General features: G+C 39.9%; 4 protein-coding genes across 6 annotated transcripts; 3 read left to right on the plus strand and 1 right to left on the minus strand.

Annotated features, from left to right (window-relative positions):
- Positions 1-21,924: 21,924 nt before the first annotated feature.
- Positions 21,925-32,236, minus strand: LOC117298505. 2 transcript variants are annotated; one of them, XM_033781793.1, is made up of 6 exons: positions 32,198-32,236; positions 26,047-26,148; positions 25,003-25,142; positions 24,334-24,415; positions 23,552-23,629; positions 21,925-23,151 (listed from the first exon to the last, which is right to left on the minus strand). In XM_033781793.1, exons 3-6 carry the CDS (start codon positions 25,030-25,032, stop codon positions 22,910-22,912), a joined length of 432 nt encoding a protein of 143 aa, XP_033637684.1. In that variant the 5' UTR covers positions 25,033-25,142; positions 26,047-26,148; positions 32,198-32,236; the 3' UTR covers positions 21,925-22,909. The 2 variants fall into 2 exon arrangements, with proteins under 2 accessions (XP_033637684.1, XP_033637683.1); XM_033781792.1 differs by lacking the exons at positions 24,334-24,415; positions 25,003-25,142; positions 26,047-26,148; positions 32,198-32,236 and adding an exon at positions 23,990-24,160.
- A 6,776-nt stretch (positions 32,237-39,012) lies between these two features.
- LOC117298663 lies at positions 39,013-39,510 on the plus strand. Its single transcript, XM_033781982.1, has one exon. The coding sequence runs from the start codon at positions 39,013-39,015 to the stop codon at positions 39,508-39,510; it is 498 nt and encodes a 165-aa protein (XP_033637873.1).
- Positions 39,511-56,370: 16,860 nt separating this feature from the next.
- LOC117298818 (phospholipid scramblase 1-like) lies at positions 56,371-105,598 on the plus strand. 2 transcript variants are annotated; one of them, XM_033782156.1, is made up of 7 exons: positions 56,371-56,507; positions 64,779-64,991; positions 74,819-74,896; positions 82,378-82,507; positions 93,654-93,828; positions 95,046-95,207; positions 102,351-105,598. In XM_033782156.1, exons 2-7 carry the CDS (start codon positions 64,787-64,789, stop codon positions 102,414-102,416), a joined length of 816 nt encoding a protein of 271 aa, XP_033638047.1. In that variant the 5' UTR covers positions 56,371-56,507; positions 64,779-64,786; the 3' UTR covers positions 102,417-105,598. The 2 variants fall into 2 exon arrangements, with proteins under 2 accessions (XP_033638047.1, XP_033638046.1); XM_033782155.1 differs by lacking the exon at positions 56,371-56,507 and adding an exon at positions 56,695-56,889.
- A 6,660-nt stretch (positions 105,599-112,258) lies between these two features.
- LOC117298664 lies at positions 112,259-113,856 on the plus strand. Its single transcript, XM_033781983.1, has 3 exons — positions 112,259-112,504; positions 112,913-113,039; positions 113,732-113,856. Exons 1-3 carry the CDS (start codon positions 112,259-112,261, stop codon positions 113,854-113,856), a joined length of 498 nt encoding a protein of 165 aa, XP_033637874.1.
- Positions 113,857-132,680: the final 18,824 nt, after the last annotated feature.

Raw genomic sequence — 132,680 nt, forward strand, 5'->3', positions numbered from 1 at the left:
TGAAGATGATGAGCCAAACCCTGATGATCGACGGCTAAAGACAGACTGATAAGGCCACAAAATGATTCATGAATTATACTGAACAATGCTTCGTTTGATCAGTTTTTTTCTGCTGCCAAAAATAGTTGAAGGCTGTCCTTGACTAAATTAAAACATGAACGAACATGATGGACAAGGTTTATTTTTTACCTCCATTCACGTTATACATGAAATACATGTATGTGAACAACACATGCACTAGTCAGTAGAAATGTGGGGGAGGGGTAATCTATGTCTTGCGTTTTATAACTTATTGGCAAAATTCATACATTATCAATTTAAATTGATATTGTAGATAAAGCTATGTTGTTGTTTTTCTCTACCAAGTAATTAACTGCGTGGTGGTTGACACATGTGCATCTACACATAATATCTCACAGCATTCATTACATACATGTACATGTACATGTATGTACTGTTACTTTGGATTATGGTTGCCTTCTGGCATAGTTTTACAGCAATTCAGGTACACACACATACAATATCAACACTTCACCACGCAAACCACAAATCTTTTGTTAAAGTCACCTAGAAGCGGTATTTTTTCAAAATAAGCTTTTGTCACTGTATGTGTTTTGATGAGTGGAATGTGAATAAACAGTTAACTAAGGTTTTAAAAAATCAGTTCATATGTTATTTACAAATTTAAGAGTAGACCCCAACCCGAGAGGGCACTGTTCGTGACGTCAATCGAGGCAGACTTTGCCTGTAATGCGTAGAGTAAACACAATTGCAAAGAACATGTACGGACCAAGTCGTGAGTTTGTACGTTTCAACAAAAAAAATAAAATGCTGACCAGGTGTATTGCTGCTGAATGCAGAAAAACACTTTTTGAAATGTACCAACTCAGGACTTGGACGTCCATGTACTTTGCACGTGTGTTTACTATATGCATTGCAGGCAAAGTCTGCCTCGATTGACTTCACAAAAGGGGTAGGCGGAGTCAGCCCCCCAAACAACTTTATATATTTTTTAAACATATAAATCGTGACAAACAATTACTAAAAAAATTGTTTTATTGTTCGTAAGCATATATACTCTTATGTTTGAAAGAAAAACAATTCTATTTCCAGGTGACTTTAATAATTTTGTATGAATTCTTGTGTTTTGTTTTACAGAAAATATTGCAATGTTGAATATCAGCAAGTGGTGAGCTTAGGACTATCTTGGCCGTTCAACCGCTGCCACTGCCATCATGTTTGATGGCAGCAATACGAAGGACGTTTCCGAACCCTGACGTACATTGTACAGTACAGTGGAAGGATTTTTGTATACAACGGATTAGGTAGCTTTGCTTTGGTTTATTTGTCTTAAGTCGTAACAATTTTCCTATTTATATTGTTTCGGAGGGAGTCCCAAATAATTTTATAAGCCATAATAATTTACACATATCATTTTGTGTCTTTCAGAGGGGCAGGTGGTTCAAATTGATTAATTTAGCACTTATGTGCATAAACTTGTCCAATGTTGCCAACAATAGTAAAACATGTACACTATGATTAACACGGTAACAACATTCAACTTGTTGAGCAGAAATATGACCACAAAAAACAACATCAAACAGTATAGTAGCCTACATGTATACTTCCATAATAATTACACCACAAAAAATTTATGTATTTGCAAACAACAATAAAGTTTATTTTTGAGGTTAAAATATCAATATTGAAAAAAGGTTGCCTTGTGATAACAAAATCATCTGAACATTTCGTCTTCAAATAAAGTTAACTGTACAACACTGTCAACGCCCCCCCCCCCCTAAAAAAAACCAACCTAAGCCATGTACCAAGTTAGCTGTGGTTCTCTTTGTAAATTGTAAATTGTAAAATAAAAGAATATAATAAAATCAATGTGTACAGACCATGTCATTCCGTCGATTCAAACAAAGTTGATTCTACTACCTTGGAACCCCCCCCCCAAACAAAAATCGGCACTTGCGGAAGCAGGGAATTATGTGCTAACGTCAAGCTTGTTTCACAGGTTACCAGCTTCTGCGGGTCACGGGTGCATACTCAGTTTATACAGGGCATTCTACGCTTACACAGCTAGATTGTTCATGCCAATTATTTCATCTAGGCTAGACTTTGGTAATCATTTCTTTCAATTGCCTAAAAATCAACTCACACGGTTACAGAGACTTCTGCAACTCGTCTCATACATGTAACACTCACTAGATATAAAGACCACCTCTGCCCAGTCCTTCATTCCTTGCATTGGCTGCCCATTGAATCTCGTATCATAAAATATTGTTGTTTGTCTTTCATTGAGGCGTCTCCGTTCTTTGGATTCCGGCTTACTTGCTGTGCCCAAAATGCGCACTAACTGGGGGGACAGGTCCTTTGCGCACGCTGGACCATTCCTATGGAATCAGTTGCCAAAACACATTCAGGATAGTGGCACCGTGGACACTTTTAAAGACAAATCGAAATTTCATTTGTTTCAAACAGCTTTTCAGTAGTTTTGTTCTTCTTTTGTTTTCCTGATGTTCCCTCTTCCTTCTGTTGATTTGTTTCTGTTTTCTTCTTTTCGTGCGCTTTGAGCACCTTATAAGGTGGATACATGCGCAATATAAATTTTCCTTATTATTATTATTACACAGCTAGCGCAGAAATTTGGCGTTTTGACGTAAGCAGAGAATGGTGGTCACAAGTGCAGAGCCATGAAATTGGGCAAAGGTCAGTCTGTCTTCAAACAAAGTTGATTCGACTACCTTGGAACCCCCCCCCCCCAAACACCCCCGCCCCCTCCACCGTGAACAGTTTTTATTAAGGGGCAGCTGAATAACTAAAAATGAGGAAATCATCTGATCCACAGAAAATTTGCATGCATACACTGTACTTCTTACTGAAAGTGCTATTGACAAGTACTGGTTCTGTTTGGTTTTGATGAAGGGTGAACGACTGAGAATCTTAGGTCTCCCTTTCTAGTTCTGGCTGGCATGTGTCCGCCCTGCATTGTCTTCGTCCTGCATTCTCATAGTAGTGTAGAGCTGCGAGTAATTTCTATAAAAAATATAAAAAAATAAAAAATAAATAAATAAATAACAAAACTAGTGCTGAAAAAGAACTGACCTTATTTTACAAATTCAAATACAGAGTATTCACTCCATGTGATTAATGTCACCAGGAAATAGAATTTTTATTTTTTCAAACATATGTAAGAGTATATGTTTAGTAACAATAAAACAATTTTTTTAAAGATTGTTTGTAACGATTTATATGTTAAAAAAATATATTAAGTTGTTTTGGGGGTTGACTCCGCCTACCCCTTTTGTGACGTCAATCGAGGCAGATTTTGCCTTGATGCATAGAGTAAACACACGTGCAAAGTACATGCAAGTCCAAGTAGTGAGTTTGTACATTTCAAAAAAGTGTATTGCTGCAGCAAATTGGATGCAGCAAAATAACTCAAGATGGGGTCAGTCTGCGTGGCTGGTCAGACTCACAAGGGCAATAGTGCCTAGTGGTCCGGTTCGACGTCTTTTTCAGCGCTGTGCAGCATTTTCTCTTCGAATATCGCGCCTCGATTGACGTCCCGAACAGCGCCCTCTCGGGTCGGGGCCTACTTATAAATTTGTAAAAAAGATAAGAACTAACTTTTAGAACCTTAGTTAACTGTTTATTCACATTCCACTCATCAAAACACATATATTAGTGACAAAAGCTTTAATTATTTTGACAAAATACCACTTCCAGGTGACTTTAACCATGCCAAGCCATTAAACAACAATTATAGGAAAACTTCACACTAAACTTCTCTGGAATTGGTAATTCCTGAAATAGGACGAAAACAAAAATCTGAATGACCATGGATGGGCAATTATATGGATGGGAGTTTGACCATACATGTATTTTTGAGCTGTGCCTTAAAAAAAAGTGAACAATTCTTAGGCAGCTTCGACAAAAACATTGTCCAGCAATCCAGCATGGATCAAGTTAAATACACCAACAAGGCCAATAAACTGTTAACTGGAACAGTCATTTTTTTAAATGAATTAATATAGTATTCACACATGGTTGAGCAAGAACATGCCAGAAAGTGCAAACCACGGCCATCTATCACGGTGGGCAGGGTGGCTACATGTACATTACATCACTCAACAGAGTAAATACACTATGTAGCTAATGAAAGTCAGGTCAGATTCAGAGCATGCACATCGTGTCATTTATGAAAACAAGATGATTGTTCCTTGCATGAAAAGAGTAGAGATTGTCAACTATTTTTCTTATTACATGTATTGGCCCTGAATTAATAATGGAGATAGACTTCTCAGTAGTAGATGGTTTTTTTTATTAACAAGTACTTACCCGGCTTCTCTCCCTCTCTTTTCTGTAATGCTGTTCCACGACCACCTGAGCCTTTGGCGACCAGGGCCACGGCGGACCCGGCAGAGGAAGCCGGCAGACCCGGCAGAGGAAGCCGACGACTCAGCCGATGTCGTAGCATGCACAAGCAGCACTGGCTAGGGGAGGACTGGTGGTAGAAGATCCCCCTGAATTCTCTCCATGTTAGGAGCTTTAAATTTCGAGATCGATCCAGGCTTCTTTACACAAATTTTGAAATTCTAGTGCATCCACAAACACATTAGTCGGCAGTATTATAGCTGATACACTAGAAACATAAAGCTAACACACGTCAAAAAGTAACACACGTCATGCACGCCTAGTATGGATGAAAACGCATACACAACACACGGAACAACATGGCGCAATCTTTATTAACTTTCGTTACTACGTGGTAATACGCCATCAATTTTTGACCACGTTCGTATGGGGCGCCGTTTGTCCATTAATTGTTTGACACTTTTAAGGCATGTTTTTACCATGGTTTACAGCAATTAGATGTAAACCATAGAAACTGTTGCCAAATCCTGTTATGGTTTACATACCAGTAAAGTATTTGTTGTGTATAAGTTTATGGTTTACAAACCATGAACATTCAAAAAACATTTACAAATCGTGGTTCATAAACCAAGAAAATTTACGCATCTTAAAAACATGGTTAATAAACCATAAAATCTGAAGCATCAAATTCATGGTTTACAAATCATGGTTTATAAACCATGAAAATTGAGACATCTAAAAAACATGGTTTATAAACCCTGAAAATTGAAGAATAAAAATCGTGGTTTACAAATCATGGTTTATAAACCATAACAAATGAACCATAAAATCATGGTTTGTGACCATGGTTTATAAAACCATTAAAATCGAGACTTCTTAAAAAACATGGTTTATAAACCATGAAAATCGAGACTTCTTAAAAAACATGGTTTATAAACCATGAAAATTTACACATCTCAAAAACGTTGTTTGTAAACCATAAAAAAATGTGCACTTACAAATCATGGTTTACAAACCATAAAAATGTGCACTCACAAATCATGGTTTACAAACCATAAAAAATGTGCACTCAGAAATCATGGTTGACAAACCATAAAAAATGTGCACTCAGAAATCATGGTTTACAATAAAAAAGTATGCACTCACAAATCATGGTTTACAAACCATAAAAGTGTGCACTCACAAATCATGGTTTACAAACCATAAAAAATGTGCACTCACAAATCATGGTTTATAAACCATGAAAACGTGCACTCAGAAATCATGGTTTACAAACCATAAAAAATGTGCAGTCAGAAATCATGGTTTACAAACCATAAAAAATGTGCACTCAGAAATCATGGTTTACAAACCATAAAAAATGTGCACTCAGAAATCATGGTTTACAAACCATACAAGTGTGCACTGACAAATCATGGTTTATAAACCATAAAAAACGTGCACTCACAAATCACACTCACACTTATAAACAATAAAAAAGGTGCATGCACAAATTATGGTTTATAAACCATGAAAACCTGTATGATCGTCTCAATTAAACCTCCTTCCCAATTCTGATCGGTTCCCATTTCCCCCATGCCACGTGCGAGCCAGCAATGATGCAATGCACCGTCATGCTGTGATCAATGCACCGTGTGTGTCATCATGCTGCCATAGCAAGCCTCCGACATTTTCTGTGTATTTTGTGGTGTATTCTGTACACGGTGCATTCATAGAGCTATTATTGCATCAGCATTACACACGGTGCATTGATCACAGCATTGACACACACGGATCATTGCATAATTGCTGGCTCGCACGTGGCATGGGGGAAATGGGAACCGATCAGAATTGGGAAGGGGGTTTAATTGAGACGATCATATGGGTTTCATGGTTTATAAACCATGATTTGTGTATGCACCTTTTTTATGGTTTGTAAACCATGATTTGTGAGTGCACGTTTTTTATGGTTTATAAACCATGATTTGTCAGTGCACACTTGTATGGTTTGTAAACCATGATTTCTGAGTGCACATTTTTTATGGTTTGTAAACCATGATTTCTGACTGCACATTTTTTATGGTTTGTAAACCATGATTTGTGAGTGCACGTTTTTATGGTTTATAAACCATGATTTGTCAGTGCACACTTTATGGTTTGTAAACCATGATTTCTGAGTGCACATTTTTTATGGTTTGTAAACCATGATTTCCGAGTGCACGTTTTCATGGTTTATAAACCATGATTTGTGAGTGCACATTTTTTATGGTTTGTAAACCATGATTTCTGAGTGCACGTTTTCATGGTTTATAAACCATGATTTGTGAGTGCACATTTTTTATGGTTTGTAAACCATGATTTGTGAGTGCACACTTTTTATGGTTTGTAAACCATGATTTCTGAGTGCACATTTTTTATGGTTTGTAAACCATGATTTCTGAGTGCACATTTTTTATGGTTTGTAAACCATGATTTGTGAGTGCACATTTTTATGGTTTGTAAACCATGATTTGTAAGTGCACATTTTTTTATGGTTTACAAACAACGTTTTTGAGATGTGTAAATTTTCATGGTTTATAAACCATGTTTTTTAAGAAGTCTTGATTTTCATGGTTTATAAACCATGTTTTTTAAGAAGTCTCGATTTTCATGGTTTATAAACCATGGTCACAAACCATGATTTTATGGTTCAATTTTCATGGTTTATAAACCATGTTTTTTAGATGTCTCAATTTTCATGGTTTATAAACCATGAATTTGATGCTTCAGTTTTTATGGTTTATTAACCATGTTTTTAAGATGCGTAAATTTTCTTGGTTTATGAACCACGATTTGTAAATGTTTTTTGTATGTTTATGGTTTGTAAACCATAAACTTATACACAACAAATACTTTACTGGTATGTAAACCATAACAGGATTTGGCAACAGTTTCTATGGTTTACATCTAATTGCTGTAAACCATGGTAAAAACATGCCTTAAAAGTGTCAAACAATTAATGGACAAACGGCGCCCCATACGTTCGCTTGTTTACAAATCCGCTTGAATTTCAGTGTTGGTTTAATAGCCGGGAACCAGTACAGGGCGGGAAATTTCAAAATCAAAGAATCAAGGTCAAATTTTTTCGGTCAAACTGTAGCCAAATTATTTGGAGAAAAACATGACCACAACAATGAATTGATAGCTGAACACAACATAAACAAGTTCCGATAGTGATTTTAATGTAGGAGTACTGTTCTTATACATCTTAAAATCAACTGTAAACAAAAAATAATAACAAATTATTATTATACTCTTTGGAATGAAAGGACTCCGGTGACTTTCAAAATAGATGGTACCATAGTAACAGTTCATGATATGGTTTTTTTTCCATGTTTCGTCAAAATGGGGTATAAAAACTGGTTTTATAGGCCTATGCTATTTAAAGGTCTGCCAAAATGCAAAGCTAATGTACATATAAACTCAAAACCAAAGTGTATTAATGACAAATTGCAATTCGTAGCCATATAAAAAGAAAAAACAATTTTCTTAGTGTCAGCCAGCCATAAAGCTACAAATAAACTAGAGGGCGCACTTGGCTGTATGCTGTGCCGACAAGGACGTCGCGTCGCCATTATCAAACTCGGCAAAACGCAATCAAGTTGTGTTCGCCCATACTGGTTGTGCATGGCAAACCGTTGAATGTCGGAAGTCCACTCATTCTTCCTGCTATTAGTATTCTTAGAAAGAAATGCCCCAAAGTTGTGCAGCTTTAGTCTGCACCAAACAGCCCGTGAAGGGATGAGGTGTTTCATTTCACAAGTGAGTATTTAAGATAATTTTCACAATAAAATATGAATGTCTTACGCCGTGTCCAAAAACTGGGCAGAACAGCTGTAATCTACACTACATCTACATGTTTGTACATCTATGTGGGTTCTCATCAAAGCCTGTTCAGCACCTAGATGAGGAACGGTGTGCGGTGCTTCCAGTAATGGTTTGGAATATTCGTTAGTTTGGATACTATGTTTGTTCGCGGATTGAGGGTTTTAAATGACATGTTTTTACAAGACTGACATTGAATACATACGTACATGTACTTCTTTGACCTTACCAGTAGTTTTAGAAATCGTACCTGTATAGTGTATTGTATTTTTCAAATTGTGCAAAAAATGGGGCATGTAAATTGTTGTAAGAATAAACTTGGTTGTCTAGAGTATAAAATCAACAACAGATAATCCCATATATAATTAGGTTTAATTTGATCATAATGATTGTGATAGCAGGGAACTAAACCCGTCTAGATACATACCTGTACAGGTTGCTGCAAAGCTTTTCTTCTAGTTGCAAGAAACAGCATTACACATTTCTTGTTTCAATTTACCACTTCGGAAAGTGTAATTTTAGAACTATTATATGCAGTGCTCGGATAGGGTGAGCACACAAATATTTGGTACGCTCAAGATACGCACTTTAGGAAAAACTTGCACCTTTAGATTTAATTTTCCTATACATTTGTGTACAAAACACAATATTAACTCTTAATTTCAGACTTGGAATGTCATTATGATGATGAAAAAAAGTTTCATGGATAGATCTGCCACCTGGGGTCAAAAAATCAAAAATGTTAAATTTTTACCTTTTTTGCATTTTGGGCCATTCTTTGGAATGTGAAACTTTTTTGAAAAAAATAAAGTTGCAGATATACTGGAATGTGAAACTTTTTTGAAAAAAATAAAGTTGCTGATATAAAATGTTTTGTTTTCCCCCTAAATTGACTGGGGAACTATTGGCATTCACTTTAATCAAATAAACATTTATCTGGTTTGCTGAGTGCCTTTGACTTGAATTAGATTAATTTTGAATCAAATGTGAAAAAAAAATTATAAGAATTAGTCAGTAATTAGCGAAGAAATTAGCGACTTTCTATGTCACCACGTAACAGAAATATGAAAGAAGTTTGTACTACAAATTAAGCACTGCTTTAATAATTTTAAAACTTTATATAAAAGCTAGTTTTGCCAGGCCTATCTGAATACAAAACAGAATGCACACTAAATTCACACACTTTTAATTAATGGCCTTAAATAATGTGTCACACACATAACTAGTTACGTGTGTGACCTCTTTGTTACGTGTGTGACAGCATGCTAACATGCATGTCCATCAGTACATAAGGTATGCGCTGTGATGCACACCCAGGTGAATAAAGTCTTTGTGTAACTTTGGGCCACATTTTTGACCTAAACTTGTGAGAGGGGTACCACAAAGACCTAGCCACAGTTTTTTGACAAAGGGGGAGGGACATGACCTATAGTGGGTTTGAAATTTACTCTCTTTCTCTCTGACATTGGTATTGCCATTGGGTTTATGTACATTTTTGTTTATAATGCTTGTTTTCATTTAATTTAAATTGTTCCAAACAAAAATATAATGTTGTTTCAATACAGTTGTTTGATCCATTTAAATATTATTCATTATATTACACACAAATCATTTCTGACACAGAGGCAAATGCTAATTATTGTTGATTTAATTGATTGTCGGTTGCCTCAGTGCAGTGAAGCCTAGAGCGTCACACACGTAATGGACCATAATGTCACACACGTAACCCAACCTAATCCAGAGATGCCAAGTCCAGAGGCCAGCTATGCGTGAGATTTTTCAAGCTCAACCCCCCCCCTCGGAAAAAAAATTGCCAGTTTTAGAAGGCCTTTCGAAATCGCCGCCAACTTTTTATTTTATTTTATAAAATATAAAAAAATCAGAAATTTAATTGTGGACAAAAAGGTGTTCCAAAATGCATCAAAAACGTCTTAAGAATAATTAAAACTCACATGAGGTACACAGGAGATGTTGATGGTTAAAAAATCGACTAAAAATGATGTCAAAAATCCTCCGCTCACTTATTCTGCTTGTTGTGTCTTCGCTAGTGGAGCGCATTTAACGAATTTGCTAAACGAATCGGGAAAAACTTGTGCACAATAGGCGTTTTGCGCTCAGCCGATTTTTACTGAACCTGCTGGAAGAGCAAAAGCGTGCGCAATCTTCAAATCTACGCTCTGTTTGTACAAAGTTTGTACAAAAATGATGATTCTGATAAACTGCGTGCAATCTGAAGATTGTGTGAACATTGTAGATTGCGTTTTTTGTACACACGATTGCGATTTGGCAATGCATGTCGTTAATTTATTATTATTTTTTCGGTCTGGCCCCAATGCGTGAGAAAATGGTTGCTGTGCGTGTGCGCGTGAGACAGAGCCCAAATGCGTGAGTCTCACGCCTAATGCGTGAGACTTGGTAGGTCTGCCTAATCACAGAAAACGATTATTTAAAATGTTTAGATATGATAGACCTTAAAATTGATTGTGTCATTATACTGACTGGGAATGAGTCTTTCAGCAATTTCAAACTCACAGAGGTTTTAGAAAGAAAATGTTGGTACAAAAACCTGCTTTTGTCTGACGTCACACACGTAACAAACCTTTATTTGACCTCTCACCCAAAAAGACAGAAAGAATTTTTTTTTTTTTTTTTCATGTTTAAACTAGTGTCAGTTAATGAATGAAATGAATAAAAAAAAGTACACAGGTATCATTTTAAAGACAGAGGACAGATGTAAAGTGGAGAACTTCCCATTTTTTGTCACACACGTAATGCAAGAATGGCCCTTTTTGACCTCAAAATTACCGTACATAAAGGTGGTATTTGAAGAGGAAAAAATTCTTAATAACTGCCTGGGTATATTTACCTTTCAAAAAAAGTTGTTTGAAACATGCACCATTGAGATGGGGAGTGCAAACAATTTTTGTGCAGTTGATTTAAGTAAGAATTACTTTGCCTTCCATATATGTATTTTGAGTTGGAAAAGTCATTTATAGTTTCAACTTTCTAAGTTTAGTGATGTCATCTATTTCTACCTCCATGGTGTAACACGGGTCGCACTAAATACCGACAACTCACGACCTCTCACGACAACTCACGACAACAATTTTTAAATGCACTTTAACAGAACATTTGAAATATATTCACAAGAGTCATATATGCACCCAAATCATTTTCAAACTGTTGAAAAAATTGTATTTTTAATTGTAAAAAAAAGTGTTTTTTACCTGAATTTAGTAACGAAACAGCTGTGCATTTGTGCACAAATGCAATTATGTCTAGTTTTTTTTATTTGTCTGATTCAGTTCTCGCAATTTTTTGCATAGTTCCCAAAGAGCAATTGCAATGAAACTTTCAGGGATTGAAGGTTATGGTGCAATAATGATCCTAAAGCAAGGATGTCATGATGACGTCATCACTGGTCACGTGACGTCATCTTAAAGGTGTTTTATGTTAAATGTTTGAAAATCTATATCAAATCAGCCAAACGAGACCGTAGGTTTCTGTTTGCGGGATGTGGTAGGGATAAATTAGGTCACATAATATTGATGACGTCACAAATTGCAACAGCGCCCTCTAGCGGCAGGTTAAAAATTCGTCAAAATGGACTTTTTGAAGATGTGTGTGGTGAAGTTTTTTGTAATCACTTCAAATTTTACACACACGTTAACTGACAGGCAGCCATCATATGTGTGAGGTTTCAGATCAATGACGTCATCGGGGATCACGTGACGCGGCCTTAAAGGTGCACTTTTTGAACTAATATAATTCCCTAAGTAACTATGCGATCATGTTGAAACTTTAAAGGTTGTTGGATATGGACAAGTTCTTGTGAATTGTGATATGACGTCATGATGGCGTCATCACATGATTTTTTATGATTTTTTCAATTTTTGCACCTTTAAGTCATAAAATGCTATCCGAACATGGTATAATCCATATTATTTTTTTAAATAGGCTGGATTGGTCATAACTACTTTAATGCAAAGAGAATTTCAAATGAAGTGGAATTTTTAATTTTTTTTTCTTAACGAAACAGCTCTGCATTTGTGCACAAATGCAATTATGTCTAGTTTATTATTGTTTTTTTTATTTGTCTGATTCAGTACTCGCAATTTTTTGCATAGTTCCCAAAGAGCAATTGCAATTAAACTTTCAGGGGTTGAAGGTTATGGTGCAATAATGATCCTAAAGCAAGGATGTCATGATGACGTCATCAGCGGTCACGTGACGTCATCTTAAAGGTGTTTTATGTTAAATGTTTGAAAATCTATATCAAATCAGCCAAACGAGACCGTATGTTTCTGTTTGCGGGATGTGGTAGGGATAAATTAGGTCTTCATTTTGTTTCGTGTGCGTGACCTCACATGACCTCTACTTCCGGTTGAAACGGTCAAAAAACGGAAGTGCCCTGTAAATCAAAAGTGGTAAAAGTTATGAAGTTGCTTTCCAAGGACGTAAGTGTCTAGCAAGGGTGGGCAGTTCAAAAAAAATATTGATGACGTCACAATTTGCAACAGCGCCCTCTAGCGGCAGGTTGAAAATTCGTCAAAATGGACTTTTTGAAGATGTGTGTGGTGAAGTTTTTTGTAATCACTTCAAATTTTACACACACGTTAACTGTCAGGCAGCCATCATATGTGTGAAGTTTCAGATCAATGACGTCATCGGGGATCACGTGACGCGGCCTTAAAGGTGCACTTTTTGAACTAATATAATTCCCTAAGTAACTATGCGATCCTGTTGAAACTTTAAAGGTTGTTGGATATTGACAAGTTCTTGTGAATTGTGAAATGACGTCATGATGACGTCATCAAATGAATTTTTATGATTTTTTTCCATTTTTGCACCTTTAATTGTTTTTCTTATTTGTCTGATTCAGTACTCGCAATCTTTTGCATAGTTCCGAAAAAGCAATTGCAATGAAACTTTAAGGGATTGAAGGTTATGGTGCAATAATGATCCTAAAGCAAGGATGTCATGATGACGTCATCACTGGTCACGTGACATCATCTTAAAGGTGTTTTATGTTAAATGTTTGAAAATCTATATCAAATCAGCCAAACGAGACCGTAGGTTTCTGTTTGCGGGATGTGGTAGGGATAAATTAGGTCTTCATTTTGTTTTGTGTGCGTGACCTCACATGACCTCTACTTCCGGTTGAAACGGGCAAAAAACGGAAGTGCCCTGTAACTCAAAAGTGGTAAAAGTTATGAAGTTGCTTTCCAAGGACGTAAGTGTCTAACAAGGGTGGGCAGTTCAAAAAAAATATTGATGACGTCACAAATTGCAACAGTGCCCTCTAGCGACAGGTTGAAAACTCGTCAAAATGGACTTTTTGAAGATGTGTGTGGTGAAGTTTTTTGCAATCACTTCAAATTTTACACACACGTTAACTGTCAAGCAGCCATCATATGTGTGAAGTTTCAGATTAATGACGTCATCGGGGGTCACGTGACGCGGCCTTTAAGGTGCACTTTTTGAACTAATATAATTCCCTAAGTGATTATGCGATAATGTTGAAACTTAGTTGGTTGTTGGATATTGACAAGTTCTTTTGAAATGTGAAATGACGTCATGATGACGTCATCACATGTTTTTTTATGATTTTTTTCCATTTTTGCACCTTTAAGTCATAAAATGCTATCCGAACATGGTATAATCCAATTTATTTTTTTAAATAGGCTGGATTGGTCATAACTACTTTAATGCAAAGAGAATTTCAAATGAAGTGGAATTTTTTTTTATTTTCTTAACGAAACAGCTGTGCATTTGTGCACAAATGCAATTATGTCTAGTTTTTTTTATTTGTCTGTTTCAGTACTCGCAATTTTTTGCATAGTTCCCAAAGAGCAATTGCAATGAAACTTTCAGGGATTGAAGGTTATGGTGCAATAATGATCCTTAAGCAAGGATGTCATAATGACGTCATCACTGGTCACGTGACGTCATCTTAAAGGTGTTTTATGTTAAATGTTTGAAAATCTATATCAAATCAGCCAAACGAGACCGTAGGTTTCTGTTTGCGGGCTGTGGTAGGGATAAATTAGGTCTTCATTTTGTTTCGTGTGCGTGACCTCACATGACCTCTACTTCCGGTTGAAAGGGGCAAAAAACGGAAGTGCCCTGTAACTCAAAAGTGGTAAAAGTTATGAAGTTGCTTTCCAAGGACATAAGTGTCTAGCAAGGGTGGGCAGTTCAAAAAAAAATATTTATGACGTCACAAATTGCAATAGCGCCCTCTAGCGGCAGGTTGAAAACTTGTCAAAATGGACTTTTTGAAGATGTCTGTGGTGAAGTTTTTTGTAATCACTTTAAATTTTACACACACGTTAACTGTCAGACAGCCATCATATGTGTGAAGTTTCAGATCAATGACGTCATCGGGGGTCACGTGACGCGGCCTAAAGGTGCACTTTTTGAACTAATATAATTCCGTAAGTAACTATGCGATCATATTGAAACTTGGTAGGTTGTTGGATATTGACAAGTTCTTGTAAAATGTGAAATGAAGTCATGATGACCTCATCACATGATTTTTTAAGATTTTTTCTATTTTTGCACCTTTAAGTCATAAAATGCTATCAGAACATGGTATAATCAAAATTATTTTTTTAATTTACCTTTTTTTTTTTTTAAGTTCCCGAATGGAGTTAAAAACAATACTATAAAATTATTTAAGTTTCCCCTTTTAACTTCGAATTCCAGAGTGGCGGCTTAGAAAAAATCAAACTCAGCCCTCAGAAATTACCTCGCCCCCTGCGAAAGACAACATGGCGAATATTTCTGATCGTTACTAAATTCGGGGTAAAAAACACCTTTTTTACAGTTAAAAATAAAAATTTTCAACAGTTTGAAAGTGATTTAGATGCATGACTCTTGTGCACATACATGTATGTAACGGTTGAATTTCGTTCAAATGTTCTGTTAAAGTGAATTCAAAAATTGTTGTCGTGAGTTGTCGTGAGTTGTCGTGAGTTGTCGGTATTTAGTGCGACCGTGTAACACACATGTTGTACACTATAGGCCTATGTACTGTAAATGTACAACAAAGGGCATGGTCAGTACATGTACGGTGTGGCACCCTACTGTCTGCTAGTTAATTAACTTTTTATTTTGCCCTGTGTGGCCCATGATTGGACTTGTAGATGTGATAAACTTTGAAAGACTGTGTTAATGTAAACTGTCCATATGGTCCATGGCATGAGAGGCAAGTGCCAGGCTATGAAGTGTTACATTAGGAGATTGCAGTAGAGAGAGCATTGTTTATTGCCAGTGTAGAACCACAGGAAACCGTGTTTATTTTAGCCCCAGTATCAGAAGGTGTTTCTTATGTTTTTCTTTATCAACTATTTCTTATGTATTTCTTTGACTTGGGTTGTATGGATTGATGGATAAGAGGTTGGATTCAGTGTGAATTTAATTGCCACGAGTGCAGAAATTGTGAATAGACTAGCCAAGTGTTTTCAGATTATGTTATTAATATTCTTATGGTTTTGAGTTTAGTTCTAAAGTTTTATATTTTATTTGTTATGTTCGATTCCTATCTGATGTCTTGAAGAATAGAACAGTGTATTATAGAGAGTCAACCAACTCACCGTTTCCTTTGTGTTTTCTTCTTCAGGAGTCAAACCCCCCCCCCCCCCCCCCCCCACAATTTAATGTATTCCGTGGTAATCATTTTTGGTTACCTGGGGTGCAACATTTGGCAACCACGAAGGGACAGGTGTGTTGCCTCTACATTCATTGTTGAGTCAATGATAAACGCCTGTCCAGTGACAACCGTACCCATGTCAGACATGTAGCCGAGCAGTGAAGACCTGTGACGTCACGACTTGATAGAGAGAGACAGGCGACAGCTAGAGGTGAAGAGCCAGATGGAAGAGGATTGAAGGAAAAGCAGCGGAGACCCAGCTTATTGAGTTTGGGCCCGAAGAAGATACCTTGTTGCCGATTCAAAGATGGAAAAGTCACCGCAGGAGCTGTGCCAGATCTTAGTTAACCAGGTCAGTGCACTTAACAAGGCCAAGCTACTCCAGACATGTCAGCCTCTGGAACTCCCAGGCTTTGAAGGCTTGACAGAGGAGACGGGCGTTAGCGTCAAGGCCTTCATCAAGAAAATTCACCGTCATCTCCTGAGGGAAGAGCTGGAGGAGCAGGACGATGAGGGAAAGGCGGTTTACGTAAAGCTGCAGGAATTCTTGAAAGGCTTGATAGTAGAACCCCCGAACAACCAAAAGCACCAGTGATAAGTGATAGTGAAGCCCCCAACGAGTCCAGCTGCAGAGGTCCCCCTTCACTCTGTAAATGACAACGCTGGAGTAATGACCCTCAGCCGCAGAGAATTCAAAATATCCGGGCAGATCGGAGAGCCGGGTCAGCGGGACAGGCTGACATTTTCAAGCCTTGCCCACCAAATTGAGAATGGACTGGTTAAACGTCATAATGAACGAGAGGTAATAGAGGCTGTGATCCGTGCCGTAATGCCGGGATCATCCCTGCGGAGCTACCTCGAGGGAAGAAGTGCTCTCACCTTACCCAGTCTTCTTCGGTTGCTGAGGTTGCATTACCAAGCGACAGAACTCTATCACCAACTCTCTCGGCTTACACAAGACTACAAGGAGTCGCCACAGAGTTTCCTGATCCGGGCTTTTGACTTACGTCAGAAAGTCATGTTTGCGAGTAAAGAAACCGGATCAGGATTGAAGTACGATGCATCACTCGTGCAGAGTATGTTCTTACATTCACTTTTGACAGGGCTCAGAAGCGACATGGTGAAGAGTGAAATTCGGCCGTTCAAACTACTTCAGATGAACTTTTGTTCGAGAAAAACAACAGCGCCGCTAGTCACGAGGCGGAACGTCTACAGAAGTTGGGCCATTCAAGGACTGCTACCGCTGTCAAAGCTGTAACACAGAACTTCATTGAAGAAGTAGAAAGGAAGACTCCAAAGCCAGGCACACTGATGACAGATCTTGCAGAGTTAAAAGCTGGGATAGCGGAGATCGCCAACCTAAAAAAACAGATGGCAGGTTTGCAGAATACACTTTACTCGAGTCATCAGCCACAGCAACGACGACCGTATGAACGATCACAGAACCCCACAAGACGTATAGGTTGTCAGAGTTGCCAACAGCAGGGAAACAGTGAGAATTGCAACCACTGTTTTTGATGCGGTTCCAGTGAACATTTCGCCCGAAAATGTCGTCAGTCAAGGAACTACCAGGCGGGAAACGGCGAGCGGGTACTGCAGCGGGATGTGGAATAGCCGGACAATCCACAACAAGAAAGTCCCATGTGCGTGTGTGTCACATTTCTCCCTCGAAACAAACCAAAGTGACCCGACTAGTAGGAGAAAGATGTTCGGTAAATTGCTGGATCCAAGGAGTGACGACAAGAGCATTGTGGGATACTGGCGCACAGGTTTCTATCAGCCCCAATGACTGGAAAACAACAAACATCCCCAATTCACCAATTCGACCCCTTTCAGAACTCCTCGGTGCTGAAAACCTCAACCTTACAGCAGCAAATGGCTTCCCCATCCGATTTCACGGCTGGATTGAAGTCCCCTTCAAAACTCTTGGTTTTCTACACTCGACCAGGGCAAGGCTTACCACCAAGGGTTTATGGCAGAAGAGAGTCGTGCAGCAACAGCATTCATCACCCCTTGGGGCTTTATACGAATGGCTCCGCATTCCATTTGGCCTTACCAATGCCTCTGCCGTATTCCAGCGACGTATGGAGTCTTGTCTAGAAGGACTGGTTGGTGAAATTGCTGTCGTTTACCTAGATGACATCTTGGTTTATGGTGACACATTTGAAAACCAGCTAGAGTATCTTCGTCGAGTCTTGCGTCGCTTACAAGAGAAAGGTGTCAAACTGAAACTTAGTAAGTGCAGCCTTTTCCAGAAGAAAGTTCACTACCTAGGACGGATTGTATCAAGCGACGAATACAAGATGGACCCCGCTGATGTTGCAGCCGTGGAGCTACTTCGAGAAAAGAGACCAGGCACAGTTGGTGAGTTAAGGAAGATGCTGGGTTTACTTGGATACTACCGGCAATATCCAGAACATTTCTAGCATTGCCAGGCTACGAACTTCTACGGCAACCAGGCACTGAGGATATGGTTGACGCAAAGAGACCTCAGAAGACACCCAGGGGAACTACTAAGAAAAACACTGCAGGGCAAGTCTCATCACGACAACCAATCACCTGGTTAGACAGCCACCAGTCCGTTTTAGACCGCCTGCTGAGTTGTCTATTGTGCGCTCCAGTTATGGGTTTTCCAGATCACGAGCAACCACTCGTCTTGCATACTGTTGCATCTCACGACAAATTGGGAGCAGTACTCTACCAGGAACAAGATGGCAAGAAGAGGTTAATTGGTTATGGGTCCCGTACGCTCAGTCCAGCTGAGAAGAACTACTATTTTCACTCTGGTAAGCTTGAATTCTTGGCCTTGAAGTGGCCAATCACCGAGAAGTTCTGGGTTTACCTGTACTATGCACCCAGCTTCATAGTGTATACTGACAATAGTCCGCTCACGTATGTCCTCACTTCAGCCAAGCTCAACGCCACAGGACATCGCTGGGTAGCAGAGCCAGATAGAAAAGCACAAGCAGGACATCAACATCAAGATACCACTATCCTTCTGCGTGACTGGTCAAAATTGAGCATTGACCAAGACGGTGTGCTACGTCAAAGATCGGGTGAAAAGTCTCAAATCATCCTTCCTTCATTATTTTTAAGGCCGCTCGGAACTCAACCCTATTTCTGATTAATAATGCTCGTCAAGAATATTATACTGTGTCCGTTCATGAAAGTAGTACAGATCAAAATAAGTTGTTCAATCTCACTAAGTCATTGTTAAATATGAAGAAGTCTGTAGTGGAATTGCCACCTCACATTGACACAGGGACCTTTGTGAATGATTTAGGTTCTTATTTTGACCAGAAAGTTATGAAAATCTGTGACAGAATTCATTCAGGTCTTGGTGAACAGTGTAGTACTCGTAATGTACCAAGTGACAATTCCAATGCAGGACTTCAGCACATTTTTTGTCAGTTTAAATCTTTAGTAGAAAATGATGTTAAGAACTTGGTCATGAAGTCTAACAAGAAAACTTGCGGTTCTGATCCAATGGCCACCAAGTTTGTTGTTGATTGCCTTGGTTTAACCTGCAGTTTGGAATGCGATCGTGGCGTTACATGCATCCAACCTAACAGGGCCCATTTCATAAAGCCTGTATTTGCTTAGCACAAAATAGTATTGCTTAGCAGAACTGGTTACCAGCCCAATTTTACCTAAATTTGAAATAATGTGGACTTGTGGATGGTGCCCAACTTAATTTGTGGCTAGTAAAGAAATTTTGTAAGCAGTACTTTCTGCTATGAGATAAAACTGGTGGGCCCTGGTATGTGAACAATTTTTTAAAGCGCTTTGGGAGAAGGGAAGGGAATCTTGAGGGATCAAAAGCGTCCTTGAGAGGACGCAAGTGTAGTTTGAAACGTAAGCGTAGCTCTGCGTATCTTGAAACCTAAGCGTAGCTGCATATCTTGAAACAATAAGCGTAGCTTGACTCAGGATAGAAAGCGCACCTTTTCACAGCGTAACTTGAAGAAACGTCAGTGATCTTGGAACGCAAGCGTAGCTGCATATCTTGGAACATAAGCGTAGCTCGACTCGGAATTGGAGCGTAACTGGAAGGAACATCATAGCATATCATGGAATACAAGCGTAGCTCCAAAGCTTGGAACGTAACCATATCTTTTGCAACAACTCATGGGAAACTGCGACTTTTGATTGCAATTAGTCAAGTTGCGACTGCCATTATTCAACTCACTCGGTTAATGGTGCTGCTATGACTACGTACCATAAAAGTAGTCCAGTCGAATTCCTGCTTGGTTAACCACTTTTGTCGCTCACGACTATTCACAACAACTTTTTACAAAACACAACCAGACATTGGTGGCACAATCCTTCAATCCGTCCAGCACAAGTTTTACTTTATCATTGTGTTTCAGCAAACAATATGTCGAGTATGCATCTTGGGCAATGGTACTTAAAATTTTGGGACAATATCAAAGTATATCAATCTAAATTCCGCTAGTTGCCTAATCATTACCTCAAAAATCTAAAAACAAAAATTTCATTTACAGAACTCCAAAATAATGTTTTGTTCGACAAATTATACTTTGAGGGAAATTTGTTTTATCAATACTTTTGTTAAAACCATTTATAAAAAATTCTTATTCACCTGTCCTTTTTACGATTGTTTACGGGTTTTTTTCTTCTTTATAAAGCATTGATTATGCTACATTACTCACACAACACCGTCAATATAACAAAATGCAATATTCCTACATTTTGACAACATCAATAATTTTTTAATAACAAAATTATTAGGAGTAATGAGATAAAACAGAGCATTGCAACGCTGCGATCATAAGTAATAATGGATTTGACAAGCGAGGTGTACCGACTGACAAACCCATGATGACAAACATGTACTTTGATGTCTGGATCCCAACCCCTCCCTAGCTCACGGTGAGACCTGCAAGCTGGGAGTTCAAAGCGCCCGGGATTACACCTCCAGACCCCACGAGACATGGCATGGGCGGTATGTGATATGCCCCAAGGCTTACGTTCCGATTGCTCCACGCTGTGGGGCCATAGAAAAAGCTTCCATTACACAGACTCTCTGAATGCTAATCTTACGTTCGTTTTTTTACCATTATTTACGATTTGTATTCATAATCTGAATACGTAGTCTTTTAAGTCATACATGTACTCATGAAAAATTGTAAACAAAAATATTTAAATTTGGTTCAGCGAATTAGTTTTTCTACGGACTGCTCTTCTCCATTCCTGGAATACATTGTACCTTTGAAGTCACCTTAGTCTATTTTGTAGCCCAAATAGCCCAATTCAGCCATTGTGTCCCTTCAAGAAGTAAAACAAGAAAGGTCATGTTTAAAAACACAAATGCCCTGCAAGCCTGTCCGTTTCTTGACATTTGACATAATATGTAGAACAGTATAGGATTTGAGGCATTGCATGGTGAGGTATCAATGTATATTTGGTTTGCGGTAACACCATGTGTGTATCTACTTGCCAGGTACAGTTGTTCTTAGGGAACTGTCTTGCTTTATTCTACTGCCGCGGAGTAGATAATCAGAGGTTCAGGAGACTTCTCAGTTCTGAAAAGAACTGTCCTGCTTTTTAACTATTACCAGGGCGGATGGTATAGAAAATAGACTGGACTACTACTTTAGCCTATAGGATTGTAATTAACTGTACTACCGCGGAGTCAGTTCTGAATTGGTCTCAACGTTTCGACTAGCTTGCTCTAGTCATCGTCAGGAGACTTTAACTCGGATTTCATTAGGCTTTTAAAATGTAGCATGTAGAAGTGACAATAAAAGCGTAGCCTAAACAATCGGCTACAAAACTTTGATTGTAAGTGTCCCTTTATTTTTAGTTTAGTGGTAAAAGATAGAATAGTAGAAGATTAACAGGAATAATTAGTTAGGGTGGGGCAAAGAGAGTGAGTGAGATGTGAAAATGCTGTACGAAGGCAGTTGACTTCAAAAGCTGAGAGTGAGAGGACGTAAGAGGTTCTGCGATATAGCCACCAACCAGTGCATGTAGCTAAACGGACTTGTGCATCAGTTGGCATACAATTTTTATGCCCAAGCCAAAGCTCAGTGAAATCAGCCACTGAGGCAAGTCATTAAAAGTTTAACGCGGTATTGCCGCAAGCCAGCTGAAACATGTATGAGGGCCAGCAGACCTAACCGGCACAACCCAATAATACTACGCATTGAGAAACCGTAAGTTTTATCATTCCTTTTACCTCAAAACTGAACATTGCCAAATCAAGAAGTAGAAGTTTGCAGACTAAATTCATTGTGATTTTATTTCATAATAGACCACTCTTTCTTTAAAGTTTTGAAGTGAAAGTTTTGACATGATTGAAGGAGAATTTTGCTTTTCAATAACCTTGCAATTCTTGAAACTGTATAGAAATTGCCACTGCTAAAGTTGCTGTTAGTTATTTAACTCTCTTCACCAAGTTGAGACTAAATAATAGTTTTTGGTGTTGTTACAGATCTAAGATATGAAAGTTATGTATTCCCATGTTTCGCTAGTTTTGACTCACTGTCTTTTATTAATAGATGGCCTTGGGTGATTAAACGAAATTGGAGATTAAACTTGGGGGGTTCCAAGACCAATCCAAATAAAAAGTTTTGAGTCATTCTTAGTTATAACCTGTAGGCCAACACATATCCTAATGCATGCTTGCACGCACACACAAATCACAATACCATAACACCATGCACGCACACACAAATTACACCATAACACAATTACACACGCACACACACCAATACATGTGTACACTGCAGATTGAGGACATACTTTTCATACTATCCAATGGAGGACATTGCCAAAAGTCGAATGGTACCTATCGATGTGAGGACATAACACATGAATCCTTTTTCTTGCGGTTCACTAATGTGAATGTGTATACTGGCCTTCTAGGAAATGTTTTTGGGGGTGGTACACGATTTTCTTGTTCTTTGGGGGGGGCAGGCCAAAGGTCTAGACTAATCATTTGGCTGTGCCTACAGAGTCACTCGAGGTTATGACTGTACTTTGGTGGTGCATGAGACCTTAAATTTATTTAAGTGTCATCGTGTTTCTACAAAAGTCCTTAATGTTTCTCCAAGTTCTGGTCTGCAATGCCACAGGACAGGACGATTCAATGTCACGTTTTCCTGGAATCTTCTTCAGCAAAATGAATCTCTGCAAGCCCTCGGTTACGTCTTTCTTTTCCTGGGCAGTCCAGGGGCGTCGCTTGAATTGTCGATGCTTGACTTGTCGAGCTTTTGGAGCTGGATCCGTTTGGGTTGGTGGCCTTCCTATTGTACAACACACAGGAAAGAAGAGGTAAATTAGTAAACATAATCAAATGGGGCGTATACATAACTTAAATATGTTCATTTTACCGATGTGACATTTACTCGAGTAAATCAATAAGCAATTTAGCACAAAAGAATGCGATAAAGGTACCTGCAGAAAATGCCTGAGAAGAAGCAGCCATCTTGTTTCATCCTACCGTACAAAATGAGTTGCCGAGATGGGCTAATCTAGACTAATCACTTGACTGTGCCTACAGAGTGACTCTAGGTTATGACTGTACTTTGATGGTGCATGACACCTTAAATTTGTTGAGAGCAAACGGAGTCTGGCATGTTATCGCATTTTGGTCTAGGGGGGGTAAACAAGAGATATAGGCCGTCAAAAATATTACAAACTTACTGGCATCAACACTGTCCTCCAAAGCTGGGTCACACGAGTCACCTGAATCACTGCTGTCCTCATCGCTGGTGAAGCCTTCTGCAATAAAAAGAAATTAAACTTCTACAGTAAGCTTTGATTGGTTTCTGGCACACAAATAACAATGTGGGCCAATCCGTTGGGTTGGGTGTGTGGGGTTTGAGGTGTACAGTGAATGATGTTCAAAGGGGGGGGGGGGGTTAGGTGATGACGGCCACAGGCCGAGTTATCAGGCCCCAAAAACAAAGAGCAATTGTTACATTTAGGTATGCTTGCTTTTTGGCACACACACCTAAACATGTTGGCCAATCCATTGGGGGGGGGGGGGGGGGGAGGTTGTACAGTGAATGAATGTTATGGGGGGGGGGTACCACAGTTTGAATTAAATTGAAAAGACAAGTTAAAAACGGGTTTGTTTACCTCCAGTAACATGCAACTCCTCCAAAGATTTGCCATGTTGCGAAACCAAGTTGCCTCTCTCCAAGCTCAGGAAAAGTCTAGACAGTTTGGTAACCCTCTGGACAGTGTCTGGCAACTGGTAGTACTCACGATGGACCCGCAAATCATGACCCATGAAGTCTGCAAGTGTTTCAAGCTGATGTTCTTTCATTTTGTATTTCATTTGGGGGGGGGGGGGTGGGGGAAACATACAACTTTGTGCCATCTTTAAAACGTGCTCTTCACGTGATGTGGATCACAATAAGGGTGTGGAACTGTAATTTCGTGTGTCCACAGTACAAAAGTAATGATATTTGTTTAAATACCTTTGGTTATGGAGGTGATTACAGCTGGATACCATGACGTGTCTGGAGGCCACAGTGCCATTACGCTGTCCCCTTCTTCATACTAGAAAGAAGACATACAAATTATGTAACATATACGTTATTCATCGAACAAAAGTCGATCGGTTTAGTGGAACATGTCATAAGGGTCGCACTAAATACCGAAAACTCACGACCCCTCACAACGGAAACAGGTCAACTCAGAGACCCAAGTCAACTCGTACCCAAATGTTGTACCTAAGTCAACTCGTACCCAAGTCAACTCGTTCATACCCAAGTAAACTCGTACCCAAGTCAACTCGTACCGTATAACGTACAATGTATGCCGAAACGGAGAATTCCCGTGCGGCGTGATTTTATATAAGCGTTAGGAAACCGTGGTGCGGCGTGATTTTATATAAGCGATAGGAAACCGTGTTCTACTTTAGTACTTGCTTCATAACATAATTTCGTTTTTAATAATGTTACATGTTCCTCTCGTTTCTGCTTAAAATCACATGCATAAACATAAATTGGTAATGTCCTAAATCATTTAACTATGTGTTTGTTGACAAGTGTAAGGAATCGTTAACTGGTCAAACGACTGTATATAGTGATGTAGTCAGTACAGTAAGGATTACATGGAAATTTATTTACACTCGGATCACTCACCATTTCTTGTCTTCTCTCGAGAGCTGACATGGGTCGAATGGTTGACTCTAGGGTCCTGGTGGATGCAATGCACTCTATGTTTATGATGCGTCCCCATGACAGCTGCAACCGGCCACGCTACCCGACTCAAATCGAATAAGCTAACCGTCATGCATAAATGAGTTCAGAATTAGAAATGGCCGCCTCTACTACCTACACGAAGGAAACTTCATATCAACAGAGGGCGATGTAACCATCCAAGAGTGCTAACCGGCAACAGAATGGTGTTAACTCACACATACTCCTCTCGTAAATGACGTAAACCGAGGATTAGTCCCAAAAGCTTAGATATCTCAGTGGCGTCCAAACTGGCTATAATGCTGCATTTATCACAATTTTTCAAAGCGAGGACGTCCTCGCTGTTCTAAAAGTCCTCGATGTGCGAGTGTGTATTCACACAGAAGAGCTCGCTTTCCGGCAAAGACAAGTACGCGCACGCACACATCACAACAATATTACACACACGCATGTTTGTATTATGGTGTCAACCGTGGACTTCTCTGTTCTCCCATTGTTTGGGCATAAAAAAAAACGGACAAAAAACTGTTTTCAGGCTGTATCCTGAACACCTAGAAATTTGGATATTACAATAAATAGTTTGGTATGATAATGTATTGTAGTGTTTTCTTCCAATAGTACAAATGAGGTATGTTGACCTTAACCCAAATTTCTCTATCAACCATTGGTACTAGTTTAAAGTTAAAAAGCTGACCAACAAGAGTTGACCATGGCAGTCTAATTGATTGTTCACTTAACCTCACTGTATACCAAGGGCACCATAATAGATACTTTCTCCTTCCTGCCCCATGTTGTCACTTGGATATTAAGCCAATAAACATTCCTTTTGTCTCTAGTTTATACTGCTTTGAACTTGAATGGCAAGCACAAAAGCAATCTGCATTAGCTTTCTTCATCACTCTATTTATATTATAAATCACCAATCGGTAGCTAGTACATGTAGGTACACTCTCAGGGGCAGTGATTATTAGAATATTTTCTACTTACTTTCCATTCCACTTTGATGACTTGGTGCTTGGTAGGATTGGTTTACTACATCAACCATGTCAACATCATTAACAGTTGTTGTTCTTGATTCCATTGTCATGCCTAACAAAAATTGATAGAAACACTAACATAAGTTTTTGTTGGGGAAAAAAAAGTGTTTGGGCTTCAATAGTATTGGTCAAGTTGATCTATTTTAAAAAGATTTTATCTGACCTGGGGCCGATTTCACTAAACTTTATTTTGCGATCATCACTAAATTGAACGCAAGCGCGACGCAAACCACAAAATCCATCGCAGTTACGACGGGCTGCATTTTCGATTTCACTAAGGTTTTTTTTGCGACCGATTTAATTTACGATGGATTCATATAAAAACCTTCACCTTGAACGAGGCTCTCGCAGGATTATTTGACCTTTGACCCTTCATCGCAGCAGTTTTGCATGAAAACTAAAAAGATCGTCAGCCATTTTTCAAGAAAACACGTTGAAATCGGCCTCGTTGATTGGGATGCAGAAAAGCGCTATAGCTATATAGGTTTAATCTGACAAGACGGCCACACAGAATTTAATATGTGCCACAAAAACCATTGAACAAAACTTAGCAAAGAGCACAATTCGTAACTTGTAGTAACAATCAAATGAAGAATCATAAATATTAAATAAAGGAAAACTTACGACTTTGCCTAGATGGGCTGTGACTGATGTAAACACAATGGTAGAAATACGTCAGAAAAATAATAAAAACACAGCTATCTTGCAGTTTATCGTGACCACACAATGTGCATGCGATCAAAATACTCAAAAACAAAAGTGTTACAATATTAAAGCAAACCACTAAAAATCAATAATTTAACTGTGCCAACGACGAGCGCGGCTGCAATGTATCGGATGGGTTTGTTCTGTCACAGAAAATACGTTCTCTTGTTTTTGCATGCAGAGAGCACGAGCGTTATTCACGTACAGCAGATGCATTGCTGTTGAATTTTACGATGGATTTGAGTTTTGCGTCTACTCAAGAGCGCCCGCAAAAATCAATCGCAAATTCGCCCATTTGCGATGGGCTTGCGACGGGCCAGCGAAGGATTTCAAAACGTCCGACTTTAGTGAAATCAGTTTTTTAAATCCGTCGCAAACTTGCGCGATTTGCGATGGATATTGGCTGTTTGCGACTGATTAAAAGTTTAGTGAAATCGGCCCCTGGAACTTAACAATATACACAACCTACACATGTACCTGGGATTAATCCCCCAGAGTCAATAATCATTAAAAGGCACTGAACACGTTTGGTAATTGTCAAAGACCATGCCAGTCTTCTCATTTGGTGTATCCCAACATGCATACAATAACAAGCCTGTGAAAATTTAAAAAACAAAAGTGTTACACTATTAAAGCAAACCACTAAAAATCAATAATTTAACTGTGCCAACGACAAGAGCGGCTGCAATGTATCGGATGGGTTTGTTCTGTCACAGAAAATACGTTCTGTTGTTTTTGCATGCAGAGAGCACGAGCGTTATTCACGTACAGCAGATGCATTGCTGTTGAATTTTACGATGGATTTGAGTTTTGCGTCTACTCAAGAGCGCCCGCAAAAATCAATCGCAAATTCGCCCATTTGCGATGGGCTTGCGACGGGCCAGCGAAGGATTTCAAAACGTCCGACTTTAGTGAAATCAGTTTTTTAAATCCGTCGCAAACTTGCGCGATTTGCGATGGATATTGGCTGTTTGCGACTGATTAAAAGTTTAGTGAAATCGGCCCCTGGAACTTAACAATATACACAACCTACACATGTACCTGGGATTAATCCCCCAGAGTCAATAATCATTAAAAGGCACTGAACACGTTTGGTAATTGTCAAAGACCATGCCAGTCTTCTCATTTGGTGTATCCCAACATGCATACAATAACAAGCCTGTGAAAATTTGGACTCGATTAATCATTGAAGTTGCAAGAAAATGATGAAAGAAAAAACACCTTTGTTGTACAAAATAGTGCATGTGCTTTCAGATAGGAATGAAAGGCTTCTGGTTAGAAGTCTTTTATTATTTTAGTAAGAAACTACCTTTTTCAAAAACTACGTTACTTCAGAGGGAGTCGTTTCTCACAATGTCTTATGTACTACATGTATATCAACAGCTCTCTGTTGCTCATTACCAAGTAAGGTTGAAACCTTTTTGAGTAATTACCAAACATGTACAGTGCCTTTAACAATCGTCATTATATGTACTCCCCTGGAAGTATGGTCAGGGAGACAGCTCATCCTACCCGCTTCAATAAATTTACACACCACAGTGGCAGAAAAGATCTCACACCTAAGGCAGTGGAGGAGAATGAAGCTATGGTATGAGGTACAATGTAGTACAAACAACAACTACAGTTACACAATAACATTTTCATTTGGATTGGTCTTGGGACCCCCCCCCCCCCCCCCCCCCCCCTCCCTCATGGACACAAACAGTTTGATGGCGGCAGGATAAATAAGATTTGAACCAAGTGAGAGCGTGATCCCTTACACCAATCGAAAACAATGAGAACCATCGTCCTGGAAGCGGACAGGCCGCACCGACAAGACAATTGCACAATGCACATTGGGTGTGCCAGCCGACCCTCCTGCTGACGTTATAATTGCGTAAACAATTGATTAAACATTTATAGTGAACCAAATCGGCGACTTTGAAAGTCAACATATATTCAACAGGAATTCAAGAGGCACAGAACTGGCTTGTATTTTTCAAAAGCATATGTTGAGTCCTAGCTTAACAACTCAAAACGTTCACCACTTTAGTGGATTTGTTAGGTCCACGAGTGAATATGGTGCACAAATTAGTGAGTGGTGTGACGAGTTGACCTTCAAGAATAGGGTCCAAACGTCGACAGGCCACATGTTTGCTAAAATTATAGATTGGTGAAGCCAATTATCAGTTATGCTACTAATTTCATCATACACATCCCGACTTTGCCATACACCTATGTTCCCAGATCTTCCCGATAATAAACACTTTACCCGATCACATCTTCCCTCATTAAAAAAGAAATTCCCAAATTTATTTATTCACATCCCAGCCCCGTAGTACATCCAATCCCGTCGATTCACGAATAATAAACTCAGTCCCGTCTGGTCCCAACCCATAAGCCTGTCCTGTAATAAACACATTGGCCCGTTTCATTTTTTCGTTTAATAACTATACATTTATATTGGTAGTTATATATGCTCATCATGATCGCTGCAAAATTGTCCCCTGTCACTGCTACCAATTTTGCAACTTGATGGGACAACATCGTAAATCACTAAAACTATGGAAATAAACCGGAGCTTGCACACACGTGTACATGTAGCCTGCGATTTCATGGCTAAAACATTTGTCGGTCAAAGCCGGGAATAAAGAAAACCATTTCTAGAATTCACATGTTTTGGTCATGTAGGCCTATATATTCTGGATTATTCTGCTTTTAATGAAGCAAGAGATAATATGCTTTTTCCGGAAAGCCTTAACATAGAGCTGTTTCAGCAGGCCAGGAGAAGATGACTTGTCAAAAACTTTTTAGTTGATTACCCAGTCCCTTGTAGTGCCGCTTCAGGATTTTGCTCCAGTCTTTTCTGGCAAGGCAACATGTTCCTTTAACATATGTCCTGTGTAAACAGTTTGAAAATATTTTTTTTTGCCCCCGAGGTACTTGATTTATCTTTGGTTAAACACGCCCACTGGCAAAAACAATAGTAAGCATAATAGTACTAAAATTCATTTGAATATTGTGAGCATTCTGCATGATTATATCAACTACAGAATAATGTAATTTTAAAAAAGTTCTGTTTTTATTCTTTTTTAAGTTAAATGTAGGTTAAAAGCCTTTGGACACTTTCTGAACAGAACAAAAATAAAAATTTCACAGATTTACAAATAACTTACAGGGTTTACAGAAATGGTGAAAGACTTCCCTTGAAATATTATTCCATGAAATGCTTTACTTTTTGAGAAAACATTAAAACAATTATAAATTCTCGCTATCGAGAATAACAGATTTATTTTAAACACATTTCATGACTTGGTGAAACATGCAGAAACAAGGGTGGGTTTTCCCGTTATTTTCTCCCGACTCCGATGACCGATTGAGCCTAAATTTTCACAGGTTTGTTATTTTATGTATAAGTTGTGATTACACGAAGTGTGGGCCTTTGGACAATACTGTTTACCGATGTTGTGCGATTTCTTTAAACCTTTGACAGTAATTTCTCAAATCTTTTGTTTTCAAATTTAATTTACAGCACCTACATGTGTACCCTTGAAATATGTTAATTAGGGAATAACAGTGCAAGGACCCGGTCTTCACTGTGTGGTAATGACCGGGTTGGTGGCTGCGCTGTTAACGGACCGAGCCGGAGGCAAGGTTTACACAATGTATGCTGATTTAGGGGCCACTTATTCGCAATTTTCCAAAGCCTGTCTTTATACTGAACATTAACACTCCCCCACAGGACCAGGTTTTGACCAATCAAAGACTTGAAAAATCTATAGAAAATTCATTAAATCTATAACAAAATATATATTATAGATCAACCAGAAGACCACGAATCCTCGCTCCTTTCAAAAAAGGTAGGAAGCCAATCAATTTCCCCCTTCAATTTCACCACGCTCAACCGAGCCAAATTTCCTGCCTCTATTTCCCGCCTTCGTGCATCACCAAGCTAATCCACCTCCACAGTACTTTAGCAGCATGCAGCATCATAGTCCAGCATTCTCCAGAAGACAATCAGAGCAAACTGATCGAAATGTCGAGTTAAACCAACGGTTCTTTTCAGAACCACCCCCAACTCATAGAGATAGTCATTACATGGTGTTACCGCAAACCTTTCCATATCGTATTTCCACCATGCAAAGATTCAAATCCTACTTACTGTTACACAGACAAAACATGAAACACAGGAAGTTTTAATTTATGTTTGCATACTTAATATAAACAAATGAAGATAATTAGGGCATCGGTTGATATATCGCATCATTATTTTTTTCCCAATTCAAAGAAAAAGGCACAATACCGTGAAAACTGGTAAGAGGAGGATTTATATTAAAATAAACAAAGATAATGTTTTCAGACCATTTTGGTCCGTTTTGTTGTTGATGACGAAAACAAGTTATCCATCATTTGTTGGCTTTCACTAAAATAAATCATTTTTCAATCGAGTGAAGCTAATTTAAAACAAAATAAAGCACACAAAATTTAAGTGTGCTGTTTTTATAATTATTGATTATGTTACAAGTTATTGAGGTATTTTTACAAAATTAAATCATCAGAAAGCGAATAATAATACATAGGGCCTATGTTACAATACAAATGGTTTGATTTTAAAAATTTAACCTGTGAAAATTTGAGCTCAATCGGTCATCGAACATGCGAGATAATAATGAAAGCAAAAAACACCCTGGTCACACGAAGTTGTGTGCTTTCAGATGCTTGATTTTGAGACCTCAAGTTCTAAACTTGAGGTCTGGCTAAACTTGAGATCTTGAAATCAAATTCGTGAAAAATTATTTCTTTCTCGAAAACTATGTCACTTCAGACTCTGAATCAGAGGGAGCCGTTTATCACAATGTTTTATACTTATATCAACCTCACCCCATTTACTCGTAATCAAGAAAGGTTTAATGATAATATTTAGTTTTAGCAATTACCAATAGTGTCCACTGCCTTTAAAGAATATTGTAATGTTACAATTCATGAACAACATTTCGAATAGGGGCGTAGATGAATATAAATATCAGATCTGCCATCAGACAACATAGAGAGAACAAAACAGAGGCCTAACTTCCCAACAAAAGCATCAAAACACATGGATCCATCCGTTTCATAGGCTTTTAATATAGGCAAGCAAAAACGACATCTCATTGCCTTCTCGGTGAGGAATCGAGGGATTCAGCAAGGTACAATTCATCTCGGAACTCAATCACATCATGGAGGAATAAATCTAACGTATTCCTCTATGATCACATGTGTATATTTGACATATTATTGCCAAACCAGAACCCGGAAGTAGGCCCACGCTACTTCTAGAAACTTAAGGCTCCCCTGCTTTCTACTAGAAGTAGGCCCACGCCACCTATTGGCCAATGCAGTTTAGTAAAACAAAATAAAAAGTCTGACGGACAACTCACAACTCTGACGCCGACGGCCAACCCACAACTCCGACGGTCAACTCACAACTCCGACAGCCAACCCACAACTTCGACGGACAACTCACAACTCCGACGGCCAACTCACAACTCACAACTCCGACGGACAACCCACAGTTCCGACGGCCAACTCACAAAAAACTCCGACGGACAACCCACAACTCCGACGGCCCATGGAGGAATAAGGCCCAACTCACAACTCCAAAACGGAGGCCGGATCTCATAGACCATATTGCAGATAGCGACTTTGAACAACTGCGCATGTGCGCGAAAAGGACTGTGGGAAAAATTTGGCACCTCGCTCAAAAAAGTAAACAACGTTCAACGTTCGTACACGATCGATCGGTTTGCAAAATGGATGTGGCAGGAGTGAACGAGAAAGAGCTGATTGATAGAATAAATAGTTCTGGCATAGACGAACTAAGGTAATCTTTAGCTAAAGTGAATGTGCCAAGACACAGTAGTTAAAGACAAACTCCAAAGGCGACATTTTTTCCTGTGCTCACTGCCTGGTGAGAATTAGTCTAGGTTCCTAGACCATTGGTGTTGCGTGGTCACACACAACGAACGTTCCGATTATGCACGGCAAAAACTGTACACGCTTGTAATGAACGAACGCTAGCGGGCGCTATGTTTCTCTAATTTCCGGATCTCCCCACGTGAGCGCCGGAAATCAGAGAAACAGAGCGCCCGTTAGCGTTCGTTCATTACAGTGTGTGACCACGCAACACCAATGGTCTAGGAACCTAGACTAGGTGAGAATGGGCTGAAGTGAGCACCGTGTTTGGGCCCAACACTAAATCGGGCCCAGCACCGAATTTCTCCTCAGCACCGAAATAATAAAATTCCGCAAACGACCGTCATTACAAGTCGAAACCATCAGGGATGCATTATCAACACAAAGACGGTTCTTGCTACATGTCTAGGTGTACCAGGGGTTGTGTCACCTTTAAATTATGAAATTGCGAAATTTTTCTTCGGATATCTGTTTGATAAATCCCTGACCATATCCCCTGGGCGGAAAAATAATCTCAGATCATTAATTAGCTCAGCCCAACTAATTAAAGATTGACTCTAATTATAGAAGCGTTTATAGCCAAACAAAGTACTAAGTGCGGGTGACGAACATAACTTTGACGAAATTTGTGTCACCTTTAAAGTATGAAATTTTAATATTTTCATTCATAGATATGTTTGTTACATTCCTGACCACATCTCCTAGGCGGAAAAATAATCTCAGATCACTAATTAGCTCAGCCCAACTAATTAAAGATTGTCTCAAATTAGCGCTTGTATATAGCCATGTGGTGTATACAGAGTGCGTGTATATAGACATACCTAACTTTAACAAAATTTGTGTCACCTTTAATTTATGAAATTGTGTTATTTTCTTTAATAGATATGTTTGTTACATTCCTGACCACATCTCCTAGGCGGAAAAATAATCTCAGATTACTAATTAGCTCAGCCCAACTAATTAAAGATTGTCTCAAATTAGCGCGTGTATATAGCCTATAATGTACAAAGTGCGGATACATACCTAACTTTGACGAAATTTGTGTCACCTTTAATTTATTAAATTATAATATTTTCTTTCGTAGATTTGTTTGTTACATCCCTGACCACATCTCCTAGGCGGAAAAATAATCTCAGATTACTAATTAGCTCAGCCCAACTAATTAAACATTGTCTCAAATTAGCGCGTGTATAGCCACATGGTGTATACAGAGTGCGTGTATATAGACATACCTAACTTCAACGAAATTTGTGTCACCTTTAATTTATGAAATTCTAATATTTTCTTTCATAGATATGTTTGATACATCCCTGATCACATCTCCTAGGCGGAAAAATAATCTCAGATTACTAATTAGCTCAGCCCAACTAATTAAAGATTGTCTCAAATTAGCGCTTGTAAAGCCACATAGTGTATACAAAGTGCGTGTATAGACAGACATATCTAACTTTAACGAAATTTGTGTCACTTTTAATTTATGAAATTTTGATATTTTCTTTCATAGATAAGTTTGGTACATCCCTGACCACGTCTCCTAGGCGGAAAAATAATCTCAGATCACTAATTAACTCAGCCCAACTAATTAAAGATTGTCTCAAATTAGCGCTTGTATAAAAAATAGCCACATGGTGTATACAGAGTGCGTGTATGTACCAGGCTGAAGTGAGCACCGTGTTTGGGCCCAACACTAAATCGGGCCCAGCACCGAAATTATCCTCAGCACCGAATTAAAAAAAATCCGCAAACGACCGTCAATACACGTTGACACCACCAGGGATGCTTTATCAGCATACCTAACTTTAACGGAATTTGTGTCACCTTTAAATTATGAAATTTCAAGATTTTCTTTCATGGATATGTTGATTACATCCCTGACCACATCTCCTGGGCGGAAAAATAATCTCAGATTACTAATTAGCTCAGCCCAACTAATTAAAGATTGTCTCAAATTAGCTTGTGTATAAATAATGTACTAACTGCGGCAAACATACCTAACTTTGACGAAATTTGTGTCACTTTTAATTTATGAAATTTTAATATTTTCTTTCATAGATGTGTTTGTTAAATCCCTGACCAAATCTCCCAGGCGGAAAAATAATCTCAGATCACTAATGAGCTCAGCCCAACTAATTAAAATTGTCTCAAATTAGCGTTTGTATAGCCCAATAATGTACAAAGTGTGGGTAAACATACCTAACTTTGACGAAATTTGCGTTACGTTTAATTTATGAAATTTTGATATTTTCTTTCATAGATATGTTTGTTACATCCCTGACCATATCTCCTAGGCGGAAAAATAATTTCAGATTACTAATTAGCTCAGCCCAACTAATTAAAGATTGTCTCAAATTAGCGCGTGTATATAGCCTATAATGTACAAAGTGCGTGTATAAACACACCTAACTTTAACGAAATTTGTGTCACCTTTAATTTATGAAATTTTGATATTTTCTTTCATAGATATGTTTGTTACATCCCTGACCATATCTCCTAGGCGGAAAAATAATTTCAGAATACTAATTAGCTCAGCCCAAATAATTAAAGATTGTCTCAAATTAGCGCTTGTAAAGCCACATAGTGTATACAGAGTGCGTGTATATAGACATACCTAACTTTAACGAAATTTGTGTCACCTTTAATTTATGAAATTTTGATATTTTCTTTCATAGATATGTTTGGTACATCCCTGACCACATCTCCTAGGCGGAAAAATAATCTCAGATTACTAATTAGCTCAGCCCAACTAATTAAAGATTGTCTCAAATTAGCGCTTGTAAAGCCACATAGTGTATACAGAGTGCGTGTATATAGACATACCTAACTTTAACGAAATTTGTGTCACCTTTAATTTATGAAATTTTAATATTTTCTTTCGTAGATTTGTTTGTTACATCCCTGACCATATCGCCTGGGCGGAAAAATAATCTCAGATCGCTAATTAGCTCAGCCCAATTAATTAAAGATTGTCTCCAATTAGCACTTGTGTAGCCACATAGTGTATACCAAGTGCGTGTAAAATAAAATACTTTTCAAAAGTAGAATCCCAACTTCTCCATAGCACAGCAAGCAAGCTGAAAAACAATTATTGTGACGCATGTTTAATAATTCCCATCCCCCCCCCCCCCCCCCCCCATCCCCACTGCAAGATTTTTCCCAAGATTGTCTAGCTTTGAAAAATAATGACTGGTCATTTTACGCCAATAGAGGGCGCAATAGGATCTTTGGTTGTATAACTCGACAGGCACCTAGACTTCGCACATGTAAAACTGAACAGCTATATTGTTAGAGTCCCGTCTATTCTCTCAGTCAGAGTCAGTTTCAAACCGTTTGAACAGGAGGAGGCCAACGGATTTTAATTTCTGTAATGATGTACGTTTTTGTGTATAATTCTACATTCTGGAGGTATTTCCAGTGAATTTTAAAGGCTGACAGCGTGGAGCTGATTAGATGTGAATTTTACAGTGAAAATTAGGAGCAAGAGAGTCGTCCGCCGGGTACGTTCGCCGTGGGTGATCATTTTTATTTGGTAAATGTTTTGGTTAAGTTCGTGACCGTGATGTAGGCCCTACAAAAAATGTTGTTTTTTTATTATAGGAATGGGAAATGTTCAATGCACAATTGTATCTCTTTTTATGCTTTGCTGCTTGTGTAGGCAAAGTACAAGTTCTAATATTAAAACCCAGGATTTTCCATCAAGAAAAAATTGTAAATAAATAGCTATTGGTTGGAGTCTTGGACACTTTCTGAACAGAACAAAAAATAAAAGTTCACAGCTTTACAAATAACTTACAGGGTTTACAGAAGGTAATGGTGAAATACTTCCCTTGAATGAAATGATTCCATGAATTGCTTTACTTTTTGAGAAAACAGTAAAACAATTATCAATTCTCGATAACGGATTTATTTTAAACACATGTCATGACACGGCGAAACGTGCGGAAACAAGGGTGGGCTTTCCCGTTATTTCTCTCGTCTCTGATGACCGATTGAGCCTAAATTTTCACACTTCACAGGTTAGTTATTTTACAATTGTGATACATGAAGTGTGAGCTTTTGGACAATACTCTTACTGATGTTGTGCGATTGCTTCAATAAAATTAAACTTAGTATTATTTCTTACACATATTTTTTAATTTTTCTTTTCAGATCTTTGTGCTGCTCTGATGATAAAGACAACTAAATCAACATCACCATTAACAGAAGGCTGGCAATGAAGCATGGTGCCATTTTTCATATTCATGACCATGCAGCATTGTGTTTGGGCTACCTCTTGCTTGCCCAAGATAAATATTCCAAAAAGAGATTAATCCTGTCACAGTAACAGTATTGCCATTTCCTTTGTACCATTCACAGTATTACCAATTAATTTGTACCATTGGTATTAAATATCAATGGTACAAAATAAAGTAATACCAATGGTACCATTCACGCTATTCCCAATTGGTTTATTACCAATGGTAACAAATCATCGGGAATACCATTCATGATATTCCAAAAGATTTGTTACAACCAATGGTAACAAATCAATGGGAATATCGTGAACGGTGACAACACAATGGGAGACTTTCTGGGACGATAGAGGGCAGCAGACTTACCGGGTAAATCCATTGTTCTCAGAATTATGCGCATGTTCAGAACTACGTAAACAATGGGAATTTACCCGGTATGTCTGCTGCCGCCTAGCGTTGGAAAGTCTCCTATTGGTAACGCTAAAGGAATGTTATAACCATTGATTCATAATCAATGGTAATATCAATGGTACAAATTAAATGGTATTACCAATGGTGCAATTTCAATGGTAATGCCAATGGTACAAATTTAATGGTAATGCCAATGGTAGAAATTCAACGGTAATATCAATGGTAGAAATTCAACGTTAACACCAATGGTACAAAATCAACGGTAACACCAATGGTACAAATTCAATGGTAATGCCAGTGGTAGAAATTCAACGGTAATACCAATGGTTCAATTTCAACGGTAACACCAATGGTACAGATCGGTAACACCAATGGTACAAATTCAACGGTAACATCAATGGTACAAACTCAACGGTAACCAATGGTACAAACTCAGCGGTAACATATGGTACAAACTTAATGGTAACACCAATGGTAACCATACAAGCGTTCCAAAACATCAATGGAATGGTAATCAATGGTAACTGCAATGGTAAATGAAATGGTTTTTTCTACGGTATACCATTCATTTTTTTTGTAAGGGTTGTGTCACCTATAATTTATGAAATTTTAATATCGTGATTCAATGGCGTCTGACACCTCAAGTTCCACAGGGGACGGTGCCAGACTGATAGTGGGCTCCAAACTGGGACCAAAACCCGATCTAAGATCGTGTCTCCGTGTCGCTACATGGAACGTATACCTGACACTCTCCAACGCCGTATACCTGGAAGCCATGTCTCATTAACTGACACGCTACCGAATAAGCATCACTGGTCTTACCGAAGCTAGTATCCCAGGAACTGGAGAACGCCGTATCGATCAGTATAAAATGTACCACTCGTGCAGTTCAGGCCGCACGGAGGGAGTTGCCTTGCTCCTTAATAACAATGTCAGTCAATCCCTAACGCAATGGACACCAGTCTCAAACCGGATCCTTCATGCCCGGCTCCTTCAACCAACTGGACCACCCATTCAAAGTACTCCACCCCATGACCAACAACTTGTCATTGGAGATATAAATGCTGTAAGCGGAAAAGTCCGTGCAGTTTACTAGCGTGTTGTGGGAAACTTCGGTTCCGGACAGCCAAGAGCGACCTCGAGGAATTTTACAACGACCTCGCCGACCATGCCGAAGAAGGACTGCAAAAACAAACCCCGTCCTACCTTCCAGGCCATCAAGTCCATGCGCGTCCCCCCACAACAGGGACAGAGCACCTCCCCAAGTCGATCGAGGAGACTCATGCCCGCTGGCGGGAGCACTACAACACCATGCTTAACCACCCCCAGCTACGCCCTGCCCATACCTTACTGCACAGGCTTCAGGCACATCCCCTGCCACAGACGTCTCATCCGACTCTCCCACAGTGGCTGAAGTACGTTTCGCTATCAGGAAGTTAAATAATGGGCGTGCTGTAGGACCTGACGGCATTTTTCCTGAGCTGCTCAAATGTGCAGAAACCCCAATCAGTGCAGCCCTCCACAAGCTCTTTCAAAACATATGGTCTTCTGGCAGGGTTCCTACTGAATGGAGGGATGGCATTATCATCTCCCTGTACAAAGGAAAGGGGCATCGAAACCAGTGCAGCAGCTACAGACTTATGACTGTACTGTCTGTCCCTGGAAAGGTGTTCAGCCATGTTCTGCTCTCCTGCTTAGAACCCATACTCGCCCGTCACCGACGACCCAACCAGTCTGGTTTTACAAGAGGTCTGCCTACTCTGGATGCCGTGCTTGCTCTCCGACTTCTTCCAGAACTCCACCGTGAATTTGAGGGGCCTCTCCACGTTGCCTACGTTGACATCAAGGCAGCTTTCGACTCCCTGGATCGCGATGCTCTTTGGAAGGCCCTGAAAGCGACCGATGTCCCACCAATACTGCTTTCGTTGATTCAGGACCTGCACATGGGCTGTGCATCCACTGCACGTATTGGAAGTGACGTTTCCAACCCCTTCTCTACCACCTCGGGTGTCCTCGGTGCTCTGTCAAAGTCACACAGAAGTTCAAGTATCTCGGCTGTGACATCCAATCTTCAGGCTACTCCTCCCCCGACATTCTCTGACGCCTGGGGCTTGCCTCATCCACCTTTGGCCAATTAGACCGTGTTTTGAGGAACAGACGCCTCAAGCTCACAACCAAGCTGAGGATATTTACGACTTGGTCCTCCCCGTCCTGCTCTATGGCTCCGGAACATGGACACTCCGAGCTGATCACACGAAGGTTTTAGCCTCAGGTATCAACGACGCATTTTCGGTGTCCGGTGGTCTGATTTCTTCTTTAACGCAACAATCTATGAGACCACCGGCACCTCCGTGTGACTATCTCCCGGAGACGTCATTCCCTCTTTGGCCATGTCAGACGGCTCCTAGAGGATACACCTGTCCATGTGGCCCTCAAGCTGGGCGTGGAAGCACCGGGAGGATCCCGCCCCTGCCCAGCCTGGAAGAGGCCAAAAGGCCGACCTCACAGCACCTGGGTTGGCCAACTGGAAGCAGACTTTGAGTTCCGGGCCGGGCAGCTGTGGCAATCAGCAGCAGAGCGCAGTGGTTGGGCGGCTCTACGTGACCCCCTGATGGATCAAGAGGATGATGATGATGATGATGATGATGATGATGATGATGATGATGATGATGATGATGATGATGATGATGATGATGATGTTGATGATGATGACTGCATTGAGTATTTCCCGTACCCTCAATGAATATATTGGCAGCATCCCACAACAACCTACCGTTTCAATATCACCAACTGCGCTGGCCAACCAATTTAGTCAACACTTTACGGAGAAGGTAAAGAACATTCGTTTGTTTATTGCTGATCGACATGTCGATCAGCAGTTGTCGGTTACCTTGCCGTCTACAGATTGCCAGTTGTCGGATTTTCTGAACAATTTTTGAAGATTGTTCAGCGATCTACCAACAGATCATGCCAGCTGGATCCAATTCCCACTTCAATACTCAAGCGTCACATCATGACACTCCTTCCCAAGCTGACTGAAATTGTTTATGCATCCTTACAGTCAGGTGTCTTTCCAGAGAGTCTGGGGGTGCAATAGTAACACCAATCTTGAAAAAGCCTTCAATGGACAAAGAAGATCTCAAGAACTATGGCCCAGTTTCTAACATCCGCTACCTGTCCAAAGTCATTGAAACGGTAGTCTGCTCCCGAATCACCCATTACCTGGACGACCACAAGCTACTCGACCCAATGCAGTCAGCATACAGAGTTGGTCACAGCACCCAGACAGCTCTGTTCAGGGTACACAACGACATCCTTCGCATAATAGTCAGCAGCAGAGCCGTTTTCTTAGTAATGATCGACCTCTCTGCTGCTTTCGACACCCTTGACCACGATATCCTACTGCAACGCTCTCGTGATCAATCGGGATCGCTGGAACTCGTGTTCAGTGGTTCTCGTCCTACTTTACAAGAAGAACACATTGGGTCCATGCTGCAAGTGCCAACTCTGATGTCCATCACCTTGAGTTCAGTGTCCCTCAAGGATCTGTTTTCGGCCTTCGTAAATTCACCATGTACGTTTCTCCTATAGGGGACATCCTTCATCGGCATGGAGTCAACTACCACATGTACGCTGATTACATTCAAAGCTACCTAGATTTTGATCATGCCATCCCGTGTGATGCTGAGTGCTGCTTGTTTAGGCTATCTTACTGTATCCAGGATGTCCAAACCTGGATGCTTGCAAACAAACTCATGCTGCATGAAAACAAAACAGAGTTTTTCATAGCATCATCACCATATCAATACAAACGTCTTGAGCTACTAAACCCTCACCATAGGTAACACAACCATCAATCCTGTCTCATCCGTTCGGAACCTGGGAGTAACTTTTGACAACTCCATGTCAATGAGTGAACATGTCACTGGTGTGTGCAGGTCCGTTAACTATCACATACGCAACATCACTAATGATCCGCAAATACTGGACTACGACACACCTGTTATTCTGTTGGTCGTGCACTGGTACTCTCACGCCAAAATATTCCCATGCCAGACCTCTGCTCACGGATCTACATCGGCTTCCAGTCGACCAGCAGATCAATTTTAAGACGGCACTGAACATGTTCAAAACTGTATCCAATACGTTCCCATTTTACATTTCAGACACATTAGATCTCCTCAGCAAACCAAAGCGTGAATGTCTTCGATCTCAATCCAATCTGGTGGTACCTCGATCCTCAATGAAGTTTGGAGACCGTGCATTCTCCATCGCTGGTCCCCGCATCTGGAAATCACTCCCAACAAATATCCGGAACGCTTCTTCTGTATAACAGTTCAAACGACTTTTAAAAAACACATTTTGTTTAATCGTTCCATCTAATGTGTTTTTGATTCTGTCACTTTTTGTATTTTTGCTTGCTATTCTTTTATCTCTTGTGGGTTTTTGGTTGCATTATCCCTAGCGCTTTGTATCCTTTGGAAAAAGCGCTCTATAAATACGGTTGTATTATTATTATCCAAGATGGCGCAGGTTAGGGAATTAATGGGTGCGTTCGATTTAATAGCTTCCCTGGGTCTACCCCGCGGTGCTCACTCACTCTACGATCACTCACCGCTCTCGTTGTGACGTCATGCACTTGAGGCCAGCCCCCAAGTAACCCACTCAACAAGCAGGGCACTGGGGGCTGACCACCTGAGCCCCTGGAATGACGTCAAAGCTATAATAGTGGGTGCGTTCGATAAGCTTCCATGGGTCGACCCCGCAGTGCTCACTCGGGTGGTCCCCTTGGGATGATAAGACCTAACCGAACGACGATCACACTCGCCCTCTCGTGGTGACGGCATGCACCTCGGGTCACCCCCAAGTGACCCACTCCACAAGCAGGGCACTGGGGCTGACCCGGGAGAGCCCCGTCAAAGCTTTTCGAACGTATCGGTGCAGACTGGGTCGACACAGGGAAGCTTAACGCATGCACCCAGTATAGATAGATTTAGATAGAAAGTTTGCCTTCGTTTTTTTTTTGCTTTTTTCAAAAACAAAAACAAAACTTTCGAGCTTATCTTCAGAATAACTCACGATTGAGATTGATTTTAACATCGAAACTCAACAGGTAGTTGAACCTTAGTATCACTACACCACAGACCTCATTTCGTCATAATAACGTCATCGGGAATCAAATTAAATTAATTTGTAAAAAGGATGTGGCGCGAACTTTTGGGGGAAATCCAAACAGCGCTCTCTTTGGTCCAACGAAAGAGGGCGCTGCTAGGCATAACAGAAAATCGCAATAGTTGAGTCTTACGTTTAAACTTAGTTTCTGGTTCAAACCGGAGGTTAAACTTTAATTCATAAAAACCTCAGACAGTTTCGCTATTCATATTGGTGGAGAGCGCGTCACGTGGGGTTGTTTAAACCGTTGATAATGACCAGTTGATAATGACCAGTGTTTACAACCGGAGACTCCGCGCTAGTCTTGTTGGAAGACGTTTCTGGTTACGGGCGATGCAGGCGCTGTCGATGAGTTGGCCGCGCTGTGTGTGAAAGGAAAACCAGCGAACATGCACCAAGACTATACGCGCATGCGCACGAACGGAGCCGGAAAACACACGCGTACGGACATCGTACATGTGCATGTAACATGTACTACCGAACGGTACACCATGGCGGTGGAAACATACATAGCTCAAGCACTCGGAAACGATAAGTTTGACAGAGTTTCTTACTTTATTACGCCTTTTAACCAAAAAGGTATTTATAAATGGGAACCAAAGTGTGTTGAATCGGTTTTCAACTAGTGGTTTAAACCCGCCGAGGCCTGGTTCTTGATAATTTACCTCTACTTCGTCTCGGTAAAATTATCAAGAACCACGCGCTTATTAGAGACAATCTTTAATAAGTTGGGCTGAGCTAGTTAGTTATCTGAGATTATTTTTCCGCCCAGGAACTATGGTCAGGGATGTAACAAACATATCTTTGAAAGAAAATGTTAAAATTTCTTAAATTAAAGGTGACACAAATTTCGTTAAAGTTAGGTATGTCTATATACACGGACTCTGTATACACCACATGTCTATATACAAGCGCTAATTTGAGACAATCTTTAATTAGTTGGGCTGAGCTAATTAGTGATCTGAGATTATTTTTCCGCCTAGGAGATGTGGTCAGGAATGTAACAAACATATCTATGAAAGAAAATATCACAATTTCATAAATTAAAGGTGACACAAATTTCGTTAAAGTTAGGTATGTCTATATACACGCACTCTGTATACACCACATGGCTATATACAAGCGCTAATTTGAGACAATCTTTAATTAGTTGGGCTGAGCTAATTAGTGATCTGAGATTATTTTTCCGCCTAGGAGATGTGGTCAGGAATGTAACAAACATATCTATGAATGAAAATATTAAAATTTCATACTTTAAAGGTGACACAAATTTCGTCAAAGTTATGTTCGTCACCCGCACTTAGTACTTTGGTTGGCTATAAACGCTTCTATAATTAGAGTCAATCTTTAATTAGTTGGGCTGAGCTAATTAATGATCTGAGATTATTTTTCCGCCCAGGGGATATGGTCAGGGATTTATCAAACAGATATCCGAAGAAAAATTTCGCAATTTCATAATTTAAAGGTGACACAACCCCTGGTACACCTAGACATGTAGCAAGAACCGTCTTTGTGTTGATAATGCATCCCTGATGGTTTCGACTTGTAATGACGGTCGTTTGCGGAATTTTATTATTTCGGTGCTGAGGAGAAATTCGGTGCTGGGCCCGATTTAGTGTTGGGCCCAAACACGGTGCTCACTTCAGCCTGGTCCACAATGCACCTAATTCCAAGCTTTACGCGCGCGCCCCGGTATTTGCGAAAATTTCTCTGAACGGACTTGCTTTTGATCACTAGCGCCCTCTCTAGCTAGCTCTCTCTACACTACGGCAGTAGAGAGGGAGGTTGTCCCATAACGTCTGACGTCATTCTTCGAGGCTCATGATTGATTGCGGCGATGCACGGACGTATCGTTGGCCCTAGCGCGTCTGGTATCAAAATCTTTCGCTTTTTTGAAAAACCATCTGAAACGATCTGCATAATGAAACTTACCGATCTCATGCTTCAGAAGTTGCATATAGCCCTACACTTGGAATTGTTCAAATAGGTGTACAGGTTTTGAGTAAAAATCAAATGAATTTTGAGTGTAAATTTCCTCAACATACTACCGCTCTTTTAGCGCTACAAATGCCGATTGTCCCCGACCATGTGCGTATTTTCTGCCCAAGACACACGTGGATAATTATCTGCACACATTCGTCCTGGAAAGAAAAAATACCCAATCCGTGCTTTGTGTACAAACATATGGACACGCGTCTGGGAACTACAAAGAATAGTGTAGTGTGTAGCGCTATCCTAAAAGACCAGGCTGAAGTTATCCGCGTTTTCTGGCCCGATTTCAGGCCAGATTTTCTACAGCACAAACCGAGGACGAGCTGGCCGCGCATTCCGGAAACTAGGAAAATAGAACCCATGCAGTAAAAGGTGGTAGCATTTTGGCCTTCCATCCTTTCTAACTTGAACGAATTTTTTAATTGTGTAGAGTTATGAGAGTTATTTTTAGTGGGGCGGCATAGCTAACCTATCGTTCATTTTGTGATAAAAGCATCAAATTTGGCACAGATGTAGAGAATAGTATTCTGAACAAAACTGGATATTGGGCCATCGCAAATTCCGTCCCTAGTGGCCGTGGCGGCCATTTTGAAAAATGGCCGCCAAATACTACTGTTTTATGGGCATATTGGCTAAGAAATCAACACCAGAATTTACAAATGTCATTAATAGGCACTTATCATCTTCTGAAATGATTGTGTAATAATTTAAGCAATGTTAAAAGCACATTAAAGGGGCATTTTGCATCTTAAAGGGGCATTTGGCCACTTTTCACCAAAAAAGACCGCCAAATACTAGTTTTAGGGGCATGTTTGCATACAAATCAACACCAGCATTTATTAATGTCATTAAAAGGTACTTAACATCTTCTGAAATGATTGTTTAATAATTTAAGCAATGTTAAAATCATATTAAAGGGGTATGTTGCATCTTTAAGGGGGGTATTTAGCAACTTGTCATCAAATTTTTCCATTTTGCAATCGTCTTTTTCACATAATAAAAACACAGCAAAATAAAAAACTCAGCAAAAAGCTCTGGAATGATAAACCTATCCTTTTTATCCAATTAAATTAAAAATTGCAATTTTTTTTAAATATTAACACCCCTTTAACTCATAAGTTATGTTAAGATCAGTACAATAATATTATGATTGTTTCTCAAGAACCTAAAAAATGGTTCACTAGTCATTATCAACTAAAAATTTCGATGTCGGGATTGCTGTACTATTATTCGGCCATAGGGGCTCACAACCATGATGGAAATATTGAAGCTACGATCTCCCATTGTGGTCAGTTCAAATCAACTTTTCAGCAAGGCCCCTTCACATTCCACACACACGTCTGTGCATTCAAATGCAGATATGATGCATGTGCACTTTTCTCCACACAACCTTGTGTTGCAGGTTTATCTTACGAGTTCATAGCAGGCTTGGGAGGCATCTGGTAGTGTTTTCCAATACGGTTCAAACAGACCATCATCTGTCTCGGTCCAGCCCCATCTGGTGAAAGGAAGTGCTGGATTGAGAAGCATGAGACAGGAATCTAAAGAGCTCTGTCTTGATGCTGTCTACACGAAGACGTTCTTGCAAATTCTTGGTATGGCAGTTTCTGCAACTGCACGTCTGCGTATGCCCTTCTCATGCTTTGCTCTAGCTGTACCTATCAGGAAATTGTCAATATATGCGATACCAGATCGACACGTGACGCTTTATGAAACTGTGAGGTAAATGTTTGTAATGAAGGTATTGTTTGTATATTTCTCAAAGTCCTTAATAGCTGCAGCAGGCCTTATCATCAGTATGATAACTGATCCATCAAGAACTACGCTGCTAGTCATAGGAGCTTCAGAGTGTTCCTCACTAAATTGTTCCAAGCACACAAGAAAATCACTTTTGGTACATAGATACAGGTTTCTGCCACCATAGAGTGCTGGGGAAATGCTTGGTTCTTGTGTCAACAAAATTCTTCCAGGTTTCCGTATCTATTCTGACAGTCAATATAGAGCAACTGAGCGAGAAGAGTGCCAGGTCAGATTTAAGTGAAGTTATCTGCTGCTTTCCGCTCATGGTGGTTGGTTTAGTACAGCGTTAAACAGCTTCAGCTTACTGGATGGATCACATCGTTGAAGGTTTGACCTTTCCATAAGACATTCTCTGATGAAACCTTTGAACTGTTCTTAACCATTTTCTTAGCATGTTGCACACTCTGAACATGGTCTGCAATCTCTTACTAGGAGGTCAGTGCTCCATTCTCGAGGCAAAGCCGATATCACAGAGACAGGTGTGGATGGCACACGATGCCAATAGAAGGGAGTTTGCAGCGGATCTACAGAGTGGTGAGGATATAATGCACTTCTTTAAGATTGCCAAGCAGATGGCAAGGAGCGGCAGGATATGACTGGTGCGAACGGTGTCAATAATGACGATTGTAGCATGGTGACGGATAGTGACCTTCACTATCCGTCACCAGCAAGTGTTGCGAAAATACACAGAGCGGTTGCTCAATGTGGAGAATGAGTGAGACAGGGAGGTGGAAAGTGGAGTGTGGAGGGTCCTTTTTGCCTCCTCTGAAGCTCACCAAATCTGGGAAGGCCGCTGGTCTATTCGGAGTGTCATGGTTGGTGAGAAGTTGAAGGCCTCTACAGGTGTCAGCTTATAGGGGTTGACGGCATTTTTGCAGAATGACACATTCCCACAGATTTGCAGCACAACATCTTGGTTCCCCTGTTCATGGCGAGGGTGACCCTTTGGAGTGTGGCTCTTTCAGAGCAATCAAGATCCTGGATCAGGCGATGAATGTGTGGGAGAGAGTACATGAGGTATGGCTGAAGAAGCAGGTGGAGATTGATGAGATGCAGTCTGGCTTTATGCCGGGAGAGGAACTACTGATGCCATTGTCATTGCCATGCAGGAACAATTTCTGGCCAGGAATAAGACGCTATACCTCAGATTTGTTTATCTTGAGAAGGCTTTTGACTGGGTACCAAGGAAGCGGGTTGGGAAGGAATGGCTGACAAGAGCTGTGATGATGTTGTGCTTTGGTGCTAGTACGGTGGCGAGGACAGGCACAGGGGATAGTAGGAGTTTTAAGGTGAAGGTTGTTATCAGGGCTCGGTACTGAGCCCCCTGGTGCTTGCTACTGTTTAGATGTGGTGTCACAAAGACGTGAGCCGAGTTGCCTGGGACATGGCGGACGACCTGGTTCTTATAGCAGAGACAAGAGAGCAGTTACAGGCAAAGATGGCAACATGGAGAGATTTCTGGGTCTGAAGATCAGTGCTGGGAAGACCAAGGTGAGGGTTAGTCAAGTCAGGGATGGGTCAATGACAAGCTCTGGTGTATGGCCTTGTGGTGTGTGTGGGAATGGTGGCGTGATGGTAGTCTTCATGCTGCCAGCGTCACGTTCTCCTGTAAGAGATGTCGGGGTGATAGTTCACAGCGTGAGGAAGAGAGAAGCGGGTCCAGAGGTCTGCGGCGACATGTATGAGCTAACTGGGTGACATGCTGGGTGCAGCATTGACATCACGCATGAGGAGTGGATGGAAAAAAAAATTGACACCAACGGCGCAGCCCCTGAAGATGATGGGCCAGGTAATACACGACCTGTGATGACTGAAGCTTCATGGTGTACGGCTGCGAAACATGGCCCATGGGGGTGGGGCACATCCAGCAGATGGAACGAGCAGAGGTGAGAATTATCAGGTGGATGTGTGGGGCGTCTCTGGCTGACAGGCTGTCAAGTGAGGAACTGATGAGGAGGGTCAGCATCGGGATCAGCATCGTATTGGGGAGGCACAGGCTGAGGTGATTTGGCCGTTTGGAGAGATAGGAAGATGCAAACTGGGTCATGAGGTGTATCAGAATAATTGAGGGTGGGCCCACTTCAGTTTGCCGACCAGTAAGACGTGGCAGAGCTCTGTGTCAAATGACATGGAACTAACTGCTTGACACCTCTATCTGCTTGTACAAAGTGTGTAGTTACTTATTGATAGTTGCCAACAACTTTGCAGACCTGTTAAATAGTTTCGTAGCCGCATAGAAGCTCACTTTCAAGAAGATTTTGCATAATGATAGAGACAACATTGGCTTTTGGCGGCCATATTGGCGGCCACTTTGAAAATTGGTCGCCAAAATGACTCCTCTATCCGTACAAAGTGCGCAGTCACTTATTAATAGTTGCCAACACCTTTGCAGACCAGTGTTGTAGCCTCGTAGAAGCTCACATTTAAAAAGATTTTGCACAATACTATAGAGACAAAAGTGGCCTTTGGCGGCCATTTTGAAAAATGGTTGCCAAATTTACCCCTCTATCTAAAGAAGGTGTGTCGTCACCTATTAATAGTTGCCAACACCTTTGCAGACCAGTTGAACAGTTTTGTAGCCGCATAGAAGCTCACATTTAAGAAGATTTTGCATAATAATATAGTGAAAAAAATGGCTTTTGGCGGCCATTTTGGCGGCCATATTGAAAAAAAGGGCCGCCAAAATGACTCCTCTACTGTACAAAGTGCGCAGTCACTTATTAATAGTTGCCAACACCTTTGCAGACCAGTGTTGTAGCCTCGTAGAAGCTCACATTTAAAAAGATTTTGCACAATACTATAGAGACAAAAGTGGCTTTTGGCGGCCATTTTGAAAAATGGTTGCCAAATTTACCCCTCTATCTAAAGAAGGTGTGTCGTCACCTATTAATAGTTGCCAACACCTTTGCAGACCAGTTAAACAATTTTGTAGCCGCATAGAAGCTCACATTTAAGAAGATTTTGCATAATAATATAGTGAAAAAAATGGCTTTTGGCGGCCATTTTGGCGGCCATATTGAAAAAAGGGCCGCCAAAATGACTCCTCTACCGTACAAAGTGCGCAGTCACTTATTAATAGTTGCCAACACCTTTGCAGACCAGTATCGTAGCCTCATAGAAGCTCACCTTAAGAAGATTTGCATAATAATAGAGACAAAAGTGGCTTTTGGCGGCCATTTTGAAAGATGGCTGCCAAATTGGCCCCTCCTTCTAAAGGAAGTACGTAGTCACTTGTTAATAGTTGCCACTACCTTTGCAGACCAGTTCAACAGTATCATAGCCTCAAAGAAGCTCACATTTAAGTAGGTTTTGCATTAAAAATAGAGATAAAAGTGGCTTTTGTCGGCCATTTTTTAAAATGGCCGCCAAAGCCACTACGGGCAGAAATTGAAATGGCCCAATATCCAAATATTTTTGTACCATATTAATTGACCTATATCCCAAATCCCTTGCTTTTATCACAAAATGCACGATTGTTATTAAATTTTGTGTTATGCCGCCTCACTATTTCCCCGAAATCTGAAAGAACATATCAATAAGCAAATCAAGAGGTAGACTATATTATCTTTGCGTATATAATTAGTAATTAGCCGCCTCAATTAAAACTTCATCGTCGAACCTCAAAAACAGCTGCCAAACAAACTTGCACTCATCCTTCATGTTGCGTAAAAGATGCAATTATCTTCAATAATCTAATAGACCATACCTCTGGGCACACTTAATTTTGGAGGAAGCTAAATCGGTTCACTAATTAGTACCTAATTAGCTAGTTGAAGACACGCCTCTTTCTACTATACGTTAACCGTATAGCACCTGCACAGTCATCTTTATTTTAAGAATGCCTTCACGGTAAAGTAAATGTACCCCTCATGTTGGATAAAAAGTTGAATTTTATTAAATAATCTGATAGACCATACCTCTGGGCACACTTAATTTTGGAGGAAGCTAAATCGGTTCACTAATTAGTACCTAATTAGCCGTTTGAAGACACGCCTTTTTCTACTATACGTGAACCGTATAGCACCTGCACAGTCATCTTAATTTTAAGAATGCCTTCGCGGTAAAGTAAATGTACCCCTCATGTTGGAAAAAAAGTGGAATTTTATTACATAATCTGATAGACCATACCTCTGGGCACACTTAATTTTGGAGGAAGCTAAATCGGTTCACTAATTAGTACCTAATTAGCCAGTTGAAGACACACCTTTTTCTACTATACGTTAACCATGTAGCACCTGCACAGTCACTAATTTTAAGAATGCCTTCACGGTAAAGTAAATGTACCCCTCATGTTGGATAAAAAGTGGATTTTTATTACATAATCTGATAGACCATACCTCTGGGCACACTGAATTTTGGAGGAAGCTAAATCGGTTCACTAATTAGTACCTAATTAGCCGTGTGAAGACACGCCTTTTTCTACTATACGTTAACCGTATAGCACCTGCACAGTCATCTTAATTTTAAGAATGCCTTCGCGGTAAAGTAAATGTACCCCTCATGTTGGATAAAAAGTGGAATTTTGTTACATAATCTGATAGACCATACCTCTGGGCACACTTAATTTTGGAGGAAGCTAAATCGGGTCACTAATTAGTACCTAATTAGCCAGTTGAAGACACAACTTTTTCTACCATACGTTAACCATATAGCACCTGCACAGTCATCTTAATTTTAAGAATGCCTTCACGGTAAAATAAATGTACCCTTCGTGTTGAATAAAAAGTGGAATTTTATTATCAAATCTGATAGACCATACCTCTGGGCACACTTAATTTTGGAGGAAGCTAAATCGGTTCACTAATAAGTACCTAATTAGCCAGTTGAAGACACGCCTTTTTCTACTATACGTTAACCGTATAGCACCTGCACAGTCATCTTAATTTTAAGAATGCCTTCACGGTAAAGTAAATGTACCCCTCATGTTGGATAAAAAGTGGAATTTTATTACATAATCTGATAGACCATACCTCTGGGCACACTTAATTTTGGAGGAAGCTAAATCGGTTCACTAATTAGTACCTAATTAGCCAGTTGAAGACACGCCTTTTTCTACCATACGTTAACCGTATAGCACCTACACAGTCATCTTAATTTTAAGAATGCCTTCACGGTAAAGTAAATGTACCCTTCATCATGTAGAAGAAGTGGAATTTTATTACATAATCTGATAGATCATACCTCTGGGCACACTTAATTTTGAAGGAAGCTAAATCGGTTCACTAATTAGTACCTAATTAGCCGTTTGAAAACACGCCTTTTTCTACTATACGTTAACCGTATAGCACCTGCACAGTCATCTTAATTTTAAGACTGTCTTCACGGTAAAGTAAATGTACCCCTCATGTTGGATAAAAAGTGGAATTTTATTCCATTATCTAATAGAACATACTTCTGGGCACACTTAATTTTGGAGGAAGCTAAATCGGTTCACTAATTAGTACCTAATTAGCCAGTTGAAGACACGCCTTTTTCTACTATACCTTAACCGTATAGCACCTACACAGTCATCTTAATTTTAAGAATGCCTTCACGGTAAAGTAAATGTACCCTTCATGATGTAGAAAAAGTGGAATTTTATTACATAATCTGATAGATCATACCTCTGGGCACACTTAATTTCGGAGGAAGCTAAATCGGGTCACTAATTAGTACCTAATTAGCCGTTTTAAAACACGCCTTTTTCTACTATACGTTAACCGTATAGCACCTGCACAATCATCTTAATTTTAAGAATGCCTTCACGGTAAAGTAAATGTACCCTTCGTGTTGTATAAAAAGTGGAATTTTATTATCAAATCTGATAGACCATGCCTCTGGGCACACTTAATTTTGGAGGAAGCTAAATCGGTTCACTAATTAGTACCTAATTAGCCGTTTGAAGACACGCATTTTTCTATTGCGTTAACCGATGGCTCTTGTATACAGTAATCTTTAACAGCGGGTACAGTTCTCTCGCTTTGGCCAACGGAGGGCGCTATTTTCCACATCAAACAAATTAATAGTACAGTGCCGATGACTTCACGATTCTTTTGTCGCACGGGTTTGTTTGACCTCCCGCTTTAAGAGTTTTGGTTTGGAGTGTTTTGGGGAAAAAACTTTATACCATGTTTTAAGGTAAGAGACACATATATTCTTTTCTTCTGTTTCCTATGGACTGCACAATATTATTAGCTGCGAATAAAATTCAGCAGAATCATTCTGTTGTTTGCAACTTACTTTCATTTGCACTGCAGATTCCTCAACTATTGGACGCACTATGTGAAAAGGAATTGCTGTTTGTACATTTAATACCAAAGTTTCAAACAGTTGTACCAACTGTCGCCAAAGATATACGTCACTTCCTTGAAACTTTGAAATGTTCAGTTTGGCTTTGCATATGAATGGCTTCAAAGCTTGCACTGTTGCAATCCACCAACAAGATACGGTGTTATTTGAAATACCTCTTGGTAGTGACGATGAGTAGTGATTGACATTGCTTTTGACATCTTGTTTCTCCTTTGAAGTGTTATTTTTGTGGCATGTTTTTTTGTTTTTTAGGCTTTATGCTTTCCTCACTTGATGAGTCTAGAGTTATGATGGGTTTTCTCTTTCGCTTTTCTCTAGCCATTGGCTTAAAAATTAAACCCTTTGATGGAGGAGTTAAAATAATACTCCCTTGTTGTTACGGTTGTTGTTTCTGACTCGCTTACTCCAAGTTTCACTGCTTAGCTTGATTGATTTGGCATTGATCCTTTTATTTTTAGTTTTGCAGAAAGCCTCGCAGAATTCCCTATGAAGAGGCAACATGTCACTCTCATAAATAAGTACAAACTCGTCGAGTCTTCGACACCTGTTGTTAGCCAGTTTTGTCCTCTTAACTTCTCCCATGCTTTTTTCTATAATCCGTTGAGTACGGTTATCAGATGTGATGTTTTGAAATTTTGATTTCTGCAGTGATTTGTACATGTCTGAGAAAGTTGCATATGTTTGAGAAGTACCGTGTCTACCTAAGTCAAAGATCATTAGCGATGACCAATTCGGTATATTTGGCAGAGAGAATTCAAGTAAATAATTTTATAAAATCTGTGCCATAATATGCATTATTTGTTAATGTGGACCTGTCTTTGTTGAGCATGTTTATGTTTACCTTGGCAATAGCATTTTTTACAATTTCTTGAAAATGAATATTGAAAGGAGAATTAGGAGCTTTGGAAATGTACTCGTCCTGGGTTATGTTCATGTTGTCACTTTCATTCCCTAATTGTGATTCAGAATGGAAATCCTCTTCAAGTGTGTCATCGTCAAGCAAACTACCTTCTGGTGAATCTTGATTGGTTTGCTCTACTTTATGTTTGAGTTTTTGATAATGCGTTTTGACAAGGTCTGTTGTAAATTTTGCACATGTTAAGATTGATATAGATTCAACAATTTCATTAAGGGCACTGATATTTGTAGCTTGAAGGAGCAATCCCATCCAAAACACTCCAAAACAAAAATGTTAAAGCGTGAGGTCAAACAAACCAGCGCGACAAAAGAATTGTGCAGTCATCGGCACTGTACTATTAATTTGTTTGATGTGGAAAATAGCGCCCTCCGTTGGCCAAAGCGGGAGAACTGTACCCGCTGTTAAAGATTACTGTATACAAGAGCCATCGGTAACGCGATAGAAAAATGCGTGTCTTCAAACGGCTAATTCGGTACTAATTAGTGAACCGATTTAGCTTCCTCCAGAATAAAGTGTGCCCAGAGGTATGGTCTATCAGATTTGATAATAAAATTCCACTTTTTGTACATCATGAAGGGTACATTTACTTTACCGTGAAGGCATTCTTAAAATTAAGATGACTGTGCAGGTGCTATACGGTTAACGTATAGTAGAAAAAGGCGTGTTTTCAAACGGCTAATTAGGTACTAATTAGTGAACCGATTTAGCTTCCTCCAAAATTAAGTGTGCCCAGAAGTACGTTCTATTAGATAATGGAATAAAATTCCACTTTTTATCCAACATGAGGGGTACATTTACTTTACCGTGAAGACAGTCTTAAAATTAAGATGACTGTGCAGGTGCTATGGGTATGGTTAACGTATGGTAGAAAAAGGCGTGTCTTCAACTGGCTAATTAGGTACTAATTAGTGAACCGATTTAGCTTCCTCCAAAATTCAGTGTGCCCAGAGGTATGGTCTATCAGATTATGTAATAAAATTCCACTTTTTATCCAACATGAGGGGTACATTTATTTTACCGTGAAGGCATTCTTAAAATTAAGATGACTGTGCAGGTGCTATACGGTTAACGTATAGTAGAAAAAGGCGTGTTTTCAAACGGCTAATTAGGTACTAATTAGTGAACCGATTTAACTTCCTCCACAATTAAGTGTGCCCAGAAGTATGTTCTATTAGATAATGGAATAAAATTCTACTTTTTATCCAACATGAGGGGTACATTTACTTTACCGTGAAGGCATTCTTAGAATTAAGATGACTGTGCAGGTGCTATATGGTTAACGTATGGTAGAAAAAGGCGTGTCTTCAACTGGCTAATTAGGTACTAATTAGTGAACCGATTTAGCTTCCTCCAAAATTAAGTGTGCCCAGAGGTATGATCTATCAGATTATGTAATAAAATTCCACTTTTTATCCAACATGAGGGGTACATTTACTTTACCGTGAAGGCATTCTTAAAATTAAGATGACTGTGCAGGTGCTATACGGTTAACGTATAGTAGAAAAAGGCGTGTTTTCAAACGGATAATTAGGTACTAATTAGTGAACCGATTTAGCTTCCTCCAAAATTAAGTGTGCCCAGAGATATGGTCTATCAGATTATGTAATAAAATTCCACTTTTTATCCAACATGAGGGGTACATTTACTTTACCGTGAAGGCATTCTTAAAATTAAGATGACTGTGCAGGTGCTATACGGTTAACGTATAGTAGAAAAAGGCGTGTCTTCAACTGGCTAATTAGGTACTAATTAGTGAACCGATGTAGCTTCCTCCAAAATTAAGTGTGCCCAGAGGTATGGTCTATCAGATTATGTAATAAAATTCCACTTTTTATCCAACATGAGGGGTACATTTACTTTACCGTGAAGGCATTCTTAAAATTAAGATGACTGTGCAGGTGCTATATGGTTAACGTATGGTAGAAAAAGGCGTGTCTTCAACTGGCTAATTAGGTACTAATTAGTGAACCGATTTAGCTTCCTCCAAAATTAAGTGTGCCCAGAGATATGGTCTATCAGATTATGTAATAAAATTCCACTTTTTATCCAACATGAGGGGTACATTTACTTTACCGTGAAGGCATTCTTAAAATTAAGATGACTGTGCAGGTGCTATACGGTTAACGTATAGTAGAAAAAGGCGTGTCTTCAACTGGCTAATTAGGTACTAATTAGTGAACCGATTTAGCTTCCTCCAAAATTAAGTGTGCCCAGAGGTATGATCTATCAGATTATGTAATAAAATTCCACTTTTTCTACATCATGAAGGGTACATTTACTTTACCGTGAAGGCATTCTTAAAATTAAGATGACTGTGTAGGTGCTATACGGTTAAGGTATAGTAGAAAAAGGCGTGTCTTCAAGTGGCTAATTGGGTACTAATTAGTGAACCGATTTAGTTCCTCCAAAATTAAGTGTGCCCAGAAGTATGACCTATAAGATTATTGAAAAAAACAAACTTTTTTTGCATTATGAAGGGTACATTTACTTTGGGGTGAGTGCAAGTTTTTTATCAGCTGTTTTTTTATGGTCTGTATTATGAGGTCTTAATTGCGGCGGTTAATTTCTAATTTATTACGCAACCAATTATTCCTATTCAACCTCTGGATTTGCTCATTGATACATTCTCTCAGAAATGTGAATCCAATTTAATTTTGATTACACATGATTAAAAAATTCGTTAAAATCAGAAAGGATGGGAGACCAAAATTGTACCACCTTTTACTGCATGGGGTCTATTTCTTCATATTTCCCGGAATACGCGGCCAGCTGTACTCGGTTGCTGCGTTGAAAATCTGGCCCGAAATCGGGCCAGAAACGCGGCTAACTTCAGCCTGGTCCTAAAAGAGCGGTAGTTGAGAAAATTTACACTCAAAATTCATTTGATTTTGACTAAAAACCTGTGATACCTATTTGAAAAATTCCAACTGTAGGGCTATCTGCAACTTCTGAAGCATTAGATCGGTAAGTTTCATGATGCAGATCGTTTTTTCAAAAAAAAGCGACAGATTTTGATACGGAGTGGACTTTGACCGATTTATGGGTGGGGCTAGCACGGACTTGGACTTGAAACGACGGTGCGGCTTTGGCTTCGACTATTCAGCTTGTCAGTAGTTTTTAAAAACGTGCGTTGATTTTGTTGTACGGAGCCTGTGCATGTGGACGGAACCAGATGGTGGAGCCTTGCCAGTTCCAGATATTCGTAAAGGCTTCTTTATTTTGGGTTGGTGGGTGCGGTACGGTGCGTATGTATGTATTATGTGTGTGGACGTCGTGTACTGCTGTGTGTGTGTGATCTGAAATCGACTTTTTAAAAGATTTTCTTCACAATCAAGTGTGCGTTGTGGTAAGTTTTTTTGTGGTGGTGGTTCCCTCGTATATTTAACAAATAAGTACAGGTTAATTATTTCTACTTTCTCGAAACTATATAGCCCCCCCTAAGGTTTCATCCCTTTCTAAAGGCAGTGGACACTATAGTATAAACAAGATAGTATCGTACTTTTCGTAGCGTCATAATCAACCATTATGTTTTAAAACCCATACGTTGATTGCCATCAGCGCCATTTACCGCGAGACTGTGCAAGCTCCGACCGGTGACAGAAGCCCTGCTGTTTACTCACAGTCTGTATTTTTAATCAGGCTTACTAATTCTACCTCCATGATCATGCTGAGAATTAAGCATTTTAAGTTTCCTGTCGTAGGTTTTATGCTCAAACATTTATAAAATGATGAATTTTGTAACAATGAGTCTAAGATTAAGAAACATCAATCATCCCACCTCTAAATTTCAAATCAAAATTATCATCTGCTAGATTGAGTTTCATTCTCCTTTTAGTCACTAGATAGATCACTTGATGTGGTTGCTATTTGGGATTTTATGGTGTGCCAATATGGGGGAAAATTGTATAAAAAAAAGTGAAAATGAAAACAAAAATCTTTTCGGATTAACTGCAGACATTAATAAATTCTGATAAACGTAATAGATAATAAAATTATGTCTACATTATAGAGAAAATATTACGCCTGAAACCAAACATTGCTGGTCTGAAATGGGGGAAACAGATTGTTTTGAAGTGTTTGTGCTTTAAAGGCAGTGGACACTATTGGTAATTGTCAAAGACTAGCCTTCACAGTTTGTTTATCTCAACATGCATAAAATAACAAACCTGTGAAAATTTGAGCTCAATCGGTCATCGAAGTTTCGAGATAATAATGAAAGAAAAATAACCCTTGTCACACAAAGTTGTGTGCCTTTAGATGGTTGATTTCGAGACCTCAAGTTCTAAATCTGAGGTCTCGAAATCAAATTTGTGGAAAATTACTTCTTTCTCGAAAACTATGGCACTTCAGAGGGAGCCGTTTTTCACAATGTTTTATACCATCAAACTCTCCCCATTTCTCGTCGCCAAGAAAGGTTTTATGCCAATAATTATTTTGAGTAATTACCGAAAGTGTCCACTGCTTTTAAGGGGGTAGGGGTGTTTTACTGTCATGCCTTGCGATATCTCCAGATTCTAACCAAGTAGCCATTGTCTTGGGACAAAAATGTAATTAAATTTGTTTAATAGTAATTGAATGAGCTTTTTTATTTATTTTGCACGCCTTACTAGCTTCTGAATATACTAGCTACAGCTTAACAAATAACAATAACGGACACAATAAAAGAAATAACTGTTGTGAAGCAAAATGTCTCGTTGATTTAAGTGTCATTGTAAAAAAAGTTGGATAGATGTTTTTTTTTTTTAATCGTTTAGTTTTTGATTGTGCAAAATTTTCCTGTTATCCTACTGAAAACACATGACACCAGGATATATTATATAGCAGTGTACACTGTGCTACTTGGCTTGGTACTGAATTAGTTAAATCTGGATCTGGATCAGCTGCAGCAGTGCAAGCAATCTCCAAATTTCAGATTTGGGATGTTTAGGTTGCAGGTCTAGATGGTCTAGGTGTGTGGTGCTGACTCTTAGTGCGCTCTACTCTTGATATTAAAGTCACCTGGAAATACAATTTTTATTTTTTCAAACATAAGAGTATAGTATCGTCATACGTTATCGACCCTCATATGTTTTCGAACCCCAACTTTAGTTCCTGTTTACCGCGAGATTGTGCAAGCTGCACCGGTGACAGAAGCTATGCAGTTTACTCACGGTCTTTATTTTCATCAGGCTTAATCATGCTGAGAATAAAGTTTCCTGTCGTTGGTTATATTGCTAAAACATTTATAAAATGATTGATTTTTAGTACAAATCACTAGTGCATTATTACGCCAACATTCAAATGAGTCAAAGAAACATCATCCAACCTCGAAAATTCAAAACAAAATTACTATCTGCTAGATTGAGTTTCATTATGCTTTAGTCACTAGATGGATCACGTGAGGTGGTTACTATTTGGGATTCTATGGTGTGCCAATATGAGGAAAAAATTTAAATATTTTAAAGTCACCTGGAAATAGAATTTTTTTTCTTTCAAACATAAGAGTATATGCTTACGAACAATAAAACAATTTTTTCAGTAATTGTTTGTCACGATTTATATGTTTAAAAAATATATAAAGTTGTTTGGGGGGCTGACGCCTACCCCTTTTGTGACGTCAATCGAGGCAGACTTTGCCTGCAATGCGTATAGTAAACACACGTGCAAAGTACATGTATCGTGAGTTGGTACATTTTAAAAAGTGTTTTTCTGCATTCAGCAGCAATACACCTGGTCGGCATTGTGTTTACTCTACGCATTACAGGCAAAGTCTGCCTCGATTGACGTCACGAACAGCGCCCTCTCGGGTCGGGGTCTACTCTTAAATTTGTAAACAACATAAGAACTGATTTTTTAAAACCTTAGTTAACTGTTTATTCACATTCCACTCATCAAAACACAAATATTAGTGACAAAAGCTTTATTATACAATCACCGCATCCCCGATTATTCTGGCAGTTGCAGAGAAATTCCCTCGCTTTGTTGCGTTTACCAGCCACCTCTAATGCACCATTACACTCGATTTCTTCATGGGGCAAAATGTTCACAATTAGTAGGGGTGGGTCGGCAGGTTCCTTAACAATTTCATTGTCGTTTTGGTCTAAACTAGTGACTGAAGATGAATCAGAATTACTTGCACGGGATGAAGCATTGTCTTCGTTGTCATCACTTGCAACAAAGTAATCTTCGACAAAGCCAATCAAGTCGTTTTCAACTCCATGTAGATTTGCATCAAGAAGCTCTGTTAAAGCTTCGGCAAGACGGTGATCTTTTGAACTAATGACAAACGATTCCCTTCAATTATAAACCTAATATTAATAACTGTAGAAATTGCAAGGAAAATATCACAAGAATGTTTAGTCAAAATGTAAGGTCGAGTTGGGCTGACACGAACATGTAAGTTGCTGGTTTTTGCACACGGCCACGTCGTCTGGTCTATGTGCGCATGACCAACAGCCCTCTTCGGGAGTCTTGTCCAATCACAGTCCTTTACTCTGCACACGTGATCCACTAACTATGTCATCCTTAGCAACAAGGGAAATTTGTTTACCACTTTCTTTCAATCAATACTCCTTTGCATTTGACCTATGCCCTTCAGTATACCCAAATATGGAAAAAGGCGTCAAGCTTTAAGACCATCATGTTTTATCTAAGGGTTTTATTATGTCTTCGCGAAAAAAGGGGGAAAATGTGTCACTTTTTCTGTTTCATGTATAGTCTTGGTTCCAAGACCATTGGTGTTGTGCGGTCACACACAACCAACGTTCCGATTATGCACTGCAAAAACTGCACACGCTTGTAATGAACGAACACTAGCGGGCGCTCTGTTTCTCTGATTTCCGGATCTCACCATGTCCTGTGCTCACCAAGGTCTAGGACATTTGCAAATTGAAGGCATGGCCAGACTATGTAAATTACTTTTAATGCATGCAATATTCATATCACGTGACGAATTGAAGATGACTATTCAAACTAGATCGAGTCAAAGGTCAATATGATCGGCGCTCTATTTTTAATAATCTTTGCTCAAAGAGTAATTCCGTGGTCATTATAGGCCTATTAAAAGGAAAACAGTGAAATTTTAAGTATAGACTACCTATTTAGATTATGGATACGTGACGATTTAAAATCGTAAATAATGGTCAAAAATCGAATGTAAGATTAGCATTCAGAGAGTCCGTGTAACGGACGCTTGTATGGCCCCACGGCGTGGAGCAATCAGAACGTGAAATAAGCCTTGTGGAATATCACATACCGCCCATGCCGTGTCTCGTGGGGGTTGGAGGTGTTAAATCCCGGGCGCTATGAACTCCCAGCTTGCGGGTGTCGACTCCGTTGTTTCTTATGATTGCAACGTTCCAATATGCTCCATTTTGATTCATGGCCCCCTAATTTCTTTTTGTTATGAGTTTTCAGGTAATTTTGATGATGTCAAAACGTAGGAATATCGCATTTAGTTATATTGACAGTGTTATTGTGTGAGTAGCTTAAAAAAATTATGAGAATTTTTTATAAAAGGTTGAAATAAAAATAATGCTAAAACAAAATTCCCTCAAAGCATAATTTTGCCAAACAAAGTATTATTTTTTAATTTTGTGAATGAAGAGTTATTTTTGAGGTAATGATTAAACTGGGCAACTAGTGGAATTTATGACCCGACTATTCGCCTCAAATAACTGGGAGTTGAATAGCAGTAGTCGCCACTCGACAAGCAATCAAAATTTGCAATTTCTCATGAGTTGTTCCAAAAGATATTGTTACGACTACATTCCAAAAAATATTATATGGTTACGTTCCAAGCTACGCAGCTACTCGGCTACGTTTACGTTCCAAGATACGCTTAGGTCTACGTTCCTTCAAGTTACACTATAATATCAAAAGGTACGCTTTCAAGCCCGAGTCGAGCTATGCTTACGTTCAAAGATACGCAGCTACGTTTATGTTCCAAGATGCTACGCTTCAGTCCAAGATATGCTTACGTTCCAAAAGATGTCAACGTTCCAAGCTACACAGCTACTTAGCTGCGCTTACAGATCTGCTTACGTTCCTTCAAGTTTCGCTATAATATCAAAAGGTACGCTTTCAATCACATGTCAAGTTACGCTTACGTTCCAAGATACGCAGCTACGAATTACGTTCCAAGATATGCTTACGCTCCAAAAGATACTGTTACGTTCCAAGCTATGCAGCTACTCAGCTACGCTTATACACTCCAAGATACGTTTAGGTTACGCTACAATATCAAAAAGTACGCTTTCAATCCCGAGTCAAGCTACGCTTATGTTCCAAGATCTGCAGCTACGCTTACGTTTCAAAATACATTCTCACAAAAAACATTCTCCCTCAAGATTTCCTTCCCCCAAGATTAAAAAACTTTCACTGTGAATAACACTACAGGGCCCACCAGTTAATATCTGTTTGGCAGAAAATACTGTACAAAATTTCTTTACTATCCAAAAATTTAGTTGGGCACTAGGCATAAGTCTACAACATTTCAAATTTAATTAAAAATTGGCTGGTAACCAGTTTCTGCTAAGCAATACTATTTTGTGCTAACTATAAGCAAATTGTTTAGCCAATACAGGCTTCATCAGTGTGGGCCCTGGCACGTCGGGAGCATAACGCCACGATCGCATTTCAAGCTGCATCATGGCAATGCAGTAGTCTGGATCTGGATATTATACATAGAAAGGTTTGTGATGGTACCGCAAACCTTTCTTTATCGTATTTCCACCATGTGGCAAAGTTTCAAATCCTACTGATCTGGACATTATTATACTCCGATAAAAACACATACAATGTACCCACACACACATGCAGAGTGTAGCAAAAGTCATGCAACGCAATTACTGCATGCATTGTACACTGCATGCACAACACTTATGAATTATTCATGAGCCAACCGCAACGCAGGCTTTGATTGGTTCCACCGGAAAGTCGGGGGAGATTTGCCGAAAAACAATAAAAAAGTTAAGACCCGTCGTTGCAAATGTCCAAGACCATGGTGAGATCTAAATCAGAGAAATAGAGCGCCCGCTAGCGTTCGTTCATTACAAGCGTGTACAGTTTTTGCCGTGCATAATCGGAACGTTGGTTGTGTGTGACCGCGCAACACCAATGGTCTTGGAACCAAGACTATTTCATGTAAGAAAATTAGATCAATGCAAGAGAGAAATGAACTCAAAAATGATGGTTTATTTCACTTAATTCAATCTAATCAACATTTCTGTAAATAAAATCTGAAACTTGAGACAATAAAGATGTTAAATATTTACAATAAAAAAAATATAGAAATATTTTTTATTTTTTCACCCTCTCTATGTGGAGCGGCCTATTAATAATATATAAAAAAATATATATAAAAAAAATAATAATAATAATAATAATAATAATGATAATGATAATGATAATGATAATGATAATGATAATGATAATGATAATGATAATGATAATGATAATGATAATTTAATGATAATGATAATTTAATAATAATGATAATTTAATGATAATTTAATAATAATGTTAATTTAATAATAATGATAATATAATAATAATAATTGTAATTTAATAATAATTGTAATGTGTACATATCCACCCTGCTGGGTGTTCAAGGCACAGAAAAAAACGTTATAGCATACCGTGACTTACAGTACATTGTACAGTACATTGTACTGTACGTCACCTGTTACCGGAGGATGCATATGAAGATAAAATAAAATTCAAAGAGTGCATCACTGGTTCCAGTTGAATAAGCTGAAACAATGAAAATCTGAAATGGGGAGGTTTTAGCATATTTTAAGAGTCTGTATCTCGGAAACGATATGGAGTATGGATTTAATTTTTGCCGTGTGTTCATTTTAGCCACAGTGGAACAGTTGGACAAAGTTTCATGTAAATCTGAGCTGATTTGACAAAGTAATTTCAACCCATAGGTTTGTACAGTAAATATTTGGGGGAGGGGGTGTCTGACAGGCCTAATGCATCACAAAATTTGTCTGGCAGTTGATATGTTTTACTTAGTATCATGTTATTGACCATTTCCACTTGGTTTCATGTGGTACCTACATTTTTGATTCAGCCCATTATTTTGCCTCTTTGTTGGGGGTCCATGCGCTTCACGCAGCGGGAGTCCCCGGCAGACATCCATATCTGACTTATGTCAGGTTATCCACTAAATGTTCCTGTACTCAAATATTGGTACCTCGTTCCTTTAACCAAAGTGCTCTGGGCTGCCGGTCTATTGCTTTGTTCTCAAAATATGTAATAGGCCTAAATGTCAAAATTTGTCCCAAAAAACAACATCATGACGTCACTACAATTTCAAGCAGGTACACTTGTCCTTGAATACACCAAGTTTCACCTCAGTCGAACTTTTAGTTTGTCAGACACACTGCTTTGAAAAGTGCACCTTTAAAGCATACCACGTGACACTTGATGACGTCATCAAGCTAAGAGTCCACAGATATGTTGCTATTATAAATACGGTTATTATTATTACATGTACATGTAGGAAGGAAATTATGTGTACCAATTTTGAAACAATTATCATTAACTCTGACACAGACATCTAGTAAAAGTGTATTTTTAGATGTTTTAAATCTGGCGCTAGAGGGTGCACTTAAATGTATAAATTGATAACTGAACATGGTATAATCTAAACTATTTTTTAAATTAGGCTGGATAGGTCATACACGTAGCTGCTTTGAATACAATAAGAATTTCAAATTCAGTTGAGAAACTTGATAATGTTATTAACGAAATGTCAGCTATTTGTGCACAAATGCAATCAAGTCAGTTTCTTTTTTTTTTCTTTGTCATCTTCTTCTCTTCGTCCCTTGTCTGCTAACAAAAGCACCTTTTCCAAACTTGTATGAACTTGAAACTTCGCACATATTTAGATGATCATTAGGAGAGGAAACCGCTTGAGTTAATGTAAGTCATGATGACGTCATTAATTCTGGAGTTACATGAAAATTCAAACTTTTGATCCACATAAGGGATTCTTACAATCAATACATCATCGGAACCGTCATGGAAAACTCTGCAAACGCCTTGCAGACATGACCCCATTTTGGCCTTGTCTTCCGGTTCAAAATTGAGGTTGAAAAATGAAAAAATGTCTAATTTTCACAGAACTTTGGTAAGTACAGTTCTAACACACATCGGTGTACATTATATGGGTAAAAAAACTAAAATGAATACCATAATTCAGGAATGTATATTTTAAGGTCATATTTTTGTTCTTGATGATTGCAGGTATATAAATGAATGCTCCAAAGGAAAGTGAAGGTGGTCAGGCTCGAGCACCTGGCAACTGGCCTTCTGGAGCTCCACCACCGGCACCAGGAAGTTTAGAAGCAGGACTGCAAGTACAAGCATCACAGGTGCCATTAGATTGCCCTCCAGGATTGGAATATATGACACAGATTGATCATTTACTGGTTCATCAGCAAGTTGAGCTCCTTGAAGGTTAGTCCACAATTCTTGAACTTTTCATTGTTGATATCGCCAAGATGCAGTTGACTTTCATGAAAACGAGCTTTTAAGCTCGTTTTAAAAGAATTTTCCTGTTTTTGTCAGGCCCCCTATGTTTTTATTTGTTCGCTTATAAACCTTCTAAGTGATTTTCATTATATTTATATAACTTGATTCCTTTTCAAGCTATGCCACACATCTTAGGTAGTCATAAATTATTTTAAATTATAAGTTCAGAATTTGAGGTGCCTTGTGCATTTTAATATCACATCACAATGTTCTTCAGTTTTCTTGTTTGCGTTACAGGCCCCCTTTTGAATCCCTGAAGATTCCCTTCCCCCCCAAGATAAAAAAATATTTCACTGTGAATAACAGCGCCCATTGTTCAGTTTCATCTGTTTAGCAGAAAATACTGCTTACAAAATTTATTTACTATTTTAAAAATTTAGTTGGGCACCAGCCACAAGTTTTCAAACTTATCTTAAATTTGGCTGGTAATTAGTTTCTGCTATGCAATACTATTTTGTGCTAAGCAAATTTTTGTGCCACTATACAGGCATTATGAAATTGGGTCCTGGCACGTCGGGGGCACGTACGATCACATTCCAAACTGCATCATGGCTATGCGGTAGTAGTAGGCCTAGTTTATTGGGGTCAGGAATGCTTTATTGCCTTGTTACTGTCCCATCATATTCTGGGTTAACATCTTTGTGTTCTTCGTGACGATCTTTGGATGTACTCGAAGCACGAAGGTCTACCTCCATCGTCGAAGGATTTGCCTGCTCCGTATATTTATGCTGGTTGTTAATAATACATGGATAGACTGGATCCCTATGCTGCGTCATAGTAAAATGTTGCTATAAACAAAGCACCAGTCTACTTGCAACATTGTGGGACAATGTCACGAAGATTTGACAGTCTGCAACGGCTGGAAACATGTATACGCTGGCCTTTGACAGCTTTTTGGTTTTTAAATAATTTTTCGCTAATTACGTAACATTTTGATGATTTTTTTTTACAGCAACCATCTATAAAAACTAAATTGTGAAACGGTGAGCCGGTGTGTCCCTTTGAGCAAAATGCAACATTTTGTCACCTCCCTGTGACCCGCTCCGACGAAATATGGAATATCAAGTTAAGTCTCATTTCGTGTAATTTGACACCCAACATAATCCATAGAGCAAGGAACAGAAGGAGTTTGAACTAGTTGTCTTCAAAGGTTCCATGTGTGTTACCGCGAGCGTATAACGACCAGCGCTAATCGGCAGAAATATCTGTGGGCGCATTTCCTAACGAGCGAAGTATAAAGAACTAGCTACCCAGTTACGCCACAGAAAAATACACAGATTGCATTGCGTTCAAGCGTCCTTCTCAACCAACGACATACGGCAAGGATGATTTTAGCGATGAATAACGGCATTTCAATGATTTTGGCAAACAAAAATGCAATAGGAATTACCTCTTTGTAGTATTCTTATAAAACAAACACAAAATCAGTTGAATAATTATGGCTCTCTCAATCTTCTTAAACAAAAATATCCTACGCCAAATTGTATAAAAGTTACAAAAAAAATCATGTTATTTTTTTATTTTTTTTATTAATTGGTTTATTGTTAAAAAAACACATTGCAGCCAAAGGCTGAATTACATGCAATTTACAAAGAAGAAAAATACAATATTAAAACTCGGGCAGTTTGAGACAAAATTGTACAAGCAAGCACACTTACATGTAGACTAACAGTCCTTAAAAGAAGATAATGAACAAATAATAAATTAAATTTGGGGGAACATCCAAAAAATTGATTGGTTGATACAATACGAGACATAAGATCCAATGGTGGACTGAGAGGACAATATTGCACTACTTTCTATTTAGTAACCCAGTCATGTAAGGCAGAGGGCTTGTCCTGAATCTGGTAGTGCGACACCTGTACTGTTTATATTCCCCTTTTTCAGTTTGTGTCTAATTGTGTCTACCGTTCAAATGCATATAACCCGCTAGGAAAAGCGTTTGCAAACAATCTCAATTCGGAGACCACCGACATTCTTTTCATGATAAAACAATCAATACCACATATTTCATAATTTTCCCGATCAGGAAAACCTAACAAATGTCATAATTCATTACAGGAAATGCCGATTTGTTTTAACAAAGATGTAGAAACAGACAATTTTTGGGCCATGTTTTTGTCCTAATTATCAAAAAATAAACTCCAAATAGACAAAAGTCGCCCCTTTTGAATCCGCAATTCCTCAATGGCTGCCCCAAGCACATCGCAAAAGCGCCATCAAGAGATTCTTTTTATAAGCCAGTGACCTCATCTATCTAAATACGTCAACACGTAAGATGACTGCATTGCTTGCTACAGGGGTTAAAAGGAAACCCGTTTATCAGCCGACCTTTTTATTCATAAAAATTCGCGTCGCGAGGTTAGTATGGCTTACCTACCGAGGCGTTCGAAAAAACAGTGTCTGATTTTCATCAACATTTCGGGGTTTTCAAGGTTGAATTACTCCAAAGCCAAATAATTCTGAATGATAAAGGAATAATCTTTCAATTAAACTTTGTGTTGGGTGAGAAGTAACACTAAAATCATGAGAAACATGCACGTAAAAATTGCGAATGAATGTTTTTCAAGACGGGTCAGCAAAAATTACACATTATTTAGGACAGTAAGGTTCTTATGATCATGATTTTTATTTTATTTAAAATGTTGAGATTTGCTTGTTGGGATTATTGTGATAAACTCAAAACTGAAAATTACTTAACATTCCTCATTACGAAGGAGCGGGTCATATATCAGGCATGCAACTCTTCCGCGGAATTCCGCGTTTTTTTGGTTTTTTTTTCCAGATTTTTTTTTTTTAGCCTCATATATGCCTGGCAACAACAGTGTACAACTACAATCATGTAAAATAAGCCTAGTACTAAGAGCATAATAAATCTCAACATTTTCTAGGGTACCATTGTGGGTATCATGTCTTGTGGCGTTTCGGCTGCCTCGATCCGCACTTGCATTGTGCCTTTGAAAATTTTCCTCTTTTTTCTTAAGCGGGCAGTTGCATGCCTGATATGTTCTACATGTATCTTCCGAATACGCGGCTGGCCAATTCAGGCCCAGTATGGTGCTAGCTTCCGTTCAGTTGTCAGTGTGTCAGCATGGACTGCTCCAAGTCTCCTTTCCTTCCCTGACCATCAGTTTAACCCTTAGAACGCCCACATCATTTTTAACTAAAAGAACCGTCATAGACCTTTCTTTTGTTGATAAACAAACCGCCTTGGTCGGCATTGTCGGCCGAATGTTAGTAATACACTAAATTGTAACAACAGATGTTTTAACAAAATTCAACATTTTCTGCAAACTTTCAATTAATTAAAATACCGCTCATAATTAAAGACTAGCGGGATGCCGCGCTTCGATCGGCAACCCCGCTAGAAAGCTCGACGTAAAAATGCTGTAAGTGTAGCGTTAAGCTTGGGCGATATCGATTTATTTTATTCACGATATATCGCCGACAATATATCGCGATATTCGATATAATCGCGATTAATGAAATTTGACATCATCAGTCTTCAAACTCCAAGTGAAATTTGTAGAAGAGACAGTCATAGCTTAAGAGAGGTGTTCTAATGACCTATTCTTCTGGTTTTACTCCAAACCTATGGGGTGCAAGATGTCTCAGCTAGCAAATACATCGCGAAATTTAATCGATATTGAGATATATCGCGATTATCGCAATTATCGCGATATATCGCGATATATCGATATTTCGATTAAAACCAAATCCATCCGATATCGAAATCGTTTCCAAATTAATATCGCGATATTCGATAATATCGTGATATCGCCCAAGCTTATGTAGCGTTGAGTACAGGGGAGGGCTAAAGTAGCTGGCCAGGGTCACAATACAAATCACTGTGGCAAACAACCCATCCTAAGTTAAGACGAATATTAGTGGTTTGTGAAATCGTACACTTGTCTGTCTTTTTTCGGTTTCGGCATTGTCGATTCCATCCATATTTTCCAGTTTCAAGCGGATCCCGATAGTGGTTCTTTCCCAGTCCCATTTATATCCCGTTTCATTTATTTTGTTAAGTTGATTATTTTCGGTCCTGTATAGTTTTCAAACCCCCTTTGCTTCCCCCCCCCCCTCACCCGCCTCGTTCATTTTCCCCCAACTCCCTGTCCCACCGTGTGCCCCTTCCCTATCCCGTCCCATATCTAACCCACGCCTTCGTGCCTCTCCCGTCCCCGCGATCCCCTGCATTGGCATTGTTCTTTGCTTGCCACTGTTTGCTCATAACTCATATTTTCCAGTTTCGCGCGGGTCCCGTTTGTGGTTTTTTTCCCGTTTGATGGGATTGATTCCCCCCCATTCAGTTTAATATTTTCCTGCCCCATGTCCCATATCACGATAGTTCCTTTTAATTTTGTTCAATCCCTACCCCAGCCCTGTTCATTTTCCCGGTCATTTCTATGTTTGCCGTTCCCCAGTCCTCCGTTCCACAGGTGTACCACTTTGTGCCCCTACCTCCTTTCCCCGTCCAAAATCTAACCCGTGTCTCCTTCCCGTCATCCCGCCCGTGAATTGTTCTTTGCACTTTTTGCGGGTCCCGCCAGTCAGGTGGATCTCCATTTCGTGTATTTTTCTCTGTCCAGTTTATTTTTTCCCTGTCCAATGTCATCATTAGTCCCTTTTTCTTTTTCCCCTTTCCGTATTATTTTTCCAGCCCTTTTACTAATGTTCCCTACATTTTTTGCCGTTCCCCCGCCCTCTTCCAACAGACGTACCACACTACATGCCCCTTCCATCTCCCTGTCCCCACAACATGCTCTAATAACCCCCCCCCCCCCCCCCCGAAATTTACCCCAGGATGCATCATTTTAGCAGGGTGCGGGCACCACTTGCCAAGCAACAATGGCGGCGCCCATGCGATTTAAGCGCTTTTATAATATAGATGCTACAGTATGTCAGATTTTTGGCCGATTTGACCCCAAAATTTTGATTTAAATTCAATAGGTATTTTGATGGGGGGTTGAGAAAGTTACAAGCTTTCATTTGAGCCATCGCTCGAAAAAGTCCGCCAATTATTAGTAGCAGAGAAATTAAGTGCTCAAAATTAGTTTTTGTCGGGATCCCGACAGTGCTCAAAATTAGTTTTTGTCGGGATCCCGACAATATAGCACGTGACCAATTCTTATGTGTTTTATAAGAAACGTTTTTAATTTTTGTCATTATGGTTCCTGACCATTAAAAGTAAATGTTAAACTTTTTTTCGTTAGAGCGGGTGATACTCTGAAATACCACTCACTCAAAAAAATCTATTTTTTAATGTTTGGGGCAAAAAATCTGACATAGCATCTTTAGTGTTTTGTTTTAAACAAAATCAACAAATTTGGTTACATTGTTACCAAAAATAAAATAAAAATTGCCCACCGAAAAGGTTTCATCAAACACTTTTTCAATTCACAATTCACGATGATCAAATCATGTGACTAAAACATTCTGCTGATCATTCTGGAAAAAAATACAGAGGCTTGAAGAAGCCATGTGCCAAATGCTTTCTAATATATTTGGAGAATTTTTTGACGTTTTATTGTACCATGCAACTCTCCTAATTTTTTAATTGTACGTGCCTTTCCTGCTCCTGACGATAGGGGGCGCTCCATATAGGAATTTACCAAATGAGTGAAGCAAACTAAACCCCCTTTAGAACATGGGCCATCAGCTTTACTATACATGTATGGCTCTGCTTTCTACCAAACTCTGCGCATTCAATCATCATTCTCTGCTTAACGTGCAAGCACTGAAATATCTGCGCAGGCTTCACCCTGCTAAGCTGTGAAACACATGCTTTATGTAAGCGCACAATTTACGGGCTTCTGAAGTGTCAATTCTTTGCTTACGGTGAAACAGAGTCATAAAATTTTTATGCCAGTTTTACAAGATTAATTTTACACAACAAGAAATAAGTGTAGGCCTAACCTACACAGAATAGGGCAAAATTTCATGGCTCTGATTACCACCAAACTCTGCGCTATACGATCACCATTCTCCGCTTACTGTGCAAGCACGGAACATAATGTGCTAGCTTAGAAGCACACAAGCATTGAAATCCGTGCTAAGCTTTGTAATATTACGCTTTACGTTAGCGCAGAATTTAAGCACTTGATCTTTGCTTCCAGAGCAGAGCCATGACATGCCTATCAGGATTTTTCATGTGAAGCAAGTTCCCTTCATGGTAGGCTGGATGACTAGGGAAATTTACTACTCGACTATTAAACCTCAAACCCAATTAATGGCACTTGTCGCGGCTAACTTTTGATCTCAAGATGCCTTGTGGCAATTTGTGCCGCAAGCACAATATTAATTTTGTTGTTGTGAATATAGTAAGTAGTAAGCGACACAACTGGTTCGCCAAACCAGTAAAGCACGGTTCATACAGGTACTTCCTGCGAATGCGAATCAAATTTTCAAGTCAAGGTGCTGTTTTCACAGCGAAAGTTTCGCAGGAGTTGAGCACAAGTGAACAGAAGCAAATTGTTTGTTGCATTCGCATTCGCATGAAGTATGAACCGACCTGACATATTTATAAGGCAAAGTAAACCCAACGTATAGAGCCTAGTGTTGACCATGTTGTTGTAGTCTTGTAACATTACATCATTCAATGTTTCACCACAAGACACATGAATTCAAGGCTATTTCAATTTTTCATTATTAAAAATGTGAAGGAATGAATGACTCAACTTGCCTACTCAGAATCATTTCGCTGATTTGGAATCAGTTTGCTCAATCTGAATTAAGTCACTTATTTTGGCTATCTGGCGATGACATTGCTCAAAATTATCCCCCAAAAATTCAAAATTCTACAGCTACATGTAAGGCGCAACGCCACATGTGTCGGTATATGTACATGTACATTGACACAATGACGTCATTTTGGTGCCTGTTGGAGTGTTCACACTATTCAAAGCATGAATGTGGGCTGGTAGAGCCATGCAGAAAAGACCAGTGTACATTGATACAGACCTTGTTAATATTATGAAGTACGACCAAATCAGCAGCCAAAAACGATGGTCCACGCACTGTCTGAAGATATTGCAACATGAACCCAGGCCCTCCTAGCCTGAACATCCGACATCCCGCAATGAGGATCCTTGCTGATGATAAACACAGGTTACGAGTCCAAGTCTAAGTCTTCAGGTGACTAGTACCAAAAGTAGCATCGCCTTTATTATACCTTGCGCAAATAATCCTGTCACACCCCGGAAGATGTTCTTGTTTCAAGGATCATATTTTCAAGGATAATTTTGTGTTTTGCAAATGAAATATTGGAAACAGACACATGAACCTAGAGACCAAACCTTCTCTTTTCAGAGCCAACACTCGCATAAGAGATTTACACATGTATGGTTGTACCCACAAGTTTACTATTTATTTATAGTTCCTTCCTAAAGTTCTTTTCCTAAAGTTCTTTTTCCATTTTTCGTTTAATTTGTTAATCTCGTTCATTAAATATTTGTTTAAAACAACTCTCCTTATCTTTAATGATGTAAGTTTTGTTTTCAAATCGTTTTTTTATTTGATACATTTAAATTGAATAATTGAAACAGACACATGAACCATCTCTTTTCTCGTTTAGTTGTCCTGAAAAGGACGGTTGGTTTTGTTGGCTCTTCAAAATTTATTTGAAGCTGTGTGTCAGGTGGCTGGTGGAGAGAGTACGCCAGATTTTATCCTCATCTTCAGGCTTGCAGAAAAAAACAACCGCACACCTTTTGAGCAACACCAAAACGCAGTGATTAAAATAAATTGGGTTGACTATGTTGATGGATAAGTTGGGTATGTTGGGGTGGTCAAATATTTTTGACAAACTCTTCGCTGAATCCTTTATGTAATGCTACGTCTCATAATAATTTTTTAAGCTAACGTCTAATAGAGGTGAGAAATAAATATGATTTGAACTTTTATTGTAAGTAGGATTTGAAACTTTGCATGGTGGAAGTAAGATATAGAAAAGTTTGCAGTAACACCATGTAAAAACAATCTCTAAATGAGTTGGGGTGGTTCTGAAAAGAACCGTTGGATTAACTCGACGTTTCGATAAGTATGCTCTGATCGTCTTCTGGAGAATGCTGGACTCTGATGCTGCATGCTGCTTAAGTACTGGGCGGCGGATCAGCGGTGATGCATGAAGGCGGGAAATAGAGGCGGGAACTTTTATTGTAACCATAATTTAAAACTCCTGTCCTACTTTTCAGTCACAAACGTCTAAAAAGAGGCAATACAAAAATTTATATTTGAATGTGAAACAAATGAAACAAACGAAAGTGCAACTCCTATAGTTAGGCCACCAAACATTGGTACTTATCCCATCCTTAAAAATATTACGTTAAATCTAAAGCACACTTTGGAGATATTCTGTACATAAACCCCCTCAAAGTTCACCACACAATAGAGGTTGGGTGAATGTTGGGTGAATGCAAATATTTGGGGTCAATGTCAGAGAGTGACATACGACGAAGTGGATCTGTTGCCGGGATGCTTTCTGGAAACTGGGAAGGATATGGAAATCTTCTACCGTGACTCAATAGCTAAAACTCAACATCTTCAAGACGGCCTACCTACCTATACTGCTACATGGCTGTGAGACATGGATCCTCACCAAGCACCTCGCTGCATACATGTATAAACAGTTATCACACAAACTGCCTCGGAATCATACTTGGAATAAAACGTCTCAACAGGGTTATATGTACCAACACCACTTTGTACAACATCAGCCACAAAGGTGCATTACATGTAACTCGGACCATCCAAAAACGACAACTCAGATAGGTTGGACACATCCTATGGAAACCCACCAACGAGCCACTCAACACGCTCTGTACTCCCCATTGCATGGCTGGCGCAAACAAGGTCGTCAGCGCCTGCTGTACCCTCTGTACATGTACATCGAAAGATTAGTCTCCCCAGATTTTCTGCTCTCCCCGCTTGAGATTCGGAGAATAGCACAAGACAGGGGAGAAGCTTGTGTCCGCCTGCTGTGCAGCCGACTGATGATGAATGCAGTTTGTACAATGACATTGATTGTCAATCGGATTACTGCATTTTCGCAACGCACTCCAGTAAATAGTGAATGAATCAATGCGCCGAGCCTCATTAATAATTTTGTAGGACCTCAGAACTGTCTGTAAATGACAGATTTGAGGGCCCAAACTTTCAGACTTGTGAAATATGGCCCATTAGGGCCTATTGTATCCTGGGGTAACTGACTCACAGTTTTGGGTGGTTTGGGTTAGGGTTACAGGTTTTTTTAGAGCACTTTTTCAAGTTTGACTGGTCTACTATTATACGCCGGGCGGCTTACAAGCTGAAAATTACGGTATTCAGTTTGTCAATAGCAATAGAATAGATTGGTTTTGAATGAACTAGACAGTCGATAAGGGAACATAGGCATTCGATGTATAGATGTAATGATTAGCGCTCAGTGAGGAAACGTAGGTATAATACCGGGTGCTCGACACAGATGCACTCCCCTTATACTGATTGGTGGATTAAGACTGACAACTGTTTAAGGATTTGGGTCGGGAATGAATGGGAAATTAATATGTGGAAAGGTTGACTGTTAAACCGAAAGAGAGCTAAATGCGAACTTGGCTACATATATACATGTACATATATATTTGTACTAGTCTGCAGTTACGTATCTTAAACAAAATACCAATGCATTTACACATGTTGTGTGAGAAAGAGCAGGCCTAGAAATTCTTTGTGTGCTTTTATAAAGTAATTTGTTTGTTTGTTGTTGTTTTCAGCCTTCGTGGGTTTTGAGACTAACAACAGGTATGTTGTCAAAAACACACTTGGTCAACAGGTTTACTATGCTGTGGAAGGTAAGCAAACTGTTACATCTGCAATCTTTTGAATTTCTAGATACTTTTCATATAGGATGTCCACAATGTTTTAAAAGGTCAATATTGATTGCAGTTAATCCTTTTTAGTAGAAATATGATTTTAAAGTCACCTGGAAATAGAATTAGTTTTTTCTTCATACAGTAGAGTATATGTTTCTGAACAATAAAATAATTTTTTGAGTAATTGTTATTAACGATTTATATGTTTAAAAAATTAAATAGTTGTGTGGGGGATGACTCCACCTACCCCTTTTGTGATGTCAATCGAGGAAGACTTTGCCTTGATCTATTGAACACACGTACTTGCAAGTACATTCAAGTCCTAGTCGTGAGTTTTACGTTTCGAAAAAGTTTTTTTCTTGCATTTTTCCGGCAATGTCGACCAGGTGGATGCAGCAAAACAACTAAAGATCGGGTCAGTTTGCAAAGTGGTCTGGTCCGACGTCTTTTCCAGAGCTGTGCCGTCGTGCTTCGAGAATCCAGAATACACTACACATTTTGACATAAAAAGAAAAGTTCTTTTCTAAAACATGACGTCATCCTAACAATTTTTCCAGCTAGTGGGGAAGTCGAAGAAGGTACCTGAAAGACGTAACGAACCTAAAGGAGCATTTGCCTAACGTGAAAAAAATCAGGTCGGGATGTAGAGCACCATGGCTTAGGCACAGCCCGGCCATTGGGTGAACAGTCACTGAGTGTGTCTGACCCTCCAATGTCTGGCAACTCGTCCCCGGAAGAGGACGAGTTGGCCTCAAGTGTTCAATGGCTCAAGAGGACAGGCCTGGGCCCAATTTCATAGAGCTGCTTATTTTAGATCATTTGCTTAAGCGAAAAAGAAGAAGGTGCTGACAAAATGGCGGGCGAAATAAATGCGGAGTGCACTCGAGTGGCGAGAAAAAAAAATTCATCACTTTCTGTGTCTGATATGTATTATTTGTAATGGTTCAAAGTGCCCCTTGAAAGGTTTACACACTAACTTGAAAGTAAACAAGAAGATAATAACGGGCTGCGCACCGTCCCGGATCAGTTTACAAGAGTCTCCACCCTAGCGACATTGGCCCGTAGGGCGAATGTCTTGGATGCACTGTTCCTTCCGTTCGGAGGGGCACGCAAGCGGCTTGATGCGCTCTTCTAACGGGATGGGACCTTTTTGCGGGGCAGTTTCAGGAATCTATGGAGGCCTAGGCCAGACGCCTTAAGGCCACAGATAAGATTAACCTCAAGATACCGCAGGCCTCCGCACCAGCGCCGAAGAAACACAAACAAGCCTCGTTTGTTATTTCCCGCTGACGCCCACAGAGACCAGCTCGTGGTGGGTTTGTGGGAACCCAGGAGCAGCAAATACACCCATGCCCACCCAAGGCAAGCAGCAGGGCCCAGTCGGGTCGCGGCTTCCATGCATCCACCCCCCAGTATTCCGGGGCGTGGCGGAAGTTAGTGGGGCAGGCCGTCCTGGTTTGCTCAAACAACGCTACAGTTGTAGCGTATATCAATCACCAAGGGGGCACCCGGTCGGCCCGGCTGTGCGCACTGGCCTGGGACCTAATCCACTGGTGCATGCAGCAGGGGATCGCCCTGTCGGCGGTCTACATCCCGGGGAAGGAGAATGTCACGGCTGACGCTCTCTCCCGGGGCTGGATCGTCCCGACAGAGTGGTCCCTCTGCCCCTATGTGGCCCAGTCGCTCTTCCTACTGATTGACCGGCCTCATGTGGACTTGTTCGCCTCTCGAAGGCACTCTGCATGTGGATGGGAGAGCGGGTAGAGCGGTGTTACTGGCGGCCAGCCAAGCTGTGAAGCCAGAACAAGCTTCAACTCGCCAGTCACGTGTTAAGGCGAGTCTTCCACGCTAACAATCTTTATTATTGTTTTGTTCACCCGTGGGGACGACAGCCCCTGTCCGTTCGGGCATGGACCACTATCGGGCCTAGCGGCCGCGAAGCCTTCTCTCAACTTTTGAGCACGTCGGGGTCCTTAAGACATCCAGTAGCACCACGTATACCCACCGCCTTTCCTCGGTGCGAGTCTTTGCAAATTAGTAATTCAACTCTACCGTTAAGTAGAGTGAAGTAGACTCCCCCCCCCCCCCCTAGAAGAAGTGTGGATGGGGTCTACGAACGAATACTTACTGGTAGAGTATCCCTCCCTCCTTCCCCACATACTCGGTCCTTGGGTGCTTACATTTGGTAGGGCTCATAGAAAAGAGGACGAATCCATGGCAAGCATGTCGCGGGGCATTGTGGGTAGGACGGTGGAGGGCGCGATTGTATGTGAAAGTCTTAGCATTATTGCCCCGCGGCATACATGTAGGGAACATGCAAGTATTCGTTCGTAAACCCCATCCACACTTCTGTGGAGGGGGGGGGGGGGATTTCATTCAAGCAGTGTTCAAACTGGCAAACTGCAGCGATTGCTATAGAGTAGCCAATGTTCGTCACATGTTGATGTGGTGATCCAGCCAAAACCTCCAGTTTGCTAAACAATCAATGTAAGAGCATGCATTTAAATCATTGGTTATTGGCCTACGGGCTACCTCATACACAATTCAAATTGTCACTGGTCCATTCAACATCACGTGCCAGATGCTACATTAATGTTGCTGTCTACCAAGCGCAGCTGAAGTATTCACCCACATCTCCTGGCTCTTCTTATTGGCCGACAGCCTTGTAGGGTCTGTGGTGAAGCCACTGACCTCATTACTATAATAAGCGAAGAGTTCCCACGGTCAGCTCATTACCATAATGCCCGCGAAAGACGAGACATGTTTACATCACACACCACCACCACGGACGCTCAGCGAGCATGATAGGGTCCAACGGTTTTGATAAGGAAAGTGCGTGTTTGGACGTCAAAATGAATGTCTACTTCACTCATACTTACCTGTAGAGCACAATACTATTTTTGCATATTTCCCTATACCGGCAGGTAATATCGCGAGTACTCGGTCCCCAGCATCGGCCAAAGATAGTGGGGCTGGCAAAACGCAAGGCTGTGTCCAAGGGGCGGGTTACCCGAGCCCCCAAGACAGAACTTAAGCCTAAGAAGGGTCGAGTTGGTAAGCAAGACGTTGTACCGGGTCTGATGCTTGCCACCGACCAAACCCAGAGCACCGGACAGCCCAGCGGGTTGTTAACCGGGTTTCCGGACCACGCAGTGCCCGCTAACCCAATGGGTGTTGGGGCACCGCGGGCCGGGGGAGGGCTAGACAGACTGTTGCCCCTGAGCGGGTCACGCTCAGATGGGCGCTCCACGGCATCGGGTTTCCGGTTTCATGCGGACTTCGAGGAGTTCTTTGCCATGTCAGTGCTACATGACTCTGTGAAAGATAAATTAGTCGCCGGCGGGCCCCTCCGCCAAGCCACCTCAGGCTAGAGGTAAGCCTTCATTTGTTATCCTTCAAGCCTGCACGCGGTGCTTTTCGGAACCGGGCAGCCAGCTCGGTGGGGACGCGTACCACGCAACCCCAACTGTTTGCTGGTCAACAACGCCCAGCTGCCGGTCGTGGCTTCCGAGCACCGGCCCCCCGCTACCTCTGGGGCTGGCGGAAGTGACGTGTCAGATTCGCGGCGGCCTCCCATCGTCGGACCCGTGGGGGACCGCTTCCGCGACTTTGCGGGGTCCTGGGCTAAGGTAACCTTTGACAGATGGGTGCTCAGTACAGTCGATCGCGGCTATGCCATCGATTTCACTGGCACCCCTCCGTCGGAAATGTTGGTTGGGCCGACGCTGATCCCGACCGACCCTTTCTCTCGAAGGGGAGATTACATCCCTCATCAAGAAAAAGGCGGTTCATGTTCTTCCATCGGGCGAAGTAAGGTCTGGGTTTATGTCGACCTTCTTCTTGGTCCCCAAGAAGGAGGCCGGCGTTTTCGGATGGACACTCTCAAAATTACATTAGAGTCCATCCGAACGCCGGCGTGGGCGGCAAGCCTGGATTTGAAGGCGCTTACCTTCACGTTCCCGTCTTTCGAGAGCACTGGAAATTCCTTCGGTTTCAATACAAAAATGTCCGGACCGAATTCTCAGTACTCCTGTTCGGCCTCTCCACCTCCCCTCGGGTCTTCACCCGATTAGTGAAGGTGGTAGGGGCCGCCAGGCGGGGGGGGGGGGGGGGGGGGTCGGTGTTCACCTACCTCGACAACTGGTCGATCGTGGGTCAATCCTGGGCCTCCACGGAAGCGGCTCTCGCGCTAAAGTGGCGGCTGGTAGCTGAGCTGGGGTTTCTCATAAACACCGAGAAATCCCAGCCGACCCCGTCCCAGTGCCCGACTTTTCTAAGGCCGTCACTCGACCTTGGGCCGGGCTTCGAGGGAACGCTTGATGAACCTCAAACAATGCGTTTCCCTCTTTTTGGGCCTGGCTCCGGCTGTTGGGGCTCATGGCCAGCATGGTGGACGCCATAAAGTTTTGCAGGCTTCGCATGAGGCCGATACAACTCCACCTGCTTTCCTTTTACCGACCCAGTCGCAACACCATCAGTCATTTGGTGCCGACTTCGGCGTGGCTGGACCCACACCTCCGGTGGTGGCTCCACGACGCAAACCTCTTGGGGGGTCTGGCTTTCCGCAAGCCCCGACCGTCATTGACTGTCACAACGGACGCGTCTCTGTCGGGCTGGGGGGCTACCCTGGGCCAACGCCAGGTGGCCGGGTGTTGGGGCCCCGAGCACAGCTCGGCCCACATCAATGTACTCGAGCTGCTAGCAGTGACCTACGCTCTCGAGTGTTTGCGGAGGGTGGTGGTTGGCCAGGCGGTGTTGGTTCAATCCGACAACACCACCGTCGTGTCAGACATCAACCCCCAGTTGTGCGCACACACCTGGGCGCTGCTCCACTGGTGCATGCACAACGAGGTCTCCCTTACGGCGATTCATCTCCCGGGCGAAGAGAACGTCACAGCAAATGCTCTGTCCAGGGGGTGGATCCACCCCACAGAGTGGACGCTGCGTCCTCAGGTTGCGCAACTATTGTTCCAACTGATCGACCGCCCACACGTCGATCTGTTTGCTTCAAGCAACAACCACCAACTCCCGACGTACTGCATGATTGGCGGACGGACGCTCTGGCTGTCCAGTGGGACGGGCTTCTAGCGTATGCTTTGCCCCCGATCTCGCTTCTCGCCCGGGTCATCACCAAACTGGAGCAGGAGGAGTGCAAAATCCTCCTTATAGCCCCTTTTTGGCCCCGCCAACCATGGTTCACCCGCCTTACCAGGCTACTGGTGCACCGCCCGGTGGTTCTTCCCCAGAGGGCAGACATCTTGTTCCAACCCAGCTCGGGCCTACTGCACCCAGCCCCCCAACATCTCCACCTGACGTGCTGGGTGCTGTCACGCAGTCACTCTGCGCAGCAGGCCTTTCACGACGAGCTGCGGAAATTGCAGCATGTAGCCAGCGGGCATCCACCAGAAAGGTGTATGACAGCAGGCTACGACATTTTTACTGATGGTGCAGGCAGCGGTCTCTACATCCCCCCGATACTAATGTAGGGGAGGTAACAGATTTCTTGGTCTACCTTTTTGAGGACAATCTCAAGACGGGTACGATTAAGAAGATGGGTCCTCCGTCTCCGTCAGCCGGGCTCTTAGCCAGCTGCTTTAGGGGATGTTTGTGTCACGGCCTCCGGTACGGAGGCTGTTTTAGCGTTCTAACCACGCTAAAGGGACTGCCTTATGAACCAATGGCTAGCGCAACGCTGTTGCAACTATCCATTAAATTGACTTTCTTGTTAGCCGTGGCTACGTCAAGGCATCGCAGTGAGCTTCACTCCCTGACGACCGAGCCAGGCCACATCCGGTGGGAACCGGGTGGGGTTCGTCTGATACCCGCGACGGGTTTTCTGACCAACAACCAGTCTGACACGTTTTTGCCTCCAGATATCTTTGTGCCAGACATTAAGTCCCACTCGTCGGTCCGGAAAGACAAGCTATGGTGCCCAGTCAGGGCACTTAAGTGGTATGTCAGCCGAATGGCCCTGCGTCCCGGGACACGATTACTCGATGGCTCGTCGCTGCGATACACTCAGACGCTCAGACGTCGGAGAGGGTTAATGCCCGACGAAATTCGGGCGGCCTCCACATCATGGGCATTTTTTAAAGGTGTTTGTTTGAGTGATATTACACAGGCAGCCTGCTGGAAGACCCCAAATACATTCACAGACTGTTATTTGAGGGATGTACTCCGGACAGAGGGCAGAGCGGGGAGGACGATTCTAGCGGCTGCTAGCAGAGCGTCGACCCAGCCAGGAACTTCCCACCAATAGGTGAGTTCCCATTTTGCTCACTGTTCTCTGATCACTGATTCTGTGTTTTTTAATGTGAATACATAATAGCTTACTATAATGTAATTGTTTTCACTCCCGTTGTTGGTACGTACGCGCCGCCGGGTTTGATTTCGCAGTCAGGTGTTCAGGGGCGCAATATATTACCCTGACATCTCGCATACCCACCACCTGTGCTCTACAGGTAAGTATGAGTGAAGTAGACTCCCCCCCCCCCCACAGAAGTTTGGGCGGGGTCTACGAGGGAATACTTACCTGTAGAGCATCCCTCCCTCCGTCCCCACAGTTCTCGATGTCTCGGGGTTCCTTAATTGGCGCACGAGAAAAGAGGAGGATCACGTGGTACCCTGCGGGGCACTATGGGGCGGCCAATAGAGGGCGCTATTTAATTCTTAGCAATATTACCTGCCGGTATAGGGAAATATGCAAAACAAGTATTGTGCTCTACAAGTAAGTATTCCCTCGTAGACCCTGCCCACACTTCTGTGGGAGGGAAATTCATTTGCCTCACATCCTGTGTTGTCTGATAGGTCTGACGAAAGATATACATATTCATGGGCTGCATACTAGCATATATCCGAGAGCCCCCCAATTTTTTCCCACTAATGGAAATTTGTTCATGAAACACATTAAACCCGGAAGTTACAGACCCGACAAGGCTGTCGGCCTGACGGCCTCCGCATGCGGTTAGTGGTACAAGTGCGGATGACTTGTCTGCACAGTAGTCGTACGATGTGACAGTGTGTATACGGGTGGGTCATGCGGTGTGATCGCACGCACAGGGTATACGGGTGGGTTTACAGCGGCGTCTTTTTGGAGCAAATAATGCGACTGCCTTGAGCAAGGCTATAATTGTGAAAGAGAAAGAGTTAACATTGTTTCTGCTTCACATAGCAAGTCACCCTTGTTTACAGAATTCCTCAGGTTTAAGAGCTAAAGTGATTAAGTTCATCTACATGATGTTTAAGGCATTCTTGATTTCATTACAAGAAATGTACAGTAAAAATGACAATACATTTTTTTAAGGCTAGAGGGTTTGTCACCTGACAAACAGTACATGTAGGTCTAGGTGTTTAGGAACTACATACTGTAAGCCTACATAAAACTCTAAGTTTACAAATTGACAACCTGTTTTCTTTATACAAAATTTCATCAATGTTAACAGAATGAACTTGTTTTACAGATACAAACTGTTGCACTCGCAATTGCTTTGGAAATTGTAGATGTTTTGATATGAAGATCTTGGATAATGCTACGCGTGAAGTGGTGCATTTAAATCGTGGCTTAAGATGTACAAGCTGCTGGTGTCCATGGTAAACAATTTTTTTTTCTTATTTCAAGAAAATTATATCGTTGTGTCAGTGCAAAAATGTTGTATCTCGGTTTTTCGTGATTCTGAAAAACACATTATTTGCAGCCGTTATTACTTACCTCACAATTTAACAAATAACAACCTGACCTAGTGTAAATGTAGGTCGATTTAAAACATTATATTTTCCCCATGTTTAGACTTAAATTACACTGAACGTTTTGACACTTTTAAAAAGAACATATGACAACGCTCTTTGTAGTATTGTGTTATTTTGTTTTAGTTATAACACCATATATCGGATATATGACGCTATTGCACGATGCTATGGTGGTTTTTGCAATAAAGTTGTGACACCGAGATACAACAGTACTGCACGAAGATACAACAAACTTTCGCAAACATCGCTGAGAGTGGTTGATGCAATAGCACAGTGTACTATCAAAAATACAGTAAATTAAATTGGTAAACATTTACATTGGATTACATGTAGTATTACATATGTACATTACCCATCATTGGTGCAGAACCACAGCAAGTGCACTTCAAAAGAAGAATGCCATCTTCTTTGAAATATGGCTACAACCTCAAATGTAATTTTTGGCGAGCTGCTTTAGCAGAATGTAAGCCTATGTAATACCGAAATAATGTTGAAGTTTTTGGAATAAAAAAGAATGTTAAAGTTTTTTGGAATATAAAAGAATGTTAAAGTTTATTAAACTTCTTATTGCAACGATATTCTGACTTGAAACTTAAATCAAATGTTTCAGATAACGTAATAAAAAGATAAAACTCAAAGAGTGCATCACTGGTTCCAGTTGAATGAGCTGTTTGGGTTACTGTTTGTAAGTGGTCTGTGAATTTATAATGGCCTTGGTTGGTTATCACAGGTTTCTCAATGCAACAAACAATTTGGTTTGTGATGTAAAAAGTGTATCACAACACAAAAAAAACCTTCTTGATCACCAATTTCCTTGACCTGGATACATTTCACTGCATATTACAATGCACACCACTGACCATACATTGCTACCCTGATTTGTAAGGCAGCATTCTGTATTAATCATGTTTCTTCTTTCTCAAGGAAAATGGTGTCAATAGGACATCATCTTTTTGCTTTTGGTCGATCTTTTGGGAGATTGTTCTGTGCTCTTCTTGAAATCCTCGTATTTTCAGTTTGTCAACATAATATCTTTTCAGCCCTAGGCATTGGTCCACAATTTGTGGGGAGTAAATTATTTCAATGCCATTATTATTATTATTATTATTTATTCGACCAATACAACGTACAACAAACAAGTTACAATAGCACAAGACAGAACATTAACGGGGAAAAAAAACAATTATAAAAAAGCAAGAAGTAAGGATAATAAATACAGAATTAAATAAAGGAATAAGTAATGTTAAATTAAATTAACTTAAATAAATTATTTGAAAAAGAAAACAAAAGCAAAAAATAAACACAATAAGAGGGCGGCTGAGGGCGGAGCATGCAGGAGGAAAACAGAACCAAATGGGAACGACAACCAGAAGGGATAAAAAACAAAGACAAATCATGCGGGTCAGGGGTAACAAAAGTAAACCAAATTACTGTTGCTCGGAAGCATGCTGCCCCACGCATGACCAACAAACACAATGAACTCAGAAACAACAAAAGGGAAGGGAAACCAAACGGGATCGTTCACGACCTGCATGCAAACAAATTGAACATCTATTACGCTGTGTGGTTTAAACAATGATCCTTAAGGAGGCGGAGAAATGTCATAAGAGGACAAATTACAGCAGCTTCGCGAATGACGGGTGGTATCGTGTCCCACAATCTGGGAAATCGATGGGAGGGTGAATGGAACAATGAGTCGGTACGAGCTGAAAGATGGCGGAATGTGAGTGAGTCAAGATGACGAGGATTAATGAAAACCCCGGTAAGAATGGATTCGCAGTGAGCAGTGCCATGTAAAACCTTGAACACAAAGGCACTGAGCAAGTAATTACGCCTGTTAGTTAGAGGATGCCAGTGAAGATGCTGCAATCTGTCCTCATAAGACATTACTCCGCGCCTTTGTTTAAGAGCAAGCCAGGTGGCAGTTCTTTGAACCATTTCAAGCTGATTTTGTTGTGATAATGTAAACGGATGCCATGCTGGGAGACCATACTCTAAAATTGGGAGAACAAGAGATTTGTACAGTGAGAAAATTGCGTTAGTGGAGGACCCTCTAGCAACTGTTCTGATGAAACCTAACATGCGGTTGGCTCTGGCAACTACTGAGGAGGTATGAGTAGCCCATGAAAGTTTGGAATCAAGTGTAAGCCCTAGGTACTGAAACGACTTGGTAGATTCTATTGGAAGAGTACCTAGGTTGTACAATATTGGGTAAAGTTTCCTGCATCTTGTGATATGCATGACCTTGGTTTTACTAATGTTGAATGTCATTTCATTGACATTGGACCAGTTAGCAAGCTTATCCAAGTCAGATTGGAGCACAAGTTCGTCGGCGTTTTCTATTGTGCGGTACAGAAGAATGTCATCGGCAAATAACACACAACTGGATGAAGTTGAATGGGATATGTCATTAACAAAAAGATTGAATAGTAACGGCCCTAATACACTGCCTTGAGAAACACCAGAAGTAATGTTAACCCAAGAGGAGACTCCGCCCCTAAAGAGAACCCGTTGCTTGCGGTCTGTCAGGAAAGACCGAATCCAACACCACAACTTGCCCCGAACATTGAAAGAGGTAGCAAGTTTTTCAAGTAGGATGTGGTGTGGCATTGTGTCAAAGGCTTTTGACATGTCCAAGAAAATGGCATCTACTCTAGGGGGGCGGCGTCTATCAAGGGTGGATGACGAAAATTGAATAATGTTCACCAGTTGGGTAACGCAACTCCTGTGTTTTACAAAGCCGTGCTGATAGGGATTTAGGAGAGCAAAGGTGTTTAAGTGATTATTTAATACAACAGTTAAAATGCGTTCAAGAACGTTACATACATGTAACACAGAAGTCAGAGCAACAGGCCTATAATTAGTTAACAATACCTTATCCCCTTTCTTGTGAACTGGTGTAATGTTAGCACACCGCCAAGCATCAGGCAGTTGACCGATGCTCAGCGATGCGTTAAACAATAAGCCAAGAGGATGAGCTATTTCGGAGGAGATTTTGTTCAGAACGTTAGGCAAGATACAATCAGGTCCAGGAGATTTATTAGAGGGGAGCTGTTTAAGCAACGCAGCAATTTGGTTGGCAGAAACTGAAATGTGAGACAACTCAGGAATATGCAGTGAGCAGGGCGGGGGGAGGTTGGGAACCGGACCTGATTGTTTACAAACAGAACAGAAGTAATCACTGAATGCAGATGAAATTATGTCAGGGCTGGTTATTTTACAGTTATTATGATAAAATGATGGAGGCGGGGGCGATTGGTGAAGACTAAATCAATGATGGACCCCGAGTTAGGATTGTTTTGACTTGGTCTAGTGAATGACTGGACGAGCTGTTCCAGGTTGAAGTCACTGGCGATGTCAAGAAGTCGGGTACGATGGTGGTTGCCCGTGATCGAAGGGGTGAGATCGACATTGAAATCGCCTAAAAGAAGACAGCCGTCAAATGAGTCAATGTTGTGGGTTTCCATGGCCTGACCGAGCTTTGCCCAGTAAGCCACAGAAGAAGATGGTGGTCTGTAGAGTAGGCCCAGCAAGAAAGATTCTGAGCCGAGCTTTATGGAGATCCATACAAGTTCAAGGTCATCAGCAGGCTCAGGAGTGGGTAGCCGGACGGGGGACAATGAAGTTTTAACTGCTGCCAAAACACCACCACCACGGCGTCCTTGGTGCCGGTCTTTTCGTATGATGACGTAATCATCAGAAAAGCCAAGAACACTATCAAGATCGTTAGAAGAAAGCCAGGTTTCTGTGAGACAAATTATGTCGGCAGGGGTTGTTTTGAGGTAAATTTCAAGTTCTTGACACTTGTTACGAATGCTCCGTGAGTTACACAGTAAGCAAGAGATGTTTTTGTGGCCGACAGTAGCACTTGGGCCGGGATTTGGGCTTACGTCACTGCAGGTCAAAATAGGCAACGTGAACGTAGCATCTGAGTTCATATAGAAGGGAATTCGAGCCTTAAAATAACCCTTGATGACACTGACTGGTGGATAAGACATAGTTTTTGGAGAGTGAATAACGGGTAATGAAGTAGCAACAGAGACAGACAGTATGGCGATGGTCAGCCATATTGGCGTTCTATACTTTAGCATTGTTGCTCTATTGTTCAAGTGCATTGTGACGTACCCTGCTTACCCCATGTAGTTCTGATTGACAGCTAGTCCCTTTGTGATCGATGCGATGGGGTGATGAGAACTCAAATCAAAAAGATACTGGAATCTCTTTGTATCAAGGGTTGCAGACAACCAGATGTTTCTGAAAAGTGTCTATGATGATAACTGAATGAGCATTTAGGTGATCAGGAAGCAGAAGCAAGTCGAAACCCCCAAAATCGTCAAAATGGTGGAACTTCTGAAGACAACATTCGTAAAAGATGTTCTCAGTGTAACGCCCTCAACGTATTCTCAACTTCACATTTCTACTCAAAATTCTCAGAAATGTTGCTTTTCTTTATTTTATTTCATAAAACATTAAGACTCTGTACAAATGATGAAACGAAACTAGAAGTTACAGATTGGAATGGCACATGTACAACATGTGTTTGAGCATATGCTTTGGTAAAATGCATTGTGGGTAGGGCATAAGTGGCATCTGCAGAGCCCCAGATCTCTGTACTCATGTAATATTTTCCTCTAGTAAGTTATAATCAAGATATCCAGCTTTGCTGACCTCTTAGCGTCCTCCTCTTGAAAACAAGATGTGGTCAGTTGCATTACATTACATTACATGGTCAGTCGCTTAACCGATTAGTTGCATTACACTTTTTGATGACTCGTTATTAAAATATACCAACTATAGTGTTGATTTCTTTTCTCATTTCAGACATGGTAATAAGGGTAGAAGCATATTTTGAAATGCCATGAAGATAGTCGGTGGATTTTTCTTGCAATTGAAATAACTTCATCTCTCGGTCAGTCGCATTACATCCGGTTTAAGCTCCCACAAGTACACTCACACATTGCTTAAATGAGAAACACGAATCAAAATTAATTCAGGATTTTAAAAAGTTGTACCTGCTGCTAATCACAATTGTTAAAATTTTGCTCAGATGTTCAAATGTCCTTCCCACAAAAATTTCCTTCCCACACAAGAAATATAACATGTAAAGGTGTGTTAATCTTTTAGTTTCACAACGCTGAGTTTCCTTATTTTTGGTTAAAAAAAATAGTAATTTTTTATTTTGTGGTTTCCGATGCAAAAAAGTGTCATAAAGTGTTTTCAAGTTTTGTTGTTGAAAAAATAATTATGATTCTTTATTAGTTACAATTTTCTTTTTATTTTAACTCATTGCTGAATCGACGATCTTTGTAATTTCTGGGGGAAAAAATTCCCAAACTTGAATTTTGTTATGCTGACTGCCCAATTTGTTAACCGTTCTGGACGTATCGCGTGGTTTCCGAGGGGGATTTCCCAGTTACGTCCGAAACAGGGGATAAAAACCAACCTTTTTAAAATGCTTTTTAAAAATCTTTATATTTCAATTCATTAACCCTACAGTGGTACATGTTACATAAGTTAAGAATTGAGTAGTTTTGATTCGATCGTGATGTTTGATTTCTTTTTATTTTCGGTACCATACTGGGCTTCCGCCAAATTTTTGTTACGTCACCAACTTCTGTGCCTAATTAATACGTGTTCGTGAAAACGCAAAAGCCGGAGCACCCACTTTTGGCACCTTGCCAAGGGATAATTACACGTGGTAGAGCAATACACTTTTCTGCACTTTGTGAAAACGCAATTCCGGGTGGTGCTTATTTTTTTGTCCTTTTAAGTTTTTTGCTCGTCGTGAAAACGCAAAAGCCGGCGCGCTCATGATTGGCACTGTGCCAGCTTTACAATCAACGTGGTAAGGTATAACAAAAAATTCCAAAAAGGTTTTTGGCTCTTCGTAAAAACATAATTCCAGGTTCGTGAGGTTTTTGTCATTCATCAAATTAGCGTAATTAGGAAACTACACAATTTGGAGACCTATAACTTTGTAAATAGTTAGATCCCGATCACAATAGTCAAATCCACCAAAAAAATTCAAAATCAGTTTTTTATCGAATTTTAAGGTTTTTGGCCCTTCGTGAAATTGGTGACGATTTGTAATCTACATTTTATTAAAATGTTTGATCCTAAACATGATAAACTTGCCATTAAATATTAAATAAACACCTTTTAATTAATTTAGGAAATAACAAAGAATATTTTTTTTGCTTGTGCCTGGGCCTTGTCTTTTGTCTGTGTGTACTGTGTGTGAACGAATTTTGTTTTTATTTGATAAAAAAATAGTTTATGACACAGAGAGTTACATTGGGTTTTTTTTTGTGGGGAGGGGGGGATAGTATGGAAATATTGACTGCTATGAGGGGCACAGTTGAAATTATAGGCCAAAGGTGATGTCAAAACCATGAATATGCCTGAAGCAGTACTGTACTACTGTACGGTCATGACTGTAGACATGGTAGTACTAAAGAGAGTCTGACTATGGGAGACATGGAGACGAGAGCCTAAACTTGTTAAATTTTCCAGAACACTGAATAGAATAATCATGACTGTAGATAAACAAGTTGAGGCACAATTACCAGCTTAAATAATACATTTGTAATATGATTGTTGAAATAAATAAAATCATAACACTCCGACAAAAAATTACAACAGTAAAAAACAGAACAACAACTTGCCGTACGTTACAATTTCTATTTTCTAGCTGTACATTTTTGTAGCATTAGGCCTATGCCGTTTTTTTTTCACATGAAATAGTTTTATAAAATCCATTATTACAAATGATAACCCATTATTAGCTAAAGACTCGCCTTTCTATTTTCCTCGGAAACCTGAAGAAAGGCAAATGAGGGCATTTTGCCTTGCTATTTTGGCAGTTTATGGCGGAGCAACATGACATGACTCAACCCGCCGAGTTGGCGTTGTGTTGTTGGAGTGTTGCTAATCAAGAGTTTTGCAGTGTGTAAACTTTTTCAACCAATGCCGCCCTTTACTTGCCGAAATGGCGCCCGTATTGGCCCATGAAAATTTCAGTATTTGCGTTGAGTTATCTATCTTGCGTCAAAAGTGTTGAAACATGGGCGTGACACGCAAGCTTGCACCTGTGCTTATACATGTAAGACAGTTTCTTCATTCCTATTTGTCGAGAGCAACGGCTGGGACAGTTTGTGCCACATCACACGATACGCGCGACACGCACAGCAATCTCCTTATAAGGAGTTGTGTACCCGAGTGCCTTTCCATTTCATAGCTGGTGGGGTGTTGTGTTTAAAGAAATCATTGAACAATTATAATTTTTGCATTTATTTTACTTTTTGACCAAAAAGTGTTGATGTTTTTTGACCGAAAAGGTATTTATGAATGGGAATCAAGGTGTGTTGAATCGGTTTTCCACTTGTGGTTTAAACCTGCCGAGGCCACTAAACCACTAGTTGAAAACCTCTTCGCTACTCATTGATTCCCTTATTTAAGACTGGTTTTATATTGAAATTCTCCCCGAATCTTGTTTTAATCTTTATTCATAAATTCCGGGACAATTAACGCATTCTGATTGGGGGGGTGTTTAAACGGATGATACCACAGTAAAAAGTGGTTAATCATAAGCATGGCGCGGGAGCTTATCGTTGTGCTACTTTACGCATCACGCAATCAATGTGCCCTACTCGACATAAAATCAAAAACTATTAGCATGTGTGTGCGCATGCGCACAACCATTGAGCGTCAATGCAATTTTGACCCTTCAGGAAGAGGAACCAAGACAGAAATTGAAAATTTTCTTGATTTGTACGACAGATTTTCCAATTTTATTACGCTTTTTAACAAAAGGCCATTTATGAATCGGAATAAATGAGTATAGTGACTTGTTTTTAAACGAATGTTTAAGACCGCGTCACTACTCTTTTATTCCCATTTATAAATGCCCTTTTGGTTAAAAGCGTATAAAGTAAGAAACTCTGTAAAACTTATGCGTTTCCGACGTGCTTGAGCTCTGTACGTCCGTGTGTTGCGATGACTGAGATGACAGTTTCTGGATCCATTCGTGCGCATTAAGTCTTGGTGCAAGACGTTCTCGTTTTCCTTGCACACACAGCGCGGCCAACTCACCGACAGCGCCCACATCGTAACGAGAAACGTCTCCAACGCATAGTATCCAAAAACAAATGGTTATAAGCAGAGCTCCAGCTGGTCATTACCAACCGTTTAAAGGCAGTGGACACTATTGGTAATTACTCAAAATAATTATTGGCATAAAACCTTTCTTGGTGACGAGTAATGGGGAGAGGTTGATGGTATAAAACATTGTGAGAAACAGCTCCCTCTGAGGTGGCATAGTTTTCGAGAAAGAAGTAATTTTCCACGAATTTGATTTTGAGACCTCAGATTTAGAACTTGAGGTATCAAAATCAACCATCTAAACGCACACAACTTTGTGTGACAAGGGTTATTTTTCTTTCATTATTATCTCGCAACTTCGATGACCGATTGAGCTCAAATTTTCACAGGTTTGTTTTTTTATGCACATGCTGAGATACACCAACTGTGAAGGCTAGTCTTTGACAATTACTAATAGTGTCCACTGCCTTTAAACACCTCTACGTGACGCGCTCTCCACCAATAGGAATAGTGAAACTGTCTGAGGTATTTATGAATCTTTAATTAAATATATACATTGTACAACATCATTTTGAACTACACACATGTAAAATTTAAATGGGTTCAGTATATCTGCAGGACACTGAAATTCCTTTCCTTTTATCTGCAAATTATTCATCGTTTTTCGTGCGTGACCTCTGTGTGAATATTTAATTAATCAAAATGGCTTCTGAAATTCGGTCATTTTCGGCCTTCTTTGAAACGTCTCAACCAGAATAATGTACCAGTAAATTGAAACGAAGAGCATTCTGTCGTTATGTATGAAAAAATCAGTGCAACTCAAATTTTAAAAAGAGAAAATTGTACATAAAAATGGCTTTAAAAAGAAAGAAACCAAGGCACAAAAAAACAGCAAATTTTCCCGTCATGAATGTAGGCAACAGTCCCCAATTAGTATTGGATAGATTATTTCATATTCTTCCCGGAAATGTTAAAAGCGAGACCAGATCGTAGCTAGTCCAGTCAGGATACAGCAATTTCCACTGGTAGTCCAAAACCCACAATACGAAAAAATCAACCATTAAACAGGATGGTTTTCCTGTACGGTGATTGGCTGACGATGACATCATCCATTGATCCATTGATGTGGCAGCTTGCTGTTTGTCGTGGGTATGGTGCCCCGACCGCCTGGCCAGCATCAGTTAATAACAAAAGAGACTGTCTACTATGAGCGGACCCTCATTGTTGGGTTACGTTTTACAATTAATTGTGTTAATGTTACAGGTGGGCTAGTAAACCAAAAACTGCAGGCGACCCAAAGTTTGACCACAAAAATATTAAAGTATACGGTCTCCGATAGTCACGTCCCCTGACAACAAAATCGGTCCAGATTTGTTCCTATTTCTGGAATACAAATGTTGGCAGGTCTGGGATCTGCCTGTGGCAAAATCAAAAACAGAGTGATCAGAAGAACGTCGGAGCAATGAGTCGAGCGTGTGTCCTTGTTGATGTGTCGGAACTCTAGCATGTTGTTCCAAGCTAAATGAATCAATGAGCTCCAAAGACAACAATGCCTCACGATTAGACGCATTGTCCACATGGAAGTTAGAATCCCCCACGACCATTAACCGATTTCGGCTCTGACACCAGTAGCTTTAAAAGAGTTGAAAAGTCACTCATGAATTTAGGAAATGTGGCTGCTTGCTCTTGCATGTCAGCTGTGGTCTATAAACTACTACAAGATAAACAGATCCATGTATTCAAACGAGTCCCATGATCTGCATTTATGCAAACACCCACACAGGGAATGCATGTGTTGGTAAAGTGTTCAGGAGATCTGCGATTGAAACACTATCACGATCATCACCATACAGCCAAGTTTCAGCCAGAGCAAATATATATGTCTATTTGATTTGAGATAATAAGATCGCCATATATCGCCATATCATCGGGATCTTGGAATTAATTTATCTGGAATTCCACAGAGCAAACTTAGAGTTTAGTGCCCGGGCACCATGTTCTTGATAAGAGATATTCAGTATTATTATGCTTACATTTCCTTCTGTCACCCCTGCATCGTCTACGTGTATTTCCCTTCCGGTTTATCCCAAGCGAGGTGATAGTGGTCCAAACAGTGTTTTCTACGGTGTAAGTGTGATTGAAGTGTTGAAACTGATATAAACTGTGCCAATAAAGTATCCAAACACTTACAAATTGTCAGATTTACATTTGAACCTGAATTCGATTCACAGTTATCTTCTGACATTTATTGTGTTGCGCTATGATGTTTGGCGGATTTATGGGCACTATAGTGACTTTAGGTCGAATTTTAGGAGGAGAATTTGAGGAGAATTTCAGAAGAATTTCAGAAGAATTTCAGAAGTTGCAAATGCCCCTATTCACCACAAAAAATGTTAGTTAACTATAAGTCTCTGGACACTATTGGTAATTGTCAAAGACCAGTCTTCTCATTTGGTGTATCTCAACATACATGCATAAAATAACAAACCTGTGAAAACTTGAGCTCAATTTGGTCGTTGAAGTTGCGAGATAACTATGAAAGAAAAACACCCTTGTCACACGAAGTTGTGTGCTTTCAGTTGCTTGATTTTGAGACCTCAAATTCTAAATCTGAGGAGAAATACTTCTTTTTCAAAAACTACTTCACTTCACTCACAATGTTTTATACTATCAACCTTTCCCTATTACTTGTTACCAAGTAACTGCCTGCCTTTAACCGTGAAATTTATTGCAGTAGCTTTTCCGACTTCTAACTTCATTGCTTAAAGGTACTCTCTGCTTTTATTTTATTTGCTGACTGAAGACAGTCCTCAATGCTAGGCCTACGGAAAGGATATGTCTTCTCATACTGAGAAAATGTTAACAGACCTGTTTTCTTTTAATTCTGCAGCTTCCTGCAGAAGTTGGAAGTGTGTTCTCCACCAGGCACAATTATTGGATATGTGTGTCAGTCGTGGAGTGTCTGCTACCCCAAGTTTACCATTCAAGATGCAAGTGGAACAACAATTCTGCGTATTGAAGGACCAATGTGCACTTGGAACCTCTGTGGAGATGTAGAATTTGATGTAAGTGTAACAAACATGACATAGAGAACCGAAGAAGTTAGAATTTAGTCAAGACCAGTGCTATACGTTGTAAATCAACTACACAAACCCACTGCTTAGGTTGTGAAACATCGCATTATAGCTGTTACATGTACATGTATATTGTACACTGCAGCTAATTTGCGCCCTGCATCAAAGAACGCTGCATTGTGTTTTTTGAAATGATAGCACCACAATATTTTCAAGTTCCACAAATAAATATTGTGCAACAAATAAGACTTCTTTTTATGAGCAGTCAAATGGAGTATGCACTACATGTACTTCATAAAAATACATTCAACCTCAAAGATTATGTTAATGGCTTTCCATTAATGTTTTACAGATGTCTAAGATTGTGAGAGTATATCAACCCCCCAAAAAAAAAAAAAAATTGGGGTCCAGTCATAGATGTATATAAGCATTTTTTAGTAATAGCTAGTCCGACATACATGTAGTGGTTTGAACAGCTATTGTTTCTGTCAAGATTATATTTGTTAGCCTGACACTAACACACACTGCAGTGTGTGTACTACCAAAAAGACCCACATTCATGTAAGCCACATGTGTGTACAGGGTATATATAAATATAGGAAAACTATGATAAAAAGTACATTATTACTAATGCCACCATATCATTTTTTTTATGATAACAATTTGTTTAATACTTTGCAATTAAGGTCGTTGAGAAGTTTAAAATATAACTAAATATCAAAAAGTATGCCTAGCTGTACTGTGTATATCGAGTGTTACCTGATGTCAGCAATTTGCTTTCAACAATTTGCCAAGAAGAACATGCGTATTGGCCCAAGTTTTATGACATGAGAGTTTTACTGAGATCAGTTTTGAATGGACCGTTCCGGCTTTCCACTAAGCTCCGCCCACCGTGCACGTGAGCAAGACACGTGTACGAGCACTCCCAATGACATTCTGCACGATTCTGCGGCGCGTGCCAATATACGCCCACGCATGACCGAGTTTGTCCGACCACAATCATTGCTGTGATTGGTCAAATGGGTGAACGCGCACAGTTTGATTGACAGGCCGGATCGGTCCATTAGTGAGCCTTCTGTTAAGATTAGTAACCCCCCCCCCCCCAAAAAAAAAAAAAAAAAAATGAAAGTCCAGTTTATTTTGGCCACTTGTGTCCAGACTAATTTTAACTCTTTTTAAAAGCTACTTTATTACTTTTATACACAAAGGTGCTTTCATCAGATGGTAACACAAAGGTTGGGAAAATCTCAAAGCAGTGGAGTGGATTTGCAAAGGAAGCATTCACCGATGCAGACAATTTTGGCATATCTTTTCCTATGGATCTGGATGTTAAAATAAAAGCTGTAATGCTTGGAGCATGCTTTCTTATTGTGAGTATTGTTGCTTTACAATGATATAACTTTCTAGATGCTCTGATAAAGTGGGGATGGGCATAGGTCTTCCGAATGAGCTCAGAGGTAGGACTCATTCTAAATCCTAGAATCGATCCTAAGTTAGGAAGAGTTTTGTGAAATCAACCCCAGGCAAGTTTTATCCATGCACCATATTTGAGTTGTCTGGATTAACACAATCATCAAAGGTCAATGTTCCCCTTTTGGATAGTATGTTTGTTGTTAATGCTTAAAGGGAAAGTACATACGTATACCTTTGATTTTGGAAAATGCACGATAGATGTACAGTTGTAGGCCTGCATCCGTCTCGAAAGTCGATGGACTTGTAACTGGGGGACATTGTTAGGCTAGGAATGACACTTGCGTTTGTGACTTGCAAGGCCTACCTGGGAGTGGCAGTCGCGATGGCAGCCCCGACAGATGAACGTTGAAGCAGCAGTTGGCATCTGTTTCCTCTGACAGCATTTTGAATTGTGTTCATCTGCTCGTCTGAGGTCGCTGCATGTGGTTCCAGTGGTGACTGTTTGCTTCCAGCACTGCCTGTCAGCTGCTAAGGACTCCCAATTTGAAGGGGAAATGGAACACGCCTGCAGGTCTCTTTCGCAGGCATCCTTGAATCGTAGGCGATGTCGGCCTGTTCCTCTCTTCCCAAGGGACAACTTGCCATAGAGCAGGTCTTTTTAATCCTGTCATCATCCATCCTGTGCAGGTGACCTAGCCAGCGGAGCCTCCTCTGGCTGAGCACAGCATAGGCTGATTGAACACCAGTCCTCCTCAAGACTTCGAAGTTTGTGATCTTGTCCATCCAAGTGATGTTAAGGATGCGACGAAGGAAATGAAGATGAAGTGAGTTAAGTCGCCTCTCTTGTTTCGAGTAGGATGGCCAAGACTCGCTGCCATATAGCAAAGTGCTGAAAATGCATGCCAAGTACAAATGTACACATAGACTTTTGTGGTGATTGTAAGCTTCGAGTTCCTCCATACTCTCTTGGTCAGCATGCCAAAGGTGGTTGATGCTTTGCCGATACGGATGTTCAACTCTGCATCAAGTGACAAGGTATTGGTGACGGTTGAGCCAAGGTAACAGAACTTCTCAATGACCTCAAGGTTGTAGTTGCCTAAGGTGGGTGGTGCAGGGGTGTTTTGGCCCATCACTGTTGTTTTCTTCAGGCTTATGGTCAAATTAAACTCCTCGCAAGCAAGTGAGAAGCGGTCCATGAGTGATTGGAGTTCATGTTCAGAGTGGGCAAAAAATGCCACATCCATCCCCTAATAATAAAGTACCAGCATAACCGTGGGATCGAGGTGATGGATACTGCTCCGTGATATAGCAGCGCTAAAGAAACATCAGGCCTTCGTCATAAATATTCACACAGCACATAAGCATTTCAAGAACGTTCGTCCTGCTTCAGCGCTGCAAAGAGAGACCACCATGGCAGAGCTGCCAACTCTTCCGGATTTTGCGGAAGACTCCCGTATTTGACGGCAATCTTCCGTCATCCCGCAAGCAGTCAAAATCTCCCGGATCCCCAACCTGTTAATGAAAAAATAATAAAATTGACGAATTTCCTAGCCCTCCGCCGTGGCCCAAGTGTGTGTATAACGTTTGCGCGCGTGCATATTTAATTGCATAGATGCGCAGAAAAAGTTGTTCTAACCGTAGTTTCGTCTTCTGCGCATCCATACATGTGCATGCACTGATCAACCTCGCCACCATGGGTAGCGCGCTATATCGATACCTCTCGTCACTAACCCCTGGAATAGATGATTGCACTTACAGTGGCGTATACTCGTGTGGGATCGTTACGACGCACTGCCCACGATCGAGCAAATGACGCTGCTACATCGTACACCACTGGGAACGTGGTTGGGAATGTAAAGCAAAATGGCGCCGCCCAGCAGAGCAACTGGTAAGTCGGTGAAGAAAATTAAATACGCTCAAAAATACAAAGAAGACTACCACAAAGAATGGCCTTGTATAAAGAAATCATCAAAGGATGAAAACCATGCCTTTTGCACTACGTGCAATTCAGAGGTATCTGTGAAATACGGCGGACGAAACGACATATTGAGACACATAGATTTCGACAAACATTGCAGTAGTGCAACAGCACGATCCAACACGCTAGGCATTGCAGATTTTTTTAGAAAATCGGGCTCTGATGACAGCAGTATAATAAAGGCGGAAACTTTATTCACAGGGTTTATAATTGAACATAACTTAAACGTTGCATCTTCTGACCATGCTGGTCCTCTTTTTAGACGAATGTTACCCGACAGTGCTTCAAAACTAGAAACATGTGCAAAACATTTAAAACATAAACAGCAATATTCTTTAGTAATATTTCAAATGTATATGTCTGTACATGAATATTGGTTTTTATGTCCGCAAAAATCGTCGTGACGCGCGCTGAGATTGAGTCTTTCTGACTTAAAAATAAAATCTTCCTGATTTTCAAAAACCAATGTTGGCAGCTCTGCCATGGCTAGATATGAGGACGTACAATGTAAACATGTACAAGGTATGCGTTCAAAGTCAGAAAAATTAAGAAAATTGACGGCATCAGCCCAAGCAAATCTTATTTACCTGTGAGATTGTAAGAAATCCTTGGGAAAATACTTGATATTTTGAGAGATATCGTCAATGAAAAAAAAATATTGTTTTGAGACGATATTTTGATAAATTAAAAACCAACATCGATATTGGCGATATTGTTTTCAATATCGTATCGTGACGATATTATCGTCACATCGTCCAGGCTTGGTAGGGCTAGGGGTGGCTCCAATCCGGAGCACACCATTCCAGAGGATCCTCTTGCTGAACAACAATCATTCAAACGAAAGACAGGCCGACTCCGCGGAGCAAAGACAGAGGACTTATAATTGTCCAGCTATAGATGCCACTCGATCGTGTCTGCAGTGACACCAGCTGGATTACTTACTCCAAGTGGGTGGAGACTTATTATCGGTTCCCCTCTGTGGACTTCGATAGATATTTTCCAAACCCAGTTCTGCTAGACTCGTCGCCAGATAAACTTGCCACCAATGGGACAGCTTCTTCAAACTTCCCTTTGCAGACAAAGCCCAAGGGAAGATGGAAGAGGTAGTCAGGAAGATGGACTCACGCGTCATGCTTTGGCATGCGCACATCGTCCTTCTGACTCCTATCCGAGTACCTGATGCTAGCCGGTGTTGAGGACTTGGCAGTTCCGGCAGACATGATGGTAGCTGCCATCCATTGTGTAGACAACGGGCTGCGTACCGTTCTGGACCAGTTTGCAAGGATTTTGACGTTAGCAACATCGGCCCGAAGGGCGAACGTCTAAGACGCACTATTCTCCCGTCTGCGGGGGCACGACAAACAAGCCAATGAAGAGATTGAAGTACCAGTGTTATGTGATTTCTACGCTTAGACAAAGTAACAATCTGGGCAGCAGTGTTTTGTAATCTTTGCAATTTGGCAAGCTGAGTGTTGGGTAATTTATAGCGAAGAGCATTACAAAAATCAAAACATGATGAAATAAGAGCATGAACAATCTTTTCAGTTGCTGATTGAGATAAATACTTGCGTATTACCAGGGATGCCAGTTTTCCGGCTATTGCCGGAATTCCGGCTTTTTTAAATTTTACCCGATTTTTTGCCGCCGCTCTGTTTCATCTGGCCTGGAAAAGAACCAAAAAAACAAAAACAAAAAACTTTTCCAGCGCTCCGTAATTCATCTGGCCGGAAAAAATATATTTTCTTGAAAACAGATTTCCTGCGTTCCGTTTTTCATCTGGCCGGAGAAAATATAAGTTTGAAAAAGATTTCCGGCGCTCCGTATTTTATTTGGCCAGAGAAATATATGTTATTGAAAACAAATTTCCGGCGCTCCGTAAATCATCTGGCCAGAGAAAATATATAAAATAATATCTGCCGTCAACTCGCTGTCAACTCAACCACTTCCAAGATGGCAGGTATGAACTAGTCTTGATCTAAGGCCTCAGCGATCAACTAACATAAATTGCAGTACATACTACACATGCAGTACCAATAATTCACGCCTTGAGGCAAGACTATTCCAAATGCAGGAAAGCGCCCTCTGTTGTCCATTTTGTACAGGCCTGTGAAAAAGCAAGATGGCGACCGACGGCTTTGTAGCTTAGAGAAATTTTTTCACGATCAAAAAACAAAATTCTTACAATCGAAATGTAGCCTGAAACTTTTCAAATTCTCTTTTAGCTTATACTGTAGAGTTTTATGCATCTTTTGGGGATTTTAAATTTATTTTGGAGGAGTTGACGGCGAGTTGGCGGCACCAAGCGAGTTGACAGTAAGTTGTTGGACCCTTCCCAATAATGTGCGTTGCTGACACCAATCGAAAAATTTAATTGCAAAAGAAGTTTTTTTTATACAACCGATCCTCACATTATGAACCCATCAACATGGTTGACAAATATATAGTACTATAAAGGCAGAAATAAGAGGGTAAGATCGTCCAAAAATGGGAAGAGCGACTTTTCTTTCTTTTTTACGTATATAAAAACGGAAAATTTGAGACTAAAATCAGACTATGCCTGCCTTTTTTGCAAGAGAGGGGGGGGGGGGTCATAATTTTCTTTTTCTTTATGTTTTATTAAAAAGTGTTGTTATGTTTTTTATAGTTTTTTGGACTGAGGGAGGGGGGGGCAGTGACCCCTTTTCCTTCAAAAGAAATTTTCGGGCTCTGTAGGAAAGAGCCACTGGCATCCACTTTGTCAAGGTGGAAAAGACACAAAAAGTTGTACATCATCTGCATAACATTGGTACTTAATTGAATGCTTATGTAAAATGTGCTTCAGGCCCGTCAAGTAGATGGAAAAAAGCATTGGTCCACCAACAGAACCTTGTGGAACTCCACAATTTAAAAGAACCGGGTTTGATCTAGCTTAATTGATACAAACTAATTGGTGACGGTTTGATAAATAAGATTTGAACCATTTAAGTGCCCGACCATGGATACCAAGTGAATTGAGAGTGTTTAAAAGTAGTTCATGATTGACAGTGTCAAATGCAGATGATAAGTCCAACAGTACCAATGCAGTGATCCTCCCTTTATCCATACCAATGAGTATATCATTAGACAGGTTAATGAGCAGAGTCTCAATACTACCATGGGTCCGGTATGCAGACTGATGATTGACTGGTCATGTTCCTTCAGATATTCCAAAAGTTTTAAGAAGACGATGCGTTTAAGGACCTTGGTTAAATAAGGTAAAATGGAGACTGGCCTGTAGTTCTGGAGTTGATTTGAATCGAGGGATGGCTTTTTGGGCAGTGGATGAATATGTGCCAGTTTCAGAGCAGCAGGAACAACTGCCTGTTGAAGACTCAGGTTGACTATTTTGGTGATGATTGGTGCAAAGGTAGTAGCACAGTCTTTAATCAATTAGGTAGGAATGGAGTCCAATGCACAAAATTTGTTAGGGGTTTTACGAAGAAGCGACTCAATTTCCTGTGAAGAAGTCAACGCAAAAGAGTCTATTGTGGCTTGACTCTGCCGAGGTAGGGATTGAGTTGCATTTGAGTAGTGACTACTGCAAATGTTATCAATCTTCGTAATAAAGAAATGACTGAAGAGCTGTGCCAGTGGAGCTGTGGAAGAGAACCCGTCTTCTTGCGTTTCAGGAGACGATTGGCAACGGAAAAAAATTGTTAGGAATCATTGCCACAGTCCTAAACACTGACATAATAAGCTGTTTTGCTTTTCGAACAAGCGAATTCACGAGTTGACGTTGGTGACAGAAAAGTTCCCGATCAATTTCCAGTCTGCAGTTGGAGCGCCACTTCCGTTCGAGTCGTCTGCACTTCTGCTTCTCAACAGCAATCTCGTGGTTGTACCATTGTGAGTTTAGACGTTTCGGGATGCGGCGTGTCTTAGGTGGAGCATGTTTGTCTAGGAGGTTGCCGAGGGTGAGGTTATAGTGATTGACAACAGTGTCAACACTGTCAGAAAAGGCTGGCTGGATATTGCAGAGCTGTACGTTATTAGCAAATAACAATCTGTCAATAGTTGTAATGTTCCTAAGAACTGATGTTCTCACAGTTTGTTGAGGTTTCTGTACATGTATAAAGAGTAAATGTAAAAGAGTAAAACCAAATTTATCAAACTTTCTATAAAAAAAACCCAGTTCAGATCGTGAACATATTGGGATTCATCTACCAATACACGAAGTGTGGGCCTTTGGACAGTACTGTTTACCAAAAGTGTCTAATGGCTTTAAGCAGGCTGAATGACGGGTGGGGCAATTTACATACCGGTGAAAAGTAGGCAAAGTATCAGCTAAACAGCACGAGTTCAAATCTCCTAGAATAAACTTGGCGGCATCGGGTGACTTGGTTTCTGCTTGAGAAACAATTTCTTGAATGATGTTGGCTGCTTTTTTGTGTCTGCTGAAAGGGGAATGTACACGGCAAACACCATTAACTGGTTTATCTCCCTTGGCAAATATATGGCCGTAAGTAGACCCCACGAAGTACGATGTCTAGTGTGCAGATTTTGTGCTTGACGGTCAAGTGTGAAGGACTGCAATATTTATTGGTGACAAACATACACACTCCTCCGCCCTTGCTTTTCCCTGAAGCTTTGCTTCTGTCCATTCTAAGGAAGGTTTGTCCGTTTATGTTGACTGATGAGTTGGGGTCGTTCAGTTATATAACCAGGTTTCGGGTCAGGCATATCAGGCTTGAATTGCGGTATTCTTAAAGATATTGATTATTGGCTCTCAGCTCAATGGATTTGTTTCTGATGCTTTGCACATTTCATGATGGAAGTGGAGTTCTAAATATTGATTTTTTTAATCAGTTTCTTACGCCACCTTTGCTGCGAGTCTCTTTCGTATGCTGGGTGTGTCTGTAGGCTGTAGTCAGGCAGTTTCAAAAAAGCGCGTTGGTTCAATAAAACCCACAAAAGGGGAGCAACTAGAAAGGTTGTGTCCCCACAGGAGAAGCGCCAAACTTCACATGGTTATATATACTATCAACCGCTCTCCATTGCTCATTACCAAGTAAGCCAAGATTGATTGTATACTAAGATGGAGTGAATACCAATAGTCTCCAGTGCCTTGAAGGGGGAAATGATGAAACATTGTTTTGTTTTTCAGGATTTTATGTTCTTCGAAAGATCAGGCAACAAGAAAGACCAAAAGAAGGCTGGTATGCTTGGTTAGAGTGGTCAAAAGGCTGAACAAAGAATGCACGAACAGGTTTCCAGATAACAACATTGTATGTAACCCTTCAAAGGCTGAACAAAGAATGCACGAACAGGTTTCCAGATAACAATAATTGTATGTAACCCTTCAATAACTAAGTATAAAAGATTTGTAAATCATTGGTAAGTTGTAAATATTGGTGAATACCTTAGGATATTTCTTGTCTGAAATCCTTCATGGGATGGGTTTTTCCTCTGCGTTTTGGGCCAAAATTGGTCAATTTGAGTGTGAGGTCATTCTATTTTGTTCAAAAATAAGGGCTAATATTTCACTTAAAGGAACATTACAGAATTGGTTTTGCTAGCAAAAAAGTTGCTGTCAGTGTAAACACTTTATGTAATACATAAAGTGACAAACATGTAAAAGTTTTTGATCGATTGGCCATCTGGGTCATGAGAGAATAGTGAAAAACCGATTACAAATTTTGCATTGCATCGATGCCCAAACAAAATTGAGAAAAAAAAACGCTCACTGAGCTATAAACTCCGAACATAAACTTTCTCATCAAATATGACATTTCAATTCAGACAAAAATATTTCAAGGGATGTTTGCTACTATCATCATCATTAGACCGTGTAAGTTTTATGTAAATCTGTGATCTTGATTTTTGTTTCTTACCAATTTTGTAACGTTCTCTTAATGTGGAAGTAAATAATCTCTTGCATCTGCTTTGAAACAGTTGACAATCCACTTTGACCAACATTCAAATCAAATAGCTGTTTGCAGCGTGCATTCCGGTCATTCAATTCGTTTTCAGAGATTCTTTTGCGGGAATTAGCAACCAAATGTATGCTATAGAGGAACATGAATGGTTGTATTTTGTAAGAATCATTTTCTTTGTGTTCTTCGACAACAACTGCAACAAAAGTGCAAGTGACCCCAAAAATTACAATTTAAAAATGTTATATTTATACAAATTTTGTTAAACTGTGCAGCAAATTTATTTAACTTTGCTTCATCTCTTGTCAAATTAAACAATAATCATGTACATTTGAAAGAAAGACAGGGAAAAAAAGTAACGCGGCTGTTGTTAAAAGCACCTAAAAATTTTAAAATGTTACTCGTATTCTAAAAAAGGAAATACCAGGAGGCGGAAAATTTTATTATGGTGATTTTGACACCTCTTTTGTTATAATCGGTCGAGTATTGTTGTCGTGGTGAAAAGTGCCCATTTCCATTGTTGCAGTGACTCCTATTGACAAGAACAGCTTTTCAAAATTCCTGCTATATTAGCTCCACGCTGAATCGAGGAGAGATCAATCATGTCAATAGGAGTTACATGTACTGCAACATTGGAAATGGGCACTTTTCACCTGTCGGCACATACCGTGACAACACATACCGTGACAACAAACGAGGTGTCAAAATCACTGTAATAAAATTTTCCGTCTCCTGGTATTTTCATTTTAAAATACAAGTAAAAAGTTTTAAATTATAGGTACTTTTACAACAGTCATGTTACTTTTTTTGCTGTCGCTACTTCCAATCCCTTGCACCCTATTTTTAATACTGTAGCCTTTATACTCCTTCTGATTTCTTGTCTACATAAAATAAACATAATTTTAAAAACCCCTGGCTGCAGCTTTCAAGGGTGTGAGTAAGCTTCGGTATAATCCTTGGCCACACGGCAGTTAAAGATATTAACCGCCAATGTTCAAGTACTGCACCAGTCACTTTTTTGTAAACCCAAACTATTTAAAACAAACTAATTACAATTTCAAGTAATAAACCACAAGGTTTTGCCAATTTCAAGTATTACTCCTTTAGGTACATTTTTTTTGTGGAAAACTAAGAACTTCATATTTTCTTTCTGAAATTGTGTTAAAATTTGTTGCCTTCATACTGTTGGTTCTATATAAATTTATATAATACATGTAAACTTGTTTTTGGTTGTTTTTAGGTGTTCTGACCTACCATTGGAACAGGTTTTGTTTTTGTCGAGATTTTTATTGTTTTTATTATTAGCTGTTCCGACCTACTGTCGGAACCTGTCGGAACAGGTATTGTTTTCTTCGAGTTTTTAAAAATGTTTTAGAAACGTTCTTAGTTTCCGCCAAAACACCATAGGTTTAACGCACGATTTTTGTTTATTCGTAATCTTAGAAACGGTAGAAATGACAGACTTGAGTCATATACATGTATGGAATCGAAGCTTAGTACGTGACTTAATCACTAAACTTGGTGTTATTTAATTTCTTAATCAGTTAGCTGAGTTTTAATGACATGAATATTTAATTATGCAATCTTGTTAATGCCATATCTCCCAAAATAAACGTCAGATTTTCAAAATTTGTTCATATTCTTATTCTCTGGCTATTGAAGTTGTGCGAAATGAAGTAATTTTTTCTGTCACATCATCTTGAAATTATTTTTCATAAATATATACAGTTATTATATAAGGAATTAAATCCCGGCTTCTGTGTTGATAGATCGATTGGGCCGCGGTTTACCGCGGGTGCTTATACCCAGATGGTCTGCAGTTCGAAACCCTCGGGAATCTCGACGAAATCAATATTATAACGCATACATTTTACATTTTTTTTTACAAAAAGAAATATGTACACTACATTAAAACAATCAGTACAACATGTTCTTTTTCCCCAAATTTTTGGCTCATGAGAAGCTTCTTTCCGGAAAAATATCACGTTCCTGATTTTGTCCTCGCGCATAGGTGTAGGTATGGAGAAAGTTGGTTCTTCGATTCATTACGAAGCATCATGGTTATAGCTACGACGAGGTAGAACATGTGGATGCAACCACTTTTCCGCTAATAAATAGCGCTATTTTTGCAGTTATTTCGCTCTATGTATGTTGTCAATCAAAGTGCCAGCCTTTTCTTCCTAAACCTTATCACTGAAGACAAACCTATGTGAAACATAAAAACTTGTTTCTTTACTTATTTGGCTTCGATCAAAGGCATCATGTACGAGTAAAAGTGGACCGTGCATGCACGAATACACCTGCTTGAGATTTGGAAGTTTACACGGCATACACATTTTATAAATGACCATCGAAATGGTAGGCCTACTATCAATGCATGTAAAAATTGTAAGTGTCTTGTGGTGAATCATAAAGATGTAGTGTTAAGTGTATACTTGTAATTGTAACTTGTTAGTGTAAAGAGTAATTTTTCAGATCATTTAGTTGTTTGTAGTATTTTTATTATATTGGTTTCCCATGGTTTCATTAATTTTATAATTATTTGTTTTGGGATTTATTGGGGAATATAGGCTTATAAGTTTTTGTTTTCTTGTAACGCTTTTCGTTTTGAGGAATGCCAATTTATATTGCGCTTTATCTTGCTATAGAGGAACATGAATGGTTCACTTATTTTGTAAGAATCATTTTCTTTGTGTTCTTCGCCAACAACTGCAACAAAAGTGCAAGTGACCCCAAAAATTACAATTTAAAAATGTTATATTTATACAATTTTTTTTCAGTTATAGACTCCTTGGTCATTTAGCACATAATCCAAGCAAAAGAACACGGAACAGCTTTGTGTTTGTTCACAAACACCTAATGTCTAGTTATTCTTTGTTTCCGCCTAAAACCCCCTAGCATGTGTACACAATTTTTGTTTAAGCCTAATCTTCTAAACCATAAGGTCAAAACAATTGAAGCTTAGAACATACATGTAAGCTTTACTCTAAATGTAAATTTTTGTAAAATTCTTAATTAATTAACCACGTGACCCTTATTTGCATATTTAATTAGGAAATCTTTGTAGCACCATATCTCAAGAAGTACATGGCCAATTTTTAACCTGTTTGTAGTTATAGACTCCTTGGGGATTGGAGATTAATTTTGAAAAACCGTGACCTCAAGTTGACCTATATCCGGGTCAACCGGAAGTGGGACCATATCTCAAGAAGTACACACCCGATTTTTAGACTGTTTGTAGTTATAGACTCCTTGGGGATTAAAGATTAATTTTGAAAAACCATGACCTCAAGTTGACCTCTCTTTCCGGGTCAACCGGAAGTGGGACCATAATTCAAGTACTACTCCACCGATTTTCAATCTTTTTTCAGTTTTAGACTCGTTAGGTACATTAAAAATAAATTTGAAAAACCGTGACCCCAAACTGACCTCTACTTCCGGGTCAACTGGAAGTGGGACCATATCTTAAAACTACACAACCGATTTTAGACTCGTTAGGTATTAAAAATAAATTTTGAAAAACCGTGACTCCAAGTTGACCTCTACTTCCGGAAGTGGGACCATATCTTAAGAACTACACAACTGATTGTCAAATTTTTTTCAGTTATAGACTCATTAGGCATTAAAAATAAACTTTGATAAACCGTGACCCCATATTGACATCTTCTTCCGGGTGAACCGGAAGTGGGACCATATGTCAAGAACTACACAACCGATTTTCATTCTTTGTTCAGTTATAGACTCCTTAGGCATTAAAAATAAACTTTGAAAAACCTTGACCCCAAGTTGACTTCTTCTTCCGTGTCAACCGGAACTGGGACAATATCTCAAGAACTACACAACCGATTTTCAATATTTTTTTTCAGTTTTAGACTGCTTTAGGCATTTAAAATATACTTTGAAAAACCGTGACCCAAGTTTACCTCTACTTCCGGGTCAACCGGAAGTGGGACCATATCTCAAGAACCACACAACATTTTTCAAACCTTTATTCAGTGATATAGACTCCTTGGTCATTGAAGCAAATAGTCCAAGCAAAACAACACGGAACAGCTTTGTGTTTGTTCACAAACACCTAATGTCTATTTTATTTTTGTTTTTGTTATGACCTTTTACATTTACTTGGGGTTGGTTGTATGGGGGGTGCACTAGCTGATTATCGATTATTGGTTACCATCAGGCCCGCAACCAGGGACGGGGCGGATCCCCACCCCCCGCCCCCTTAAAAAAAAATCTAAAAAATAGACTTTTATAACAATTTCAAATTAATCAATAGAATTTGAATTTTGTTTGTATTCCAAGCAGCTATGACCTATATAGCCTATTTAAAAAAGGACTATACCATGTTCAATTAGCAATTCGTGGCTTAAAGGTGTAAAAATGACAAAAATCATACAAAATTATTTGATGACATCATCATGGCGTCATTCCACAATTTTACAAGAAATTGCCAGTATGTAACAACCTACTAGGTTTCAACATAATTGCATAATTACTTCGGGAGTTATACGACTTCAGAAAGTTCACATTTAATGCCACATCGCGTGACCCCCCCCCCCCCCATGACGTCATTGATCTGAAACTTCACACATGATGCCTGCCTGACATTTAACGTATGTGTAAACTTTGAAGTGATTCCACACACACCACACACATTGTTAAAAAGTCCATTTTGAAGAGTTTTCAACCTGTTTGTTGCGTTGTCATTTAGCCTTTGACAAAGACTCTGCTAGGGTCGAAACGTCAGGCCATTAACTATTTTTTGCATTTATACCCTAGGTCCATTTGGTTGGTAAGTTGTTTTCGCAATAATTACTAGACATGATTGTGCACAAATGCATAGCTGTTTCGCAACTAAATTTGAAATTCTTTTGTATGTAAAGTAGTTTTGACCAATCCAGCCTATACCATGTCCAGTTAGCAAAGGTGCAAAAGTGACAAAATCATTTGATGACGTCATCATGCCGTCAGTTTACAATTCAAAAGAACTTGCCAATATCTAACAACCTAATAAGATTCAACATGATCGCATCACTACTGCGGGAGTTATACGAGTTCAAAAAGTGCACCTTTAATGCCACGTCACATGACCCCCGATGACATCATTGATTCCTACACATGATACCTGCCTGACAATCAATATTTGTGTCAATTCAAAAGGGATTACACAAAACTGCACCACACACATCTTCAAAAAGTCAATTTTGAAGAGTGGAACTTCCGGTTTCGACCTGAAGTAGAGGTCATGTGAGGTCATGCACACAAAATAAAATGAAGACCTAATCTATTCCAACCAAATCCCGCTAACAAAAACCTACGGTCTTTTGTGGCTGATTTGATATAGATTTTCAAATGTTGAAAATTTAAAACATTAAGATGGCGTCACTTGACAGGTGATGGCGTCATCATGACATCATTGCTGTAGGATCATCATAGGACCATAATACCTTGCTTCACTGAAAGTTTCATTATTATTGCTCTTAAGGGAAGGTACACGTTTGGAAATTACTCAAAACAAATATTACCTTAAAAACTGACTAGGTAACGAGCATTGGAGAGCTGTTGATACATGTACACTGTAGTGTACAACATTGTGGGAATGAGATAGAGGTATTTTCTTACTAAAATAATAAAAGACTTCTAGCTAGAAGTCTTTTATTCATATCTGAAAGCACACAAATTCGCCCAACAAGGGTATTTTTTCTTTCATCATTTTCTCGCAACTTCGATGACCGATTGAGCCCAAATTTTCACAGGCTTGTTATTTTATGCTTACATGTATGATGGGATACATGTATGCCAAGTGAGAACAATGGTCTTTGACAATTACCAAACGTGTACAGTGCCTTAAAGGAAGTATGCAAACAAAGCGCGAGTACTTAATCAGGCAAATAAAAAAATAATCATAAAACTTACACAAAAACAGGAGCTGTTTCGCTGCACTATGCTACGAAACAGCTCATAATAATTTTTGTTGGTTACGGGCCTGGTCACCATTTCACCTTATCGGGTGGGGGTGGCGAGAACAAAACAATTTTAAAATGCACATAAGTAGTAATGTTGAAGGAACGCACACCTAATCGCAGTCCGGCAAGCAAATATGGCTTGTTTTCAATGTTGTTTTGCCGGACTGGAAGTGAGGTGTGTCGACCCTGGCGGAGGTGGGCTAATGTAATTAGGGCGAGCCACGCAGTGGTGAGGGGTTTGGCCCACGGCAGTGTTCGGGAGGCCCGAAGGGCCGAAACGTGGGGGGGGGGGTGTTAACATGATGCATGGCATTATGTTGAGTGGTGTTTGAAAAACACCGCAGTAGTTGTCTCACGACAGTGTAACTGAGTGCAAACCGTTATTGTTTGTACTCAGTTCGCGGTGCGTTAGTGATTTTTTAAAATCACGAAGCGCCGCAACACAAAACCACGCAGCACAAACGAGACGTCTACGTCTCGGTTGTATTTTCACGAAGTGAAAACAAAGCGGTTGATTTCCACGACGTCTGACAAGCAAGCCGTCGTGGAAGAATAAAAAGGGTTGGTCGAGGATTATAATGTGTTCGTGTACATGCGTGTATGCAGATTCAAGTTTATTTATCTCGCCCTTTGTCTCTAGTGCCATCCCGTCTTAGTAAACCGGGGTCATCATTGTATTTGGTGTTATGTATTACGAAGGAAGGCGCTTATGTCTTAACTTATTAAGTGATTAAATTCAACGGAAGCGGGTCTAAGAAAAGTGTCAAGACGCTTCTTTGGTGTGGGGTGGGGGTGAAAACAGAACCGTATTGTCAACGTAATCTTTTCACCGTATATAAAAGCTTCACATTAGACACCATACCGTACTGTTTCGGTAAAAGTGATATTTTGGGGGGTTTTTTTCTCTAGAAATTATATAAATTAATTAATAATATTTAAATCATATTATACAAATAGTTTCATCGTACATATTGATGCATTTGAAGTGATCACACGTTTTGATGATTTGATTAATAATAAGCTCACATCAGTTAATAATAATACAAAAAAGTACCCTGGTTGATTAAGCTTTGTTAAGCAACTATTATAATGTACATTATATGGTATGCAAAAGCATTTGTCTAAACAAATGATATGTTTTGAATTTGAACAGTAAAGACGATCACTTTGAAATCCCGTTTCTTTTCATTCTGAGTTTCTTGTCCAACCGTGTTCGGTACTGGGATGTGGTGTCATTGACCAATCAACTAATCGGAACGGGCACACGGACACGTATGGGAAACTTGTCCAGACGCGTTCAGGAATTGGATGTGACGTCACAGACCAATCTACTAATCAACTAATCAGAACGAGTATACGGGCACGTATGAGAAACTTGTCCAGACGCGTTCGGGAATGCGATGTGACGTCATAGACCAATCAACTAATCAGAATGGGTATACGAGCACGTATGAGAAACTTGTCCAGACATGTTCGGAAAAGGGGTGTGGCGTCCTAGAACAATCAAATAACCAGAACGAGTATACGAGCACGTATGAGAAACTTGTCCAGACGTGTTCGGAAATAGGATATGACGTCAGTTGGACGAATAAGAAACTTGTCCAGACATGTTCGGGAATGGGATGTGACGTCATACAAAGTACTCCACCACCTTATAATGATAGTAATTTATTGAACTTATTATTGCGCTATATTATTATGAGAATTAATCCATACAAAAACAACCAAATGCGTAGTTACATCAAAAATCCATTAAAAAGTTCCAGCAGTCCATTAAAAAGTTCCAGCAAATAACAAAAATCTATAAAAAGGTTACAGCAAATATCAATCAGTGAAAATAACAACAAACACATGACACTACTCCGTCCCCTTGTCACACAGCCGTCGAATTTATTAAAATCTGTGCGAACATCAGCCGCTTCCGTCGTAATTACACAAACACATGACACTTTTCCGTCCACTATTTTGGTCACACAGACGTTGAATTTAATCATAATTACACAAACACATGACACACAGCCGTTGAATTTAATCATTTAATAAGTGCAGACATAAGCGACTTCCTTCGTAATACATAACACCAAATGCAAGGGTGACACCGGCTACATAGACGGGGTAGCACTAGAGACAAAGGGCAAGATTAAAACATTTGAATCTGCAAACACACATATACATATAAACACATTCTAATCCTCGACAAACCCTTTTTATTCTTTCACGACGGCTTGTCATACGTCGTGGAATCATCCGCTTTGTTTTCACTTCGTGAAAATACAACCAAGACGTACACGTCTCGTTTGTTCTGCGTGTTTTTGTTCTGCAGCGCTTCGTGATTTTAAAAAATCACTAACGCACCGCGAACTGTACAAACAATAACGGTTTGCACTCAGTTACACTGTCGTGAGACAACTACTGCGGATTTTTTTCAAACACCATTCAACATAATGCCATGCATCATGTTAACACCCCCCTCCCCCACGTTCCGGCCCTTCGGGCCTCCCGAACACTGCCGTGGGCCCAACCCCTCACCACTGCGTGGCTCGCCCTAATTACATTAGACCACCTCCGCCAGGGTCGACACACCTCACTTCCAGTCCGGCAAAACCACATTGAAAACAAGCCATATTTGCAATCGTGAACGGTTCCTAAAACAAATAATACGTTCGCATAGTTATGGATACGTCAGTGGATGTGGCTGGAGCTCAAACAAGTCAACTGTCAACGTTGTCGTTGTAGCTAACAGCCAAAGCCTTAGCAAAAAGTGACTTGTTACATTGTATGTAAATGGCTGGTCGTGGTTTAATTTAAACTCTGACTCGACTTACACAACTCTGCTAAACCAGCTTGTGTTTGGTTTGACACAACAATAATATTACTGTGGTCAGCCGTCGATTTCACCAAATTCTTAATAACTTAGGATTAATCTTAGGACTTAGGACGAGTTAAGTTCCGTATCCATAGACGTTAGGACGCGTTGAGCACATCCTAAATTAAGATGAGTTACTTGTCCTAACTCGAGATAGGAATAAGCGTTTCGTGAAATCGGCTGCTGGTTTCACAAAACCTTTCAGCTAAAAAAAACCTATACTGGTGTTGAACTTACACAGATAGCAGAAAACCACATTGTCGTCACGAAAGGCACAGATTCCGACCGAGAAAGTTACTCCGTATTCATGGACAATGCAAAGAAAGTCAACACGGCATTGATTGCCGAATTGAGGCAAAGAGCGATTACTGACATTTACATATGTGGTCTGGCTTACGACTTCTGCGTGGGCCTTACGGCAATGGACGCCCAAAATTTCGGGTACCGGACGATGGTGATTGAGGACGCCACTAGGGGCGTGTGCCATAAGAAGATGGGAGATACAAAACAGGGATTGCTCGATGCTGGGTGTGTAGTTGGCGATACATCAGAGGTATGAACAAATTTGACTAATCATTTATCATTTCTAGAAAGTTAATCCCATCAACCATACGGTACAAACAACATAAGGGAATTTTATGTGCCTTTTTAAACAGTAAAATTTCGCTTTATATACTACTTTTCTTTGAGGTATACTTGTGGTACTTCCTAACTTTTAAACAAAGGTGTTTATTTTGTGATTTTTGCCGTTGTTACAACTCTAATCATTGTCATAATGGAGTGGACACAATACAAATCAATATACATTATTGTTGTATTAGAAGTATAACAAAAACTTCAACCTGTGTAATTCTACCAAAATAATTGACCCCTTTATGTGAAATCGCAAATCTGAGGAGAAATGAAAGACGCATTTTATGCTCGATTTTTGTTTGAGTCTGTCTGTTCATTTCACCAACAGGTCGCAGCCATGTTGTCCAAGCGGACGAGGCACCCTCGATGGGGTATGGTAGCGGCGCGTAGCGTGGCCAAAGCACGGACGCTAACAAAGGGGCAACCCGATACCGTCAAGTTGAAGGAGATACCATGTAGGGATCGGAACCAAAACGGCACATCGCTCTGTTATGATGACATTGAATTCGAGCAGGATAGCATTGAGCTGTAGGACCTGCTCAGTTTAATGTGTTATAATTGCCTAAAGCAATGTATTAAAACCCCAAAACTGGAATTAACGTTTCTTTTCTGTTTTAGATTTAAAGGATCTATGTAACTTTTGTGGGACAAAAAACACAATGTCCACAAATTTACACTAAACTTACACAGTTTGAAGATAATGATAGCACAAAAGAGGTAGGGTGCGTGCTTGTGCACGCGACGAGACATCTTTACAAATGAAACCGCAACGCGGGAGTAGTTTTATTTTATACTTTCGGAACGTAAACCGTGGGGTATTCACCCTGAAAGATGTTAGATCTGAGGCGCATGTGTTCCTCGGTGTCCGGTTTCAAATCCACAAAGAGATGAGAGTAGGGGGAACTCGTTGCGTCGCGATAGGCCTCGACCATGAATTTAGGTTTGTTCGGATACATCTGTCGTGCCAAGTGCGTGATCTGTGAAGCATCTCTGGGGTTTTTAAAGAGCACCATATAATGTGCGTTCAGACTGATTGTGCGCATTTCTTTACCCCGGTAAAACAGATTTTGCAGTATGAGTATAACCGACAGGTTGTGATGATGACTCCCCTTGGTAAAAAGTTCGGAAATCTTTTTGTTATTACCAGATTCTGACATGAGGTCGTCGATCACAACCAGGTTTCTCTTCGTTCTGTCCAAGGAGGAGAGAAGGTCGTCGGGATATCCCTCCACAAAACGAATGTCGGGGACGGTGCTGGACAACCGATCATAAGCATCCTGATAAGCCCCATAACACCATACAATATTTTGCGGAGACGGTTGAATGACATCGCCGCCCGATGGGTTCAATAGCTGCGACACAAACTGTGTTTTTCCTGATCCGGTAGGACCCGCGATGACGCAAGTGAACGGGTGTTTAAGTATGGAACTCATTTCATAAAATGAAAAACCCTTATCGACGCAACCCTCTTTTATAATTGCAACCATTTGTTGATGAAAAGCGCCCCCCCCCCCCCCACCCAAGACACACTCAAACCACCTCTTTTTAGTTTTTTGACTAAAGCGGGTCAAAGGGCGCCCCCAACTCAGCTCCAAAATTCGTTTATCTTCAGACCCAATGGTAACAAAGAGCGCCACCAACTGATGTGTTTCACCCCAATATACCCACACCAAACACCCGGCTTCTGATCATTATGACCCACCATCCCTGATGACCCCAACCATATCAAAGATCCTAGATCCCACCCAACTCCGCCCTTCACTAATTGTACTTATCTAATGTTTCCAGCCTGTTACCCCCAACGACTTTTCAGCTTTTACTTTTTATTCCAATAACCATCTTTACAAACGGAACAAAGGGCGCCCCCAATTTGATCCCCAAACAACCTCGTTTATCAAACCCCAAAGATAACAAAAGCGCCACCAACTTGTGCGTTCCACCCAATTTAAATAAAGTCACCCCCCCCCCTTCCCTTTTTCAAACACCCGGTTTATTGACCCACCATCCGTATTGACCCCACCACTATAAAAGATCCCCACCCCCTCCCTCATTAAATGTACGTAACTAATGGCCGTACCCTTATTTCAAAAGACTCTTCTTTTATACATTAAAAGTAGATACTGAGTACAAGTATATAACGCGTGAAAGACGGAAACAGTACTCTGATTCGGTGTTGTCCTTTACACTCACTTAATTGAGTCGGGTTTTTTTTATTTGTTATTATTATTTTTTTTATTTTATTAAAAATCAATTAATAACCACAATAACAATACATCAAACATCTTAGATTAAGCAATTATATTATACTGCTTATACGGTATTCATTATAAATGTACATGTATTTATTTCATCAAAGGTTAACGATAACAATTTTACAGTATTATTACAAATATGAAGTAAAACAAAACAAAACAAAACAAAGAAAGAAATTGTATACAAAATATTTAACAGCAACAATATTACTTATTTAGTTATCACTTATCTGCGATGGTTCTAATGTTTTTCACTTAGGTTGTACAATGTAACACAACGATTAATGGTATACAATAAATAACAGCTTCAATATTACTTATAAGGTATTTATCATACAATGTATTTATATCAATGTATATTTATTAAAACAATTTGTTGAATAATAATAATAATAATAATAATGTGAGTCTCTTCATATATCTAAATAGGTTGTAGAAACCCCATCGTCATCGACCTTTCGCTTCGGATAGAAATTATGTTAGGGCAGTCCTTGTCTGTTCGTATGTGAACATTGTACCGTGTTTCATAACAAAACCCTTGTTCACACCACCCCCAGAAGACCGTGTGTTTAATACGGTCATGTATTTCTGCTTTGTAAGTTGATTGTTACGTCTGTTTAATCCCTTACAACTAAACTTTTCGGTGGCTCCGAAGCAAAAGTAGGTCTTACTACACAGAGCAATTATCCCATCCCCCTCCCACTCTACTTTAAACAGCCCCGGGGTCCTCTTGTCATAATTGTACTGTTCAGGCGTGCTCTGACGCGGAAACCACAGGTGTTTTTCCCTGTGGTATTGGTCTTTCATCGCGGGTTTGATTACGTCATCGATACTGTCGCCGGTGATGGCAATAATATAGGCTGAATCTGTGTCCATCTCACACATCTGAAAATCGTGAGGATGGACAAACTTCATGAGGAAGTCGAAATAAAACTCTAGCATGCGCAATTTAGCGTACTGATAAACAAAAAAACCTATTTGAATAGGTAAGTTTAAATTTATCGTGTTTTTAAACATGTCCGCTTCATACATACCACCACCTACCGCATGAAGTGTTTTGAAGTGTTTGTCGTTAATTTGGGCGAGAGCATCGGCATCAGAACACACTTGAACGTTTAGATGTTTTAATTGGTCTGTTACGGTCTTGCCATAGGCTGAATTACCAAGTAGTTTCATCGTATCGGCAATAATAGCCTTATCCGGGTCACTATCCCCATCCCGCCTTGCCTGACTGACCCGACTACCAAACTCTTCGAAGCACGGATTGGCTTTGTATTGGATCACTTCATACACCCTCGTGACTTCCAATCCGTGCTCCAAGTACCAAGCCAAAAGCGGGGTTGCGAGGAGTAGTTTGTTCCCAAACATGCTACCGATCAGACTTCTTCTGGGTTTATTGAGTATATTCATTTCTTCGGCGTACTGCCGCATATGGTTGCCAATGTCAGCCTTGGAGATGTTCACATTTTTGAAAATGGGAGGCATCTCGGCAAAGTAATCTCTTCTTTCGGGTGGTACCCGAAGATCACATTCTACAAGACCGAAAATTGAACCATTCTTAACCCCCCTTAAAATTTGTTCCGTTGACATTGACCACGCATTAAAATACGGAAGTCTCACAGACTTCAAGAATTGTTTCAAGTCTGGATCGGTTTTCTGAGTATGTACCCACTCGCACTCCCACATTTCGACTAAATTGTAGCCAAGGTCCCGGATGTAGGAGGAGGTCTTTTGGGTCTGTTCCATAAGTTCCTTTCGTGTTTTTTTATTGACACCATTGAACTCGTTTGAATTGGCCTCGCACGTGTGACCGTGCCAAAAACAACCCTGGAACTGATAGACCGTATTGGTTTCATGACAATACCCGTCAACTCTCACGCTTCTATTGCCCACAGATTTCTCTTTGTGATTAAACTGGTGTTGAATGTGGACACCAGTTGTTTTGGCTTCCCAATCTAACCACTCGGTAGCCATAATGCCATACTTATGACTACGAACGGGTCTGAACTGATTGGTTTCATTACGCCTCACAAAGGTACCCACGGGCATTTTTTGCATAAGCGACCAGAGATAAAGGGCATTGGCATCAAACCCAACCACCTTCCTACACACTTTACCACCCCTAATTTGAGTTTTCCCGGCCTCGTGATACCTGTGGAAAATAATTGAGGGACCCCCCACGATGTTACTCCTTATTTTATGGTACAAGTCTTGATTCGGGGAATCTATTAGCGAGAAATAAACATCTTGGGGCTTGGTCAAAAACAAATGCTGAAGTGACAGACCGGGAACGGAAATGGCTGATTTGAACATGTCAATACGTTTTTGCTTATAAAACAAAAACATTTTCTCGACAGCTTCAAGAAATGGTGAAACGTCAAGGTTATTATACCACACCAAGAAATCTCTGAATGTTTTGTGCCCCTCCTCTCGCCAAACCCGTTGACAATACGCGTAGTCCTCCGCCGTAATATTACCCCCCTTAAGGTTGCTGTAAAATGCCGCATGCGGGGGCAATTCGGGCTGATCTAATTTATTTAGATCATCGACCCACTCGTAGGGGAAGAACCCCTTAGTCTGGGAGCATTCGTACGCCTTCAAAAACTTGGCGTACGAGCATCCAGGGGCCAAATAATTGGAAATGTCGAGGAATATTAGACGGTTCGTACTGATAGACATATACGAGGACGCCTTTCGTATAATGTGCAGTTGATCGTTCCCATGTAATTGTTTATATAGGTATAGTTTCATGACGTTCACGTCATACTTTCCGGAATTAAACCCAAGGACAGGAAGTTTGTGGAGATAATCTACTAATTTGTCTTTGAGTTGTTCAGCCTTGGTTTTCGGTCTTTCCTCAGGAGAAAGTCCAGACCACTCGCGCGCAAGTACCGCTTTTTGTTCCTGCATTAGTATTTCGAGGTGATCGAAAACAGATTTGAACTTCTCTTTCAAAATAGAGTACGCTTTATTACCCACCCCATGTAACCAGGCTATCATCTCGGATACTAGTTTGGCCGGATCTCCGTCTGTTACGACACAAACCGGTGTGTCGTAACCGGGAACGTTGCTAGTGAAACTAACGCTTAGTAATTCATGCTGCGCTTTGAGCCTTTTTATATCTTCGTACGCGCGCTCTACCGGTTTGAAATACACCTCAAAATCGTAGGTTGCGCGATAAGGATAGTACTTTATGTCATCATCTACCTCTATATCGGCTTCGACCAGCATGTCAAAAATAGATTCAGGTAGACGATAGCAACCACCAGGAAACTTATGCTTAACGCCTTGGTCGCATCGCGCTACGTGTGTTCTAAAATTGTCTGATCTATTACATACCTGTTGGCATTTGGGACAGGGAAACACTTGACTGTATTGGTCCATTTTCTTTATGTACGAAAAATGGGCTTCGTACAGGTTAACGTTCATGCTGTCTTTATGTTTACATGTAATTACACAAACAAAAGACACTACTCCGTTCACCTGGTCACACATCCGATGAACCTATTAAAGTCTGTAAACACAAACATTGGCGCCTTCCTTCGTAGTTACACAGACAAAAGACACTACTCCGTTCACCTTGTCACACATCCGTTGAATTTAATCACTTAATAAGTTAAGACATAAGCACCTTCCTTCGTAATACATAACACCAAATACAATGATGACCCCGGTCTACTAAGACGGGATGGCACTAGAGACAAAGGGCGAGATAAATAAACTTGAATCTGCATACACGCATGTACACGAACACATTATAATCCTCGACCAACCCTTTTTATTCTTCCACGACGGCTTGCTTGTCAGACGTCGTGGAAATCAACCGCTTTGTTTTCACTTCGTGAAAATACAACCGAGACGTAGACGTCTCGTTTGTGCTGCGTGGTTTTGTGTTGCGGCGCTTCGTGATTTTAAAAAATCACTAACGCACCGCGAACTGAGTACAAACAATAACGGTTTGCACTCAGTTACACTGTCGTGAGACAACTACTGCGGTGTTTTTCAAACACCACTCAACATAATGCCATGCATCATGTTAACACCCCCCCCCCCCACGTTTCGGCCCTTCGGGCCTCCCGAACACTGCCGTGGGCCAAACCCCTCACCACTGCGTGGCTCGCCCTAAGGCTTGCTTGTCAGACGTCGTGGAAATCAACCGCTTTGTTTTCACTTCGTGAAAATACTTTTTTGTTTTCACTTCGTGAAAATACAACCGAGACGTAGACGTCTCGTTTGTGCTGCGTGGTTTTGTGTTGCGGCGCTTCGTGATTTTAAAAAATCACTAACGCACCGCGAACTGAGTACAAACAATAACGGTTTGCACTCAGTTACACTGTCGTGAGACAACTACTGCGGTGTTTTTCAAACACCACTCAACATAATGCCATGCATCATGTTAACACCCCCCCCCCCCCCACGTTTCGGCCCTTCGGGCCTCCCGAACACTGCCGTGGGCCAAACCCCTCACCACTGCGTGGCTCGCCCTAAGGCTTGCTTGTCAGACGTCGTGGAAATCAACCGCTTTGTTTTCACTTCGTGAAAATACTTTTTTGTTTTCACTTCGTGAAAATACAACCGAGACGTAGACGTCTCGTTTGTGCTGCGTGGTTTTGTGTTGCGGCGCTTCGTGATTTTAAAAAATCACTAACGCACCGCCAACTGAGTACAAACAATAACGGTTTGCACTCAGTTACACTGTCGTGAGACAACTACTGCGGTGTTTTTCAAACACCACTCAACATAATGCCATGCATCATGTTAACACCCCCCCCCCACGTTTCGGCCCTTCGGGCCTCCCGAACACTGCCGTGGGCCAAACCCCTCACCACTGCGTGGCTCGCCCTAATTACATTAGCCCACCTCCGCCAGGGTCGACACACCTCACTTCCAGTCCGGCAAAACAACATTGAAAACAAGCCATATTTGCTTGCCGGACTGCGATTAGGTGTGCGTTCCTTCAACATTACTACTCACATAATATGAATTCTTAATTTGACTTGTATTTAATCCAAGCTCATTACTGCTGATTTATTTTACTAAACAACTTTCCAAAATCCTCAACTTTATTCTACTGTATGGTAACTAATTACAAATATATTTGGATTTTGATCAATAATTTGCTGTGGAGACAATTCTAATATCCTATAGTCATATAACCACAGACTGTTTAAGACGGTCACTGTCCAGATAGCGCTTCTCTTTAAATGGTGTGTCCACTCTTAGTTCTTAGTGTTTTGTTTTAAATCTATATAAAAGTTGAAAAATGTTGGATGTCAGTGCTTCATTGTTTTGTGTGTTCATCCATCAATTTCAAAATACGACATGTATGTCTGGTATGGTGCAAGAATCAACACATCACATGGGGTGCTTCACAAATAATATGCCTATGTACATGCAGCATATACTATGGTCATAGAATCATCAGGTTACCATTTGGTTACTATTCATGATTGAATAATTATGGGGGAAAACAGTTAAATTCATGGGACTTAAAGGAACACGTTTCCTTGAATTGGTCGAGTTGGTCTTTGAAAAGCGTTTGAAACCGTTTATTATGAAAAGCATAATATGGTTATAAAGATATTTTAAAAGTAGAATATAATGATCCACACAAGTATCACCCGAAATTACAGTGTTTTTGTTTTTCTTTCAGATCCATTTATTTCATGGCAACATCAATAGTGATAACAATGTTCAGAAAACATATAATAACTTGTACAAAGGAAAACGTAATCCAGTGAACAATAAATAGAAAATAGTTTGACGTTAACATGTAGGAAAAAGAACAGAAGAAGCAAAAGCTTTTTTTTTTTCCTCCCTAAAGACAAAGACAATTTACACAAAAACGTACACAAACAAACAAAGGGGACTTGGAAAATTATGCATGAGTGAGACTGGGCAATAGATTAATAACTACAACAAAAATTTGGTGTATTAAAATAAAAGAGATTAATATTAAGTGGTGTATAAATCAATCAAAATCTTCTTTTTACGAAATAAAAAAACACTGACTGACTGTTTTAGTTCTGCATTAAAGACACTGGACACTATTAGTAATTGTCAAAGACCAGTCTTCTCACTTGCTGTATCTCAACATATGCATAAAATAACAAACCTGTGAAAATTTGAGCTCAATCGTTCATCAAAGTTTTGAGGTAATAATGAAAGAAAAAACACCCTTGTCACATGAAGTTGTGTGCTTTCAAATGCCTGATTTCGAGACCTCAAATATTAAATCTGAGGTCTTGAAATCAAATTCAATGAAAATTACTTCTTTCTTGAAAACTACGTCACTTCAGAGGGAGTCGATTCTCACAATGTTTTATACTATCAACCTCTCCCCATTACTAGCTACCAAGTAAGGTTTTGGGCTAATAATTATTTTGAGTTATTACCAATAGTGTCCACTGCCTTTAAGACTATTCCAGTAAAGGACCCCTTGATGAAACACACTCTTTAAAACAAAACTCAGTTCTACTTTGTTTAACAAAAAGATTCCCTTTGGCTAAACCGCGGGTCTGATGAGTGTGAACTGAAACACTAGCTAAAAGAAACCTTAAATTTTAAACATAAAATTGGTTAAATTAAGAGAATGAATATCGCCAAGTTTTAAAATACTTGATGTGTTAAACCATGGGGAAGTACATGTATGTTCCAGATAACCTGCACCATGAATAATACGGATTGCTTTTTTTCTGTAACAAAAACAATTATTACAACCTAATGTAGATGAACCCCAGGCAAGAGAAGCATAATTAAAACTAGATATTCAGAGGCGATATTCAGAGTTTGTTTTAAAACAAACTCTAGGGGCTGTAACTACGAAAGGCGTTTATCTTTATACTATTGTAGTATATAGACGTGGATAAATCCAAGTTACACGCGGCTTCCTAAACACCTGAATTAAACAAGTCTTACGAAATATCTTAAATAGTTGCTTAGTTATCCTTGTGTAACTAGCTAGTTACACGAGGATAGGACAGTCTAAAACTTATTGACCGAGGTCCCTATTGTTAAATACATTGTAATGTAGATAGAGGATTGCGCAACAACATGAACATATGATAGGCATCAGTATGGAGAAATCTTCAGCAGGTCGTTACTTCGATACTCTACAGCCATGGCTGATTAAAAGCAACGCAGTGACAATTTCACTGCTGACGAAAGGATGGCTCTCGTTGAGACCATGAGGGACTTCATTTCCATTATTGGTGACAAACGATGTGACACAAAAGCAAACCAGAAAAAAAGGTGACGCCTGGAAAGCTATCACTTCAGAAATGTCCATCTCGTTTCCTGACTGTAAAAACCGATCTGCAAAGGACTACAAATAGTCAGTGTGAACAAAATTAGATTTTTGTTTGAACTTTTGGATTGGTGGGTCAAGGAAATAACTGCAAATCGAAAATCATTTGTTACCAAAAGGAAAAAAATAAAATAGAAATCGACATAAAAAATTTTAAAAAATACATTTTGTACCCAGCTGGCCAAGATCGTCAATTTAATTCCCGATTAAACTACAAAGTTGTTTGTTTGTTTGTTGGTTTATTTGTTTGTTTGTTTGTTTGTTTGTTTGTTTGTTTGTTTGTTTGTTTGTTTGTTTGTTTGTTTAAACAATCAGGAAAAACCATTAACAAGGTGCTCTTCTTCATACTCTTCTAAGGGATTCACCTTGTCCCTAAAAACTCTTTGTGCACGCTGGTATTGGCGACCATGACGATTTTCTTGTTCGTCATCCTCTTGTGCAATTAGGAAGATTTGGAGCCCATCCATGCTGTCCATCTTTATACCTTTCTGTGTACATATCTGGCTTCTAAATGGCTCAGAAAACTCACTGAACAACCCCCGTACCATGTTTAAGAATTGCTATTGTTTGTTAAAAACACATGTTTAACTCTAATGGTCATTTAAACGCGGCAAACTAAAAGCAAGCTTTGTAGTACCTGTTTGAAGTTAGACACGAGGTTTATAGAGTGACTACTAATTTATACCCATCTAATGGGTTAAACGGCTTTCGTAGTTACGGCCCTAGGTGTTCGGTTTCCAGGAGTAAAAGTCTGGTGTGAAAAACAAATATTGCACCTTGCTTTGTTCTCAAGATTTGTAATAAATGATCAAAATTGCAAAAAAATGCAAAAAAACGTGATGTCATTAGAAGTTCAATTGAACTTTTGGTTTGGCATACACACAGCTTTGAAAAGTGTACCTTTAAAACAATACCATGTGATACATGTAGGTCATCAAGCTAAGACTTCACAGATATAGTGCTATTATGAAGGAGCTTATGTATGACAATTATTTTGAAACAATTGTCATAAAATCTGACACAAACATCAAGTAAAAGTGTATTTTTATATGTTTTTAATCTGCCGCTAGAAGGCACTTATTTTTGGTGACGCCACCGGTATTATTTTTTTTAAACCAGACCTTGCCAGACTTGTATGCTGTGATGGTAAAGCATCAAAGGAGGTATGTTTCAAACTAAAAGACATTAAATAACGCCTTTTCAAATCATTTTACAGTTCATTTTTGAATTTTACAGTTTCCTTCTCTTTCTCTAAAAGAGGCTCCCGCTCACTCCTCCACCAAAGTTTACCATTCCTGTAATATAATAACAATAAAAAGATATTTATAAAGGCCTCAAAGCGCTAGATATAAAGGTAAAAAGCAATTTCCAAAATACAGCATTACAATACAATGTAGACAGCTTCTGCTCTGAGAATATTGAAGAGGCTTTCTCGATCTTTCAAAAGAAAAAGCATGTGAGAATTCCTGCTTGTGAATCATCTCTCTTCAACGCGAATACTGATACATTTTTCACGGTGCCAAAAATTTCATCTAAAGTTGAAGATAGGTCTGATAAACCATGGAGAAATAAATTTATTCCTCCATGGATAAACCTACCCGAACAAATATATTCCCAGATAAACGCACTAAAGACCTCAACAGTTCTCTCGAGAAGCTAGACCGTCATTTACGCCAAGGGGCCAAGGTTTCCAACATGTCTATTGTAACACAAAAATCCCGTGTCAATAACCACAACAATACGGAGCAATGAAACACTAAAAATCGGTATTTCTGCTTGGATTCCTGACCGTTTTATTCCAGACATCCGTGTACAAATGCACGTGGGAAAACATCTCCAGACGAGCGGGTTTCCCAATCTTCCAGCAGGGGACCAACCAGCAACTGAGGCCGTGTCCGAAATGGCGACTTCGGCTACAGCTACGGCTAGATCGCGCGCGTCTGCTATCCTTCAACACTGGTAGACGCGCTGATTTAGACGTAGCTGTAGCCGAAGTCGTCGTTTCGGACACGGCCTAACTAGCTCCACCGCGGAGCCGTGCTGCCGCCCTCTATTGGTCGATTGGCACGAATGTTACACTGCCCCCTCCGAGGACTCTGCTTGACCCAAAGCAGGGATGTTCTGAAGCTACTCGTTGAATCTAAGCGGGATCTAAGATGATCATTTTTTTTTAGAATTGTTCAGATTGAGCTAAGAGATTAATTCTGTACTAAGAAACATGGGTGTTTTGAAGCTACTCGTTGAATCCAAGCGGGATCTGAGATGATCATTTTTCTTAATATGCTCAGATTGAGCTGAGATACATTCTGTACTAAGAAACATGGATGTTGTGAAGCTACTCGTTGAATCTGAGCGGGATCTAAGATGATTATTTTTTAGAATTGCTCAGATTGAGCTGAGATTAATTCTGTACTAAGAAACATGGGTGTTCTGAAGCTACTCGTTGAATCTAGGCGGGATTTAAGATGATCATTTTTCTTAATATGCTCAGATTGAGCTGAGATTAATTATGTACTAAGAAACATGGATGTTCTGAAGCTACTTGTTGAATCTAAGCGGGATTTAAGATTAGAATTTTTTTAATTGCTCAGATTGAGTTGAGATTAATTATATACTAAGAAACATGGATGTTCTGAAGCTACTCGTCGAATATAAGCGGGATCTAAGATGATCATTCTTTAGAAATGTTCAGATTGAGCTGAGATTAATTCTGTACTAAGAAACATGGATGTTCTGAAGCTACTTGTTGAATCTAAGCGGGATTTAAGATAAGAATTTTTTTAATTGCTCAGATTGAGTTGAGATTAATTATATACTACGAAACATGGATGTTCTGAATTATTCAGATTGAGCTGAGATTAATTCTGTGCTTAGAAACTTGGGTGTTTTGAAGCTACTCGTTGAATCTAAGCGGGATCTGAGATGACCATTTTTTTTTAAACTGCTCAGATTGAGTTCAAATTGAGCTGAGATTATTTCTGTACTAAGAAACATGGGTGTTTTGAAGCTACTCGTTGAATCTAAGCGGGATCTGAGATGAGATTAATTATAATATACTAAGAAACATGGATGTTCTGTAGCTACTCGTTGAATCTTACGGGATCTAAGATGATCATTTTTTAGAATTGTTCAGATTGAGCTGAGATTATTTCTGTACTAAGAAACATTGGTATTTTGAAGCTAAACTTGTTGAATCTAAGCGGGATCTGAGATGATCATTTTTTTTTAATTGCTCAGATTGAGTTGAGATTAATTATATACTAAGAAACATGGATGTTCTGTAGCTACTCGTTGATTCTAATCGGTATCTAAGATGATCATTTTTTAGAATTGTTCAGATTGAGCTGAGATTATTTCTGTACTAAGAAACATGGGTGTTTTGAAGCTACTCGTTGAATCTAAGCGGGATCTAAGATGATCATTTTTCTTAATATGCTCAGATTGAGCTGAGACTAATTCTGTACTTAGAAACATGGGTGTTTTGAAGCTACTCGTTGAATCTAAGCGGGATCTGAGATGAACATTTTTCTTAATATGCTCAGATTGAGCTGAGATTAATTCTGTACAAAGAAACATGGATGTTCTAAAGCTACTCGTTGAGTTCAAGCGGGATCTGAGATGATCATTTTTTTAATTGCTTAGATTGAGCTTAGATTTATTATGTAAAGAATACGTGGATGCTCTGAAGCTACTCGTTGAATCTCAGCGGGATCTAAGATGATCATTTTTTTAGAATTGTTCAGATTGAGCTGAGATTACATCTGTACTAAGAAACATGGATGCTAAGCGGGATCTAAGATGATCATTTTTTAGAATTGTTCAGATTGAGCTGATATTAATTCTGTACTAAGAAACATAAATGTTCTGAAGCTACTCGTTGAGTCTAAGCGGGATCTGAGATGGTCATTTTTTAGAATTGTTCAGATTGAGCTGAGATTATTTCTGTACTAAGAAACATGGGTGTTTTGAAGCTACTCGTTGAATCTGAGCGGGATCTGAGATGAACAGTTTTCTTAATATGCTCAGATTGAGCTGAGATTAATTCTGTACTAAGAAACATGGATGTTCTACAGCTACTCGTTGAGTCCAAGCGGGATCTGAGATGATCATTTTTCTTAATATGCTCAGATTCAGCTGAGATTAATTCTGTACTTAGAAACATGGGTGTTTTGAAGCTACTCGTTGAATCTAAGCGGGATCTGAGATGAACAGTTTTCTTAATATGCTCAGATTGAGCTGAGATTAATTCTGTACTAAGAAACATGGATGTTCTACAGCTACTCGTTGAGTCCAAGCGGGATCTGAGATGATTATTTTTTTAATTGCTTAGATTGAGCTTAGATTTATTATGTACAGAATACGTGGATGCTCTGAAGCTACTCGTTGAATCTAAGGTGGATCTAAGATGATCATTTTTTAGAATTGTTCAGATTGAGCTGAGATTAATTCTGTCCTAAGAAACATGGATGTTCTAAAGCTACTCGTTGAGTCCAAGCGGGATCTAAGATGATCATTTTTTTAATTGCTTAGATTGAGCTAAGATTTATTATGTACAGAATACGTGGATGCTCTGAAGCTACTCGTTGAATCTAAGCGGGATCTAAGATGATCATTTTTCAGAATTGTTCAGATTGAGCTGAGATTAATTATATACTAAGAAACATGGATGTTCTGAAGCTACTCGTTGATTCTCAGCGGGATCTGAGATGATAATTCTTCTTAATATGCTCAGATTGAGCTGAGATTAATTCTGTACTTAGAAACATGGGTGTTTTGAAGCTACTCGTTGAATCTAAGCGGGATCTATGATGATCATTTTTTAGAATTGTTCAGATTGAGCTGATATTAATTCTGTACTAAGAAACGTGGATGCTCTGAAGCTACTCGTTGAATCTAAGCGGGATCTGAGATGATCATTTTTCTTAATATGCTCAGATTGAGCTGAGATTAATTCTGTACTGAGAAACATGGTGTTTTGAAGCTACTCACTGAATCTAAGCGGGATCTGAGATGACCTTTTTTTTTAAACTGCTCAGATTGAGCTTAGATTAATCATATACTAAGAAACATGGATGTTCTGAAGCTGCTCGTTGAATCTAATCGGGATCTAAGATGATCATTTTTTAGAATTGTTCAGATTGAGCTGAGATTAATTATATACTAAGAAACATGGATGTTCTGAAGCTACTCGTTGAATCTAAGCGGGATCTGAGATGATAATTTTTCTTAATATGCTCAGATTGAGCTGAGATTAATTCTGTACTTAGAAACATGGGTGTTTTGAAGCTACTCGTTGAATCTAAGCGGGATCTAAGATGATCATTTTTCTTAATATGCTCAAATTGAGCTGAGATTAATTCTGTACTTAGAAACATGGGTGTTTTGAAGCTACTCGTTGAATCTAAGCGGGATCTGAAATGAACATTTTTCTTAATATGCTCAGATTGAGCTGAGATTAATTCTGTACTAAGAAACATGGATGTTCTAAACCTACTCGTTGAGTTCAAGCGGGATCTGAGATGATCATTTTTTTAATTGCTTAGATTGAGCTTAGATTTATTATGTAAAGAATACGTGGATACTCTGAAGCTACTCGTTGAATCTCAGCGGGATCTAAGATGAGCATTTTTTTAGAATTGTTCAGATTGAGCTGAGATTACATTTGTACTAAGAAACATGGATGCTAAGCGGGATCTAAGATGATCATTTTTTAGAATTGTTCAGATTGAGCTGATATTAATTCTGTACTAAGAAACATAAATGTTCTGAAGCTACTCGTTGAGTCTAAGCGGGATCTGAGATGATCATTTTTTAGAATTGTTCAGATTGAGCTGAGATTATTTCTGTACTAAGAAACATGGGTGTTTTGAAGCTACTCGTTGAATCTGAGCGGGATCTGAGATGAACAGTTTTCTTAATATGCTCAGATTGAGCTGAGATTAATTATGTACTAAGAAACATGGATGTTCTACAGCTACTCGTTGAGTCCAAGCGGGATCTGACATGATCATTTTTTTAATTGCTCAGATTGAGCTTAGATTTATTATGTACAGAATACGTGGATGCTCTGAAGCTACTCGTTGAATCTAAGGTGGATCTAAGATGATCATTTTTTAGAATTGTTCAGATTGAGCTGAGATTAATTCTGTCCTAAGAAACATGGATGTTCTAAAGCTACTCGTTGAGTCCAAGCGGGATCTGCGATGATCATTTTTTTAATTGCTTAGATTGAGCTGAGATTTATTATGTACAGAATACGTGGATGTTCTGAAGCTACTCGTTGAATCTAAGCGGGATCTGAGATGATCATTTTTTAGAATTGTTCAGATTGAGCTGAGATTATTTCTGTACTAAGAAACATGGGTATTTTGAAGCTACTCGTTGAATCTAAGCGGGATCTAAGATGATCATTTTTCAGAATTGTTCAGATTGAGCTGAGATTAATTATATATATGATCATTTTTTAGAATTGTTCAGATTGAGCTGAGATGAATTCTGTCCTAAGAAACATGGATGTTCTAAAGCTACTCGTTGAGTCCAAGCGGGATCTGAGATGATAATTTTTCTTAATATGCTCAGATTGAGCTGAGATTAATTCTGTACTTAGAAACATGGGTGTTTTGAAGCTACTCGTTGAATCTAAGCGGGATCTATGATGACCATTTTTTAGAATTGCTCAGATTGAGCTGAGATTAATTCTGTACTATGAAACATGGATGTTGTGAAGCTACTCGTCGAATCTAAGCGGGATCTAAGATGAAATTTTTTTAGAATTGTTCAGATTGAGCTGATATTAATTCTGTACTTAGAAACATGGGTGTTTTGAAACTACTCGTTGAATCTAAGCGGGATCTAAGATGATCATTTTTTAGAATCGTTCAGATTGAGCTGAGATTATTTCTATACTAAGAAACATTGGTGTTGTGAAGCTACTCGTCGAATATAAGCGGGATCTAAGATGATAATTTTTCTTAATATGCTCAGATTGAGCTGAGATTAATTCTGTACTTAGAAACATGGGTGTTTTGAAGCTACTAGTTGAATCTAAGCGGGATCTATGATGACCATTTTTTAGAATTGCTCAGATTGAGCTGAGATTAATTCTGTACTATGAAACATGGATGTTGTGAAGCTACTCGTCGAATCTAAGCGGGATTTAAGATGAAATTTTTTTTGGAATTGTTCAGATTGAGCTGATATTAATTCTGTACTAAGAAATGTGGATGCTCTGAAGCTACTCGTTGAATCTAAGCGGGATTTAAGATGATCATTTTTTAGAATTGTTCAGATTGAGCTGAGATTAATTCTGTGCTTAGAAACATGGGTGTTTTGAAGCTACTCGTTGAATCTAAGCGGGATCTGAGATGATCATTTTTTTAATTGCTTAGATTGAGCTTAGATTTATTATGTACAGAATACGTGGATGCTCTGAAGCTACTCGTTGAATCTAAGGTGGATCTAAGATGATCATTTTTTAGAATTGTTCAGATTGAGCTGAGATTAATTCTGTCCTAAGAAACATGGATGTTCTAAAGCTACTCGTTGAGTCCAAGCGGGATCTAAGATGATCATTTTTTTAATTGCTTAGATTGAGCTAAGATTTATTATGTACAGAATACGTGGATGCTCTGAAGCTACTCGTTGAATCTAAGCGGGATCTAAGATGATCATTTTTCAGAATTGTTCAGATTGAGCTGAGATTAATTATATACTAAGAAACATGGATGTTCTGAAGCTACTCGTTGATTCTCAGCGGGATCTGAGATGATAATTTTTCTTAATATGCTCAGATTGAGCTGAGATTAATTCTGTACTTAGAAACATGGGTGTTTTGAAGCTACTCGTTGAATCTAAGCGGGATCTGAGATGATCATTTTTTAGAATTGTTCAGATTGAGCTGATATTAATTCTGTACTAAGAAACGTGGATGCTCTGAAGCTACTCGTTGAATCTAAGCGGGATCTAAGATGATCATTTTTCTTAATATGCTCAGATTGAGCTGAGATTAATTCTGTACTTAGAAACATGGTGTTTTGAAGCTACTCACTGAATCTAAGCGGGATCTGAGATGACCTTTTTTTTTAAACTGCTCAGATTGAGCTTAGATTAATCATATACTAAGAAACATGGATGTTCTGAAGCTGCTCGTTGAATCTAATCGGGATCTAAGATGATCATTTTTTAGAATTGCTCAGATTGAGCTGAGATTAATTATATACTAAGAAACAAGGATGTTCTGAAGCTACTCGTTGAATCTAAGCGGGATCTGAGATGATCATTTTTCTTAATATGCTCAGATTGAGCTGAGATTAATTCTGTACTAAGAAACATGGGTGTTTTGAAGCTACTCGTTGAATCTAAGCGGGATCTAAGATGATCATTTTTCTTAATATGCTCAAATTGAGCTGAGATTAATTCTGTACTTAGAAACATGGGTGTTTTGAAGCTACTCGTTGAATCTAAGCGGGATCTGAAATGAACATTTTTCTTAATATGCTCAGATTGAGCTGAGATTAATTCTGTACAAAGAAACATGGATGTTCTAAACCTACTCGTTGAGTTCAAGCGGGATCTGAGATGATCATTTTTTTAATTGCTTAGATTGAGCTTAGATTTATTATGTAAAGAATACGTGGATACTCTGAAGCTACTCGTTGAATCTCAGCGGGATCTAAGATGAGCATTTTTTTAGAATTGTTCAGATTGAGCTGAGATTACATTTGTACTAAGAAACATGGATGCTAAGCGGGATCTAAGATGATCATTTTTTAGAATTGTTCAGATTGAGCTGATATTAATTCTGTACTAAGAAACATAAATGTTCTGAAGCTACTCGTTGAGTCTAAGCGGGATCTGAGATGATCATTTTTTAGAATTGTTCAGATTGAGCTGAGATTATTTCTGTACTAAGAAACATGGGTGTTTTGAAGCTACTCGTTGAATCTGAGCGGGATCTGAGATGAACAGTTTTCTTAATATGCTCAGATTGAGCTGAGATTAATTATGTACTAAGAAACATGGATGTTCTACAGCTACTCGTTGAGTCCAAGCGGGATCTGACATGATCATTTTTTTAATTGCTCAGATTGAGCTTAGATTTATTATGTACAGAATACGTGGATGCTCTGAAGCTACTCGTTGAATCTAAGGTGGATCTAAGATGATCATTTTTTAGAATTGTTCAGATTGAGCTGAGATTAATTCTGTCCTAAGAAACATGGATGTTCTAAAGCTACTCGTTGAGTCCAAGCGGGATCTGAGATGATCATTTTTTTAATTGCTTAGATTGAGCTAAGATTTGTTATGTACATAATACGTGGATGCTCTGAAGCTACTCGTTGAATCTAAGCGGGATCTGAGATGATCATTTTTTAGAATTGTTCAGTTTGAGCTGAGATTATTTCTGTACTAAGAAACATGGGTATTTTGAAGCTACTCGTTGAATCTAAGCGGGATCTAAGATGATCATTTTTCAGAATTGTTCAGATTGAGCTGAGATTAATTATATATATGATCATTTTTTAGAATTGTTCAGATTGAGCTGAGATGAATTCTGTCCTAAGAAACATGGATGTTCTAAAGCTACTCGTTGAGTCCAAGCGGGATCTGAGATGATAATTTTTCTTAATATGCTCAGATTGAGCTGAGATTAATTCTGTACTTAGAAACATGGGTGTTTTGAAGCTACTCGTTGAATCTAAGCGGGATCTATGATGACCATTTTTTAGAATTGCTCAGATTGAGCTGAGATTAATTCTGTACTATGAAACATGGATGTTGTGAAGCTACTCGTCGAATCTAAGCGGGATCTAAGATGAAATTTTTTTAGAATTGTTCAGATTGAGCTGATATTAATTCTGTACTTAGAAACATGGGTGTTTTGAAACTACTCGTTGAATCTAAGCGGGATCTAAGATGATCATTTTTTAGAATCGTTCAGATTGAGCTGAGATTATTTCTATACTAAGAAACATTGGTGTTGTGAAGCTACTCGTCGAATATAAGCGGGATCTAAGATGATCATTTTTCTTAATATGCTCAGATTGAGCTGAGATTAATTCTGTACTTAGAAACATGGGTGTTTTGAAGCTACTCGTTGAATCTAAGCGGGATCTATGATGACCATTTTTTAGAATTGCTCAGATTGAGCTGAGATTAATTCTGTACTATGAAACATGGATGTTGTGAAGCTACTCGTCGAATCTAAGCGAGATTTAAGATGAAATTTTTTTTGGAATTGTTCAGATTGAGCTGATATTAATTCTGTACTAAGAAATGTGGATGCTCTGAAGCTACTCGTTGAATCTAAGCGGGATTTAAGATGATCATTTTTTAGAATTGTTCAGATTGAGCTGAGATTAATTCTGTGCTTAGAAACATGGGTGTTTTGAAGCTACTCGTTGAATCTAAGCGGGATCTGAGATGATCATTTTTTTAATTGCTCAGATTGAGCTTAGATTTATTATGTACAGAATACGTGGATGCTCTGAAGCTACTCGTTGAATCTAAGCGGGATCTGAGATGATCATTTTTTAGAA

This window comes from Asterias rubens, chromosome 13, assembly GCF_902459465.1.
Source record: "Asterias rubens chromosome 13, eAstRub1.3, whole genome shotgun sequence".
Classification (NCBI taxonomy): domain Eukaryota; kingdom Metazoa; phylum Echinodermata; class Asteroidea; order Forcipulatida; family Asteriidae; genus Asterias; species Asterias rubens.

Excerpts from the sequence above, each read along its gene's own strand:
- LOC117298505 (XM_033781792.1), bottom strand. The coding sequence starts at position 24,143 with ATGGGTCATGATTTGCGGGTCCATCGTGAGTACTACCAGTTGCCAGAC. Across the intron at positions 23,630-23,989 it reads GGAGTTGCATGTTACTGGAG|AAGGCTTCACCAGCGATGAG; the intron begins GTAAACAAACCC and ends TTTTTATTGCAG. Across the intron at positions 23,152-23,551 it reads GGAGGACAGTGTTGATGCCA|GAAGGCCACCAACCCAAACG; the intron begins GTAAGTTTGTAA and ends GTTGTACAATAG.
- LOC117298663 (XM_033781982.1), top strand. The coding sequence starts at position 39,013 with ATGACTGTACTGTCTGTCCCTGGAAAGGTGTTCAGCCATGTTCTGCTC.
- LOC117298818 (XM_033782156.1), top strand. The coding sequence starts at position 64,787 with ATGAATGCTCCAAAGGAAAGTGAAGGTGGTCAGGCTCGAGCACCTGGC. Across the intron at positions 64,992-74,818 it reads GCAAGTTGAGCTCCTTGAAG|CCTTCGTGGGTTTTGAGACT; the intron begins GTTAGTCCACAA and ends TGTTGTTTTCAG. Across the intron at positions 95,208-102,350 it reads TTGGAGCATGCTTTCTTATT|GATTTTATGTTCTTCGAAAG; the intron begins GTGAGTATTGTT and ends TTTGTTTTTCAG.
- LOC117298664 (XM_033781983.1), top strand. The coding sequence starts at position 112,259 with ATGGACAATGCAAAGAAAGTCAACACGGCATTGATTGCCGAATTGAGG. Across the intron at positions 112,505-112,912 it reads TAGTTGGCGATACATCAGAG|GTCGCAGCCATGTTGTCCAA; the intron begins GTATGAACAAAT and ends TTTCACCAACAG. Across the intron at positions 113,040-113,731 it reads CAAGTTGAAGGAGATACCAT|ATTCTGACATGAGGTCGTCG; the intron begins GTAGGGATCGGA and ends TGTTATTACCAG.